General features: G+C 36.7%; 4 protein-coding genes, 1 non-coding gene and 1 pseudogene across 5 annotated transcripts in view; 1 reads left to right on the top strand and 5 right to left on the bottom strand.

Annotated features, from left to right (window-relative positions):
• Nucleotides 1-10,847, bottom strand: part of LOC144442112 (sucrase-isomaltase, intestinal-like) — an 11,765-nt gene extending 918 nt beyond the window's left edge. The window contains exons 1-9 of the mRNA XM_078131382.1: nucleotides 10,368-10,847; nucleotides 7,380-7,525; nucleotides 3,616-3,808; nucleotides 3,233-3,332; nucleotides 2,781-2,893; nucleotides 2,299-2,424; nucleotides 1,550-1,681; nucleotides 523-639; nucleotides 5-118 (exon numbers count right to left, since the gene is read on the bottom strand). Coding sequence (XP_077987508.1) covers nucleotides 5-118; nucleotides 523-639; nucleotides 1,550-1,681; nucleotides 2,299-2,424; nucleotides 2,781-2,893; nucleotides 3,233-3,332; nucleotides 3,616-3,808; nucleotides 7,380-7,525; nucleotides 10,368-10,847 — 1,521 coding nt within the window. The remainder of the gene's footprint in view (nucleotides 1-4; nucleotides 119-522; nucleotides 640-1,549; nucleotides 1,682-2,298; nucleotides 2,425-2,780; nucleotides 2,894-3,232; nucleotides 3,333-3,615; nucleotides 3,809-7,379; nucleotides 7,526-10,367) is intronic.
• A 4,900-nt stretch (nucleotides 10,848-15,747) lies between these two features.
• On the bottom strand, nucleotides 15,748-60,871 carry LOC144442113 (sucrase-isomaltase, intestinal-like). The gene is made up of 44 exons (XM_078131383.1): nucleotides 60,443-60,871; nucleotides 57,268-57,413; nucleotides 56,186-56,354; nucleotides 55,166-55,262; nucleotides 52,773-52,888; nucleotides 52,306-52,431; nucleotides 48,287-48,418; nucleotides 47,599-47,709; nucleotides 47,272-47,385; nucleotides 46,559-46,643; nucleotides 46,107-46,221; nucleotides 45,237-45,373; nucleotides 42,330-42,364; nucleotides 41,443-41,559; nucleotides 40,506-40,654; nucleotides 39,171-39,255; nucleotides 38,733-38,789; nucleotides 37,990-38,120; nucleotides 37,710-37,804; nucleotides 36,518-36,567; nucleotides 36,228-36,383; nucleotides 32,231-32,282; nucleotides 29,837-30,159; nucleotides 29,243-29,388; nucleotides 28,534-28,702; nucleotides 27,662-27,758; nucleotides 27,264-27,383; nucleotides 26,490-26,608; nucleotides 25,676-25,807; nucleotides 24,903-25,013; nucleotides 24,620-24,733; nucleotides 23,833-23,917; nucleotides 23,118-23,235; nucleotides 22,559-22,695; nucleotides 21,719-21,753; nucleotides 20,698-20,814; nucleotides 19,950-20,098; nucleotides 19,449-19,533; nucleotides 19,174-19,230; nucleotides 18,149-18,279; nucleotides 17,229-17,323; nucleotides 16,755-16,804; nucleotides 16,504-16,659; nucleotides 15,748-15,813 (listed from the first exon to the last, which is right to left on the bottom strand). Exons 1-44 carry the CDS (start codon nucleotides 60,869-60,871, stop codon nucleotides 15,748-15,750), a joined length of 5,316 nt encoding a protein of 1,771 aa, XP_077987509.1.
• On the bottom strand, nucleotides 43,765-43,883 carry LOC144442867 (5S ribosomal RNA). The gene has a single exon (XR_013481662.1). It is a non-coding gene; the product is annotated as a 5S ribosomal RNA (ribosomal RNA).
• A 3,944-nt stretch (nucleotides 60,872-64,815) lies between the features above and the next one.
• LOC144442114 (uncharacterized) lies at nucleotides 64,816-80,965 on the bottom strand (annotated as a pseudogene).
• A 10,083-nt stretch (nucleotides 80,966-91,048) lies between these two features.
• LOC144442117 (uncharacterized) lies at nucleotides 91,049-93,256 on the bottom strand. Its single transcript, XM_078131384.1, has one exon. It carries the CDS (start codon nucleotides 93,254-93,256, stop codon nucleotides 91,049-91,051), a length of 2,208 nt encoding a protein of 735 aa, XP_077987510.1.
• Nucleotides 93,257-140,589: 47,333 nt separating this feature from the next.
• The window catches only part of LOC144442118 (uncharacterized), a 7,071-nt gene continuing 3,481 nt past the window's right edge, over nucleotides 140,590-144,179 (top strand). The window contains exon 1 of the mRNA XM_078131385.1: nucleotides 140,590-140,677. Within this exon, the coding sequence (XP_077987511.1) occupies nucleotides 140,590-140,677 (88 nt within the window). The remainder of the gene's footprint in view (nucleotides 140,678-144,179) is intronic.

The following is a 144,179-nucleotide window of genomic DNA, read 5'->3' on the forward strand; positions in this document are numbered from 1 at the left end:
TTACCAGCCACATTCCATCAAAAGGTACTTGCATGTAGAATTTCTTGACCTCATCTTTATACCACTCTTGTGCCACAGGGTCGTCAAAATCTGGATAAGCCACCCAGCCAGGCCAAGACTGAAATTTGACAAATCACTATGTTCATTATGGATAGAAATACATAATTTATATTGCTGTTGTCTATTCCCTCTCTGTCTCTCTCTCTTTTGTACTCTCTGTCTCTGTCTTTCTCTACATGTATCTATCTTTTGCACTCTATCTTTTTTGGCTTGTCTGTGTCTGTGTCTGTCTGTCTGTCTGTCTGTCTGTCTGTCTGCCTGTCTGTCTGTCTCTGTATGTATGTATGTATGTATGTATGTATGTATGTATGTATGTATGTATGTATGTATGTATGTATGTATGTATGTATGTATGCCTGCCTGCCTGTCTGTCTGTCTGTCTGTCTGTCTGTCTCCTTCTCATGCTTTTTTATTATTTTATAATTATATTTATATGTCATTCCTGTGTTTGGTTTTACTTACCTCACCGTACAGTACAGTTGCATTATCTGATTTAGTAATATATACTTTTTTCGCCAGACCAGTTTGAAAGGTGTCATATTGAAGTGTCCCAAGGGTTTCACTTGCAATACCCGCATGCTGCATGGAGAAAAAAGATACATTTAAACATGCTAATACGTGTAAGACAGATGCATGTCATGCAAGCTTCTTCTCAAACACTATACGGAATAATGTACACTATGGACATTACCCAGCCAGGTCAACTTTAATGTCAGAAACATGGCTATATATTTGGACAGTATGTTTCCCCCATTTATTTTGTACAAGTAATAACTTTTAGATCACAATTGGTATTCAAATACATCAATAAGTATGATTTCCGAGACTGTATCTCAAAACATGTGAAAACAATTTTAAGCAAGTAGCGCCAATGGCGTTGTTTCACAACTGTACAGTTATATTTTAATGTTCATCCACATGCTGATTCATGCTAGGTGTAGGTGTTCATTTGTTGCATGTTTATCTGCTTGCCTATCCATCCCTGTTCTTACTGTTACCATATACACCATCGTTTGATTGTTGCTATGGGTGTGGTCTTGTTGCTTGGCATATTTGCATTCACGTTTGGATGTTTATCCACTTGCCTAACCATCCCTGTTATTATCTTTGCAATATACATCATCATATGGCTGTTGCTATGGGTGTGGTCTTGTTGCTAGTCATATTTGCATACATGTCAGCCCAATCCGCCCAGTAGGTTTTGAATTAAAGATCTTTTGACCCAAAATGCCCATCTCTGATGCAATCATTTTCATTTGAGCATTTTCCATCTACACATCAAAAGTAATGTCCCCACCAAATACCAAGGCAATTGGTCAGGCGGTTTACATCCACACACACAGACATTTTACCATGCCTATATCGTGACTACAGAACCTCTCTTCAGTTGTGCTAAAAAACCAACAATTTTTGTCAACTGCAAAATGGCGGGAAAAACGTGTCGTCCTGTGTAGGTTGATGGCCAATTAATCTTAGAGTATATACTTACGAAAGCAAGCACACATCTGTATCCAAAACGATGGAGAACGTTGTCTATGTAATCTTGCAGATTGGCGAATTGGGAACCAAGAGTAAACTCCCTCTTGTGGTCAAGATAGTCTACGTCAGCGAATTGACCATCCTGGAAAAAAAATGGCATGTTTAATACTTCTGACATAGAACCTCCTTAACTATGGTCAGCATGTGAGACATAGTAAGTACACTAATCTTATTCACGCGATGTATTCACAGTCACGTGTGAGCTAATATTCTATTCAAGGATGGTCATACATACAGGAGAATTGAAGTTGTCTTGGTGTTTCACGCAAGAAACATGGCGTTGACAGTTCAATTCTAGACTAACAGTAACAGAGACACAATAAACACAGCAGGATCCTTTACCCAATCACATTGAAAAGAGATAAACATTGCTATTCTTTAACAGTGTAGTAGAAACAGGCTTCTACTGAAAACATTACACGTGGACTTGATGATTTTAATGGCTTCAACTGTTTACTTTTTCAACTAATAACCAGCATGGTAACTTGTTTATTACTACATCCCCACTGTGTGAAGTACCTCTATAATTGCTTCGATTGCATTTGAAGTTGTCTGTGTGTAAAACAACATCATGCTGTCTCATGAAAGAAACACCATGGCATCTGCAACATGTAGTCATTGAACATACATTAGGAGAATACATAGCACATGGTATGAAAGTGAACTACGCAAGTAAATCCACAGTGTTGATAAACTTACAAAAGGCATTCCTCCCAGTCTGTTTCTATCGGCAATGTACTTCATTCTGTCGGTACTGTCGTATCCCCATCGCGATAAGTGGAAACCTAGTGACCAATATGGCGGCATCACAGGTCGACCAACCGTCTATACATGGAGAGAACAAATACAATGAATGATAGAAAATAAATATATGCATAAAATGTTTTTTATTCCCCAGATAAGCAACGATAACAAAAGATAAACGCATCCGCTCCTTCGTCTCTCTGCTTCTGTATGTGTATGTCGCTGTGAGACTGTCTGTCTCCCCCCCCTCTCTCTCTCTCTCTCTCTCTCTCTCTCTCTCTCTCTCTCTCTCTCTCTCTCTCTCTCTCTCTCTCTCTCTCTCTCTCTCTCTCTCTCTCTCTCTCTCTCTCTCTCTCTCTCTCTCTCTCTCTCTGCGAGAATCGTTGTAGAACTCGAGGTTCCTAGTGACAGGAACACGGCAGTGATTATTTTCTCACCTCACAATATTGCTCCGTGACCTTCTCAGGAGTCGGTCCAAAGAAGAACCAAAAGTCTAACACGCCGCCCGTCGTCCGATACGTTATCGACGGTAACGGCGTTAACGAAGCCTCTAAAAAAATAATAATAATTAATAAAGAATTGTCATAAATAATAAATAATTGTCCGGGGTCAATTGTCCTGATACAGTAATGATATAAAGTAGTCAAGCGTTCCTTCCCAAGTTCCGCTATGCATGTACATAATTTGAACGGCGTGCAAAGTGCACATACTTAGTTCGAAACCAAATCCTGTTTATTTGTGCCGCCTTCGCGATAAACGATTATTTAGGGGGTGGATTGGGGAGGGGGATGACACTAAATTTATATATGTAAATAAGTACGTCAAAATTTAAGATGAAGGTGACACTGTATATAAGTCAAATACTGGTATTAAGTGATATAACACTTACCCATAGCATTACTGTTCAGTAATAACACACCGTGAGCGTTGCCGTCATTTTCAATCGATACATAGTATGGGAACTGACCGTACAAGTTTTGGGAGTAGTCCTGTAAAACAAAGGCATGTAAATATATCACGTGATGAATTCAAAGATCGATTAAGGGAATGGAAAAGTTTTGATCTGTTCAATTTGTGTGCTTTCTTTTTTAAATTTTTTAACATAACGCTGTAAGAAGTAGTAATTTATAAGTTTGGACATTGTCATGTTCTTTTGAGCTATAGCATTAATCTTTAATATTGAACTGAACTGTCTACCACCTTGTCTGTATGTCTGTCTGTCTGTCTGTCTGTCTGTCTGTGACTGTCTTTATCAATACAACTATGACTTACATCCGGGTACTGATTTCTGGAATGCATGGCCCAGATATGCCAAGTTTTGAGATTCTTCTGTGTCTTGTCCAGCATATGCTGTAAACGTCCATGTCTGTTTTCACCCAAACCATAGAAATTCTCAGACGGCAGACGACTAGATATCGTTAGATACTGAGCCGAAAAATACAAGCCACCAAGTGAAGTGTTGAATCTGTGAATAAATAAATAAATTAGACTCTAATTTAATAAATTTGTATAATTTGCATAATGTATTGACTAATTACCGAAATACACACTCCTTATATAGTGAAAGAACTTGAAGGTCACAACAAAATCGAACGAAAACGTTTAAAAAAAAAAAAAAAAAGTTTCGCTCCTTCTACATACATCTTACTAGCCTGACCAATAAACAGGTAGTTAACAAAATAACTATATTTCAGTTCACAAGGGCGTTATTTCTCGACCTTTGTCAGTTAACTGGTCAGAACACAAATAGTAAGACTATTCCTGACAATTGACCTTTCACCCCTACCATGTACATATAATGTATGACAAAGTGTTCCTGTAAAACACCACTTCATCATACAGTACACGTGTAGTGGTTGCTGCCCCGGGCATAAATTTCATCAGTGAAAAATAATTATTTTACTTGTGTATTTTCTTTAAACAATACGGTTATCATATAAATCAATTAATTGACTACTTTTATTTATCAATAGAAGACCAACGGGAGTAAGTCCCATTTACTGGCTCCTAAAAATTAAAAACAACTCGAGAAAAAGACACAAACATGTCAAACAAACAAAATTAAAAAAATGGGCACATTACAAGGCAAATATATAAAATCATTCTTGCCACGTGGACTTGAGATGAAAATCTTGCAAAATTGTTCAGAAATACATTTAATAATCGAAATACTACAACAGAGATAATTATAAGTTGTCACACATCTCTGAAAGGCACAGTGTTTAAAAAACATTACTAGTAATTCTACTGATCATGACATCAGGTCTAAAAAAAGTAAAGTTCCCCTCTATCTGCGAAACATTAAAACGTAACTTTGAGAGAGAGAGAGAGAGAGAGAGAGAGATAGAGAGAGAGAGAGAGAGAGAGAGAGAGAGAGAGAGAGAGAGAGAGAGAGAGAGAGAGAGAGAGAGAGACAGAGACAGAGAGAGAGACAGAGAGACAGAGACAGAGAGAGAGACAGAGAGAGACAGAGACAGAGACAGACAGAGACAGAGAGAGGCAGAGAGAGAGAGAGAGGGAGAGAGAGAGAGAGAGAGAGAGAGAGGGAGAGAGAGAGAGAGAGAGAGAGAGAGAGAGAGAGAGAGAGAGAGAGAGAGAGAGAGAGAGAGAGAGAGAGAGAGAGAGAATATATGGACTATCAGAAACATTGTTTACACACCATTGACAACTTAACATCAGGTTCAAATGACGCTTATTTTCAAGTTGTCCATTTCTATCAACAACAACGTGAAGTAGTTGTTAAACATATCGGATTTGTCGTTTTAGCTGACAACTAACAACACTGAAGTAGTCTTTCACTGACATTTGTGAAAATAGTCTTTCGTTGTCGATATTGATGTCGTCTAGAGTTTAGGTCATACAATATACAGTATGCAAGTTGAAACATTATTTTCATTGATATACTTGGTGGAGCACGTTTTATTTTATCTCTTATCTTTGCTACCGTACCGGACAAGTTGACTATCAATCATTCTATACCACAGTCAAATGTGAGCTAAGAGTCATTGCATGGATGTCCCAAGTCACGATGATAAAACAATAATTGTATAATTAGCTAGTTTCATGATTATAGAACATTAATATTTTGATGAAACATATGGTCCCAGTTAACGTCCCCTACACTATTACAGGTGTCCGTATTCTCATTTGATTCCAAGCACATCAGAACAAATTTTGAATACTCTAAGGGGTTCATTAACTTTTTTTATTACCAGGCCGATAGAAAATACCAGAAGGCTAGTGCGTTGCAACACGTTCGATAGGCTTGGCTTACAACAGAGGAGAGTTAGTGAGGAGGTTTGTATGAAGAAATCAATGATGTTTCCTAGGATTATAGCCATACGATATTGTACAGTTACCAAAATTTATTAAAATGCCCGTTTGAAAATTCGGATTCCACTAAAAAATCGAGAAACACAGAAAAGACAATGTTCTATTAATAGTTTATATTAAAATAACATCAGCTTCACGTGGAAATGGGTAAATAAAATATTAAACATATCAAACGTTGTACTTTTATAAAGCCTAGAAACGCGTCACTGTGGACTGTGACCTTGACCTTGCCCATCACTTAACGTAATACTTAAAATAAACATTAGTTGATGTTACCAAAGAACGACTCTTGTATTAGACGCAACACAGATCAAACAAAATTAACTTAGTTTATGATAAGAAATGAAATATTTGCATTTTTGTTGAAAATTGTATATTCTTATTAAGATTGAGAGTTATCACAAATTTCTTACAAGAGGTGTTAGTGAGATTTGCTAAAAATAATTCTCTCAGTACCCTAGTGCAGGCTCACTATTGTACAGAATACCAGCAAGATACCACTTATAGCTAAAATAATGTTGGCTTGGTGTTTCACTCATGGGTCATTACGGTTTTGACACAAAGATAAACATATTTTGACTCTATAGTCTAATAATAACAGAAACACAATAAACACAGCAGAATCCTTTACCAATCACATTGAACACTGATAAGCATTGATATTCCACACTGCAGTAAAAACAGGCTTCCACCTTACACATGGACTTGATGATTTATAATGGCTGCAATGGTTTATTTTCTAACTAGTTATCAACAGATCAACTTGACTACTTCTACATCCCCACTGTGCACGGCACCTATGTAAATGTTTCTTTTGCATTAGAAGTTGTCTGTGGGTGTGCAACGAATGTCCAGTTACATGAGTGAAACACCAAGGCAACATCGTTTTAGCTGTACAACATACGTTAATGATATAACAGGAGTACTGGTCACTTCCATTTATATATATTGATATTGTGTAAACCAGCCATTACTGTTATATCTGATATCATGCATGTCATATATATAGGAGTATACATTAAGTGAATATTTATAGTTCTAACAAAATGAAATACAAGCAAACAACATGTTTACATATTGAATTCTTTATGTAGTTGAAGCACTAATGAATTTCGTCGTTGTTGTGTAAGAACTCCCTTCACCCATGTGCTGAGTACAATATTAGAAGCTCATTATTATCAACCCCAACCCTCCCCATTGTTCAATTATACTACCAAACATTGTTTAAAAAGCGGTTGGCAAGTTTGTATAGAGATGTATTTTTCGACATCAAAATATTCCTAAACCGTAAAGACAACGGTAGCATGTACCAACGCTGTGATTGCAACACTGTGGAATGCCAACTGATAATACTGAATCACGTGGTGACAGAAGAATGTCCGCCATTTTGATTTTATGAACTTTGTGATAAGCCATATAGCAAAGCATGTCTTTGTTCTAATCACCGATGATAATTCTTCGTGAAAAATGTTCAACGAGGGGAAAAGATGCAACGTTCCAAAATTGAAGTCTTAGCTTCCTATAAAACTAGCTAAAACCGTTTTAGAGTGTATTAACGTTCATTTTATTTGTGAGATGCCATCATTACGGGTTGTGTGTTTTGGTGGTATAATACAGACGTCTGTGACAACATGATTAGGGTGGACGATGGGGAAATTTAATGCCGCCATTTTGAAAGTCGGTAAAACTAAACGTATACTTACACGACCGTGTCTGTCAGTCGTCTTCTGATTTGGAGTGTGAATGGTTCCTTTGTAAAATCAATTCTGTAGAGTGGAAACTGTGCAACCGTTGTAGTTTGGGGGGTATCAATGGGAGGTTCATAACGCTTCCAACCTGGATCGTAGAACTGTAACAAAAATATTAAAGCTGCTTTAGTAGTCTGAATGATCAAGTTAAAACGTTACAGCAATACTACTCTACAAATTTCGACTTAAAATGCCAAAAAAGTAATATATTTTCACTGTAATTTACCAAAATTTTTGATTTTAAGGTTCTAATGACCCGCCCTGAAGATTTGCAAAAATCTAACACATTAACTGTAACTTTATTGCACAACTATATCTTAAGTGGGTGTTATAAAGTAAAGATACCAAAAATAAAACACTCCCACCAACAAATATACAGTTACAAATAATACAACAAAGTCTTTATAAATGAATATTAAAGAAATTATAAACACATAAAGTAAAGCAAACTATAAAAGTTAAACCCCAAAAATTCTGGATAACGTTTGAATTGAAATCCACTTCACAAATAAATACAAAAAAGTGTACAACTAAACTGACAGGCTTTTCAAATTGATAGCGGGAATTCCTATAAACGTGTTCTCGGTGTTTACGTGTGCTTTCACAGAAAGTTTACTGTCTCCATCTAATTTCGTAATGTCTGACAAGTGGTCGGCGCGAGTGATGCGACGTTGGTGTTGTCTGTGACACGACTTGAGATACCAGTGTTCAATTTTTCAACAAAAACGAAAAAATCTTAAAAAGTTCAAGTTTTAATCTTGTTCTCACAACCACCTGTTGATTCCGATCGTCTGATCGAAACGCGCCAAAATGTTATCTGTTCCGATCTGATGACCCTTGCACTTTTTTGTTCGCATGTAGACTTTATTTGCTTCGTACACGTTTGAAATATCAAATATATCACAGACAAGTAAAAAAAGTAAGTCATCCAGGTGATAACCCTTTCATGAAATTTTAACAAAATTTGGTGACCTACTCAACTAGGTGTAGTATAATGTCTGTCTACAGCTCTGAAGAATTTACAAAATATGAACTATTTATGACTTGTATGCCTGTTGTTATCATTACACAAAACTGTTCAACGTATAAACTCTAATTATAAATTACGATTGGTATATAATTTTCACATTTGTAATATTATGCTTGTTGTTTCCGGACGCAAAGTGCGCCATTTGATGCAACTTCGATTATGCAAATATTAAACAACTACTTTGAGCACATGTACATATGAACTGATAATATGATGACAGACGTGCCAGGCATGTTGAACTGTGGAGCTACATTGTACGGATCTCTCTCCCCACACCATCCTGCATCTTAACAGCGTGGGAGTATGTCATGACGTTATGGTATTTTCACATAGAGGCTTGAAATGTTTTCACGAAACACGAGCTGCCACTAGAGCTGACGATATTTTGATGCAAGTACATAAACCAACAAAAAGAAAGGAAATTCATGCAAAATGCGATGGTTTTCGTCCGTGTATGCACGGAACATTTTTGTTTTGTTTCGGATACAGGTTAGACTTGTTAATTACGTAAGTGAATATGGGTTGGATTCTTATATAACTGTTCCTCCTAAAATAAATAACTTAATATGTACAAAAAAAGTTACTGTCGTCCATTTTCTACATAAGCATTGTGCACTCTGAACTGTAAATGAACTATTGAAATAAATCAGTACCCCCAAAACACTAGTATATGAACACATTTCCAGGCGTTTGATACGATGATAAATCGCATAGTCAACAACACGAAACGAAAACGCACAACTATCAAAATTCGTTGAATACTTGTGACCATCTTGTAATAGAGCCAAGTCATAATTCTATTATGGTCAATATAACCTCGCCATAACCATGAAATGTCGGCCTCGACCTGGGAACTGTTATTATAAATAAACATATGAAGAGAGAAAGCTATGTGGATCGGATTGCAAATTGATAACGCATTTACAGTTAGGTAAAATATTGGTTAGCAAACATAATCCACGAAGTGGCTATTCACTTTAATCAGATATTGTTGTTTGTTTGTTTGTTTGTTTGTTTGTTTGTTTGTTCTGTCCTTGGACATGGTTAAAACAATTGCTGGCCAACGATATATTCAGTTCAATGTAAACACAAAGGGAACGGCTAGCTATATATATAAATCTAAATTGTTGTCGTGTAATTACTGCATACGTAGTGACCAGTCACTTGTTAATGTACAACTAGTCCGTGTCAGTCCGTTTCTATCGCCAGCGTTGACCTTACTTATATAGCCGCCATTTTGAATTACATACCTAGCTAAACTATTTCTTATCGCTACATCAATTTTATAACAACCTTATTTTTGTAATTTTGCAAGAAATGTTTTGTTGAAATTGCTTCCAGATTACTATTTTGACAATTTTTATGCATATTTTAAAACTCAAAAGCAGGTAGTGTGTGAATAACGGTGAGGTTTTACCATGGTTGCCGCGGAATTCGGTTCTTGTGTAAATATTGATCACAGTGTACCTTCACACAACCAGTTACACGCATTTATCAAAGTTATAAAAATGTCCCCCAAAATGGCGTCGTTTTCATAATTCTCTTGAATTTTATCGTTAAATAGTAATAGTCGTTTATCGTTCCTTGGAAATAAACTATTCCGAAAACCTCCACGAATTTGTAGTGTATAAAAACGCGGCGAAGTTGAGGGATTAAAAATGTGTACATAACTGTGTTGACAGCGACATTTCACAAATATGTGGTAAATATTCTCGAATGCTAAAATTTTGTCAGTTTTTACAGAAGAAAGAACCTATAAATTCTTGATATGTTTCCCCATTTTTTGTCACCAAAACACACAAGTCCTAAAGTGCAAAGTTGACAAATTGGCGCGGGAGATTTCTGAATGATCTACGTTCATGGGGGAAAAAGGAGAGAATATTACCGATTTTTTTAAAAGAAATAATTCTTACCTTGACTCTCAATCTTTCATTAGTTTGCATTTCGATATCCAACCTCAAACGCCATATTTCACCGCTGTAAACTCTTGGCGTCTGTCGTCGAAGTAAATCAAACTGGTAGCCCGAGACAGTCTTCCGTTCTTCCTTTGCTAAATTGTATCCAATGTTCATGGCCATATAACAGGACGGCGCTCTTGTCGTTGACTGGTACCAACAGCATCCTCTTTTCAGGCATCTGTACCAATTCGGCGTGTCGTCTTCAGGGTAACAGTCCATCTTCTCTTCTTCCATCATAGCGGGGCAATGCGGATCCTCCCAACGCCATGCATAATACGGTGCTGAGTATTCTAACACAAACGGAATAAGAATACCAGCGAACATACAGAACAACAAAACCCCAATCAGAATCCATACCCAAGTTCTATTCTTATCCTCATCCTCGTCGCCGTACTTCGACGATCGCTTCGGTTGATATTCCCCCGAGTCCGCCATGTTTTTGTGTGAAATTTCAAACACAAAGGCGGATGGAACTGAAATGAAACAAAATGGCTATTTGCGTGTGCAATCTATCCGTTACCCGCCCAGGTTCTGTAGTTATTTTTCCATTAAACATTAACCCAGCAGCGTCCTATTGGGTGCAAGGTATTATTGTCCATCGTAATCAACCCTACCTATCGCTGCACATTTGTTAATCATTCCCTAATGACGTAGTTTTAAACGTTATGGAACTTTGGACTTGTAAATGTTAATAGTTTGACTGACGAAGACCACTCCAAAATTTTACGTCCTCTTTTCGATCACTTTTCATGTTTCAGTAGTGCTCGTCAAATTTCTAACCCCTAATATTAAAACGTTATGCATTGAATCGATTTATTTAGAACCGACTATTGGTGATAGCTTATATTTGATAGATTTGGTGTACACAGTGTTGAATCACCCACGTCCCATATATCATTAGCGACAAGTCCTTATACAGACATATGCTTTACAGTATGAGACAGTAGGCGATTGTACTTGAGGTCATAAGCTCTAGCATGGAGGTAGGAAGGGCATTAGGGATATGGGGGCTGGCTTGTCAGTCGATTCATACCGTGAACATTCGAAATCGTACCCACACATATACATAAGAATCGTTTCTCACCCATAAGTACGTACGATATTTTTTCAACGACAAAATTAAAAAAAAATACGATATTTTGGAACATGACGTCAATGTAAACTTTGTTTAAATGCCTTTTCATTCAAAATGTCACTTTCTGATACTTTCGTCCAAAATTGACGAAATGTTTATGAAAAATTTACCAAATAACACCTTTTAGTCGAAAAGTGTTCGTGACGTCAGAAAACTGGTTTCATATCGTATTATGAAGTCATCCATGCAAATTTTAAATAATCAATGACGTCACACTTCAATTTCTAGTTACATGTGGAGCCTGGATATGCATTTATTTATTACTATTGTGTTGTTTTCTGGAGTTGTACTGATATTGATTCATTACCAAGATATCGAGTGATGTAATGTAATCTAATATGAGTATAGTTTATTAGTATAGTGGATCAATGAATTATGGTGACGACATTTTAACAATTTGAAAAAATAGTATGTTTCCGATGCAAATTGAAAAAAAAAATCAGTTTAGATTTAAAAAAAAATTAAAATTAAAATACAATTAAAAATAATTTCTCTTATTCGATAAAGTATTTGGTAGATAACCGATAATGGTTTGTTCCGTTGTTGTTTACTTGTGCATTGAGTGTTTTTTTGAATAACACGTAGGTGTATATTTTCATATTCGCAATTGTTGATTTATTTCTTACATATTCGTATGATAACATTTAAATCCGTTGAGTTGATGTTGAATCTGTCGTATCATTTCATAATTCATTGAGAGAAATTGAAACGGTGGCATCTTTACAATAAATTACAATAAAAATATATCATGATAGTTTATTGGTAGTGTTCAACTTATATTTACATTAGTTAGGCACTGTAATTGCTTAATATTTTGTTTTCATTAAAATCATTCATGGTATATTTGCATTCCATTTATCATGATATGGCTAGTCTCATATCACTAGTAACTGAACGAGCACTTGATGTGTTGAAAATCACAGCTGCTAGATAGAATTGGATGATATTTGGATACTTCTCGTAGATAAATATATTGTACATATTGGAAAATACAAAATTAGTTAAAGAATAATCGTGAAACTATCGTTTGTGACCGACTGTATACTGCATTCTACTGTGGCTCAGGCGTATAGTAGTCCAGGTTTTGTACACATCATCACATGCCATGCATGACGTACAGAGCAGTGTGTGCAGTGTGTGTGTGTGTGTGGGTTGTTGTAGATTATACATTCTTTATCGATGATGTCATTCACTCATATCTATATCTCTATAGAAACTGACCGACGGATTGTGGGATCGGCACCAGTCGGTGGAAATGCAGTCATATCGGAAATGACGTCACTGTAGATCTATCTGAATATTGATTTTGACGACGATATCGTCACTCCTGGCTTGCCTTATCCGGAGAACCGTACCCATTTTGTTTTGTTGTCGTTGACATGTGTATTTGTGTGTGTGTGTGTGTGTGTGTGTGTGTGTGTATGTGTGTGTGTGTGCGTGCGCGTGCGTGCGTGCGCGCGCTTGAGTGTATATATATTGCCCTGTCTGTCTGTCTGTCTGTCTGTCTCTGTGCAGGGAGGGTTATCTTTTATATTGAAGGACAATGTCTTTTATTTTCATCTCTAGGCTCTACTACCTGCTCATTTTCTTGTTTACATTGACACAACACGTACGCGTAGTCTGTCTGTCCATGTCTATATGTGTGTGTGTGTGTGTGTGTATGTGTGTATGTGTGTGTGTGTACGTGTGTGTGTGCGCGCGCAGGGAGGGTTATCTTTATTTTGAAGGCCATTGTCATTTATTTTCACCTCTACCTGTTCATGTTGTTGACTACATTGACACTAGATGTACTGTGTGATGTTTGGCGGAATTTGTTTTGATCACCTGTAAGATTAACCAATTGCGCATAACATTTCTGGTATGCCATGTCAAAGGTGACGTCATCATGTATTGAACTCAAAGGTGATTTATGCCATTAAATATTAACAATCAAGTTATAAATAATGATAAGGATTCTTCGTCAACTATTAAAATGTTCAGCATGGTATATACCTAGTCTTGCTGCTAGACGTTCGGGCTTTCTTTCGATGCTAAAACTATAAGCGAACGAAGTTCGCATGTGAGGGCCTGCCCGAACAGTCTAGCGAATGTCATTTTCCGACCGGACATTCCATTGAGATTCCATTGAGCGGTGGGTTGGGCCATCTATGCATGTTCCATCCTCGATAGCGTTGTTCGGCTGTGTGTCGTATTTTATCGGAAGAACATCCGAGGGCTAGCTGATAGACTAGGTATATACCTTACAATGAGACAGAACAGAACACAGATTCAAAGCACAGATACAGCAATCTGATTCAAATGCTTTGAATTACAGGAGAATATGTCGATTTTTGAAGAATTTCAGTGACTCGATTCATGCCACTAACAACTTTATATGACCACAGACAAGTCTACTTACATGTACTTGTCTGTGATATGACGAGTTTTTTGCATCATTGTCACACTCGTGCCTCATACACGCGATGCAATGCAATGGGGGATTGGTTGGATTGTACCCGCATAACTCATCAGCAACAGGTGGGTTGTGATATTTTCATTTTTTTTTTAATTTTGGGAATAGTGTATGTATACGGGAATGTGTGTGTGTGTGTGTGTGGGGCGGGGGGGGGGTAGTGGGGCTGATTTGTATCACTCGATATCACAGTACTACACAACATGATGGATTGAAGATATCAACTAGAATCTGCAAGTCTTCAAGTTTCACAGCATGATTTTCAAATGAAACACTTCACTACGAGAAGTCAGGAAATTATAGGAAAGGACTCCCGCAAAATTAGTCAGTAAGATGGCGTGGTGTCGTTCAACATCTTGCGTGCTGGCTGATATGCAGTTGCATGACACATCGTATATTGATACCATCTCAATGTATCATGCGCCACTAAATATATGTTTGCCACATACATTTCAAGTTCCCCACACTACAAAACATTACACAGTACAGAGTACGAAATAAAGAGTAAACTTTTTTTTTCTTTATTTGAATCTTAGCAATGTCATGCGGTAATTATTTTTAACGGTCTTGTATCTGTAATAGTAACGTCCAGTATTAAATGCAATTTACAGATCATAAACATTCCAATTTTGTCCTTGTGTCTTTAATACAACAAAAATCACAAAACCTGATACAAAACGTTGTCTGACTGGACAAAAAATCAAACTAACATTGCTACTGTAACATTTTATACCAACGTTCCTTCTTTAATCGTCTGGAGCGGCATACATCTTAACCAACATCGCTACACTTTCTTTGCGCAGACGGTAAGCTACCATTATCTCAGACCACCAAATGTCTGAGGTTAAATGCAAGCCTCATATGTGAAGGTAAACCTCAGACCACCATGTTGGTCTGAGGGTTGGTGTGTTTATTCTTTTCCCAAAAGTCAATTGACTAAAATAATTGTACTAATTGAAATCAGTTCTTGCTATGTCAGACGATAACATTTTGGGATTTTTTGTCGAGCCACATAATAAGATTTAGCAACGTCTCCAATAAATCTGTCAGGCCAGACGATAAAATGTAGCAATATTGGATATTTGTGGAGGCAGACGACAAAATATAGCAATACATAACCTTTGTAAGATTTTTGTTTAGCTCGATGATAACATGTAGCACTGTTGGTAAGATTTTTGACGAGGCAGAAGATAAAATGTAGCAGTGTTGGTAAGATTTTTGACGAGGCAGAAGATAAAATGTAGCAGTGTTAGTAACTTTAAGATTTTTGTTGAGTCAGAAGATAAAATGTAGCAATGTTGGTAAGATTTTTGTTGAGCCAGACGGTAAAATGTAGCAATGTTGGTAAGATTTTTGTTTGGGCAGAGTGACGTTGTATTGTTTCAGGTTTCGTTTTCAGTTGTAATTACAAATCAACGCTATTTGTCGCTTAAAGGCAGTGAATCTTCATAAGACTACATCCGGGAGACTACACAACAATATCAACAAATACAACGTTGAAGGAAACATCGAGAAAAAAAATAGCGTCAAAAGTCAACAGAATAGTATACGGACGGGAACCGTGTGTCTATTTTTGATATTTTTTTGCTTAATACAAGTACATGTCTCTCATGGATTAGCAGTTCATTAATGATTCTTTAATTTTGTAATAATTTTGTTAATGTCAACGTAAGGTAGCTAAATGCCCGCAAGATTTTGGATATCTGCCGATCAGTTAGTTATCAGAGAAGTCATATTCATCATCTTTACTAAGACCAGGTAATTGAATGGTCTTTAGTTATATCCACTAATCCCATATCCATCAAAGTCAACACCTACAAATAAAACACATTATGACGTCACTGTTAGAGAAGAGTGCTTGAATAGGAAGAAATCTTATGATATGAAACGATTGAAAATTGTAAGATGGTGACGGTTATGATGCCGTCTATGGCATATGGAGACTGATGATGATGATGATGATGATGATGATGATGATGATGATGATGATGATGGAGATTGAAGTATTGATGATGATGATGATGACGATGATGATGATGATGATGATGATGATGATGATGATGATGATGATGATGACGACGATGATGATGATAAAAATACAGTTATGTGATAATCATAGAAATAGGACGATTCAGACAAGGTTACGGCTTTAAAACAAGAGAGAATGAGAGGGGGGAAGAAAGAGAACGAGAGACAAAGAAATATATATATATATATATATATATATATATATATATATATATATATATATAGAGAGAGAGAGAGAGAGAGAGAGAGAGAGAGAGAGAGAGAGCGAGAGAGAGAGAGAGAGAGAGGAGAGACACAGAGACAGACAGACAGACAGAGACAGACAGACAGACAGACAGACAGACAGACAGACAGACAGACAGACAGAGACAGACAGACTGACAGACAGACAGACAGAGACAGACAGACAGACAGACAGACAGAGAGAGACAGAGCGACAGAAAGAAAAAATTCAAAGTGACATTTAGTTTGCAAACCTTTAAAATATGATCGTATGCAAAAGGTACAGGCTGACCATTAGCGAAGACTTGAGTTGGCTCATCTTGTAGACCATAAACAGACAAATCATCCCAACGGAGATCAATCAACGGTCCTTCATATCCCTTATGGGTAACGACAATGTTAACATAACTCTACGGAAACAAAACAGACAAATATTGCCATATTGTCGTACTATATAAACAAATCAAAGACATAATTTTACATAGACTATATTTATTTTATTTACCTTTGTAGCTGAGAACGAAACCAATGTGTAAAGCCCCTTTTCAACGGTTTCTGTAATAATATAAACACAGAGACGTGCATTAGCTAGAGATATCGAACAAACTTGTATGGACGAATGACACGTCCTCCTTCCTGGTAGTGATTATCTGAAGAAATGAGAATCAGCTCCAAATATTGATTGTCATTCCTTTAATAGTCTACTTATAGTCTTGAATGACTAAGTTAAAATTAAATTTAAAAATGGCAGTTAGGATAGCTGAAGTAAAAACAGTTTTGTAGTGTTAGCCCTTCAAGACTACATCATGTAATAACTATCAGTGGACATGGGCATTAACTCAATCTACACAGCCTCGTTCCTGTAACAGAGGAGTGCCGAACTAAGCATCCTCGTTCCCTTAAAAAAATAGAGGGATAAAACTGTTGGTACTAAAATATAAATATCAAAACAAATAGATATTACTTTAAGATACATCACCTCTTGAGTCACCGTCATCCCAGAACATCAAACCTTCTGCACTGTCTTCTGCTCCACTACCAAGTGCCACTATTAATCCAAACGGATTCTGACGACTAGAAAATATCACCATGACAACGTTTAATTAATGAACATTTTCCAACATCAAACACTTTTTGGAATTCCCCACTTATCATTTGAAAGAAAGATTTAGATACATCACATTTTCACTTCTAAATGTTATGCAGAAATTAGTCAAGTCAATAACAATAAAAAAAGAACAGTCACTATCAAACCAAATGTATATATATATATATATATTTCAAAAGTGCAGTAGTGAAAGGTAAAGTGGATAGCTAGAAAAATATACTGTACCATCACGGTAATGTATGTACACAAGGCTCTTGTATTAGAGGGGCACAAGCTGAGTTTATAAGTTTTTTACTCAAATGAAAATACTTGAATAAAAACACACCCTAGTGTATTGTTAATGTAGATGAATGTCTTCGTTTCTATAACATTACGGTTGTCTTCTGGGTTGTTGATTGCATAGTAGGAAATTTATGAACGTCTTTTTGGTACGTATCGAAAATTACGTCATCGGATCGTTAAAGAGTAATATCTTAATACCAGGTTTGAGTTCAGCCAACTGCAAGTAGTGATTAAGTGTGCTTCTCAATAGGTATAATAATGTGAGTACAGTGAAAATTATGCCTAAATACGTAAACACTCAGCGTGTGTCGCTTTAAAGTACATACTATATTTTCATTTGATTGATGCTATTGTATATCAAGGTAGCCATGGTTTACATATAGTTTACACAGAAAATCGCAGAAAATTGCGCCAAGTCTAAAACATACTCGAGTTTCTTAACAAAGTCAGCATTATAAAAAGTGAAAATACACTATAGACATAATATAATATTATATACATATATATACCTGGTGGTCGTTGTAGTGTTTGGTTGTTGTGTAGGAATGATATAGCCCCCTCTAACGTACAATGGTATAAAATCAATCGGTGCATTTACATTAACAGTTGTTCCTCTTGTAGCTTCGTCTATCTCTTCACCCTGTGTGCGATATTATAGATGTATTTATATAATGTGAATTACTTGCAAATTACATGTAAATGACAATCTTTCAAACTCACTAAGTAATCGTTGTGAACGAGGCTAGACATTTGTGCCTATAGCTTACAACAACACTGGTGAATACTGGTAATCCAGTATACGTACAAGCAGGTAATTAATCTGAAACAGAATGTTGACTAGTTCGACAAAAGTCTTACCACACTTTGCTTCATTGTATTCTCTGCGCAACAAAACAAAATATAGACAACTGATACACTTTAGTGTGGGTCACCTCGAGGAATATACTCACAGACAACCAAGGACGGGGAAAAGAAGAAGAGGAAGATAAAAAAGGAGATAGAGAGATGAAATAACCACATACATGAATATGGCACCATGGAGTAGAATGGCAAGAGACAGACGAGAATGGAAATTGCTGAAAGGTTTCACCCAACATTGGATGAATCTAGCCTCATATATCTATCTATCTATCTATCTATCTATCTATCTATCTATCTATCTATCTATCTATCTATCTATCTATCTATCTATATATCTATCCATCCATCCATCCATCCATCCATCCATCCATCCATCCATCCAACCAACCAACCAACCAACCAACCAACCAACCAACCAACCAACCAACCAACCAACCAACCATCCATCCAACCAACCAACCAACCAACCAACCAACCAACCAACCAACCAACCAACCAACCAAGATTCTGGCCACAACTGTAAGACGATATTTTGTTTCAGGTTAACCGGCTTCCAGTGTATTTATATTTCGTGCAACTTAATATGTTGTGTGACAAAATGACATGCATGTTATTTTGCAATTTTTCGTCTCCGATGACGTCACATTTACATAGTATAGCATTAACAACCTACCGTATAATAGTCGTACCAACGATCATTTGGGAAATATACATCTACGCTGGTCTTGCCCTGGTGACGTAGGAAATATTAAAATCATACAGTTAGTTCTATTCAAACATCCATGTTAATATGTTGTATTTTGATATTAGTTACATACGAAATCATATCCTGAATTTTACCCATTGCATCTCGGGATCTCCTACAGAAAGAATATGTCTGTATGTATCACTCATACACCCATGACAAGTTACTTGACATGCGCAATGTGATGACGTAATATCACTGACCTCTTCCATCACAGGTGAAATCATAAGAGACGGTCCCCATAGAAACTGTCTATCAACTGATCGGCTGACAACATCAGCTGGAAACCTTAAAATGAAATGTTCCATAAAAGCGTAAGATTAAAACGTTGTTGACTTTCTGAACTTAATGCAACTAAGTAGAGAATAGAATTAATAGAACTATTATAACTGTGTATAGCATAGTATAGATACTCAGAGCGCCACCAACGACTATATTCTATTTCCAGTATTAAACTTGTCAGACTGCACTTGCAATAGTTGTTGTCAACGCTTCAGGGTAATCTTCATATTGAGATTATATGGAGCTATATTTGTATGGACAAAAGAAAATATTGTATGTCGCAAACGATTCATTTCTAGAAAGCCTGCCCTCCCCTCCCCTGCCCCTCCCCCACAACTAGTACACGTAGAGAGGAACAGACACTTGAAGGACGTTCTTTATTACAAATACTGTAAAACTCACATAGTAAGCTGTACACTTACTCGTGTAGAAATGATCTGACGACTGTCGATCCTTTGGTGTAGGCTTCATAGAACAATGTGTAAAGGAATGGTAGCAGACGATAACGGTGGTTCAAGATGTCCCGGATGTTATCAATAACTGGCTCACTCCATACTGTTGGATGTTGGGGCTGTTAGGAAATGAACATAGATGGATAAGGCAATGTCCCAGGAGAGAGGGGACCTTAAACTCACAGTTAGAAAAGTGTTCGGATATATTATCAAATTACATTCATGTTTTCCCGCATGTTACATCATCAATTATAAAAGTAACACAATAAAAAAGAGGTTCTTGAGAAATAACGATGTGCATCTGTGTTGTTCGAAGAGGACATCCTTCTATTCTAGAGGCAGTACAAGTACAAACAATTTCATTTGTTACAGATTACTAATGATTCACAAAATGAAAGTCTTATGGTTTCGATCATGTAGTATTTTTAACTTAATTCTTGACAACCCCCCCACCCCCCACCCCCCACCCCCCATTGGAGTGGTACTCCTAAGAGGCTTGTGACAATTACAATCACTTATTGAGATCCAGATTCAACTCTTCGAGAATAGAACGTTGTTTCACTATGGCACTAAAGTCTACAATTCTACAAACTGTTGTACTGTATGCGAGGACCATGTTTATCGGCCTCAATATATCAAAACTCGAACGTTTAAATGTCTGTAACTCTGTATATGTGTATCAAAAAACGGTGCCACTTTACTTTTTGTTAAAACTTACAATCATGCCGTCTCCATTATGATTACGTGCGTACGGGTAAAAAGCTCCAAGTTGATGCCATCGTTGACACATTTCTTCAGTTGTATTAAACCAGAATCCACAGATATCAGCACCGATCTGCACAAGTGGAATCAGAGACCAAAGATGTAACGATAATTTTGTGTATCTGTACAGGTAAATGTAGACTCTCTCACAGTCCTGGAGCTTCGCATAAATGGCTAAAACTTGGGTTGTTATGTAATGTACTGGTATCTACTGCATAATTGTACTCGTGTACTCGTATACTAGTATCATTGTACTGTGCGACCTCATCGACGTTAGCCCTATGTAATCGATGAGGGCGTACAGTACAGGGATACTGGGATACTAGTATACGAGTACAATTATGCAGTAGATACATACAAAACAACCCAAGTTTTAGCTATTTATGCAAAGCTTCGAGGACTGTGAGAGAGTCTAAGGTAAATGTGACTGTAGCGATATTATACAACATTCAACTTCAATTCACATCGAAGGAAAGAGAGAGTATTCACTTCTCAGGATCGAAGTAAATATTTGATTTTATTGACCCTATGATATTGTGTGCACACGTATAGGAAATCGAGTGAAATTCAGAACACAGTGCGCGGGCCGGGTACATACTACATTTGGAATGTTCAACTTTTAAGGTATAATAATCACTGTTAAAATAGTAAAGTCTTGGGGTACAGGAAATTTCGTCTTAGCTTGCAAAGGATAATTAAATGTATCAAGATCATTGAAACTGATAATAATAAAGATAATAAAGATAACATAGAGACATCCCTTTACACAGTGTCTGCTCTGTATTTTGTTAATGACAACAACTTAATACAAATGTAACAAAATACAGAGCAGACACTATGTAAGTGATGTTTATGTGTTATCTTTATTGTGTCTATCTCAACATGGAACCTGGTGATCAGACTCACTGATCTTGATACATTGTTTAATACTTGCAAGCTACGATGAAAACTCCTTATGCATTTCAAAGACGACTTACATAAGGAAATCCAAACAGTCCGTATTCCAGCATACCTGTAGAAGTGTAAAAAATGATAGTGTAATAAGGTTAAAGCGAAATTCACCTTGGAAATAAACTGTTTCAACTTTTCTATTACTTTGTTCAAGAAAAGTACAAACCATTCAGAAATTTTGGAATAGAGGTCAACATGATATCAAAATTTTGTCATTTTAGAAACCAATATGGTCACCACATACTGTGTTAACTCTATGGGGAAAATAAAAAGAATGTTGAGTTCCTTGAAAGCAAGATGGTACGTAGACCCTAAAGTTTCTTTCATTATTTCAGAAGGACCAGAAGGAATCTTCCACGTGGCAAAATTTGGAGAGGTTTCAACAACTTTAATTTTCGTCCCCCAGGCACACCAAACCTTAAATGAAGTAGTAGCACAAACTAGAAACCATGTGTAATAAAGCTGGCGAATGTTTAGTATCTAGTTTATAGCCATGCATTGTTAGGGGCAACTCGTTCAAAATCAAATTCGTAATAGTGACAATTGCATCTGATACATTCAAGATTTCGAGTGTGTCGAAAATTAAAAATAAAACCTTGAATGTATTCATATTTTCTAGTCTGTGTTGTATTTGTGTCGAAAACGTCACGAAATGATAAAGTAATTACTGCTATGGTCTGGTGTAAATGCAAGTACTCGTTCACGTTACAAAAATAAAATGTTTTTTTTTTTTGGCTCAGATTTGGCAATTGAGTGCTTCAAAAGCCACGTATTTGGATGTTCCTGTCATGCCACCAACCTTTCTCCACATTATACAAACTACGTGTATTGTTGTGTTTGAGGTTTTTATTGAACACTATACATACCAACAATTGACCAAGGGATCTGTTCCCAGAAACTCTGGTTATCTCCCAACCAGTGTCCTGCATAATGACCAGTTCCTATAAACTGTGAACGAGTCAACACCATACTTCGCTTGTCTGGGAAAATGGTTTTCATCGATCTTGAAGGGAATATTAAGAAAGAGATGTAAGAAATAGAAAAAAAAACAATTATCCGAGAATGGACACGAAGAACGAAGAAAGGTCATTTCCAGAGCATTTTAGCAAGATTTGCTGAGATCAACTCTTTCATACCGCTCTTCACCATGCGATGGCGTCCTTCTACATGTTTCAGATGGAATATAATACAAGAGTCTTTCAACTTCGAATGTCAACGACTGTTCAGGCTGTTCTTGACACAGAAAACTCCTTAAAAGCACACTTGCTTGAAGCACTGACACTAACCTAATCAAATAGCGTAAAACGAGAACGTACAAAAGCTCTCGCGTATTTTTCTTCTGCGTATGCATGAACTACATGTACTTGTACGCACAGCCACAGACTAGACTTTCCATTTATTACCGTCGCCCTTTTTGACACTTACTGATAACTCGCTATCGACATACTATGGCCATATAAACTATGTACGTCGTATTGTAAACCCCAGTTAGACACAGCATCCATACAAATCGTCTTGTCATACATAAATCCACCAAGAATATCTTAAAAATAAAAAAGAACATAACATTTTTTACATAAGGCGAAAACAAATAATGGTATGTTTGCGATAGCATGGGCTATGGAAATAGGGTAGGTAGGTTTGTAACTTCGACCCAACAATAAAGTGTTGGTCAGAATATACCCCTTTCGTGATAATTTGATGAAATGTGCAGACATCACTTGGGAAAGAAAACAGACGTGCATGAAGGTCAAGAAGACAAAGGAATTCTTATCTGTTTGTCTTTAAATGTTTTAAATAATGTTTAGGGTCGGAGTTATCAGAAACACATTTTTTATTTGGCCTATTCATCGTATACCATTGCCATGTATATGTTATAAATTTAATAGTGTGACTGTATTGTTGGCCGTAAAATTCGTCCTTCTCGCCACCGATACAACACTTAGCGTTAAACTTGAACTAAAGCCCCCCCCCCCGAAATTAGACACCATAGACTTACAAAACAGAAATTGTTTGCTCTAAGCGACTTCAAGTTCACGACGAAATTAAAGAATATTTCTTCAACGAGTTCAGTTAAGTTGTAAATGCAAATTGAAATCAACATTCCCATATGAAAATAAAGAACGGTGGATATTCTTACTTGGCAAGTAGGGTGGATAATTAAGTGAGTTGTCTCTACAGCCTGTCGTAGACCCAGGTATAAAACTAGATGGTTCATTCATATCCTGTAAAGTGAACACACAGCAAGGGTTACCATTTTACTGTTTAATTACATCAATCATACATCATATTCATTCCTTACTTGGAATTATTAAATATATGTCTTCAATTTCATTTATCATTCACATCATATCATGATCACTTTCTAATTCTTTCAGTACTTTTCACAAACAATCATCGTATGTATGTATGTATGTATGTATGTATGTATGTATGTATGTATGTATGTATGTATGTATGTATGTATGTATGTATGTATGTATGTATGTATGTATGTATGTATGTATGTATGTATGTATGTATGTATGTATGTGCGTATGTACGTACGTATGTATGTATGTATGTATGTATGCATGTATGTATGTATGTATGTATGTCTGTCTGTCTGTCTGTCTGTCTCTGTGTGTGTGTGCGTGTGTGTGTCCATGTGTGCTTATAAGTTCAAATATACAAGTTCTAACATTTTTGCTTAAAGTAAATTTATCGTCTTTTTGACCATATATATATATATATATATATATATATATATATATATATATATATATATATATATATATATATATATATATATATATATATATATATATATATATATATATATATATATATATATATATATATATTACGACTCATCATCTCGAACTTAGTAACTGGAAATTCGAGATTTGGAAGAATAAAAGTAAAAAATTTCTTTTCCATTAACTTACAATCCAAAGAGCATCAAACGACACATTGTTATGAAAGTCAAGGCAGTGCTGTGACCACCAAGTTTCTGTTAGAGGGTTGGTGAAATCTGGATAGTGGACTTTCCCAGGCCATACCTAAAGTAAAAAAACAAACAAATATTTATCTATGTGGAGGACAAATAAACTTTAATTTCCACGTAAGATAGTTTTTCTCAACTATATGCCAAATCAAATACAAACATATCACAACAGAGAACAGAAATGCTGTGCACTGCAAATTAACAGTACAAAATTATATTGTTACCTCGCCCTCTAGCGGTGTAATTCCATCTGTATCATTGATCCAAATATTCATTACATTACCAGTTTCATAAGGTGCATACTGAACATTTTCCATGTTACTTATTCCTGGGTCCTGTAGACAGAAATATAGTACTATTATGAGGAGAAATAGTATCACTTTTAATTCTGTCTTTGTTTCGCATTTTTCATCACTATAATTGCTACAGTTCGTAGCAGTCAGTAGACGGCTAGGAACATGACAACCTGGGGAGAATGAAGTAAAACTATGATCGTAAAACAACTAACTTCTTTGCGAATAAAATCACGACAAAAACAGATACTATGACTGGGTAACTGTCATGGCAGTGAAATTCAGAAAACAATCGCCTACCTATGCTAATTATTATCACAGAAAAGGAAAAAATACCCCGTCTGTCTTATTATCAATGAAACTGCCACTGCCAGTATCATGATGATGACAAATACAAAATATTCGAAACTTGGACTTTAAAAGTGAACATACCAAAATTTGAATGAATTATATTTACAACAATGGAAACAAATGCGACAATTGAATTTAAGAATCAAATACTACTATGGAAAACATTATATCAGCAAACTAAGATAAACACAGACAAACTACTGTTGCTTTGTACACGTATAAATGGGTGATAATGGTGCCTTGGTTATGTGGATATAATCATACCCTGTAATGAAGATAGAGAAAACACTGGATGATGCCTTTGAGTCTGTGTTAGCTTGCCGATAGTTCATCTTCCATTGTCGTAAACTTACTTTAATAACGACTCCATATTGACCATACGAATGTAACTCTTCAAAGAAATCTCCCAAATCAGCCCAGTTTTCTTGATCTATCGTAAAATCTCGATAGTTATCCATGTAGTCAATATCTGCATATTGAATGTCCTGTCAGCAATACATAGAAATATATTAAGTAGTCAAGAACAAATCCGACAATTATTTTTACTCTAGTTTCTGGAAAAACTACCGACTTGTATTGTATAATTATAATTTTTTGTTTTTCTATAGTATTTTTATTTTTTTGTGGTTGTATGGGACTTTTTTAATGGCCTGAAATAAAGAATATAATAAAAAAATCCAACCAGGGGTATTTCTGCCTTTAGTACACTTGTATTGATTACTGCTATCATATTTACAAATGATTTTGGTGATGAAGAGCATCTCTGTAGCTTACTAAACTTTGAAATCTTGTAAAGAAGCCCTACTGCACTTGACATGTGTTCAGCCATTATTGGGATTTTTGCCAGGGTTTATCATGTGAAAAACTGGTGATGACGTCACGAATACCCAAATCTCTTTGACTTGACAAGAAAAAATAAATCAAATAGGTTTATTCAAACTGTCAGTTCTGACGTATGTCAATAATGAAATGCCATACTCAAATAAACAAGCAATACACGAACGAACATACAAACAAAGAAACACACAAACAAATAAACAAACAAACAAACAAACAAACAAACAAAAATTATACAAACAAAATTAACTAACTTACTTTAAGTTACTAGTTAGCTAGCTATCTAACTAACTAAATTTACACAGAATGTACTCCATTCAATATCCTTACCTGTGGAATATTATGTTCTCTCATCTCTTCTACAATTCCTCTCACTTCGTCTAGACTCTTGTATCCCCATCGACTAACTTGGAATCCTAAAGCCCAGTACGGTGGCATCATGGGAGTACCTGTAAACTGATGACGTAATAGAATATTACAATCTGATATACCTTCTATATAAACATCTTGTCAAAGTAAACAATCTTCGACACAGGCAAGTACTTGAAATGGAGTGCAGTTGCTTTAACTTTCATGTCATATATGTGTTATGTGCCTTTAAACAGATAACAGGTTAACACAAGCGAACACCACTCCAGGAAAGGGAGCTATTTTCATAAACTTTAGGCTCTGAAGAGGCATTCCATGAACTTCACATCACATAAATTTTGCGAGATTACAAAGAAACACAAAACTAAAACTTGTTTCACATTCATTGTCCTAGCTCGGGTCCAACTTTGCCTCATGGGAGTTAGCTGACGTGTATATTAAACGACCAATGAATATTCATGACTATAGTGAAGGCAATAAGCACTTAGAAGTCATGAATATTTAGTATGCATCTAATATATATACATGTCTGCTGTCTCCCGTGAAGTGACATTGGATCATCCCTGATATGACAACCAGTCATTTCCTGGAGTGGTGTTTTCCTTTAATATCACTCTTCTCAAAACGTTACTCAAAAACCATGCGACTTTCCCTACAACGTGCAAACGTGTGGCATAGACAACGATATGGACGTTTAGTCTATGGTTATATGTACTGACATGTCTACCGTATTACTTACCTCCACGGTGAACTGTCTGACAATGTCTTCAGGTGTTGGGCCAAGAAGGATATAGAAGTCCAAGACACCACCAATAGTACGATAAGTTAAACCTGGTGCAGGCTGAAGTACGATGTCTGCAAGTACGAAGATAACAAATGAACATTAACAACAGTAAGTTTATACCGACATATCTGATCCGAGTATTCATTGCGATGCTTGATGTTCTTTCGGGAAGGGGGGGGGGGGTCAAAGTTTACCAAAATGCTTTTATTTCGTGGAGTAGCATTCTCTAGTCTTATGCCCTCATTTGTCCCCATATAATGTGTTCAAAAGCTATCCCCTGTGGCGAAATGTGGGTATTTTGTGCTATGAGTAGATTAGAGATATCGAAAATTAGCTTGATTCTTCTTACCCATAGCATTTGAATTCATAAGTAGTACAGCGTGAGCATTTGCATCGTCTTCAACACACATATGTAGAGGTTGTGCACCATATAGATTCCATTCATCCTAAAAAAACAACGATGATATAAAGTATTCTTGAGATGGTTCAAATATAAATATAAAAGTAGGGATTTTCTTTGGTTTGCTATTACATTAGTTTCTGTATTTCATATTACTTTTAATTTAATTTAATTTAATATAATATAAATTAGTTTAATATGATATAATATATTTTAATTTAATGTGATGTGATTTGATTTGATTTAATTTAATTTAATTTAATTTATTTTTTATTTTTCCTTGATCTTATTGTATTGTATTGTATTGTATTGTATTGTATTGTATTGTATTGTATTGTATTGTATTGTATTGTATTGTATTATATTGTATTACATTGCATTGTATTGTATTGTCTTGAATTGTATTGTATTGTATTGTATTGTATTGTATTGTATTGTATTGTATTGCATTGCATAGCATTGTATAGTATTGTATTGCATTGTATTGTATTGCATTGCATAGCATTGTATTGCATTGCATTGTATTGTATTGTATTGTACTGTACTGTACTGTATTGTATTGTATTGTATTGTATTGTATTGTATTGTATTGCATTGTATTGCATTGTATTGTATGCCTTGTTTGGTTTCGAAAAAATCGAACAAATTTAACCATCCTAAAATGCTTCTTTTCTCTACTTGCTTATATGATAATATTTATTAATTGTTACAGTATTTCTAGTAAACATCAGACAAAATTAAACATGCACACAATGGACACCTGTTGACTTTCAGTCGATATGACAACATTCTGTGCACAGCGCCCTCATATCAAAACTTACCACGGGAGCTACGTCTCTTGTAAATATAGCCCAAGTCTTCCAGTCTAGATTATGGCGGTACTGACGATGATTATGTTCTCCAAATCCATAGACATCGTTAGACGGTAACTTTGTAGAGATTTGAAGGAATTGGTTGGAATACGTGAGACCTCCAACTGAAGAGTCAAAACTAAATAAAGATAAAAAGTGAAAAGGGTAAAATTTCTGTAGAAACTATCATTTTTTGCTGTAAACTATTCTCTAGAGATTATGTTGTTACGTACGTCATTTTTTGTGGGAAGATTGTATGCTTTACTACATGAATACTTAAAAACGAAGAATAGCTCACAATATCTACTGTAATACTAAATAAGTGGAAAGAATAAAAGTTTGGAGGTAGAAGAAGAAATGAGCGCAGAATGAACCCTTGTTGGTGTGACACTCATTCATGATTTTACTACGTGTTTCTCTAAACTCTCAATGACATGGTCAATGGTGGGGTCGATAAAATATTATTTCTGGATGCAAAATTTATTGTCATTTTATCTAAAGAACATTTGTGCCTGAAGACATGAACTTTGGTTTCTAAATGTAATTCCTGCATTTTCTGTTGAAGTTACATGTTTATCATTCTATCTGCCGAAAGTTTCCTATTTTCATTGTACGCATGCGTAAAGTAGCTTAGTACAAAACAATACAAGAAACTTCTAAACACGTAACGGTTCCTTACATGACAGTGCCTGTGTCTTTACGGGTAACTTGAAAACTAAACGGCGAGTCTGTGTAAGTGACGTCATACAGTGGATTTTCGGCTTTTGTCGTCACTTCCGGTAAAATCATCGGCACTTCAAACCGTTCTTCATTGAGAGCACTGATCTGAAAAGTTGAAAAGATAAAATTGATGGTCATACCATCATCATGTCTGTCTGCCTTCGCTGCCTGCCTGCCTGCCTGCCTGTCTGTCTGTCTGTCTGTCTGTCTGTCTGTCTGTCTGTCCGTCCGTCAACTATGGTTGATAATAAAACTGCACGCAATATTGATATCCGCTGTAGAAAAAAAAGGTGATTCTGAACAAAAGAATGGTCGCATGTAATTCAGACTCCACTGATAAGATAACACTAATATAAGAACCAGGTTCTTACCTCTGATAAGAACCTGGGATTGAAACCCCGGCCTTTCAGGTCGTGCCAAGTTGTCAGTCGTTAATTATCTCGTGGTTCCCGTAGAACTGATAAGAAGGCCATTCGTCAGATGGTAAGATATTATGTAACTATCAGTGTCACTCCTAAAGACGTTTTTGATAATAAGAGATCGTAAATTTTACCTTGACGCGTAACCTGGTATCAGTTTGCATCTCAAATTCAACAAACAACTTGTCGATTGGTCTGTCAACGTCGATATCGTATCTGAATGGAATACCGTCTATCCACTGTAGGTTGACAGAGTAACCAAGTGCACTCTTTTTAGCTTCTCGTATGACTTCATATCCGTAGATTTCAGGGTAATAACACCAGGGCGCCTTGTCATCGTTTTCGACAGGTCTCCAACAACATCCCCGAGCTTCGCATTTCTCCTGATCTGCACCTGGTTCAGGGTAACAATCGTACCTGTCTGCGTCTTCGATAGGAGTGCTGCATGTCGACACACCTGAATCGTCGGGTGCAGTAAAATACACAATTAGACCCACACACACTCCGATAAGTACCAGTGCTCCAAACGAAGCAACGATGATCAAGCAGCCTTTCCGATTCATGGCGAAATAAATCAAAACCTGTTATTTCACGAAGATCGTGCAACGGAACCCTCGTCACCTAAAACCTCTCCTTGGTAAGGTACTGGTCAGTTACTTCGGCCCGGGGGGGGTGATTATAAGAACGTAGGGAGACCACTTTGTTTTTGAAATGGGAACTTGCGGGTTTATCCTGTTTTGAAATTTTAAAATGGAGATTATTGTATTTTGGATTGTGAAGGAATAATTCATCTTTGTGTCCGATTTGTGATGATTCTTTCTGCTCTCTTTTCTTAGCAACATATACTAATATTACTTTACTTAGAGTGAGGTCAAGACAAGAGTGGTGTCAAGACATGTGTACCTGTTGCTTAGCAAACATATATACATGTATTACTTACCATACCTTTTTAACTCTAATATGGGTTACTATTTTCTACTGGTATAGTACATATTAAGTTAAACATTACTATTAACACTTACGTATACATTGTATTATGATTGCTGTACAAATCTGCACAAAGCTGTACAAAGAGTGTGGATAACCTAAGATTGCCGTAAAAGAGTAGCAAAAACCCTCTTTCCAGAGTTACCGTTACAGCCCCTACAAAGAAAATCAATCATCAGATGCATTGGCCAGTTAACGCAATGACAGAAATCAGTAAGTGTCGAACTTTTCCTGTTTGGTTGTTACAGGGAGAGAGGGACGGGGAGGGGGAGGGGGAAAGTCATTTTGTTGTAATTGCTGTAGTAAAGTGTAGCAGGCCTGCCTAATAACTGCAAACGTTAATTATTCCAGACCATACTAATCCATGCTTACAGGGAGAACCAGGTGTTGCAGGGTTGTCAGGAATACATTCGCCTCCCCCGACTAAAGACACTGACCAGTCCCTTATTGCACGTGAAAATTTTGAATGTCTTATCACTATTTATCTGACATCGTTCCAGCTGTGACAGCTACATGGTATATATTTATATAAGGTTTTATATTAACATTGAGGTTGTTCGAAGTAAATAGTGGAGTAGCATGTGGACCACGCCATTCAATGCAATGAGGTTAGGTGCTGTTGGTGTAACCTTGGAGGAAGTCCTCCAAGGGGTAACAGATCACGGGTGTAGTTAGTCCTGCTTGCACTGAGTAAGTCTGGACTGACGCCATTCTGACAATGTCCCCTCCTTCGTGTTTTTGTGTGTACAATTTCAGAATCTAGTCCCGTACGCCGTCTGCTAGTACAGGAAAATATGATGTGGCCAAAGTTAATTACCAATTTTTGTGTTACAGATACAGCATTAAAGTGCTTCAGTCCATATATTGCTTATTCACGGTGAAAACAAAACCAGCTTTGCTGTTTGTACTTTTCCACACAGATCTCAGATAGTCAGGAAAAACCACAGGCATTTGTTTCCGAGTTGTGTCTCAGAATATTTATATCAGAATACAATGAAATGTCGATAATATCGTTAATATTGACGTAGTTAGCCAACTATATATAAAAGGGGTAAAATTACACTTGTTTCTGTGATCGCGCAGGTTCACTCACTTCTTTCGCGGTGAGTGAACCTGCGCGATCACAGAAACAAGTGTAATTTTACCCCTTTTGTATATAGTTGGTTATGCACGTCAATATTAACGATATTATCGACATTTTATTGTATTCTGCTAGAAATATTCTGAGACATAACTCGGGAAACTGTGATGGTCGTTTTTCATATCAAACCATGACATGTCATGTTGTGTACTAGTATAGCTGTCATTCGCGCATGAATTCACAACAAAGTAACAAACGTCGTAAAAATCAATGTCCTTTTTACGGCCACATTAATGAAGTTACTTCACGTACGTTTCGTAGTGTCAGTAGTAGAAAAACATACCCCACTCCCCCAAATGGTAACACAGTGGCGCAAAAGTACAGCAGAATATACACCATATTATGCAAACTTGGGAACTGACGCGACAATGTGATAAAAGTGGAACTGATATATACGTACCTGTAATAACGAGTAACAATGATATTAAACAAAGCACACCCTTCATGGCAGACTATAATTGGAAAGAATACGAAATAAAATTAAATTGAAAACAAAACTGTAAACCTTGAGTATTTTTTCCAATACATTGGACAATGTTGTCAGACAGAGAAAGAACACATGTCAGTTACTAGCGACACTTCCTTTTCTTATATATATTATTGAATAAGAATCAGTTTCTTTTTAGATTATTTGGTATTACCAGGTGATATATTCTTTATATGTAGCCCTTCTACGTTATCAATGGACAATTCGCATGTTACTAAGTTCTCGTGATAATTTAAAAGTATTTTACTGTAAACAGTTTTTCCCCATAATGTGTGTACGTGAAATCTGTATATTTGCAGCAACTAAATTTCCAAAAAAATGATTGTGAAGAACAGTTTTATCATTCTACCCGAACACCTAATTGTGGATTGTGAATTGAAAAGTATTCAATGCAACATTCCTTTACAACTGAAGTTTGTTATCCTGAAACAGAACTTTGTCTGGCTTGAAATTTGGCTACATTTAATTGTCAGGCTCAACAACTTAAATACATTTTAATCGTACGTTACCTACAGTTAGTCAATGTAGCACTATTGGGAAGATTTTTGGCGAGCACAATAATTAAAATGTGGCAACGTTAAGTAAGATTGTTGTGAGGCCAGACAAATTGTAGCAAAATTCATAAGATTATTGTTCCAGCGGACAAAATGTAGCAATGTGGGTAAGATTGTTGCCGACTCGGAACAAGACGATAAAATGTAGCAATATTGGTCAGATGATAAAATGCAGTAATGTCAATACGATATTTGTTGAGCCAGACGATGTTTTGACTAGCTTCCGTGATTATACAACAAAACATATGCAAGTTACGTGGAGACTTGTACTATTATGAATATTAAAGCTTACAAGATAAAAAAAAATGAATAAAAAACCACTCACATATTTTGGATGCTCCCTATGATACTTTGATGTAAGCTTGATGCGGGAACACTTGTTACATTCAGCTTAAATCATACTATGACGTAGTGTCACGTGATGACGAGATAGACGACAGCATAATAAAAATAGATTTTGGGAACAACACAGGTGGCTAGGCTGTGATAACTGCACACGGTTTTTTGAATACTTGACCCACATGACTTCTGAGAATGTCATTTTATGTAATTCATCATTACATGCGTACGTGTTATTTTTCACACACAGCATGCAAGATATCTGTCAAAACTTCTCTACTAATAGTACTACCAACATACAAGATTGAAAATAATATTCCAATCAAATGAGACATCGCCATCTGTTTAATTATTTTGATTTTTTGAGTCTTAAATTTAGAGAGAAGATGAACTGTGAGGTAAACAACCATTTAGTTTGGATATAGTGGTTGGTATGGCAACCATTTAGTCTGGATATAGTGGTTGGTATGGCAACAGTTCTTTAGAATATATATGATGTTGTGGACAAGGGTTGCCACTTTGACAGGGAGTTGAGTTTTTCAAAGTTTCATCATAGATTGATATAATATAAATCAAAGGTGTCCTATTTTGATAGAAATATTACATATGTTACGACCCAAAAGTCACATATAAGCCCTAGAACGTAACGTATATATATATATATATATATATATATATATATATATATATATATATATATATATATATATATATATATATATATAACTTAACACTGAGTTTCTATATATAAATAATATCATGAACCATACAGTTGGGTTAGAACTGCATGGTTCATGATATTATATATATATATATATATATATATATATATATATATATATATATATATATATATATATATATATATATATATATATATATATATATATATATATATATATATTTATATATATATTATATATAAATGGCTGTGCTCCAACGTAGAATAACTGCCATGATCAACTTCAACTCAAAGTTCTTTTGGGTAGATATATTAATATAGATCAGAGTGGAGTTATTAACTTAGGCACTATCCCAAGTTGTAAATAGTGGCTCATAAAAATAAATAGCACAATCGCGGCCAGGTTCGCCATTGACTTGAACAAACACGTGTACATGGACACCCCTCCACCACCACCATACACGCATATGCAAGCATCGAAGAAGTGTACGTATCAGTCCCCGAGGTATCAGTGACTTGATCTCAGAATTACACACAATGCACGTAGCTAGGTCTACAGGGGCAACTGTCAAATCAAGATAGATGTTAGAAATTTGATGTCTGTAGATAATCACGTTTACACAGCGTGCTGTAAATGCATTTGTGTTACCAGCCTGTGTTAACAAAGTCCAACAAGTGACATGATAACCAAACGTCAGCTACAGAAGAAGGTGTAACAAATTCTATACTCTCATTTAGCAGAGATGAGTAGAATAATTATGTATGTCCCCGTTAGAGTCGATGAAACTCTATAACACAGGCCAATAATCACAAGTTTTGAGTATGGAGTCAGGATGGGCGAATGGCTAGAGTGGCCGATGATATATATACAAAATGTATCTGAGAGAGATAGAGAAACAGAGAGAGGCATGGAGAAACAGAGATGTAGAGACAGAGGCAGAGACAGACAGAGAGACATATGTAGACAGGCAGACACAAACAGACAGAGACAGACAGATAAGAATAACCAGACACACAGAGATAACAATCAGCGTTTTGAGCACCCAGACTGGATGCGAAAGCGCTATATAAAAACCAACATTATTATGTTTTATTGCAAGTTTTCTAAGACTTCTATTTGTTTATATTTCTATTTGTTTTGTCTTTCTGTCTAGTTTTATTACGTTCCTTTATTCTTGATATCCATTTTGATAATAATCAAACGTTCATAAAGAAATGAAAAATATAAAAAAATCGGTATCCATACACAGTGACAAAAACAAAAAGGGCACTTGACCCAGGAAGGTCGTGTAAACTTATCTGACTTTACTGACATTCCCAACACGTTCAGTGGTATTTGTTACACATTTATATAGCTTCCACACTTCTCAAGTATTCTATCGTCCATGATGTACACCATACAGCCCGATTTTGACATTTTAACTCCGAAGTCAATTGTTACACTCTCAACTAAACGTTAATATATTTGATACACGTTCTAGTTATTTTAATTCATAAAAAACTCTTGTAATAACATTTTATTTCAATAATACTATGCAACAGTACTTTGTACAAAATACAAACTTGAAGGAAGTGTGGTAAAAGATAAGTAACCTGGGTCAGAAGATGTGACATGGTTCTTTGTTATCCACTGGTAGTCCACAATATCTAATCAATGGTCCCTTTCACCGAGATAGCACCATAACTATCTATTCAGTAAATGATATCTTCCAAGATCCATGAAGACTTTTTATTCTCCCAAGCACCATTATTTTGGCCATTATCGATACTTGAGTTAGCAGAGAAGTTAATTCCATCATCATCATCATCATCATCATCATCATCATCATCATCATCATCATCATCATCATCATCATCATAATCATCATCATCATGAAGACCATTATAACCAGGTAATTGAATGGTCTTTAGTTATATCCACTAATCCCATATCCATCAAAGTCAACACCTACAAATAAAACACATTGTGACGTCACTGTCAGAGAAGAGTGATTGAAGAGGGAGTAAATGTGATCAAATGATTGAAAATTGTAAGAATGATGACGATTATGATGCCGTCTACGGAGATTACATTCATAAGGGTAGCGATGTAGAGCTTTCAGGAGAGGCAGGTGATAACTATATCAGAGAGAGAGAGAGAGAGAGAGAGAGAGAGAGAGAGAGAGAGAGAGAGAGAGAGAGAGAGAGAGAGAGAGAGAGAGAGAGAGAGAGAGAGAGAGAGAGAGAGAGAGAGCGAGAGAGAGAGAGAGAGAGAGAGAGAGAGAGAGAGAGAGAGAGAGGAGAGAGAGAGAGAGAGAGAGAGAGAGAGAGAGAGAGATAACCAGAGTTAACAAACCTTTACGATCTGATTGTATTGAAAAGGTACAGGCTGACCATCAGCAAAGACTTGAGACGGCTCATCTTGCAGACCATAAACAGACAAATCATCCCAACGGAGATCAATCAACGGTCCTTCATATCCCTTATGAGTAACGACAATGTCAACATAACTCTGTAGATAAGAAGCAAGTATACATAATTTTATATTACCATAATTTTGTCAGGTGTGTAAATAAAGGTATATTAAAAAAACAAACATGAACATAAAATTGTAAGTTTGCATGAGTATTCTATCCACCAACCTACCTTTGAAGCCGAGAAGGATAGCAATGTGTACACACCGTTGTCAACTGTATCTGTTGAAATATAAAAATAAGGTTGTATAGACATTTACAAAATAATCAGCTGGAACTATGTACCTTCCATCTCAAACGGGATGGAGGACGAGTTAGTCAGTCAGTCAGTCAGTCAGTCAGTCAGTCAGTCAGTCAGTCAGTCAGTCAGTCAGTCAGTCAGTCAGTCAGTCAGTCAGTCAGTCAGTCAGTCAGTCAGTCAGTCAGTCAGTCAGTTAGTTAGTTAGTTAGTTAGTTAGTTAGTTAGTTAGTTAGTTAGTTAGTTAGTTAGTTAGTTAGTTAGTTAGTCAGTCAGTTTAGTTAGTTAGTTAGTTAGTTAGTTAGTCAGTCAGTTTAGTTAGTTAGTTAGTTAGTTAGTTAGTTAGTCAGGTAGTCGGTCGGTCGGTCGGTCGGTCGGTCGGTCGGTCGGTCGGTCGGTCGGTCGGTCGGTCGGTCGGTCGGTCGGTCGGTCGGTCAGTCGGTCAGTCAGTCAGTCAGTCAGTCAGTCAGTCAGTCAGTCAGTCAGTCAGTCAGTCAGTCAGTCAGTCAGTCAGTCAGTCAGTCAGTCAGTCAGTCAGTCAGTCACTCACTCACTCACTCACTCACTCACTCACTCACTCACTCACTCACTCACTCACTCACTCACTCACTCACACACTCACTCACTCACTCACTCACTCACTCACTCACTCACTCACTCACTCACTCACTCACTCACTCACTCACTCACTCACTCACTCACTCAGTCACTCAGTCAGTCAGTCAGTTAGTTGGTTAGTTAGTTAGTTAACTGTGTCATCATTATAATGAATATTGCGTATTTGTGCGTACTGTTCATCAGGCGGTGTACTTTATAATGAATATATGGCTGCACCGTAATTGTTAGTCTACTGCAAGGAAATTTCTCAAAGAAAAGAAGCATGATTATGAAAATCACTACTTTCGGGTACATTCGGAAGAGAGTGGGCTTCGGGACCTCAAACTACGGTTTCGAAGTAGACTCAGTAAGATACGTCGTGTCGTTCAGCTCTAACAAGACGTGAGTACTGGCTGATTAGGGTGTCACGACACGTTGTATCGTACCGACTAGTTTCAAAGCTATCCAGTCTAACATATATTAACGATATCAGAACAAATTTTTTAGATATTACTTTAAGATACATCACCTCTTGATTCACCGTCATCCCAGAACATTAAACCTTCTGCACTGTCTTCTACACCACTACCAAGTGCCACTATTAATCCAAACGGATTCTGACGACTTGAAAATATCACCATGACAACGTAATTATTAATGAACATTTTCCAACACCGAACATTTTTTTGACAGATCAAAATTATTTTTAAAATTGACATAAAATATTATATCTGGTTCGATTGAACGGTTCTAGTAAAAAAAAAGTTAACACAATAAAAGTGAAAATATATCATTCACATATAATATACCTGGTAGTCGTTGTAGTGTTTGGTTGTTGTGTAGGAATGATATAGCCCCCTCTAACGTACAATGGTATAAAATCAATCGGTGCATTTACATTAACAGTTGTTCCTCTTGTAGCTTCGTCTATTTCTTCACCCTGTGACAGAATTAACCAAATTCATATTCACAAGTAATAAAACTATTTAGTCATGGTCATGTTTCAAATACACGGGATGGGATGGGGTGTGTGTGGGGGAGGGGGGTGACCGACGCATGAACAGGCTTAATGATTCCTAAGTTATGTAGTTAAGTTATTGTGTCTACCCAGTGTGTTAAGTACAGTAACAATTTTTCCGTATTTATAAAAAAAAGAAGTCATTTTGCAATTTTTGAGTTACAAACCTGGACTTAGTCAAATCTTTTCCATATTATATATTGATTTTTTTTTCAAGTAGAAAAAACACATTAAAGTTGGATTACCCATGAACAAATTATACCAATTTCTCATCTATATGGCTATGCAAATGTCATATACCAGCAACGTGGTGACAAAAAGATTCACATTTTTCTTATCTGATGAGTAAGGTTTATACTAGTCTTGCTGCTAGACGTTCGGGCTTTCTTTCGATGCTATAACTATAAGCGAACAAAGTTCGCATGTGAGGGCTTGCCCATCCTCGATAGCGTTGTTCGGCTGTGTGTCGTATTTTATCGGAAGAACATCCGAGGGCTAGCTGATAGACTAGGTTTATACATGACGTCCACTTACCGTATAATAGTCGTACCAACGATCATTTGGGAAATAGACATCTACAGTGGTCTTGCCCTGGTGACGTATTGATAAATTAGTTGTGACGTAATTCATAAAAAAGTGGTGATGTAATTAATAAAATAGTAGTGACGTAATAGATAGAACAATGTGACGTAATATATAACACATTTGTGACGTAATTGACACATTTGCCAGTTATCTCAGTGTCGAGATCGTCTGGTAATAGTGAAAGGATAAATAATCTTATTTCATAAAACAAAGAGAGATTTTAATTTCTGAGATATGTTATGTTTATTTTTTATTTATTATTATTTTTTTGTTGAAAGGCAAATGTTGACTTCCTACATGTACATACTATACAAGAAACCACTTCTGTGAAATTTTGAAGCAGGTCCTAAGTTGACATGCGCAATGTGATGACGTAATATCACTGACCTCTTCCATCACAGGTGAAATCATAAGAGACGGTCCCCATAGAAACTGTCTATCAACTGATCGACTGACAACATCAGCTGGAAACCTGAAAATGAAAAGTTAATATTATTTTTTGATACATTTGTTGAACACTGTGGCATGTGCCCTGCCTATTCCATTGCATTACTATTCGCTAATGAGGGCTCTCTCCCATGGCCGACAATGCCCTTGTTGACTCCAATGAGTCAACAATATCACTTGGATGGGATCAAACTTGAGAGGAAGTTTGAACCCAGGAGTGGGGACGGGGTTGTCGCTGGTGCTGAAACAAAAGACGTTCGAACTGAACTAGACCTTTTGTCTCTACAGTATGAGTTAGAAAAAGAGAAACGATTAGCTGACAAAGAGAGAAGGGAGCATGAGCTTATGATTGAAAGAGAGAGACACCTAATAAACAGCTTAGCTGAGAAAGAAGCTGAAATGAAACTAGTAGTGGAACAGAAGCGATATGAGCTTGAAATTAAGAAATTGGAATTGGAAGCAAGATCAATTCCGATTTAACCTAAAGCTGAAGTTGAAGTGGTAGAACGGAATGCAAAACTTCCTCAGTTTAAGGAGGGTGACAATATTGACACCTTCCTTCGCACTTTTGAAGGGTTGGCAACCGCTTATGGTTGGCCAAAGGAGAAGTGGGGTATTAAACTGGGACCTATGCTTTCAGGGAAAGCACAGGACGCATTTTCAACTTTCAACTTTAAAATTATTGGGCCTAGAATATCGTATCTTAATTCTTTTTTGTTTGAAGGCCATATGAAAATACGATAAGTTTCAGATACGCCCAGTGCCAAAGTTTAGAACTCAAACAGTGAAGCAGAGATACTCAGGGCGCCACCAACGACGACACGTGCCCATGTACTTGTCAGAATGTCAACGCTTCAGGGTAATCTCCACACTTTCTGAAAGGCTGGCGTTTTTCACATTGATGTGCTTATACTTAGCTATGCTTGCATGGACATCAAAGAAAATATTATATTTTGCAAACAATTCATTTCTAGAAATCTCGGCCCCCACTAATAGAACACGCAGAGGGGAACAGACCACTGTCGCTTGTAAACTGTTATTCCTTTCCTAAATGGTTTTATTCTTGTCTATGACGGTCCTAATAGAGAACAATGACGTTATTATAGGGATATTCTTATAAAATCGGTAACGAGGGGGGTATGACATCGCTACCGATTTTATAAGAATATCGCCAATCCCAATAATAACGTCATTGTTCTGTATTAGGAACAGACACTTGAAGGACGTTCTTTATGGCAAATATAGTAAAACTCATACAGTAAGCTGTACACTTACTCGTGTAGAAATGATCTGACAACTGTCGATCCTTTGGTGTAGGCTTCATAGAACAATGTGTAAAGGAATGGTAGCAGACGATAACGGTGGTTCAATATGTCCCGGATGTTATCAATAACTGGCTCACTCCACACTGTTGGATGTTGGGGCTGTTATACCGAAATAAAGGTATCATGATCAGAAGTGAATGTGTCACGAACGTATTACTAAAGGGAATCGTAGCTACCTAAGATAAAAAAGTACCGAAATATGTTAACAATATGACTAATTCTTGAGCTCACAACATCAACAAAATTATCAATTGGTGAGAATTCGAGATTCAGAATCATATCAAACTAAAGCATACGATACTAGAATAGGCTCAATCTATTTTGATCATGAAATACTGGAAATTCAGTTATTTTACCCTCCATATTCAACGCTACAGACTTGCTTAAGTCTAACGGCTTTTTCTTCTTCACCTTTTTACTTTAAAATTTTTTAAAAACCCAAGTGTGTTCTTTTGTGTGAAACAGTGACCTGGATGTCTGAGTGATTGCAAAAAATCTGGTGAACACTAAACCCGCCAAAAACCACATCAAACAGTTGAGGATATTTTCCTTTACAAAACTAAAAATAAATGAGAAATCCAAAATATTTGAAGAATATGAAACTTAAAAAAATAATCTCCTGAGGGATTGGTGCCTGTCTAGCTAGGCCTCAGTATGGCACGTGAAATTTACACGACGCCTGGGCAATATGTATGCAAAAGATCCTAGAGTAGTAACTTGCTTCGTTAAAATTGCGATTTTGGTAATCTATCTGGGGAAATCGCAATTAAAAACAAACAAACAAACAAACAAACAAACAAACAAACAAAACAAAATAAAACCAAAGCAAACAACAAACAATGCAGGTCTGAAATTGAAGTCACAACATTTTCTGTCATCAAACTTACATTCATTCCTTTGCCATTGTGATTACGTGCAAACGGATAAAACGCTCCAAGTTGATGCCATCGCTGACACATTTCTTCAGTTGTATTGTACCAGAATCCACAGATATCAGCACCGATCTGATGAATAGAGACCAGAACATAATCATACATGCACAGGTAGATTTGCGACTAAAATACATCGCTTTAACTCGCATCATCGTTAACCCCAGCCTCTTTTACGACACAGTCCAAGACCGTCCCGTTACCGTCAAGACGGATTTTTCTCTCTCATGTGATGACTTGAAAATTTGAAACCATCGTCGTAAACAAACTAGCCTCTTTTACGGCAACGCTAGTTCACATGTTAATGTAACAATTGAAGTGTAAACATTTGATAAGATAAACAACTAGGACATTATGATCACAATTTGAACTTTACAAAGGGCGGCCCACTTGAACTGTTCATAGGGTAATAATGCGTATAATGAACTGCAAGTGAACTATATCGCATTGTAGCTGGACTGTATACAGGGTAATATTTCATTTGTACAAAGCTAGGGTAAAATGTATCATGTTTGAAATTTACAAAGGATAATATTACATTTTGAAATGTGATTGGGGTAATATTACATTTTGAAATGTGACCGGGGTAATATTACATTTTGAAATGTGACTGGGGTAATATTACAATTTGAAATGTGACTGGGGTAATATTACATTTTGAAATGTGACTGGGGTAATATTACATTTTGAAATGTGACTGGGGTAATATTACAATTTGAAATGTGACTGGGGTAATATTACAATTTGAAATGTGACTGGGGTAATATTACATTTTGAAATGTGACCGGGTAATATTACATTTTGAAATGTGGCTGGGGTAATGTTATATTTTCATTACTACTCACATAAGGAAATCCAAATAATCCATACTCTAGCATACCTGTAGGTGTATAAAAGAGTGAGAGGCTTAGATTGTAGAGAGTTTGGGCAATGAAAAGACCGATTTACGTTTTTGAAAAGCTTGTACATTTTACGTATATTGTCCCTTGTAGAAGATGTGCCGTATTAGTGCTGCAGCAGGGCCGACATTTCTGACGTCAACGGCAACCGGAAAATAACCAACATATATATAATATATATATCAAACTCTTCGTTAGAGTCTCAGGAATTTTCGTAGCTCCCCAGGCTACACAGACTTTAATGTGTAATTATACAGTACCCCCCCCACCTTCCTGCACTCCGGTGTGTTCAATTGTATGAATATGTACAAATGTATGGTGGTACACCACATTAAAATAACAGTGGAAATCAACTTCAGCGTCCATACAGAACAATAAGACATTTCTTTACAGATCGATGTGGTCTTTGCAAATTTAAAAGGTCTAGCATTGCTTTGTAACCTGCACTTGGACATACTTTAATTCTTAAGGTTTCTCTTTCAATCTTGATATCGGTCAGAAACAGAATCCCCCCCCCACACATTATATCTAGTGGGGAGGGTGTGGGAGGGGTGTTCCCTCCCACAGTAAGCACTTTTTTGAAAATAAGGACATGTAGGAGGCTATTTAGGGGCATAAAATTTCAAACCATACACATTATCGAATGCCATAGAGTACTTGAAAATTGTCTTCAATACCCCAATTTTACTCACAATACATTTACCGGTACACAACTGTATGACTATATTGTCTATATTTTAACCTTTTAAGAGATATTACGGTAGACATACACATTCGCTTGGCTATCGACTGCCTCATAATTAAATACACGGTAGGTAAATGAAGTGAAGGTACAAGTAAACGGCTGCTCCCGAGGTTTTATTTGAATTTCGATTTAAAGAGAGAAAGGGAAGGCAGAGAGAGTGAGAGAGGGGAAAGAAAGATTTAATATTGGAAAAAAATTAAAGGAGTTATCAGAAAAACTATAATAGAAGTAATAAGCATTATAATGATATACGATGTAGCATGCCGGAAGAAGCTTTCACTGATCAGAATTACAAATGCCATTACTCATGTTTCGGATAATGATCTGTGGTTTTTAGGTAAAAACCGAATTGTATTCAGAAAAGAAACAATAACGGCATTTTTATTGCAAGTGCAATGGCACATACGATCGTTATGACTAATTGCATTCGAAAGATGTGACAATGTCGTGAAATGCTCGGGTTGTGACGAGCGCCATCTATGTCAAAAAGTCACCGACGAATTTCTAGACATTTCAATCAGCATTTCATTCACTTTTGTTGTTGCTGTTTTTTGAAAACGCTATGAATAAAAAATAATTATAGAATTATATTCCGAGTAATAGTAAAGTGAAAAGTTATTCAAGAAATAAAGATAAAGCCTACGGCACGTGGTATTCCCAGGCGGTCTCCCATCCAAGTACTAACCACGCCCGACGCAGCTTAACTTCGGTGATCAGACGAGAACCGGTGTATTCTACGTAGTATGGCTGTAGGCAGGTGTTACAGGTAAATATTTAGGATTATATACCCACGCCTTGTTTAATACCCACTTGGAAACACAAGAAGACATTTTTTATAGTTGAGTAGGTAAGAAAATTGTGTTTGTGGTAATCCGACCAACCCTAATTTGTGGGTGCCGAGTCCAAACATGATTTTGCACTCTGGTTTGTTAAATGGTTAGAAGTTATCCGTACTGATATGAATACTGTGCTTTTTGATAGAAGACTGGGAGTGAAAATCTATCGCTGTATCACATACTGTATTCATGGTATATTGTTGCTAAGACTGTTCATCGGAACAAGTCGATGACGAATTCATACTACCAATTAAATATGCCGATCTAAAGTTATGATTGTGATGAACTTCCTTTGGATAGAGTTTGAAAAGTGAGTTCTCAGACTTGTATATGGTCGGCGAAATATCTTATGGAATTTCTTGCTGCGGCCTAGCATTAATAATGCAAATATACTTTTTTCTCTGACTTGAAATACGTTCCGCGAAGCTTTTCTTTTCTTTTCTTTTTTATAATTTTTTAAACTATTTTTTTTTCATCTTATCTCTCTTTCACTTGGACCTGTGCTTTGCTCGATATTTTGTTTTATTAACAGCATGATGTAAATTTCAACATATTTTACACATTCCAAAAGGTAAAATGGTGATAATTTACTTCTATATATTTTCGTGTACATTTTCTTAGTAGGTTTTGTCAACTCTTCTTATAAATCACAATTCCATGACAGTATAGTCTACATTCCGGTCTACCTAGCCTATTTTCTGATGTCACGTTATCGGAAGCAAAACTTTTTTTTACCATTTTTTCTTTAAGGCATACACAAACATATATATTCGCATGACAGTCACCCACCTCATCACTGAATCTAACATTCAGAACATATTGTGGCAAAGCCTCAAGTAATATACTTGCTAAACGACCGCTCCTGAGGTTTAATGTAGTTCATTTCATTAGAAAAACATTTCGTGCCCCCTTTTAGATCACAAGAATTTTCATGGCCTCCTTCGTATCCCTATTTTTTTCATGCCCCCCATTTTCTCCCCACCCCCTCCATAACTTATTCTGACCGCAGCCTTCGATGTTACAGACTACAACAGATAACACGTCGTATCTTACAGACCAGAGTGTCATCTGAAAAGTTCAAAGTAGAGTTTGGACCCGTCCTGTACTCTGTTGACCCCTGGTGTTGTGCATCGTTTTGTAGGCACCTGGAAAGAATACTTTATATGCAATATTCGGAACAAGACATTCAGTTGAGTATGAATAACTGTAATGTTTCTGCGTTATTATCGATTGTTTCCTCACTGCACGTTTTGAGTTTTGATAAGTACATACCAACAATTGACCAAGGGATCTGTTCCCAGAAACTCTGGTTATCTCCCAACCAGTGTCCTGCATAATGACCAGTTCCTATAAACTGTGAACGAGTCAACACCATACTTCGCTTGTCTGGGAAAATGGTTTTCATCGCCCTGCACGGTAACGTTGATGAAAACGACAAGAACATTTAGAAAAAAATAATACACTATTTTGAACATATACTTTGTTGTAGGCGAACTCATGAGAGAAAAACAATGAAGAATTAACATAACAATTTCACATATAATTCAACCAACAAATGAGATTTCGTTTTAGTTGAGACGGTTTTGTTTGTTAGTATATCTGCCGTGAGATGGCGCACTTTTGGGGTCTGTATCTAAACGTTTTCGTTTCGAATGCACTACGACATGGAATATTTATGAATAATCCAGAAAGCTGCCACGGTTCTGCCACTACTTGGCCAACACTCTGCCAGACCGATCGTAAATGACAGAGCTACTAGTAGTAAAAAATAAATAAATTATATTGTTAATACTTTATAGATCGGACATCACCATGTTTAAAAACAAATTATTGAAATGTTTAGTAAATTCTTTTGTCAATAAATTGATGCTGTAGTTGGCCCCAATCTGATTAAAATCTGATAGAGAACTTGACGCGATTTCTGTATTTACCTCCTAATTTTATTGTTGTTTGTTTGTTTGTTTGTTTGTTTGTTTGTTTGTTTGTTTGTTCGTTGTTTGTTTTGTTCTCTGAGAGTCGTGTACCTACCTGGTAGATACAAGGCGCTCACAGAACAAAAAAAAACACACAAAAAAGTAGGAGGTAAATAAAGAAACTGCGCCAAGTTGCCTACATCAGATTGTAGTTGATACCGATACTTACTGATAACTTGCTACCGACATACTGTGTCCATACAAACTATGTACGTCATATTCTACACCTAAATGTGACACCGCATCCATACAAATCGTCTCCTCGTACAGTCTGAAAAGAATATCTGTAAAGATAAAAAGTATCGTAAATTGGTCAATTATTGGAGAATTTGACGTGCTCGTGTTAACTGTTTACGATAGACAAAGCCCAAATTGAAGGGCGAAGCAATAGTGACAAAATGAATTAGGTGTTACAGCTGCTATGATACTGAAATCATGCCAACTTGTGTGTGTGTGTGTGTGTGTGTGTGTGTGTGTGTGTGTGTGCGTGCGTGCGTGCGTGTGTGCGTGTGTGTGTGTGTGTGTGTGTGTGTGTGTGTGTGCTAACATTCCAATGTAATGTTTAGTTACCAATGATTCAGAATTTCATGACATAACTTCATAAGATTATATGGTGCTTACTTGGTTTATACGGTGGATAATTGAGGGAGTTGTCCTTGCAACCCGTCGTGGATCCGTGAACAAAATTCGAAGGCTCATTCATATCCTGCAAAATATACACATTGTTATGGTTACGATTTTATCAATCACGTTCGAATTTTAATTGCACGATTGCTCTGTCTGTCCATGGATGTGTTCACCAAATCCATATACATTATTAGATGGTAACATATAGGATATTTGTAGAAACTGATCAGCAAGGACCAACGCACCAACTGATGAATGTAAACTAATGAACATAGTAAGAAACATGGGACTTTTATTATAACTCTAATAATTATTGTGCATTCAAACCTTGGTGGTTCACAATACTTTTTCATTCTTCATTCCAACCCGTCTCTTGATGCTAATCCCGTAAGTGACAAGTTGTGTTTTTATCCATACATTCGTCTGTCTGTCTGTCAGTCAGTCAGTCTGTCTGTCTGTCTGTCTGTCTGTCTGTCTGTCTGTCTGTCTGTCTGTCTGTCTGTCTGTACGTATGCACACATTGTATATGCCATGTGTGTCTGTGCGTTTTCCTACTTTACGGAGAGATATACAAGAAAAGTTCATAAATAACATTGATCAAAAGAAGCCGCCGCTACTTTTCAGTGAAATTAATTATGTGCATCGAGATATGTACTAAGAATTGATATCCACATACATTTGTGTTACAACTTCTTGTAAATACTTACAACCCATAGACCATCGAAGGAAACATTATTATGAAAGTCAAGGCAGTGCTGTGTCCACCAAGTTTCTGTTAGTGGGTTGGTGAAATCCGGATAGTGACTCTTACCAGGCCATACCTATAAAGGATACTAAATATTAATTGAGGTAAGGAACACAAAATGTAACTCGAAAGATAATTCCAAACATATTCACAAATAAACTAGCAGGTGGATGAACAAACAAACATACACATACGCAGACAGACAGACAGACAGACAGACAGACAGACAGACAGACAGACAGACATCTGTGCAATTATAGAATTCAAAACACAGAAAGGTATCCGTTACCTCGCCCTCCAGCGGTGTAATACCGTCACTACTGTTGACCCAAATATTCATTATTTTACCAGTTTCATATGGTGCATACTGTGTATTTTCCGCATTACTTATTGCTGGGTCCTGCATATTAAGAACAAAGATCACACTATTATGACGAGAAAGTGTCACTGTTGTGGTTACAGATATGCATTTTTGTGAATACATTGTCAGTACTGAGGAACTTTGCAAGTGATCACGTGTTCATAACAGTCAACGAAATGAAAGGAACAAGACAGGGCATGATCATGACAGACTAGATACATTGCATGATTTTCACAAAATGACTACACCTGTGTCAATACTAAGGTAGAATGTGCTTTGCAGACCATTTTCTTTTAAGATCAAAGTTGATAAAAATTAAGATTGATAAAATAAATTTGAAGGTTCACCATGATCTAGCTTTCAATGAAATCACCTATTTGTTATTAACACACATGCGATAATCAGCGGCCACACTGGATTCTAAATACCAAGTTTCTATATTGACCTTGGTTTTTTTCTGGCCAACCTTGACAATTCAAAATGATGAAAGAATTGTATAGATAAATAAAAAGATAAAAATAAATAGATAGATAGATAAATAAATAAATAAATAAATAAATAAATAAATAAATAAATAAATAAATAAATAAATAAATAAATAAATAAATAAGCTTACTTTAATAACGACTCCATATTGCCCATACGAATGTAACTCGTCAAAGAAATCTCCCAGTCCAGCCCAATTCTCTTGATCTATCGTGAAATCGCGATAATTATCCATGTAGTCAATATCGACGTATTGGACGTCCTGTGAACGAGACATGTTGAAATTTACAGAACACGTGTACAATACTGGTGAATGGTTAAACAGAGGAGTTCAAATTCATCATATGCATATATCTTATGTACAATGGAATATTGTCAGCTCAATATTCGGGTGTCTGATACAAGATCACCGGACGTGAACTCTGAGTAACTTATTAAAAACTATAGGTAACGACTGCTTATTATTATTAGACTTTATTTAATCTCGATAGACTGTTGAGCCAGTGGCTCTTCTCACACAGTGTCGAGAAAAACATTAAAATATATACAATATATACATTAAATACTGCACACATCAAATGAGGACAAAACAAGCAAAAATATAATGGGTACAATAACAAAATAGACGAACATCAACAATACACTACTGAAATTATGAATCACTTGAAATTGAAAAATGATATTTACATTTGCTTTTAAAAGCCTGCAGTGAGGGACATGATTTTAAGTCAAGTGGTAAACTGTTCCATATTTTTACACCACTGTAGGTAAAACTTTTCTTAAAAAACTCGGTTCTATGTTTTGGAATGTATAAATCTTCCCTGGCAGCAGATCTAGTATTCCGACTATGAACATTGTGTATCCTTTTAAAAACATTCAAATAATCCGGTGCTAAATTGTTTTGTACTTTATACATTAAAATTGACTCATTATATAAAACCCGTTTTCTGAATGGTGTCCAATGCAATGTACGGAATAAAACATCACTAGAAGTGTTATAATCACAATCTAAAAGAACTCTTGCGACAGCTTTCTGGAGTCGCTCAATGCGCACTAAAAGTTTGATGGAACAGTGACCCCATATGTTGGAACAGTAATCAAAATGGGGTAGAATAAAACAATTATAAAAAGTCATCATGGCCCTTTTAGTTAGAAAGGGGCGAATACGTCTGAGTTGAATTAACTTAAAAGCGATACTTTTACATACAGAGCTGACTTGTTTTTCCCAGCTTAAGGTATCATCAATGATTATACCCAACAACTTGTCATGTGTAACACACTCCAGTAGATCTCCATTACATAAGACATTAATTGATACATCAATTCTGGCTTTTCTTTGAGAAGTTCCAAGGATCATTGCTTTTGTTTTCTGTGAATTGATACACATGTTATTAAGGTTACACCAGTGCGAGATGTGATGCATGTCTTGATTAAGCTTATTCTCAATTTCTTTCAAATTAGTACTGGCGACCTGTGCAGCTGTGTCATCTGCATACATGTAAAGATCAGATGTATTTGTAAATAAAGGAAGATCATTGATGAAAAGTAGAAAGAATAAGGGGCCTAAGATAGATCCCTGTGGTACACCCACAGAGACTTGACAAGAATTACTAAATGCCCCATTGAATGAAACCATCTGGTTTCTTTCCTCCAAATATGATGTGAAAAACAACATAGTATTTTCTGAGCATCCATAAATTCTAAGTTTTTGTAGTAAGATATTGTGATCAACAAGATCAAAAGCCTTTCTGAAATCAACAAGTAGGACGCCTATGAGATTTCCCTTATCGATTTCTTGGTACCATGAGTTAGTGATATTTGTTAATGCTGATTGACATGAGTGAAACTTGCGAAAGCCTGATTGTTTGTTTGACAATAACTTGAAAGTGCACAAAAAGTTATAGAAGTGAGTGTGAACATGTCTTTCTAAAATTTTGGATAAGACAGGCAATACGGAAATAGGTCTGTAATTTGATACAATATCTCTTGCACCTTTTTTATACAATGGTGTCACTTTTGCAGATTTCCACTGAACAGGAAATGTCCCAGAGGAAATTGCATGATTGAAAATTGCAGTGAGACTATATGTTATTTGAGTTGCACCAATCTTCAAAAAGCGAGGACTAATGCCATCTAGACCTGTTGACTTTTTGCAATCAATACTCCTGAGAAATTTTGTAACTTCGGCTTCTTGGAGCAAAGGGATTGCAAATTTGTTATCGTTTGGGAGATTACATGAAACAAAGTGCTTCAATTTATTAATAATGTCATCATTGTTGTTATCTGTTTGTTTGATATACTCAGAAGCTACATTTGTGAAAAAATTGTTGAACACATTGGCCATTTCTTGTACTTCTGAAATTTCATTACCTTGACTTGTTAAAAAAGTGGGGTTTTTACAATTGGAAGTTGGAATCAATTGCTTAAAAAATTTCCAAAAATCCGTGGTACCTTTATTTAACACATTATTGTAAAATTCACGTTTTGCTGTTCTTATTAAGTTTGTGACTTTGTTTCTCCATGTTTTGTATAATTCGAATGACTTGTTTACTTTATATTTATTTCTAATTTTGATTGCTAATTCAATATCATCACTCCACCATTCAGGAATTGTTTGGTGTTTCACACGTTTGGTTTTAAGTGGTGCATGTTTGTTAAGAGCACTGAGGAATAATTGATTCCATGTACTTATCATATCTGTGATGTTATCAGAACTGGAAACATTTGACCACTGGACTTCACCAAGATCTTTACAGAATAAATCCGGGTCAAAATGTTTTGTACATCTATACCTGATAGTATGGTGTTGTTTAGACAGAACTTTGTTCGAGGTTTGTCTGATGATAAAAACTGGATAGTGATCACTAAGACCAATATTAGAAAACCCAGTGTAAATTACCTTGTCAGGTTCAGTTGTCCAAATGTGGTCAATACAGGTGGCAGTATTGTCAGTTATCCTAGTAGGTGAATCAATCATATTAGCAAGTCCTAGAGATTCACAAAGTGAAACCCATTTTTTGCAGTTACTGTTATCAGTTAGAGTGTTAATATTAAAATCACCCATAATAATTATTTCCTTATTTTCACACACTATGCGGTCCATCGTGGATTCGAAGGAGCTAAGCCATGCGGTGGTAGCATCAGGAGGCCGGTACACAGTACCTAAAAGAATTGACCTAGAATTTGTAAAACTGACTTCAACCCACAGATCTTCGATATCATTAGTTTTAAGGTCATTTCTCTCTCTGTATTTCATTGAAGATGACAAGTAAATAGCGACTCCACCTCCAGATCTATTGTTACGATCTCTCCTAACCATAGTATAATCTGGGATATCATAGATTGCATCACTGTGACTGTCATTTAGCCAAGTTTCAGTGATACCATAAATATGCAAATTCGATTCGGCCAAAATACATTTCAATTCATCAAAATGTTTGTTGAGGCTTCTTACATTCCATGTACAGATGGACAATCCTTTAGGCGAATCGCGAGGAATGATGACAGGGCAAGGTGACACATTAGAACCTTGCACAAGTGGTTCTGTCCTGTAAAGGCATGCATCACAGAACCACTTCAGAAGTGTTACATTGTTCTCCTCCACCAGCTGCTCATGAATACAATCTCTGTGCCATGATCTGAGGCAACAGACACAGTAGACTTGTATATCAGCAAAATAAATCGAAGAGTTACAAGATGAACAAACTTCAAAATGAAGTTGTTCCATTTGGTTTTCAAGGCCGTTCTGTAAAACTGGGTTTGAAACATTTCTTACTGGGCCAGGGTTGGTGTCGATATCATTGGAGAGTAGCAGGCAAAGCAATGCCAAGTAGGTAGAAGTTTTGGCTTTGCAAGTTGACCTTCTGCTATACGTCATCCCCACTGTTCCAAGGCCAAAACATCTGACGATGATTTCCTTACCAAACCAGTTTGTATCAAACTTGACAGTTGGCCACACATTCCCTTGGGGCTTTACGGATCTCTCCTCCACATTTTGTCCGATTTGAAAGCAACAGAATAGATTCAGACCTCTCACTCACTCACTCACTCACTCACTCACTCACTCACTCACTCACTCACTCACTCAACCACTCACTCACTCAACCACCCACCCACCCACCCACCCATCCAAACTGCCATCAATCTTACCTGTGGAATATTATGCTCTCTCATCTCTTCTATAATTCCTCTCACTTCGTCCAGACTTTTGTATCCCCAGCGACTAACTTGGAATCCTAAAGCCCAGTACGGTGGCATCATGGGAGTACCTGTAAACTAATGACGTAAACGATTATTAGAATGTGATTTTATTTCTAGTTATTGCGTCCGGGCCCCTTACCACCACCACCAGCAGCAACACCACCAGCACCACCACCAGCACCACCACCACCACCACCAGCACCACCAGCACCAGCACCAGCACCAAAACCACCAGCACCACCAGCACCAGCACCACCACCACAACAACAACAACAACAACAACAACAACAACAACGCAACGCAAAGCAACAACCATGTATTAAAGATCAGCAACACCATAGTCGGACAAAGTATAAACTACAGTGGTAACTATGACTGCCGTTGTAAACTTAAGTCAAGGATACTATCTACCTTACCTCCACAGTATACTGTCTGACAACGTCTTCAGGTGTGGGGCCAAGAAAGATATAGAAATCTAAGACTCCTCCAATGGTACGATACGTTAAACCTGGTGCAGGCTGAAGTACAACGTCTACAAGTACGAGAATAACAAATTAGTATCAATAGGGAATACTATCAAACGTACGTACACATCACGGTTTAGTGATTGACTATGGGAAGCCGTTCAGGCCAAAAGAATTTTTTTTTATTTTTGCTATAGTATTTTATATTTTTCGTACTTACAAACTAATTTTAACAGTTTATGTACTTTTATTCCATGTTCACATTATTTTAATTGAAATAAGTTTGCATTTATTTGAGAATATTGTTTTATTTTTCGTTAAACCAGAATTATTTTAAGGATTATATATAATTGAAAGTCAAAATATATTTTTTGTTAAAGTTTGTTTTTTATTTTTTAAATTAAAAAAAAATTCAACTATTTTTTTTTCTTCTCAACTTTTTTTGGGCCGAGTCTGCTGACCAGCGCCTTTCACGAGTACGTCGTGCTCGTGACAGGCATGTCCTTCGACATCCATTACGACGTGTTTCGGCGTCAAATACACCTTCTCATTACCTTCGAAATTGGTCGCTGAAACATTATATCAGATCTCAAAACTGTTAATTTACGTGTGATAGTATCTGTTTTTTCCAACAACCACGACTTCAGCCGCGTACACACATGTGTACACCGTCACGTTAAGGTTATCGACCGCATGTATGATTGATGTACTACATGATGTAGTACGTAGGACACGATCCATGTGCAAAGGGTAAAGGTAGTTAATCTAAAACAACTAAAGTTTGTTGCATCAATAACAATTACATTCATTATTGTGAAACTGACCAGAATTGAAATAAGATGGTACACTATACTGTGAGCGTGAGCAAAACAGCTTTAGGAACAAAAACGTGAGGAAAAGTGAACGCATATTTCCAATGGTTCAGTCAGGTACTACTTCTAGTACGAGCGCACATGTTGACGTCGACCTGCTGTATTACATATCAACCTAAACCAGCTTTTATCGCCTTGTTATCATCATCGTCGTCGTCGTCGTCGTCGTCGTCGTCGTCGTCGTCGTTGTTGTTGTTGTTGTTGTTGTTGTTGTTGTTGTTGTAAAGATTCAGTTTACTTCATCGTACATTGTAGTATACATTCTCTTGGTGTTCTGAGTACACGTGCATGTATCTTGAAAAGTTGAGAACAACACGTCTACGTATGTAATACAGCAGGTCGACGTCAACATGTGCGCTCGTACTAGAAGTACCTGACTGAACCATTGGAAATACCTTTACCCCGTTGCACATGGATCGTACGCGGCTGAAGTCGCGGTTGTTGGAAAAAACAGATACTATCACACGTAAATTAACAGTTTTGAGATCTGATATAATGTTTGAGCGATCAATTTCGAAGGTAAAAGAACGTGTATTTGACGCCAAAACATGACTGTGAAGCTATCATCATATTCATCTTCACTTTCAAAAGTTGACCTCTACGCTCAATGTGAATATATGACGATAGCTTCACACGTTCATCATCTGTAAGATTCGAAGTCTTCCGAATGGGTACGAACACGCGTTCGGCAAATCACATATCCTTAATTGACATGTTGAAATCATGTGATTGTAATTACTTTCCCTTGATTTGCGTGGATTTTCATGCTCTATTTTTATTTTTGCCAGAGTCAAGTGTTAAGTAGGGTTTCAAAGATAGTGGCACTGCGGGAAATCAAAACTTTAACAAAAAATATATTTTGACTTTCAATTATATATAATCCTTAAAAAATTCTGGTTTGACGAAAAGTAAAACAATATTCTCAAATATATGAAAACTTATTTCAATAAAATAATGTGAAAATGGAATAAAAGTACATAAACTGTTAAAATAAGTTTGTAAGTACGAAAAATATAAAATACTACAGCTAAAATAAAAAAAAATACTTTTGGCCTGAACGGCTTCCCATAATTGACGATTGATGTTCTATCACTGCTTTATAGTCACTATCTCCATCTAAATCTTAAAGCTTACTTAAACATGTTTACGTTCATGTCCCAAACTTTCAGAAAAGGTATACAATGGTAGAATTTTCCCTTCCAAATGATTGCACCGATAGTCCATTTTTATCGAAAAAGGTGGGTACATTCTATCAGTTGAATAACAAGATCCATGCTAGTCAGAGAATCATTTTTTTTTCACAGGGGAGGCTGCAAAATAAATGGAATCCTTCTAACTACATGTGTATTACCAGTGCCACAAAGAGGGTGGGCTGTTTTACGACGATGAATAACGACATCTAATACCAAAGAAAATCTATTTGATAGAAAATGCACACTAATACGTGAAAGATATTGACTTGATCCTTCTTACCCATGGCATTTGAATTCATAAGTAGTACAGCGTGAGCATTGGCATCGTCTTCAACACACATATGTACAGGATGTGCACCATATAGATTCCATTCATCCTAAAACACAATTTCACAACAATTTCGTTGCCATGGTTATAGACATGTATTTTTTAAAATCATATCTGACATATAAAGTAATCAATATGTTCATCTTAATATAAACTATCGTCTTTGATTTAGGAGTTGTTAATTGAATATGGCCAGTCTTAGTCCATACACTCGGACCATTCTGGTGACTCTAAAAGCGACCATAGCTCGCATAACATCATCTTCGGCTTTTGTTCGGCGACCTCCCGAGGGAAAATCCGAGGTCTTACCAGAATATGACCTGGTATGACCTTGTCCCTCTGTTTCTGTATTCTATCTTGTTCGACCATTGACTCTCTTTAACTATGCGTCTAAAAATTAATACTTATTTCTCTTCTTAGCTTTCTACTGCAATGTGATTTCTATGACGTCATCGACGATCTTAGAATTTTGGATTTGACGTCATTAGCAGAGTCTGGATTTTGTACTCCGTCAGACCAACATAAATTAAAATTTCATCTTACAGGTGGGTTTGTGAAAAACACAGCGAAATTTATAGAAAAGGCCTTCCTTAGGAGGAAAACCAAGTTATAAATACCTAGCTAGTTAACCTTTGAATTGTTATTTGGCATTTATTTTATTTTATTCATTTATTTGTATTTTTTTTTAAATTCACGTTTAAAGTGGCATATAAGTCCATTGGGCTGGGAGGTTTCATATTCACTTTCTTGCCAGATTGTACTATAGAGATATCATTTAATCCCTCATGTTACTATAAACAATAAACAAAATGATAACATGTAGTAACTATAGCTGCATTTTGAATTAATATCATGCCGGGTAAATCTTAAAGAATGGACACCTGTTAACCCGTTACGCTAGATTTTGTACAAAATTGACAAATCACAAATTTCCAATGGAACAGCGCCCCCACACATTCTATGTACACTTACCACCGGTACTAAATCCCTTGCAAAAATAGCCCAAGTCTTCCAGTCTAGATTATGGCGGTACTGACGGTGATTATGTTCTCCAAATCCATACACGTTGTTAGACGGTAATTTTGTAGAGATTTGAAGGAATTGGTTGGAATATGTGAAACCTCCAACTGAAGTGTCAAAACTATGTCAAATAAAGATATAAATGAAAAAAAAAACCTTGAAAGCAAAAGCTGTCATTTTGCGGTAAACATGTATATATCTAGATTGTGTTCTGTTACGTACACCATAGCAATTGATGAGTCTCCCCAACGTCTATGGCCAAACTAAAGGAAGTCTGCTGAGGTGGAATAAATACAATTGTGTGTTTCCGATAACATATGGCCTTAGAAAATAGGGTAGGTATTGTTTGTGTTTGGCTTAAACTTTAATGTCGCATAAAAATGAGAAGAAAAAAAATAAATGGAAATCAGAGATCAATGAACAAAAGTCCATGCTAGCCATCGTTGGAAAAATGACGAATAATGGTCACTGTACGAGAAAACAGCTTGCTTTGTGTGACAGGGGCGAGAGATCAGTAGTGCAATGTAAGATAAAAAAACGAAATTCTTATTTAGTTTGGGATGGGTTGTAGAGTTTGAACCATTTACTTCATGTCCGACAAAACGACTTTAGATGTAATGGAATCTGTTTACTAAATGCAAATATTTCTTTTAAAAAACTATCAAATCGAGAAATAGGAGAATTTTCGCTACAATAGTAAGTGCATGGCACTAAAATACTGTGACATTAAAGTGTCGATAAAAGAACATTCACTTTATATTCAAACTACTACATACTATTGTAGAATTGATTTTCTTGTTTGACACAATTATCAATTTTGACAAATTTAGAAGGTGGGGGGGGGGGGGGGTGTCTGTGTCTAAAGAGTTCAGTTTTTATCTTATTTGTTTTGTCCCTAAATTCGTTGAACAATTTTGTCTGGATAAGACCTGCGCTCTGGTAGGCCTTCTTCAAGTTAACTGCAAACTGATTTCATAAAACAACCCGCTAGTATTCTATACTAAAATACAACTATTATGAGAGATGTTTCTTACATAACAGTGCCTGTATCTTTACGGGTAACTTGAAAGCTGAATGGTGAGTCTGTATATGTCACATCATACAGTGGATTTTCGGCCCTTTTCGTCACTTCCGGTAAATTTATCGGTACTTCATATCTTTGTTCATTGAGACCACTAATCTGAAAATAAGATAAACTTCATCACAATTTTACAGTATGTGTCCTCCATAGAATCAAATTTTCATTATTTACATATACATGTAATTTAACACCAAACAATGTTTCATTACAGCACATTGTCTTCATTTTAAGGGAAACCAGATTTAAACTGAATGCCTCCCGTAAGGGAATCACTAATTATGCATTAAAGCTCATTAAACTAAAAAAACTATGGTATCAGGCTTTGTTTTTTTACAAGCGTGCTTTCTTAGGTTAACGTATATGCCAAATTATACGGAAATTGAAGATTGCATGATACTGCTTGATTACTGAATATCGTTCATTATTCAAATTACTCATTAAAGGTAAAAGTTGTAGCAACAGACTTCATAGGACAGGTGCATATTATCTATTATTATGGTTGATATATGTACCATATTATACGAAATTTGAAGCTTGCATTTTTAAGATACAACCTAGTTACCTACAATCATTAATTATGCAAATTTTTCATTAAAACTGACTGTAAGCTATATCAAATATTTTATGGGAAATATCCGCTTTGTTATGGTTAACATTACATTGAAATTCAAGTATGCTGTCTTAAGATATAGCCAATTACCGAAAATTATTAATTAAGCAAATTATTCATTAACACCGTAGGGTACATCAACTAACCCTATAGGACATACACATACAATTTGTTATGGTTAATGTATGTACTGAATTGTATTGAAATTGAAGTATGCAGTCGTAAGATATAGCCTAATTACCAAGAATCATTAATTATGAAAGTTATTCATTAACACTGAAAGGTACATCAACAAACTTGATAGGACATATGTGCTTTCGTATGGTTAACGTATGTACTAAATTATGATGAATATGAAGTATGCATTCTTAAGATATAGAATAATTACCAAAAATAATTAATTATGCAAATTATTCGTTAACGCTGTAAGGTAAATCAACAAATTTTATAGGACAAATGTATGTTATTATGTTTAACGAATGTACTAAATCATATTGAAATTGAAGTATGCAGTCTTAAGATATTGCTTAATTAGTAGATTTCATTAATATGCACATTTCTCTAATTAAACATTAACAGATCTGGCTCCAAACCTAATCAGGTCTAGCCATCACCCTCAAGACTGTATATTCCAAATTTCATTACAATTGAGCCAGTGGTGGATTTTTAGAAAATGATGACACAGACACAGACACGGACAGACAGACAGACATACAGACAGACAGACAGACGGACAGACACACAGACAGACATTCCCGTTTAAATCTCCCCCCCCCCGTACCCTTACGAGAGGTAAAAATGAAGTCCAATATACAGATTTGGGAGTTTGATCAGCACGGATGACAAACTAAATTAATTAAAAGAAAAATGTTTCCGTCTACATATAGTAACATACCAAGGACTTGAGAAGCGTAACCAAATTAAACCAATCATGTTCTAAAAAGATCCCAGCTAATGTTGACAGCAATCAAAACAACGACAATAACAACAACCGTGAAAATACCACCACCACCACCACCACCACCACCACCACCACCACCACCAGCAACGACGACGACGACGACGACGACGACAACAACAACAACAACAACAACAACAACAACAACAACAAAATGAAAACTGGAATCCCATTTGATGATTCTTACGAATTGAAAGCAAAATGTATATTATACCATGCGAATGCCAATTCAAGTTGTACACATTCAAACAGAAAATACGTGATTCATCTCCTGGTCGTTCTACCTTCATGGTCACGTGTGTCTACGTAATTAGTTCCGTTATCCTAGAAGTATCATATAACGTTAAGTATTTTCCAACTTAATCTCAAATTGAGCGTACGAAAGTACGACATAACGGTGTAGTCCCCACAAGTCTTTGATTGGAATTGGCAAGGCCATCAGATCATGCAACTCGGTTGATTGAGGAAAAATACTGCTGGGTAATGACATCCACATGTTGCAATTAGAAGAAATCCAACAGACTAACTAATGGTGATGATGAAACAAGACAGGCAGATAGATACCAATATTGAGTATTAGTCCTGGCAATAACCTGGTATAACGATATCTGTACACGGTAAATAATAACATCGCTAATGTAACAACCGTAGTACCATTGGGCTATATCTTAAGACTGCATACTTCAATTTCAATGTAATTTACTTCATACATTAAATATAAAGTTTATACGCCCTATAAAGTTTGTTGATGCACCTTTACAGTGTTAATAATAATTTACATGATTAATGATTTTCGGTAATTAGGATATATCATAACAATGCATACTCGAATTTCAATATGACTTAGTACATACGTTAACCATAACAAAGCGGACATGTCCTATACAATTTGTTGATATAGCCTACAGCTTTAATGAAAACTTTTAGATATAAAGTACTCAGTCAGACTCCAAATGAGTTATAGCAACTTACAACCAGATTTAAAATGAATGCCTCCCACAAGGGAAATGTTGTCTAAAGTGGTGCGGCGATGCGATAATTTTTTTTTACATTCTCAACAAATGTTAATCAATCTACTTATCATTGCAGTTAGTGTTCTTTTTATTTAGTACTTTACAGCAAGTGTGTATGTGGGGCATATGTCATAGGCTAGTTCATGATAAGTTTGCAGTTGTCTTCACTTGTGGCAATTAATGTAGGGAGAGTTACTTTTGTGTTTTGCCTTTCATCTGCAGACTGAATCGGCTTACGGAAGAAAAAAATAACGCGGGAAGGGGGGGGGGTACTTAAGTGATGGGCGCTGACCAGAAAAAAAAAGTTTTTGGCCATTAAAACTCTTTTTACAGTGAGTGCTATGCTATAACGTTCTATAAAGCGTCACATTACATGTTGTCGTTGGCCAGGAGATCACTAACAGCAATGTCGGGGCAGATAGCAATCAATGAGAAAAAATAACTTATTGCATATGTTATGTTGTATTCCAACAATTGTCTGTAGGAATGACAATCTCAAAACTTTGCCCTTACGGAAGGCATTCAGTTTAAATCTCGTTAATGTTACCTTGATCCGTAACCTGGTATCAGTTTGCATCTCAAATTCAACAAACAACTTGTCGATTGGTCTGTCAACGTTGACATCGTATCTGAATGGAATACCGTCTATCCACTGTAGGTTGACAGAGTAACCAAGTGCACTCTTTTTAGCTTCTCGTATGACTTCATATCCGTAGATTTCAGGGTAATAACACCAGGGCGCCTTGTCATCGTTTTCGACAGGTCTCCAACAACATCCCCGAGCTTCGCATTTCTCCTGATCTCCACCCGGTTCAGGGTAACAATCGTACCTGTCTGCGTCTTCGATTGGAGTGCTGCATGTCGACACACCTGAATCACTAGGAGTACTGAAATACAAAACTAGACCTATACCTCCTCCTATAACGACTAACGCTCCAATTGAAACAACAATGACCACCCAATCTTTCCTCTCCATGGCGAAATTAAATAAAAGTTACTTCTATCTCATATCACGACGGTACAGTGAAACCTCAATCAATCACAGTCCGCCTTATCGCTAGTTATCTCACGTTGCTCAACCTGTGGTACATCATACAATTTGTATTACATAAGAGTTTGTGGTAACCTTGTGCTTATGGTAGACATAACGATTGGATAGTATATCTCAATATTGTATGAAGATACTATAATGATAAAGACTAGATTATATAGCCCGAGGGGGGGGGGGGGCGGCGGCTACTCCCTCCCTATTTGACTATATCCATATATGTGCAGCTCTTTTGGGTGTGTTTTCTAGCACTTTGGTCTAAAATGGGGTCTGACGGGTTTCAAATCAAAACACATTTGTACGATCGCAAAATGTAGTTTTCACTCTTGTAATTTTCCCTCAAGAGGAATTGGGTCTACTTTTAACATCATTTTCGATTTTGCTTGGTCTAAAATGTCGCTCATTGTTCTTTACCAAATCATAGGTGTACCATGAATTGTCCCCGATGCTTCTTGAGGGAAAATTACAAGAGTGAAACGTACATTTTGCGATTGTACAAATGTATTTTGGTTTAAAAACTTATCTTCTAAAAATGTGCAATACTCTAAAATGGGGATTATCAGTCAAAATGGGTCAACTATTGAGACATTGGGTTTGCACTATTGACTACATATCTCTACCATAGCTGGCCACTGGCGGGGGGGGGGGGGGCACCACTAGCCAGGTCGGGTAGGGTGTGTGGCCAATGCTGTCAATCCCATACTCCAGTTTAGACCAATTTTGACCAAAACCAATACCCCATTTTAGATCGTTCATTTTTTTTAGAAGAACCTGGAGCCATAAATGATAATAATAATAATAATAATAATAATAACTTTATTTCCTACGAAAAACAAACAAAACAAAATAACAACAGCAACGACAGTGACAATTTCGTCCACTTCAATTGGACGTGTGACGACAATTGTAGGAAATGTAGCTAGAAATAGTCATGCATAGACTAATCGAATCTAGCTACTCGAAATATACTTAATCTGAGGATTACTATTTACACATATTTGCTGTTCTCATAACTTCGGAGGAAAAACAACTACAACAACAAGGAATGGTGCAAAGGAAAACTTGTATAAATTACAATACACAGGACTCGTCAAGAAGAAATTGTTTAAACTTCTTTTTAAAAAGACTTTTGGATCACACACACTCAATCAATTGGTGAACGCAATCGACTGTAAAAATTAATGGTCCATGACAACAATAATTCATGACGCAAATTGGATACTCTGGTAAAACTAAAAAGGGAGCATGCAAATCCACGCAAATCAAGTGAAAGGTAACTACCATCACGTGATTTCAACCTGCCAATGAAAGATTTATGTGATTTGCCGAACGCGCGTTCGTACCCATTTGGAAGACTTCGAATCTGATGATGAACGTGTGAAGCTATTATCATAGTCACATTGAGCGTAGAGGTCGACCTCTGTGTTATAACGTCTTATAGTGACCAAAATTTGCATACAGAGGGCACTGTAGTATTTGTTTTCTATTTTCCTAGGGTACCTATACATATTTGTTTACCCAAATGTATTCTCCTGGGTCCCTCAACCCTCTAGGAAATTATATCCATTCCTTAATATGATCACACCAACAACTAGGTAAATAAAATATTGTGTGTGTGTGTGTGTGTGGTGCTAATACGAAAGAGCAAATCGAGTCATAACACAACTGTACTATATAGTCAATAGTGATTTTATGTTCAGTCTTCTTTTTGATGTTTTCATGAGGACTGTTGTGGTCGGTTGGAGGAATTGCTTCCAAAATCAACAAAAGTTGAGTGACTGCTAATGGCGCACTACAAACATTATACAAATTGAGGTTGAGTGTTCCATTGAAACACAACATGCACACACACTCACACACGTGTATACATATGCATACATACATACATATGCATATATATATATATATATATATATATATATATATATATATATATATATATATATATATATATATATATATATATATATATATATATATATATATACATCTGATGTGTCTGATGATCGCAATATGCGTGAAACTCCGAGTTACACCCAAGAAAGAGTTCCAGTACTACCAAAACTATTACGCTCTGCCACTGCGGTATAGAGCACTGTCTTATAGCAGATTGATACTCACCGAGTTATATATATATACATACATATAATATATGTTATGTTATTGTTGTTACATTGTATCTGTATATCAATTATGTTCTTGTATGACATAATTTCTTGTCAAATAAAATATACTCTACTCAACATACACACACATACATACACACATACATCATACATACATAACATACATTCAAACATACATACATACATACATTCATACATACATGCATAACATACATACATTCATACATAATCAAAGTAAGTTGGTTGGAACTTGAGGTGCTAAGTTGTAACTCCGAGTTTCACGCTCAATGCGATCATCAGACAACTGTCAGCTACTCGTTGTGTTACTGTATTTATATGTGTAGGGTGTGAAAGAATTTATTGGCAGTTAATTGTGTATTGTTTCTATGCATACAAGGGGTCTTCAGATTTGTCAGGTGATGTTACTTTTGAAGTTCGCTATATAGAACTTGTTTTCGTGTCGGCACTTTGAGATGAGTTCAGATTTTTTGTTGAGAAGTGTTTGTTTGTCGGCGTTGAGGATGCAGACAATACACAATTAACTGCCAATAAATTCTTTCACACCCTACACATATAAATACAGTAACACAACGAGTAGCTGACAGTTGTCTGATGAACGCATTGAGCGTGAAACTCGGAGTTACAACTTAGCACCTCAAGTTCCAACCAACTTACTTTGATTATTCCCGCCCTGCTTACCCAAGCATCGAGCACTCTATCCTACGAGTTTGATACTATTTACTACATTCATACATACATACATACATTCATTCATTCATACATACATACATACATACATACATACATACATACATACATACATACATACACACACATACATAACATACATACATTCATACATACATACATACATACATACACACACATACATAACATACATACATTCATACATACATACATACATACATACATACATTCATACATACATGCATACATACATACACACATACATACAATATCAAACTTTTTCTTTTAACTTTGAATTTCCTTATAACATTATGGATGTAGCAAATTTGAACAGGAAGGGGTAAAAATGAATGCAGCTTATTCCCAAAGTAGTACTATAGGTAAATTTTGAAATTAGGTGGTATTATTAGTTGAATCAAAGTTTGAGGGAGCCAAGTGGGGGTGGGTACGAGAGGGGGGTTCTCCAGGAGATTTTTGAATTTCAAGGACCAAAAGAATGCTTTCTGGTGCCACTTTAAAATGTCAAATTTTGAGTAGCATCCCTTTCAATCCCAAATTTTTGGCCCCCCCCCCCCAACCAGTCATCAATAACGACAGCTCCCTAAGCACCAACAATTAATCATAGAACTCGTCTTTTAATTTTTAATTTGGGAGATCAAAAACTGAAGTGACAGTAAGGTAGAAATGATAGATACAGACACTAAAGCTCTTGGTAAATACATGTAACTACTACCGAGTCTAATATTTGTGTACCCAGAATGCCATGTCCAAGTGTTCATGGGTTATTTTAATATTTTATTTCTCTCAGTTTTAGAGAAGTTTTGCAATATAGAGGTGGTGAAAGTGAGTTTCCATGACGAACTAACTGGTCAGCAGCTTGGACAACCTCAGCCTCACACCTTTGTTCTCCTTTAAGATAATTGTCATTTTCTGTTATCTAATAAAACTCTTCTAACTCATTAAACAAATGCAAAATCATTTAAGTTTATCTTGATACACTCCTCCATCAGATTGTCACTTTGTGTGGCTCAGAAGATGTTAAAGCAGAGTTCCAGCTAACTTAAATCCTTTACCACACTCTTTACAAACAAATGGGATTTCACTTGTGTGAATCATCATGTGATTCTCTAGATGGCTACTTAGATAAAACTGTGTACCACACTCTTTACACACATATGGTCTTTCATTGTGTGTATCCTCATGTGTATCTTCAGATGTGAAGTCATAGTAAACCCTTTACCACATTCTTTACACACATATAGTCTTTCATTTGTGTGGATCCTCATGTGTGTCTGCAGAGTACTATTTCGATTAAACCCTTTACCACATTCTTTACACACATAAGGGCTTTCATTTGTGTCGATCCTCATGTGCGCCTTCAGATTTGAAGTCACAGTAAACCCCTTTCCACATTCTTTACACACATATGGTCTTTCATTTGTGTGGATCCTCATGTGTGCCTTCAGATGTGAAGTCGTAGTAAACCCTTTACCTCATTCTTTACACGCATATGGTCTTTCATTTGTGTGGCTTCTCATGTGTCTCTTCAGATTTGAAGTCAATGTAAATCTTTTATCACACTCTTTACATACATATGGTCTTTCATTTGTGTGGATCCTCATGTGTATCTGCAGAGTACTATTTCGATTAAACCCTTTACCACATTCTTTACAAACATATGGTCTTTCATTTGTATGAATCCTCATGTGTGCCTTCAGATGTGAAGTCATAGTAAACCCTTTACCACATTCTTGACACACATATGGTCTTTCATTTGTGTGGATTGCCATGTGTGTCTTCAGATTACTTCTCTGATTAAACCCTTTACCACATTCTTTACACACATATGGTCTTTCATTTGTGTGAATCCTAATGTGCCTCTTCAGATATGAAGTCACAGTAAACCCTTTACCACATTCTTTACACACATGTGGTTTTACATGTGTGTGGATTGCCATGTGTGTCTTCAGAATACTTCTCTGATTAAACTCTTCACCACATTCTTTACACACATATGGTCTATCATTTGTGTGAATCCTCATGTGTCTCTTCAGTTCTGAAGTCCTAGTAAATCCTTTACCACATTCTTTACACACATATGGTCTTTCATTTGTGTGAATCCTCATGTGTCTCTTCAGATCTGAAGTCCTAGTAAATCCTTCACCACATTCTTTACACACATATGGTCTATCATTTGTGTGGATCCTCATGTGTGCCTTCAGATCTGAAGTCCTAGTAAATCCTTTACCACATTCTTTACACACATATGGTCTTTCATTTGTGTGAATCCTCATGTGTCTCTTCAGATGTGAAGTCGTAGTAAACCCTTTACCACATTCTTCACACACATACGGTCTTTCATTTGTGTGGATCCTCATGTGTGCCTTCAGATGTGAAGTCACAGTAAACCCTTTACCACATTCTTTACACACATAGGGTCTTTCATTTGTGTGAATCCTCATGTGTCTCTTCAGATGTGAAGCCGTAGTAAACCCTTTACCACATTCTTTACATACATATGGTCTTTCATTTGTGTGGATCCTAATGTGTGCCTTCAGATGTGCAGCCGTAGTAAACCCTTTACCACATTCTTTACACACATATGGTCTTTCATTTGTGTGAATCCTCATGTGTGCCTTCAGATTTGAAGTCGTAGTAAACCCTTTCCCACATTCTTTACACTCATATGGTCTTTCATTTGTGCAGATTATCTGGGGCATTACTACTATAACTCTATTCTTGTCTTTAAACACTTTGCTTTCATCTGTGATTCCAGAGTCATAATTCTGTTTTTGGTTCACTTTCTCATGGTCAATTCCTAGTAGCTGAGCACTTACAATATCCACTTGGTCAATCGCAATAGGAAATGGATGATGCACTTGAGTGGATAAGTTACTGTCTGACTCCAATCCTTTGTTTGAGTGTTTAACTTCACTGACATTGACATTGACACAAGAGGAAGGACACCCAAGTCCATCAGTTCTTGAGCCTTCACTAGTTCCTTTCCAGTAATTCTGCACAGTATTAATATCATGTTCATCTGGTATTAGTACAGTATCATCTTTATCTATTTGTATCTCATCTTTTACTGTGATATTGGAAAAGATATTTTCTGCTACTAACTCTGGTTTGACTTCAGTATTGACTGGCATGAGTTCGTTAGAATATCGCATCCCTGTTAAATCAAGCCTTGTGTCATTAGTTATGCCCTCATCAACAAGAATGTAGTTGCTGACAATATCTTCCTGTTTGATCACCACCCCTTCTTTTTCTAGTATTTGTTGTTCATCTTTGATTGAGATGGGTTTAGTAGGATAGTCATGAGTCTTTTCGACCTTGTACACAATACTCTCATTTTGTTGATTGTGAAGAGAGTGCAGGTTCTCAAATTGATCTTCATATTTGATTGGATTCGGTTCATTAGCACAGTAATGGGCATCTGTCACATTACACATGATACTGTTTTCTTGCTGACTGTGAAGAGAGTGGTTGTTCTCATATTGTTCTTCATATTTGACTGAGGTGTGTTCACTTGGACAGTAAGAGGGATTTACCACATTACACATGATACCATTTTCTTGATGACTGTGAAGTGGATCATTGTTTGTAGAATCTTCTTCCTTGACTATAATTTTCTCCATCTCTTGGGACTTCAAGGAGTCAGTTATCTAATGAAAAAGAATGGAAAAATAATCTATAGTATAAGTACACATATTAAAAATCTACGTAAAAATGACAATTGGGAGAAATGGCAAAACAACAAGGTAAAATTAGAAAGTTTGACGTTAATATTATACTTCCTAAATTTCTAATCGAAAATCTATGAGATGTAAATTGAATGCCTCCTGTAAGAGAATCACCAATTATGCAAATTACCCATTAAAATGATATTCAAAACAAATATGGTAATGAATGTTTTTCGACAAAGTACTGACAATAATTAATTATGCAAAGTGTTCCCTAAATCTTTAGGTGAAATCGACGGCTTTTATAGTACATATACACTCTGTTACATTTAACGTATGTACTAAATTGTATGGAAATTGAAGTATGCAGTCTAAAGATATTGCCTAACTACCAAAACTCATTAATTAAGCAAATTATTTATCAACAGTGTATGGTACATAAGCAAACATTAAAAGATACATATGATTTGATATGGTTAAAGTATGTACAAATGGTACTGAAATTTAAGTATGCAGTCTTAAGACATAGCCTAATTACCGAAACTCATTAATTATGCAAATTATTCTTCAACAATGTGAGGTACATCAATACATTTTACAGGACATATGGGATTTATTAAGGTTAACATATGTACTGCATTGTTTTAAAATTGAAGATTGTATTCTTAAGTTATAGCCTAATTACCGAAACTCATTAATTATGCAAATTATTCATTAACACTGTCAGGTTCATCAACAAATTGTATGGGCCACATAAAACTTGATATGGTTAATGTATGTACTGAATGGTATTGAAATTCAAGTACGTAGTCTTAAGATATAGCCTAATAATTACCCAAACTCATTGATTATGCAAATTATTCATTTACACCATAAGGTACATCAACAAATCTTATAGGACAAATGCATCTCGTTATATTTAAAGAATATACTAAATTATATCGTAATTGAAGTATGTAGTCTTAAGATATATAGCCTAATTGCCTAAATTCATTAATTATGAAAATGATTCATTAAGACTTAAAGTTACATCAACAATCTTGATACAGTATATGTAATATACGTTTATTTGATATTTGTACCAAATTATGTGAAGTTTGAAACTTGAATTCATAAGATATAGACTTATTGCTGAAAACCGTTGATTATGCAAATGAGTCAATAAAATTTATTGGATGTTTACCAAAACCTAATCAGATCTTCCTTTTCCCAATAGGAAAATGTGTACCAAATTTCATATCAATTGACCCAGTCAATTTGGAGAAAACGATGTCACATACACACACACACACACACAGACATTTCTGCCCATAAAGTATCTCCTTATGGAAGGAAATCAAACGTGTCAGTCGTTACTTACACCAATCCATGTGTATACTCGTGGTATTTGCACCAGTGCAATACTACAAATAACACCGATAATGTTGTAGCACAACTATATATTTTTTGTGTTATTTTTTCTTATTCTTAAAGGTGATTCAAAATGCTCACATTCACTATTGGTATTTTGCTAGACGACATGTTTGTGAAATGTATTCTGGTTTTAAAACTTTAAAAAAGCATCTGCAAACACCTTAAAATGACCTTTTTTTTCAGTTAGCGGTCACTTTGTGGCAGTCTCGTGCAATTTTACATGTTAATGACACTTGATAGAACGGCCACCTCTTTAAGGCGGTCAGCGGCCACCTATTACCGGCCCAATTTGGTAATTGTACCATGTATAAAGGTCAGTATCTTTGAGTTGAAACTCTCAATTGAAATAGAAAGTCTTCAGAGGTTGTCCGATGTTTTGTTTTATCGCCGTATCGGTGTGAAAACACACACCTCCTTTGGTTTACGGAAACAAGACAATGACGTAGTTCGTTCATGTTATTCACTATGGCCACACTGTGGGCATCACTCGGTAACATCAAACAGGGTGACTGTACCGCCAATAGACCCACAGTAATGTCAACGATACCCGTTTAACACTTGCTGCAATGCCGAAAGGAGTCAGAAACTTTACAATTGTACAATTGACAGGTCATAGGTCAAAGTGCGTCATCACGTAACACGTGAACCACAGTCCCTCTGTGCGTGAACGTAACAAAACATCAATGGCAGCAACTGTGTTTATAATCGCAGTGCGAGAGCTTCGTACATGTACCATTCCATGCTTTAGCATCGTAGCTATCACGTCGTAACAAATCGTATCACAGCATTATTTACAGTTTATCACCGAAATCATGGCGAAGGCTGTTCGGAAGACTTTGACTTTGAACGAGAAGGTCGAGGTTATCAGTCTGTACAAAGCAAGTGGTTGTTCTGTGGGCTCAAACTGGCTGAGAAGTATGGTGTTGGGCGTACCCAGATACTGAACATACTAAAACGCAAGTCTGAATATTTGGCAATGCACCAGGTGATCGTAGAAGAAAGATTCGAAAGACGAAAAACTGTGTTACATAAATTTGTAATTGGACTAGACTGTATTCATGATTGATATTTTTCACAGAAACTGCAAAATTATAATGTATGCAAAGCAGAGTTGTCATTGAATTGTAAATACATGTACATGTATTTTTGATGTGAGATTAAATAATTAGTTTTTAAACCCTTAATATTATGTTGTATTTAGTTTGCGTCCCCACTTCTCTTAACTTCTAAATGTTTTGGCCACCCGATTACAAAAACAACCAACCCTCTACAGAAAGGCCACCTCTCTATAGTGGCCACATTTTGTTGGTCCCTTGGCTGACCACTATACACAGGTTTGACTGTAGTTTTAAAACTCGATGAGTGAATTGATCAATATCACACACAAAATAAGTAATATTGCACCACAAAAATTGACCATTCAATCGATCAATCATTCAACCAAATAATAAATCACTCAATCAACCGATCGATCGATCAATCAGTTACATGCTCGCTGCCCCCTGTGGTAACAGTTGAAAATAGGGGGAAAGAAGTGAAATAAACAACATTTTAAGACTTTCTTTCAAATGTAGAGAAAATAATATTTGAAATCCTGAAAATTGCGAGAACAAAATTGATTATTTGCCCTTTACCCTATACTCAGACCACTGCACTAAGGGACTGGTCAGTTTCTTCAGCCTGGGGGGGGGGTGGATTCTTAAATTGGGCCGACAAAAAGTCACTGACCCCCTATCTGTAAAATCAAAAACAGGCTGACCCCCCATCACTTAATTCTAAAACATGATGACCCCCCCCACCCACCCACCCACCCATATATATATATATATATATATATATATATATATATATATATATATATATATATATAATATTCACATGACAGGTATTTTTTTTATCGTGGCTCAGTGTGGACTGCTTGACTGTCTTGCATCTACTTTATAAGATCCTGGGATAGCACTATCATAATTGTAATTATTGACTACACAGGGTAAATATATTCCAAAAGGAATTTAATATCATCTTGACAGTGAAAGATATTGGAAAGCTTGAGCAGGGAATATGTATATCTCTTATGGGGGGGGCCCCCCCCCCTAGAAGCCGTTGAGGTTTTTTACTCTGAAAAGTCAATTTTGAGACTATTCAGACCCTTTCAGACAATAATTTCCAAGCTTTACAAGACAGCACCAACATGTAAAAGAAAAAAATATATTTGAAATATTAAGTTTGATAGCATCTTGACAGTAAGAGGTAGGGGGAAGAGCTTGAGACTGGGATGTGTACACCTCATACAGTGGGGGGGGGGGGTTCCTACGGGGTCTCCCCTTAGAAGTCCTGGAGGTTTTTTACTCTGAAAAGTCAATTTGGAGACTATTCAGACCCTTTCAGACAATAATTTCCAAGCTTTACAAGAAAGACAGCACCAACATGTAAAAAGCAACTACACAGGGTTGAAATATTTTTGAAATATACTTTGATAGCATCTTGGGAAGAGCTTGAAACTGGGATATGTCCACCTCATGTGGGTGGTCCAAGGGGGTCTCCCTCTAGAAGCCCTTGAGGATTTTTACTCTTAAAGCCAATTTTTAGGCTATTCAGACCCTTTCAAGCAAGTATCAGTAACTATTCTTTATAACTCACACAGGGTTGAAATATGTTCTTAAAAAGTTAAATGGCATCATTATTTACATGTAGTAAAGGTCAGCACATCTACTGGTAGTATCATTGGTAGGGGAGATTTAGAGTTTAAGGCAATTTTAGACTACCTTGGCAAACATTTCACATCTTTAAAAGACTATCATCTCAAATTAGAATTGGGTGAAAATATTTAAGAAAAGTTTAATACCATTATGACTGTATAAAGGTTGTTGGTGCATCTGAGTGTTGGTTGAATGCATGAGTGACCTCTGGGTGAGGGAGTCCTTGGGCGTTTTCCCCTGGCAGATCTGCAGTTTTTTGCTTCAATGTTTAGGTTATTCATAGCCTTTGAGGTAATATTTCCAAGCTTCGAATAGCTAACGTAAATATAAGTTTTAAATGAGTTTCCCATGTCACATAAAAATGGCCCTGTAACATTGGTATAATGGCATTAATATTGCATGTATAGTAAAGTCACTGATATGTTAGAGAACTTTAGGAATTGTCATACCTAGTGTATAATAGAAACTGGAATCTGATGAGATGTTGTGATTTGTAGTGTCAATAGCATGTAGTGTCCAAATAGAAAGTGTATTAATCCCTTCTGACAAGTTCAGAGTGATGAGTAGGGAACATTTTAGATTAACTTCTTTTATAAACTATCTATGAAGATTACCATTACGAAACCTTCAAGTTCACTTTTGCCCCAAAGTGCAATATAAGTGAAGCACTGATTGTGAAACAGCTAAGCATTTACATGACATGTTCTGTAACTTGTGTGGTAGCTAGGTAATACATGTATATGTACACACGTGCGTTCGTACAAATACATATGCTTGAACTAATAAGTAAGGATTCATGTAAGAAACAGGGAGAAAAACAAATATTTACATGTACCACATTTCAGACAACTTGCTATATGCTATTTTCTTCTATCACAATACAAAACACAATGACCCCCCCTCCACAATTTTGAAAACAGCATGACCCCCCCCCCCCCTTACTGCCAATTTCAAAAACAGGGTGACCCCCCTCCCAATCCACCGGTTCCCCCCCCCCCCCCCCCCCCCAGGCTGAAGAAACTGATGGGTCCCTAAGTAAAATGTGCATGTCGTGGTCTGAGATTTAGATTTCGAAACGGCCGGATGGTGTAATTACATAATGGTCACAAAACACGCACTTACATAACATACTAACCCAATGACGCGTCGTATCGCCTATTCGGATTCACCAAGATGACTCATAGTCTAAGTTATCTTCGAACAAAATCAATGCATAGTAGTTAGCTCTGGATAAATCAAGAGCTACATAGTAGTATACAATATAAACAGCTGTCTGAGTGTCTCCCCGGTACATTTGTATTCCGATCTTTGAACAAACATACAAAAGGTTCTTTTTCGTGAAATTCATTCTTTTATTTATAAAACTATATGTGTTACATAATTATGACACATTACAATGAAACAAAATTACCACCTCTGTCGAGTCAAAAGTTTTATATGCAGTAGACAACTGCCATCCATTGTCTATGGTATAATACGCACACTGCACAGTCGCTGTATACTGTGTCGGCCGAACTTTCAAGCTCAATGTGTATATGGCCGTTTCGTTGCGAGCCTGTACATAATACAGTTCGAATATCACAACGACTAGCAACGCAGTGAAATGATTCCGATGTCCGTTGTTACTATAAATGATTTTGGTTCAGGCAGAAACAGTGTCTGTCATAACAGGATTAGTAAATGTTTGATCGTTGTCATTGATATGTGGACACGGTGACGTGAGTGTTAATCCGCTCAGATAAGACGCTGTGTACTGGGTGGAGTAGTCCCTAATGCGGTGACCCGGGATTGAAATACGGGCCTTTAAGTAACAGAAGTACCACGCTTATTTATACGGCTGTCGCGTCGCTCCATATATACATTTTCAGAGGGACGTAGTCAGAATCGCGGTTCGGGCTCAGGTCGTATCTCAGACCCCCGGGCTCAGACCGTTCTACTTCCACGATGTATACTAAGTTGACGCAGGTAGACACAGGCAGCAAAAAAGGGAATGGATGCGGTCCTACTAATTTATGCCCGGACGCTGCCCGGGCCAAATGTAGGAATCTTCTTGCTGTTCTCGGTGCAGATTACTGCTTTTAAACCAAAACAAATCTTTGTCGCAGCAAAAAGCAGAGTGTGAAGAGTTGAAAACACCGTTTTTACACACAACAAAATCCACGACCAAGCGATAGTCAGACTCGGCCATTCTACGATAGGGGCGCTAGGAAAGATAACTTTGACGTGTGTAAGAACACATGCATGTTTTTTGACACAAATATTTCACCATCCTTTTGTAATTACACGGAAAGTATCTTGGCAAACATCCACGATTGTTGACAGTTTCAATATCGGGCGTTGCATGCAGTACCAAAAACTTTTCCGCCCGTGCTAAAAATCCTGCAACCCCTCCTACAGAATAGTCGAGTCTTGAGTCCAAGATGGCGTTCAGTTTACTGAGTTAGTAACGCAGGAACAGGGGTGCAATGTTTGTGTGATAAAACTGTGTTTTAAGCATTTACAAATCTATTTTTGCGTGATAGTAATTATATTATATCTGTAGTATGTATCTGTGATTAAAATGGTAAGCACACTTCTACTTTGGGCCCGGGCAGTGTCCAGGTAGTCCCGGGCATAAATTAGTAGGACCCAATGGATGCTTGGTGATCGATCACTGACACTGTCAGGGCCTAGGCAGATTCATTATATCAAAAGCTGAGTGGAAACATTTAGTCTTACACATACCTAGTACCTGGTAGCAAAACGCCGGCCTCCTAAAGTCTGCCGAAGTAACTAACTATATATTCCTTGGGCAGTTGAATTTTTCGGACATAACCTTGGCTCACCCACGGTCCGCATGCACGTACGTCGTTTGGTGTATGAAGACAAAACGTCTGCAGAAGAGCGCCCGCATTCGATGAACCTAAGTTACAGACAACGCTTGACCCCGTCCACAGGAGCATGTAGTCTTGTTTGTACGTATTGATATGATAGATACATGAAATTTCACTTCACGAACAGCTACTTTTAGCCAGTTTTGCTTGTTTGAATGGAAAATCAAATACCACTACCAATTTTTGTTGCCAATATAGAGAAGAAGAGAAAGGAAGACACCGAGCGAAATGTCCTGTAAAAACAATATGCAAATTAACATTTCACATGAAATCAATTACACAGTCCATACCACTTGATGCGATCAAGGCTAATGACTGAAGGTTGAGTTATAACGTCTTATAGTGACCAAAATTTGCATACAGAAGGCATTGTAATATTTGTTTTCTATTTGTCCTAGGGTACTGTATATGTTGCATTGGAACCCTGTCAGTGATCAAACCTGCAGATTATGGAAAGAATACATGTGCCTGGTAATGTGATGGGTTTCTGGCTTTAATTGGGCATACATATACATCAAATTGCCCCTCATATACTGGTTTTCAGCTTCAGGAAAGAGTTACTATATAAAAGCCCTTGAGATAGTAGCCCAAGGGTTGGGGGTGAGGGTATATACCACGGTTTTGACCCCCTTTTTCGACTCATGTAGACTTTTGAGTCTTGATTTTTAAAGCATTATGTAAAGGTTTGACGGACCTCTTTGAATGCACTTATGACCCCATATTTTGAACAAAGTTGTTATCACGGGTTGTTTTTAGTCATATTTGTCGGAAGTAAGTGCCCTTCTCCCGGGCCCCTGAGGCAGCCAATGAACTAGCGATGACTAAAGCATGTACGTGTATCATGAAAGTGTATCAAAAGTGTTCAAAACTCATGACATTCGACCTCTTTTTCTGGCTAAAATGTAGACTTTTGACCATTATTTTTTAAATTTTTGTAGAGTTTGAGGAATAGCTTTGAAAATCCACAAACGTTGAGTGACTCTCCCCTACCCAGCTTGAATTTTTTTTGTTACCTACCCCCCCCCCCCCCCCCCCCGACACAAACATTTTTCATAACCCCCTTCCATTTTACAATCATAACTCATTAACTGCTAATGGTGCACTACAAACATTATACAAATTGAGGTTGAGTGTTCCATTGAAACATGGCATGCTCACACACTCATACACATGTACACATATGCATATATATGTAGGCATGTACATACATACATACATACATACATACATACATACATACATTCATACATATATACATACATACATACATACATATATAAATATATAAGTATACTTAAAGAAAAAAAATGAAAGAAGATCGAGTCTTATATTACATTATGGATTTACACGATGGACCTTTTATAAAATATACATCCATCCATCCATCCATACATACATTTCCTTATGTTATGGATGTAGCATATTTCAACAGGAAGGGGTAACAATGAATGCAGCTTATTCCCAAAGTAGTACTATAGGTAAATTTAGAAATTAGGTGGTATTATTAGTTGAATCAAAGTTTGAGGGAGCCACGGGAGGGGGTTTCTCCAAGAGATTTTTGAATTTCAAGGACTAAAAGAATGCTTTCTGGTGCCATTTTAAAATGTCAAATTTTGAGTAGCCTCCCTTTCAAATCCCCAATTTTTGGGTAATCCCCCCTTTCACTCCCCGGCACCAAAAATTAATCATAGAACTCGTCTTTTAATTTTTAATTTGGGAGATCAAAAACTGAAGTGACAGTAAGGTAGAAATGATAGATACAGACACTAAAGCTATTGGTACATACATACATGTAACTACTACCGAGTCTAATATTTGTGTACCCAGAATGCCATGTCCAAGTGTTCATGGGTTATTTTAATTCTCTCAGTTTCTCAGGTGGTGAAAGTGAGTTTCCATGACTAACTAACTGGTCAGCAGCTTGGACAACCTAAGCCTTACACCTTTGTTCTCCTTTAAGATCATTGTCATTTTCTGTTATCTAATAAAACTCTTCTAACTCATTAAACAAATGCCCTTTCATTTAAGTTTATCTTGATACACTCCTCCATCAGATTGTCACTTTGTGTGGCTCAGAAGATGTTCAGAGTTCCAGCTAACTTAAACCCTTTACCACACTCTTTACAAACAAATGGGATTTCATTTGTGTGAATTTGTGTAACAATGAATGCAGCTTATTCCCCAAAGTAGTACTACAGGTAAATTTTGAAATTAAGTTTGAAGGAGCCAAGTGGGGCACTGTACAACATTTTACCCACAACTCTCTCTGATTTGTAGTGTTGGACATCATCTCCTTGAAGTCAGACAAATCTCACCAGTGTATAGGGTTTTGTAAAAAAAAAATTTCCATTTGGCAAGCGTAGAATTGCCACTGATGAAATTCTGAATACCCATTTTCATCGGTTCTGGTATCAGTGATTTATTGTAGGAGTAGCAATTTTAGGAATTTGTCAGCAGATTTTCTTGAAAGACATGAAGAATATTTGCGACGAAACTAAGGAAATATATGCACCTGTTATGACTTTGCCAAAGATATAGATTTATTTGAATAGGTATGACAAAAGAAATTTACATACTAAAACTCATCATACACACTGACTACCCAAGTTATTGACACTTTGACCGTGAAAAGTGTTTTATTCACAGCACATGCTTAATTTAGTTGTTAGTTCATTTTTGTACAAAATTTAGAACTTTATTTTTGATTCGTAAGCGTACTTTTGCTACATATTAATTAAACTTAATTACTATGCTTAAAATGTTGAAAAGTATGGATTATTGAAAAAGTGATAAAATAAGGAACCTCCAAGCATACCAATCAGAGAGAGTTGTGGGTAAGATAGTGTACAGTGTGGGGGTGGGTACGCGAGGGTGTTTCCGCTCCAAGAGATTTTTGAATTTCAAGGACTAAAAGAATGCTTTCTGATGCCATTTTAAAATGTCAAATTTTGAGTAACCCCCCTAGGCCCTTTCAATCCCCAATTTTTGGGGTAATCCCCCGTTTCACTCCCCAGTGTTCTTGAGTGACCCCCCTGTCATAAATAACGACAGCTCCCTAAGCACCAACAATTAATCATAGAACATATATATTTTAATTTTTTATTTGGGAGATCAAAAACCATTAGCAACAGTTTACACTTACACATACACTGAAGGGACAGTAAGGTAGAAATGATAGATGATAGATACAGGCACTAAAGCTCTTGGTAAATACACATGTAACTACTACCGAGTCTAATATTTGTGTACCCAGAATGCCATGTCCAAGTGTTCATGGGTTATTTTAATATTTTATTTTTCTCAGTTTTAGAGAAGTTTTGCAATATAGAGGTGGTGAAACTAACTGGTCAGCAGCTTGGACAACCTCAGCCTCACACCTTCTGTTATCTAATAAAACTCTTCTAACTCATTAAACAAATGCCCTTTCATTTAAGTTTATCTTGATACACTCCTCCATCAGATTGTCACTTTGTGTGGCTCAGAAGATGTTAAAGCAGAGTTCCAGGTAACTTAAACGCTTTACCACACTCTTTACAAACAAATGGGATTTCACTTGCGTGAATCATCATGTGATTCTCTAGATGGCTACTTAGATAAAACTGTGTACCACACTCTTTACACACATATGGTCTTTCATTGTGTGTATCCTTGTGTGTATCTTCAGATGTGAAGTCATAGTAAACCCTTTACCACATTCTTTACACACACATATAGTCTTTCATTTGTGTGGATCCTCATGTGTGTCTGCAGAGTACTATTTCGAATAAACCCTTTACCACATTCTTAACACACATATGGGCTTTCATTTGTGTGAATTCTCATGTGTCTCTTCAGATTTGAAGTCAATGTAAATCTTTTACCACACTCTTTACATACATATAGTCTTTCATTTGTGTCGATCCTCATGTGTGTCTGCAGAGTACTATTTCGATTAAACCCTTTACCACATTCTTTACACACATATGGGCTTTCATTTGTGTCGATCCTCATGTGTGCCTTCAGATGTGAAGTCGTAGTAAACCCTTTACCTCATTCTTTACACACATATGGTCTAAACATTTGTGTGGCTTCTCATGTGTCTCTTCAGATTTGAAGTCATAGTAAACCCTTTACCACATTCTTGACACACATATGGTCTTTCATTTGTGTGGATCCTCATGTGCACCTTCAGATGTGAAGTCCTAGTAAATCCTTTACCACATTCTTTACACACATATGGTCTTTCATTTGTGTGAATCCTCATGTGTATCTTCAGATGTGAAGCCAAAATAAATCCTTTACCACATTCTTTACACACATATGGTCTTTCATTTGTGTGGATTGCCATGTGTGTCTTTAGAATACTTCTCTGATTAAACCCTTTACCACATTCTTTACACACATATGGTCTTTCATTTGTGTGAATCCTCATGTGTCTCTTCAGATCTGAAGTCCCTGTAAATCCTTCACCACATTCTTTACACACATATGGTCTATCATTTGTGTGGATCCTCATGTGTGCCTTCAGATCTGAAGTCCTAGTAAATCCTTTACCACATTCTTTACACACATATGGTCTTTCATTTGTGTGAATCCTCATGTGTCTATTCAGCGATGAAGTCGTAGTAAATCCTTTACCACATTCTTTACACACATATGGTCTTTCATTTGTGTGGATTCTCATGTGTGCCTTCAGATGTGAAGTCTTAGTAAATCCTTTACCACATTCTTTACACATATATGGTCTTTCATTTGTGTGGATTGCCATGGGTGTCTTTAGAATACTTCTCTGATTAAACCCTTTACCATATTCTTTACACACATATGGTCTTTCATTTGTGTGGATCCTCATGTGTCTCTTCAGATCTGAAGTCCTAGTAAATCCTTTACCACATTCTTTACACACATATGGTCTTTCATTTGTGTGGATCCTCACGTGTGCCTTCAGATGTGAAGTCACAGTAAACCCTTTACCACATTCTTTACACACGTATGGTCTTTCATTTGTGTGGATCCTCATGTGTACCTTCAGATGTGCAGCCATACTAAACCCTTTACCACATTCTTTACACACATATGGTCTTTCATTTGTGTGGATCCTCATGTGTCTATTCAGCTGTGAAGTCGTAGTAAATCCTTTACCACATTCTTTACACATATATGGTCTTTCATTTGTATGGATCCTCATGTGTATCTTCAGATATGAAGTCTTAGTAAACCCTTTACCACATTCTTTACACACGTGTGGGCTTTCATTTGTGTGAATCCTCATGTGTCTCTTCAGAGTTCTACTATGATTAAACCCTTTCCCACATTCTTTACACTCATATGGTCTTTCATTTGTGCAGATTATCTGGGGCATTACTACTATAACTCTACTCTTGTCTTTAAACACTTTGCTTTCATCTGTGATTCCAGAGTCATAATTCTGTTTTTGGTTCACTTTCTCATGGTCAATTCCTAGTAGCTGAGCACTTACAAAATCTACTTGGTAAATCGCAATAGGAAATGGATGATGCACTTGAGTGGATAAGTTACTGTCTGACTCCAATCTTTTGTTTGATTGTTTAACTTCACTGACATTGACATTGACACAAGAGGAAGGACACCCAAGTCCATCAGTTCTTGAGCCTTCACTAGTTCCTTTCCAGTAATTCTGCACAGTATTAATATCATGTTCATCTGGTATCACAGTATCTTCTTTATCTATTTGTACCTCTTCTTTTACTGTGATATTGGAAAATATATTTTCTCCTACTAACTCTGTTTTGACTTCAGTATTGACTGGCATGAGTTCGTTAGAATATGGCATCTCTGTTAAATCAAGCCTTGTGTCATTAGTTATGCCTTCATCAACAAGAATGTAGTTGCTGACAATATCTTCCTGTTTGATCACCACCCCTTCTTTTTCTAGTATTTGTTGTTCATCTTTGATTGAGATGGGTTTAGTAGGATAGTCATGAGTCTTTTCCACTTTGTACACAATACTCTCATTTTGTTGATTGTGAAGAGAGTGCAGGTTCTCAAATTGATCTTCATATTTTATTGGATTCGGTTCATTAGCACAGTAATGGGCATCTGTCACATTACACATGATACTGTTTTCTTGCTGACTGTGAAGAGAGTGGTTGTTCTCAGATTGTTCTTTATATTTGACTGAGATAGGTTCACTAGGACAGTGAGAGGAATCCATCACATTACACATGGTGTCGTTATTTTGCTGACTGTGAAGAGAGTGGTTGTTCTCACGTTGTTCTTCATATTTGACTGAGATAGGTTTACTAGGACAATAACAGGAATCCATCACATTACACATGGTGTCGATATTTTGCTGACTGTGAAGAGAATGGTTGTTCTCAGGTTGTTCTTCATATTTGACTGAGATAGATTCACTAGGACAGTAAGAGGAATCCATCACATTACACATGGTGTCGATATTTTGCTGACTGTGAAGAGAGTGGTTGTTCTCAGGTTGTTCTTCATATTTGACTGAGATAGATTCACTAGGAAAGTGAGAGGAATCCATCACATTACACATGATATCTTTTTCTTGATGACTGTGAAGTGGATCATTGTTTGTAGAATATTCTTCCTTGACTATAATTTTCTCCATCTCTTGGGAGATCAAGGAGTCAGGTATCTAATGAAATAGAATGAAAAAATAATCTATAGTATAAATACACATATTAGAAATCTATGTAAAAATGACAGTTTTGTTTCACCTATTATACATTTACGTAATACAATGATCACAATACTTCAAACTAAACATGTTATTTCTGGTTATGATTTTCTGTTAGCTTAAATCTAGTCCAAAGTCATTGACTCACCTAGTCTCATTGTCAGAGTTTGTGATTTACAGCAAAATAATGGTAAAGTGCACAATTGTAGGCTGTGAGAGGTGAGTGAGTCACCTGTTATATTCTCTTGTATGAATTAACAATATTCTGAATATTACAAATTCAAACTATGTGGTTGTCTTGCATTCAATGTCATTTACATTGTGTGAGAAAGGTCTGTAATACACATCAAAACAATTGTAACCAGATTTAAACTGAATGCCCTTCCATAAGGGTATTGTCTTGCTATCATAAATATAATTCAAACTCCTTGTTCAAACCACACATTGCGCCCTCACTGTGCACTGAAGATATATAGGTCAATGTAAAGGTCACCAGTGTTACTACACTTTTGCGAAGTAATACACGTAGGCTAGATCATGAACAAGTGTTGAAGACCAACAAATTATTTCTGTAGGCTTATAGATTTCATAATATTGTTATAAATCATACTTTATTACATCTGATGAATGTGTTCTATGAAAGTGTATATTTCCCGAGATACTGCGTTAATCACACGATCACATGGCTCACACCAAACAGCAGTAGCTTGAAATTGGGAGAAATTGCAAAACAACAAGGTAAAATTAGAAAGTTTGACGTTAATATCATACTTACTAAATTTCTAAATGTTTCGCTGCCCCCTGTGGTAACAGTTGAAAATAGGGGGAAAGAAGTGAAATAAACAAGATTTTAAGACTTTCTTTGAAATGTAGAGAAAATAATATTTGAAATCCTGAAAATTGCGAGAACAAAATTGATTATTTGCCCTTTACCCTATACTCAGACCACTGCACTAAGTAAAATGTACATGTCGTGGTATGAGATTTAGGTTTCGAAACGACCGGATGATGTAATTACATACGGAGTGTCTGGTGACCGGCGCTTGTCAGCAGCATTTTGTTCTCGTGACAAGCGCCGGGCACCATAGAACGAGCTGCAACAACCAATTCACGCAACTTTCTGTTCGGAAACCACCGTCATTCTCTTTCGACATTCTTCTGTTCAAGTGTCAGAACTACCGACTTTACCTACTTCACGCTCTTTACCACATTGCATTGTAACATATGTGTTAGCTGTACATGTCACGATTCGACGTTTAACTTGCGCGGCCGGTGTACATGGTGAGCGGATTACTTTGAGGCCATCACTGCACATGGGATAAAACAAGTAAAAAGACCATGCAACACCACAAAAACTATACACATTTTACGTGTCCTTCACAATAATGAATGTTATTGATGCAACAAACTTTAGTTGTTTTAGATTAATTACCTTTAATTACCTTTGCACGTAGTACTACATCACATACACGGCCATGGCCATGGCGCATACATGTATATTGGCGGTGCAGTGTACATGTGTGTACGCGGCGGACTTCGCGGTTGTTGGAAAAAAACAGGAGCTAGCACACGTAAATTAACAGTTTTGAGAACCGATGGTGTTTGATAAAGTGCAATCAATTTCAAAGGTAATAAGAACGTTTACTTGACGCCGAAACACATCATAATGGGTGTCAAAGGTCAAGTTATCAGCAGCATATTGTTCTCGTGACAAGCGCCGGGCACCAGCACGTCTAGTCTATCAGCTAGCCCTCGGATGTTCTTCCGATAAAATACGACACACAGCCGAACAACGCTATCGAGGATGGAACATCCGAGGTCTAGCGAATGTCATCAGGATATAAATAACTGCCAATCAGAGAACCGGATTAGCGACAAGCACAAACAGAGGACAATAGCTAAATTTTCATGCATATTCATCTTAAGGAGGGGCTTGTATAAATAACCACCAATGCGTTAACTGAAATGTGTGAATGACAACGTCTACACACTCATCAAACTCACAATTACCATAAACCGATAAGCCATAGTAATGACGTAAATGTGTTTGTCAACACAATTGCATGCAGAGATTCCCCGAGGTCATAGGTTATTGAATATATTAAAGTATATATATGCATAGATGGCCCAACCCACCACTCAATGTAATCTCAATGGAATGTCCGGTCTGAAAATGACATTCGCTAGACTGTTCGGGCAGGCCCTCACATGCGAACTTCGTTCGCTTATAGTTATAGCATCGAAAAGAAAGCCCGAACGTCTAGCAGCAAGACTACAGCACGTCATGCTGGTGACCAGCGCTTGTCAGCAGACTCGGCCAATTACATAATGGTCACAAAACATGCAGTTACATAACCCACTAACCCAGTGACGCGTCGTCTCGCCATATTCGGATTCACTAAGTCACAGGGGCGTGTAATATTTCATAGATTGTTGTTTTCTTATTGCTTAGAATGTCGTTTTCTTAGGAAAATATCGTACGAATATTGCTGCTACAAATGTATCAATCTCTATACTACGAAGAAATCTCTTCCCCTTACATGTAGGAATATATATTAATCAAAATGTTGTTATATTTAGTCTGTAGACCTGGAAAACAACAATCTATGAAATATTACACGCCCCTGTGGTCTAAGTTATCTTCGAACAAAATCAATGCATAGTTAGCTTTGGATAAATCAAGAGCTACATAGTAGTATAAAATATAAACAGTAGTAACAGAAGTACCACGCTTATACGGCCGTCGCGTCGCTCCATATTGGAATATACATTTTCAGAGGGACGTAGTCAGAATCGAGGTTCGGGCTCGGGTCATATCTCAGACCCCCCGGGCTCAGACCATGGATGAAAAGGTGCAAGGTGATCACTGACACTGTCAGGGCAGATTCATTCTATCAAAAGCTGAGTGGAAACTTTTAGTTTTACACATACCTAGTAGTACCTGGTAGCAAAACGCCGGCCTCCTAAAGTCTGCCGAAGTAACTAACTATATAGTATATATTCCTTAGGCAGTTTAATTTTTTCGGACATAACCTTGGCTCACCCACGGCGCGCCCGCATGCACATTTGGTGTATGAAGAATAAGAGAAAGCGTCTGCAGAAGAGCGCCCGCACTCGATGAACCTAAGTTACAGACAACACTTGACCCTGTCCACAGGAGCATGTAGTCTTGTTTGTACGTATTGATAGATACATGAAATTTCACTTCACGAACAGCTACTTTTAGCCCGTTTTGCTTGTTTGAATGGAAAATCAAATACCACTACCAATTTTTGTTGCCAATATAGAGAAGAAGAGAAAGGAAGACACCGAGGGAAATGTCCTGTAGCAACAGCTCAATATGCAAATTAACATTTCACATGAAATCAATCACACAGTCCATACCACGTGATGCGATCTAGGCTAATGACTGAAGGCTAGGCTGTGTTATAACGTCTTATAGTGACCAAAATTTGCATACAGAAGGCATTGTAATATTTGTTTTCTATTTTTCCTAGGGTACTGTACATGTTGCATTGGAACCCTGTCAGTGATCAAACCTGCAGATTATGGAAAGTATACATGTGCCTGGTAATGTGATGGGTTTCTGGCTTTGATTGGGCACACATATACATCAAATTGCCCCTCATTTACTGGTTTTCAGCTTCAGGAAAGAGTTACTATATAAAAGCCCTTGAGGTAGTAGCCCAAGGGTTGGGGGTGAGGGTATACACCACGGTTTTGACCCCCTTTTTCGACTCAAGTAGACTTTTGAGTCTTGATTTTTAAAGCATTATGTAAAGGTTTGACGGACCTCTTTGAATGCACTTATGACTTCTGACCCCATATTTTGAACAAAGTTGTTATCACGGGTTGTTTTTAGTCGGAAGTAGGTGCCCTTCTCCCGGGCCCCTGAGGCAGCCAATGAACTAGCGATGACTAAAGCATGTACGTGTAACATGAAAGTGTATCAAAAGTGTTCAAAACTCATGACATTCGACCTCTTTTTCTGGCTACAATGTAGACCTTTGACCCTTGTTTCTGGCTAAAATGCAATCTGATTAAAATCCGATGTGGTGAAAGCAGTTAGATGTCCTTATTTACCTCTATTCATCGTGTTGTGACCTTTCTTTTGTTCGGAGTAGAACAAAACAAAGGTCACAAGATGAATAGAGGTAAATAAGGACATCTAGCCGCTTTCACCACATCGGATTTTAATCAGATTGGCTAAAATGTAGACTTTTAACCCTTATTTTTTGAATTTTTGTAGAGTTTGAGGAATTGCTTCGAAAATCCACAAACATTGAGTGACTCTCCCCTACCCGGCTTGAATTTTTTGTTATCTCACCCCCCCCCCCCCCGACACGAACATTTTTCAATCATAACTCATTAACTGCTAATGGTGCACTACAAACATTATACAAATTGAGGTCGAGTGTTCCATTAAAACATGGCATGCACACACACTCATACACATGTACACATATGCATATATATGTAGGCATGTACATACATACATACATACATACATACATATATAAATATATAAAAAATTGAAAGAAGATCGAGTCTAATATTACATTATGGATTTACACTATGGACCTTTTATAAAATATACATCCATCCATCCATCCATCCATCCATCTATACATACATTTCTTTATGTTATGGATGTAGCATATTTCAACAGGAAGGGGTAACAATGAATGCAGCCAAAGTAGTACCATAGGTAAATTTTGAAAATAAGTTTGAAGGAGCAAAGTGGGGGTGGGTACGCGAGGGTGTTTCCCCTCCAAGAGATTTTTGAATTTCAAGGACTAAAAGAATGCTTTCTGGTGCCATTTTAAAATGTCAAATTTTGAGTAACCCCCCCTAGGCCCTTTCAATCCCCAATTTTTTGGGTAATCCCCCCTTTCACTCCCCAGTGTTCTTGAGTGACCCCCCTGTCATAAATAACGACAGCTCCCTAAGCACCAACAATTAATCATAGAAAATATATATTTTAATTTTTTATTTGGGAGATCAAAAACCATTAGCAACAGTTTACACTTACACATACACTGAAGTGACAGTAAGGTAGAAATGATAGATGATAGATACAGGCACTAAAGCTCTTGGTAAATACACATGTAACTACGACCGAGTCTAATATTTGTGTACCCAGAATGCCATGTCCAAGTGTTCATGGGTTATTTTAATATTTTATTTCTCTCAGTTTTAGAGAAGTTTTGCAATATAGAGGTGGTGAAAGTGAGTTTCCATGACTAACTAACTGGTCAGCAGCTTGGACAACCTCAGCCTCACACCTTTGTTCTCCTTTAAGGTGATTCAAAATGCTCACATTCACAATTGCTATTTCGCTAGACGACATGCTTGTAAAACGCATTATGGTTTTAAGACTTTAAAAAATCCATCTGCAAACACCTTAAAATGACCATTTTTAATTCAGTTCCCTTCTGTTTTTCAGGTATTTCCGGTCTCACCTCGACCACAGGATTTTGTGACATCATAAGGAGAAGTCGTTAGCACTAATTCTATGATGAGCGTAGTCAACAGGTGAACAAGTGACCTATCGGTCAGAATAGCTCCGCTGTTCTTTTTAGTCCCCGCCGGACGAAGTTCGGGACGGGGACTTATAGATTGGGTTCCGTCTGTCCGTGCGTCCGCAGCCGTTTCTTGGAGATGCCTGGACCGATTTTTTTCAAACTTGGTACAGGGGCAACATACAATGGCATACATATGCATGTCAATTTGTTTCATGATTCGATCCAATATGGCCGCCTAGCAGCCATTTTGTTTGCAAATTTTCCCTGTCTAAAGCCATAACTCAGACATGCTTGAACAGATCTCATTCAAAGTTGGTATTAGGACAGTGTTATATGATATACATGTGCATATCCATTTTCATCATGATACAATCCAATATGGCTGCCTGGCAGCCATTTTGTTTGCGAATTTTCCATGTCCAAAGTCATAACTCAGACATGCTTGAACAGATCTCATTCAAAGTTGGTATTAGGACAGCGTTCTATGACATACATGTGCATATTCATTGTTGTCATGATACGATCCAATATGGCTGCCTAGCAGCCATTTTGTTTGCGAATTTTCCATGTCCAAAGCCATAACTCAGACATGCTTGAACAGATCTCATTCAAAGTTGGTATTAGGACAGTGTTCTATGACATACATGTGCATATCCATTTTGGTCGTGATACGATCCCCCATACATACCAGACTCATCTTTTATTGTACTAGGCATGTTCCATGTCCAACAAGCAGACACAACATATCTAAGTCTGTTTGATTTAGGTTCACAGGTGTTGTTGCATGATCAGAGTAGTGATAATTCCTTAAAACCCAATCATAGCGGGGACTATGTCATTCTCAATGACTTGTTATTTTTGTAACATGTAGAAGTGGTTCAGATGTTCAGCTCTTTGCAGTTTTGATTTAGCGATGTTATAAAGTGGTTAGTGGTTTCATATGATGTCTCACTATAAAATACATTTTACACAGAAAGTTGGTAAAATATTGTACCTTTATACCATAGTCACCATTTTACAAAATATCTCAGAAAAATAATGACTGGGAAATGCACCCCCCCCCCCCCCCCCAAATGAGTTTTGAGGTTGGCTATAAATAATTCCAGTGTCTTATGGCTTTAATCCCGGAAAATTTTAATAATGAATGAAATAAACTAGGGATATAAAATAATTTTGAGGCAATTCGAATTTCATTTTTCTAACAAATTTACCAAAAACACCATAATTGTCAACAACATTCAACTTGTAGTAGACATAACACTGTCTGATATTTTAATCTAATAGTCTATGGACCTCCTTGCAGGTGCAATCGGTTTAGCGTGTTTTTTTTTACTTTAAGTTGTTTACACACACACACAGACACGGGGCGATCCCTACAGTTTGTTATCATTCCAGCTGATTGTCATATGAAGTGGCCTTTCCGACAACAAGTCCATGAATTAAGAGAATCGAAAATGTCATGTTATTAACATTACTGTGGTATACGATAGAAATGCCGTAGGAAAAAATATAAAAAAAGTACTAAAAATAGCAGAATTTCAATTTCCAGAAAAAGCTAGTTGTGAACGAGGATGTTGTGCATTACCACATCGCAACATCAGCAATTTTGATGTGGCAATTTTGCCACCAATATAGCCATATTACATTGCTTGTTTGACGTGAATGGTGTATTTTGATAAGTGGCAGTTTACTTAAAGTCTCGTGGACTGATTTCCAATATGGCGTCAGTCACAATGCTCATTAATTTTTATTTTAGATAACAAAAAAAAAAAAAATAAAAAATAGAAAAGATGTGCAGACTTGAAATTAACAAATCTGAGTAAGCTACCCTCTGCACATCAACACACCAGATATCAAAGAAATCTGACAAGTAGTATTTGAGGAGATGATGAAAATATCATTTTTGAAAAAAAAATCATAAAAAATTGAAAATTGCACAGATCAACTTGGCATGAACAAATCTGAATAGCCTCCCCCAGGGAACGTGGACACCAAATATCCAAGTATTTGGGAGATGATGATGAAAATAAAAAAAGTTGACGGACACCTATGATTCACTTATACTAGTACCTCTATACCTCTATACCCACCTATACCTAAAGCTACGCTTTCTGCTTTCACTGACGGCGGAGCTAATAAAACTCCATAGCATTGTGAAAAAATACATTGCTGGTGGTTGTAATAGACATCAGTAATCAAAAACTACAGTGTACATGTCTTATTAACCAACATTTACTGATATTTACAGTTTCTGACTAATTGTCAGTGTATGTGGGTATAAATGCTAAAATATTATGTCCCATAAACAAACGGCTAGACTAGATATACATAAACACTTGTAATGTCACGTTTCACATTCAATGAGTTTTATTTATCTGATTTTTATCATTTGCTGACAAGAAGCATTACAATACCAACATGGGGCGTTGAAGGCATCCCAAGGATGGCATATTTTAGCCCACTCATATGTTATCTAACAAGCGACCTATCGGTCAGAATAGCTCCGCTGTTTTTTTTTTTAATTATTATTTTTTTTTTATTTTGGTGACATGTAGAAGTGGTTCAGTTCTTCACTATGCAGTTTTGTTTTAGCGATGTAATAAAGTGGTTACTGGTTTCATATGTCTCACTATAAAACACATTTTACACAGAAGTTGGTAACGTATTGTACTTTTATGCCATAGTCACCATTTTATAATAAAAATCTACTGTTATGAAAAATTGCACAAAATCTCTGAAAAAAATGAATGGGAAATGCACACAAGAAAAAAGAATAAAAAAGAGGATTTTGAGGTTGGCTATAAATAATTCCAGTGTCTTACAGCTTTAACCCTGGAAAATGTTAATGATGAATGAAATAAACTAGGGATCTAAAATAATTTTGAGGCAATTTGAATTTCAATTTTCTAACAAATTTACCAAGTCAACAACATTAAACTTGTACTAGTTGTAGTAGATATATATAGGGAAGAAATGTATTAATCGCCATCTTAGTTTCCGTACGGCGACATTCCCAAGTACCCGGAAGAGAGTCATTCTCAGCCATACGTTATAGTGGTAACACTCGTTCATGTTCGATTACCTTTCATAAAGAAAACACAATGAAATGGTTGAAGTGATCTTTTTTTTAAATTTCTTTTCATCACAAAAACAAAATCTGTGTGATCAAAAGTGTTGTAAACTAAACCAGAAAGAATTATCGGACTGGCTAAATTTCCCGCTGAACTGGAGTAAGGTCCAAGCCTCGATAGTACGTGAGGAAATCGTCTCAAACTAGCGATACAACTTTCAAAATATAACTTGACATGTCTTCATTTGTTAGAGTTATACAATTCAAGACGGGTTTTCACTCGAAAAAAACAATTCTGTGAATAATGACACTCTGAACGCAGCGATTTCTCGGACGATGTTACCACTGTAATGTATGGCTGGCAACGACTTGCTTCCGGGTTAGTCCCTCGTTCATCCGGGTACTTGGGATTGTCGCCGTACGGAAACTCACTTGTCGTGCATTACCACATCGGTAATTTTGATGCTGTAATTTTGCCACCAATATTGATCGTACAAAAACAAAACTCCATAAATGAACCACAAAAATCGTCCCATATACTTCAGTTCAGGCATGCACGACTTCTCACTTGATCGTGAGGTGCGTATACTGGAATGAACCATTCTGTAGGAGGGGTGGAGAATTTGATTTGAAGTTTACAACCCTGTTTCGAACAAATATTTGTCATTTGGGCACACAATGCGTAGAATTAAGACTACAGCACATATTACATTGCTTGTTTGACGTCAATAGTGTCTTTTGAAAAGTTGCAGTTTACCTAAAGTCTCGCGGACTGATTTCCAATATGGCGTCGGTCATAATGCTCATTAACATATTCATTTTTTTTAAATTACAAAAAAAAATCATAAAAAATAAAAAGACTTGAAATTAACAATCTAAGTAAGCTACCCCCTGCGCATCAACACACCAGATATCAAAGCAATCTTACAAGAAGTACGTGAGGAGATGATGAAAATGTCATTTTATGAAAGAAAATCATAAAAAATTGAAAATGGCACAGATCAACTTGGCATGAACAAATCTGAATAGCCTCCCCCCCAGGGAACATGCACACCCAATATCGAAGAACTCTGACTCACTTTAGGCGAAGATAATGAAAATATAAAAGTTTGACGGACACCTATGACTCACTCTACTCTCTATACTCTATACAACCTATACCTAAAGCTACGCTTTCAGCTTTCGCTGACAGCGGAGCTAATAAAACTCTTCTAACTCATTAAACAAATGCCCTTTCATTTAAGTTTATCATGATATGCTCCTTCATCAGATTGTCACTTCGTGTGAAGATGTTCAATCAGAGTTCCAGCTAACTGAAACACACTCTTTACAAACAAATGGGATTTAATTTGTGTGAATCATGATGTGATTCTCTAGATGGCTACTTTGACAAAACTGTGTACCACACTCTTTACACACATATGGTCTTTGATTTGTGTGAATCCTCATATGTCTCTTCAGATTTGAAGTCGTAGTAAACCCATTACCACATTCTTTACACACACATGGTCTTTCATTTGTGTGTATCCTCATGTGTGTTTTGAGATGTGAAGTCATAGTAAACCCCTTTCCACATTCTTTACACACATATGGTCTTTCATTTGTGTGGATCCGCATGTGTGCCTTCAGAGGTGAAGTCTGTGTAAATCCTTTACCACATTCTTTACACACACATGGTCTTTCATTTGTGTGGATCCTCATGTGTACCTTCAAATTTGAAGCCATAGTAAACCCCTTTCCACATTCTTTACACACATATGGTCTTTCATTTGTGTGGATCCTCATGTGTACCTTCAGATCTGAAGTCATAGTAAACCCTTTACCACACTCTTTACATACATATGGTCTTTCATTTGTGTGAATCCTCATGTGTCTCTTCAGATTTGAAGTCGTAGTAAACCCTTCACCACATTCTTTACACACACATGGTCTTTCATTTGTGTGGATCCTCATGTGTATCTTCAGATGTGACACCCTAGTACACCCCTTTCCACATTCTTTACACACATATGGTCTTTCATTTGTGTGTATCCTCATGTGTGTTTTGAGATGTGAAGCCATAGTAAACCCCTTTCCACATTCTTTACACACATATTGTCTTTCATTTGTGTGGATCCTCATGTGTGCCTTCAGATGTGAAGTCTGTGTAAATCCTTTACCACATTCTTTACACACACGTGGTCTTTCATGTGTGTGTATCCTCATGTGTATCTTCAGATGTGAAACCCTAGTAAACCCCTTTCCACATTCTTTACACACACATGGTCTTTCATTTGTGTGTATCCTCATGTGTGCCTTCAGATGTGAAGTCCTAGTAAACCCTTTACCACATTCTTTACACACATATGGTCTTTCATTTGTGTGGATCCTCATGTGTCTCTTCAGATGTGAAGCCAAAGTAAACCCTTTACCACACTCTTTACACACACATGGTCTTTCATTTGTGTGTATCCTCATGTGTATATTCAGATGTGAAGTCCTAGTAAACCCTTTACCACATTCTTTACACACACATGGTCTTTCATTTGTGTGGATCCTAATGTGTGTCTTTAGAATACTTCTCTGATTAAACCCTTTACCACATTCTTTACACACATATGGTCTTCCATTTGTGTGGATCCTAATGTGTGCCTTCAGATGTGAAGTCTTAGTAAACCTTTTACCACATTCGATACACTCATATGGTCTTTCATTTGTGCAGATTATCTGGGGCATTACTACTATAACTCTACTCTTGTCTTTAAACACTTTGCTTTCATCTGTGATTCCAGAGTCATAATTCTGTTTTTGGTTCACTTTCTCATGGTCAATTCCTAGTAGCTGAGCACTTACAAAATCTACTTGGTCAATCGCAATAGGAAATGGATGATGCACTTGAGTGGATAAGTTACTGTCTGACTCCAATCCTTTGTTTGAGTGTTTAACTTCACTGACATTGACACAAGAGGAAGGACACCCAAGTCCATCTGTTCTTGAACCTTCACTAGTTCCTTTCCAGTAATTCTGCACAGTATTAATATCATGTTCATCTGGTATTACAGTATCTTCTTTATCTATTTGTATCTCATCTTTTACTGTGATATTGGAAAAGATATTTTCTGCTACTAACTCTGGTTTGACTTCAGTATTGACTGGCATGAGTTCGTTAGAATATGGCATCCCTGTTAAATCAAGCCTTGTGTCATTAGTTATGCCTTCATCAACAAGAATGTAGTTGCTGACAATATCTTCCTGTTTGATCACCACCCCTTCTTTTTCTAGTATTTGTTGTTCATCTTTGATTGCGATGGGTTTAGTAGGATAGTCATGAGTCTTTTCCACCTTGTACACAATACTCTCATTTTGTTGATTGTGAAGAGAGTGTAGGTTCTCAAATTGATCTTCATATTTGATTGGATCCGGTTCATTAGCACAGTAATGGGCATCTGTCACATTACACATGATACTGTTTTCTTGCTGACAGTGACAAGAATAGTTGTTCTCAGATTGTTCTTTATATCTGACTGAGATAGGTTCACTAGGACAATAAGAGGAATCCATCACATTACACATGATACCATTTTCTTGCTGACTGTGAAGTGGATCATTGTTTGTAGAATCTTCTTCCTTGACTATAATTTTCTCCATCTCTTGGGACATCAAGGAGTCAGTTATCTAATGAAAAAGAATGGAAAAATAAACTATAGTATAAGAACACATGTTAAAAATCTACGTAAAAATGACAATTAGGAGAAATGGCAAAACAACAAGGTAAAATTAGAAAGTTTGACGTTAATATTATACTTCCTAAATTTCTAATCGAAAATCTATGAGATGTAAATTGAATGCCTCCTGTAAGGGAATCACCAATTATGCAAATTACCCATTAAAATGATATTCAAAACAAATATGGTAATGAACGTTTTTCGACAAAGTACTGACAATAATTAATTATGCAAAGTGTTCCCTAAATCTTTGGGTGAAATCGACGGCTTTTATAGTACATATACACTCTGTTACATTTAACGTACGTATTAAATTGTATGGAAATTGAAGTACGCAGTCTTAAGATATAGCCTAATTACCCAAACTCATTGATTATGCAAATTATTCATTAACACCATAAGGTACATCAACAAATCTTATAGGACAAATGCATTTCGTTATATTTAAAGAATATACTAAATTATATCGTAATTGAAGTATGTAGTCTTAAGATATATAGCCTAATTGCCTAAATTCATTAATTATGCAAATGATTCATTAAGACTTAAAGTTACATCAACAAGCTTGATACAGTATATGTAATATACGTTTATTTGATATTTGTACCAAATTATATGAAGTTTGAAACTTGAATTCATAAGATATAGACTTATTGCTGAAAACCGTTGATTATGCAAATGAGTCAATAAAATTTATTGGATATTTACCAAAACCTAATCAGATCTTCCTTTTCCCAATAGGAAAATGTGTACCAAATTTCATATCAATTGACCAAGTCATTTTGGAGAAAACGATGTCACATACACACACAGACATTTCTGCCCGTTTCTGCCCCTAAAGTATCTCCTTATGGAAGGAAATCAAACGTGTCAGTCATTACTTACACCAATTCATGTGTATACTCATGGTATTTGCACAAGTGTGATACTACAAATAACACCAATAATATTGTAGCACAACTATAAATTTTTTGTGTTACTTTTTCTTATTCTTAAAGGTGGTTCAAAATGCTCACATTCACTATTGGTATTTTGCTAGACATGTTTGTGAAATGTATTCTGGTTTTAAAATTTTAAAAAAGTGTCTGCAAACACCTTGAAATGACCTTTTTTTTCAGTCGGTTCCCTTCGGATTTACTTCGAGAGTTTTCAACAGGTAAATAAAACTGTATCATCTTACTAGTTTATGCATGATCGAATGTTTGTCCAGTGTGATAATCTCCCAGCAGATGAGAGATAAAGCAAACTGTTAACGTAAGTGATCTCTCGCCAATTATAAGATTAGGAATGTTTTAATGTAGATAAGAGGAGAATGGACAAGGCGTCTTTATTTAGTCAATAAAGAAAAGAGAGAATTCCATACAGCCTCAGACTGCTAGTGGTCTGAGATATAGCTGAGAGCAAAGTAACCAGGGAAAGAAAAAGAGATAGTCAAAACTGTCTAAGCATTCACCCTGACAGAGCGGCCACCTTCTCTTAGCGGTCACTTTGTGGCAGTCTCGTGCAATTTTACATGTTAATGACACTTGATAAAACGGCCACCTCTTTAAGGCGGTCAGCGGCCACCTATTACCGGCCCAATTTGGTAATTATACCATGTATAAAGGTCAGTATCTTTGAGTTGAAACTCTCAATTGAAATAGAAAGTCTTCAGAGGTAGTCCGATGTTTTGTTTTATCGCCGTATCGGTGTGAAAACACACACCTCCTTTGGTTTACGGAAACAAGACAATGACGTAGTTCATTCATGTTATTCACTATGGCCACACTGTGGGCATCACCCGGTAACATCAAACAGGGTGACTGTACCGCCAATAGACCCACAGTAATGTCAACGATACCCGTTTAACACTTGCTGCAATGCCGAAAGGAGTCAGAAACTTTACAATTGTACAATTGACAGGTCATAGGTCAAAGTGCGTCATCACGTAACACGTGAACCACAGTCCCTCTGTGCGTGAACGTAACAAAACATCAATGGCAGCAACTGTGTTTATAATCGCAGTGCGAGAGCTTCGTACATGTACCATTCCATGCTTTAGCATCGTAGCTGTCACGTCGTAACAAATCGTATCACAGCATTATTTACAGTTTATCACCGAAATCATGGCGAAGGCTGTTCGGAAGACTTTGACTTTGAACGAGAAGGTCGAGGTTATCAGTCTGTACAAAGCAAGTGGTTGTTCTGTGGGCTCAAACTGGCTGAGAAGTATGGTGTTGGGCGTGCCCAGATACTGAACATACTAAAACGCAAGTCTGAATATTTGGCAATGCACCAGGTGATCGTAGAAGAAAGATTCGAAAGACGAAAAACTGTGTTACATAAATTTGTAATTGGACTAGACTGTATTCATGATTGATATTTTTCACAGAAACTGCAAAATTATAATGTATCATGCAAAGCAGAGTTGTCATTGAATTGTAAATACATGTACATGTATTTTTGATGTGAGATTAAATAATTAGTTTTGAAACCCTTAATATTGTGTTGTATTTAGTTTGCGTCCCCACTTCTCTTAACCGATTACAAAAACAACCAACCCTCTACAGAAAGGCCACCTCTCTATAGTGGCAACATATTGTTGGTCCCTTGGCTGACCACTATACACAGGTTTGACTGTAGTTTTAAAACTCAATGAGTGAATTGATCAATATCACACACAAAATAAGTAATATTGCACCACAAAAATTGACCATTCAATCGATCAATCATTCAACCAAATAATGAATCAATCAATCAACCGATCGATCAATCAATCAGTTACATGCTCGCTGCCCCCCCCCCCCCCCCCCCCCCCCCGTGGTAACAGTTGAAAATAGGGGGAAAAAGTGAAATAAACAACATTTTAAGACTTTCTTTGAAATGTAGAGAAAATAATATTTGAAATCCTGAAAATTGCGATTATTTGCCCTTTACCCTATACTCAGACCACTGCACTAAGGGACTTGTCAGTTTCTTCAGCCTGGGGGGGGGGGTGGATTCTTAAATTGGGCCGACAAAAAGTCACTGACCCCCTATCTGTAAAATCAAAAACAGGCTGACCCCCCCCATCACTTAATTCTAAAACATGATGACCCCCCCCCACACCCATATATATATATATATATATATATATATATATATATATATATATATATATATATATATATATATATATATATATATATATATATATATATATATATATATATATATATATATATATATATATATATAATATTCACATGACAGGTATTTTTTTATCGTGGTTCAGTGTGGACTGCTTGACTGTCTTGCATCTACTTTATAAGATCCTGGGATAGCACTATCATAATTGTAATTATTGACTGCACAGGGTAGATATATTCCAAAAGGAGTTTAATAGCATCTTGACAGTGAAAGATATTGGAAAGCTTGAGCAGGGAATATGTATATCTCTTATGGGGGGGGGGGGGGTCCCCCCCTAGAAGCCGTTGAGGTTTTTTACTCTGAAAAGTCAATTTTGAGACTATTCAGACCCTTTCAGACAATAATTTCCAAGCTTTACAAAACAGCACCAACATGTAAAAGAAAAAAATATATTTGAAATATTAAGTTTGATAGCATCTTGACAGTAAGAGGTAGGGGGAAGAGCTTGAGACTGGGATGTGTACACCTCATACAGTGGGGGGGGGGGGGGGTTCCTAGGGGGTCTCCCCTTAGAAGTCCAGGAGGTTTTTTACTCTGAAAAGTCAATTTTGAGACTATTCAGACCCTTTCAGCCAATAATTTCCAAGCTTTACAAGAAAGACAGCACCAACATGTAAAAAGCAACTACACAGGGTTGAAATATTTTTGAAATATACTTTGATAGCATCTTGGGAAGAGCTTGAAACTGGGATATGTCCACCTCATGTGGGTGGTGCAAGGGGGTCTCCCTCTAGAAGCCCTTGAGGATTTTTACTCTTAAAGCCAATTTTTAGGCTATTCAGACCCTTTCAAGCAAGTATCAGAAACTATTCTTTATAACTCACACAGGGTTGAAATATGTTCTTCTCAAGTTAAATGGCATTATTTACATGTAGTAAAGGTCAGCACATCTACTGGTAGTATCATTGGTAGGGGAGATTAAGAGTTTAAGGCAATTTTAGACTACCTTGGCAAACATTTCACATCTTTAAAAGACTATCATCTCAAATTAGAATTGGGTGAAAATATTTAAGAAAAGTTTAATACCATTATGACTGTAAAAAGGTTGTTGGTTCATCTGAGTGTTGGTTGAATGCATGAGTGACCTTTGGGTGAGGGAGTCCTTGGACGTTTTCCCCTGGCAGATCTGCAGTTTTTTGCTGCTATTAAGGCAATGTTTAGGTTATTCATAGCCTTTGAGGTAATATTTCCAAGCTTCGAATAGCTAACGTAAATGTAAGTTTTAAATGAGTTTCCCATGTCACATAAAAATGGCCCCGTAACATTGGTATAGTGGCATTAATATTGCATATATAGTAAATAAAGTCAAAGGTACAATGTTAGAAAACTTTAAGTGGTCATACCTAGTGTATACATGTAATAGAAACTGGAATCTGATGAGATGTTGTGATTTGTAGTGTCAATAACATGTAGTGTCCAACATAGAAAATGTATTAATCCCTTCTGACAAGTTCATAGTGATGAGTAGGGAACATTTTAGATTAACTTCTTTTATAAACTATCTACGAAGATTACCATTATGAAACCTTCAAGTTCACTTTTGCCCCAAAGTGCAATATAAGTGAAGCACTGATTGTGAAACAGCTAAGCATTTACATGACATGTTCTGTAACTAGTGTGGTAGCTAGGTAATACATGTATATGTATATTTATAGTTATGCTTGAACTAATAAGTAAGAATTAATGTAAGAAACAGGGAGAAAAACAAATATTTACATGTACCACATTTCAGGCAACTTGCTATATGCCATTGTAGAAAAAAGATTTTTTTTCTTTTATCACAATCCAAAACACAATGACCCCCCCCCCATCCACAATTTTGAAAACAGCATGACCCCCCCCCCCACTGCCAATTTCAAAAACAGGGTGACCCCCTCCCAATCCACACCCCCCCCCCCCCCTCCCCAGGCTAAAGAAACTGACCGGTCCCTAAGTAAAATGTACATGTCGTGGCATACAAGTCTAACAGCATACCCCCATGCGCAGGACACTCCTCCAAGCAGGCACCTCCAAGCTCAGGACGCCCCCTAGGAACATGTTCGTGAAATGCTTTTGTTTATCCTTGTGTTCTTTGTGTAACGATACCATTCGAGGTGGTACTGGGTGTGTACGTTTATAGTTGTTCGATACTCTTAATTTTTTTTTACCCTTTGTAGGAATTGAAATCATTAGGTTGTCCTTGTAAACTGTATTTTTTGCTTTTTATCTCTTAATTTCCTTATCACATGACTTTGTATGTTTTCAATAATATAGCATTTCGTACACTCTTTCTTGTATTATTTTGTTGACAGCTAGCTATATATAAATTCCTAAAGGATCACTGATCACTGACACTAGCGCATTATCATTTCCCGAGACCGTCCCCAAGCTGGAGCTACTTCCAATGTTCGGAGATGCAAGTTTCGAGTGGCAGTGTCGATATCGCTGCCAAACAATGTGTTCAATACCTTGGAGCTGACTTGGACCAATCATTGTCAGGTGAAACTATGGCAGCCAAGGTTGTTAAAAAATCACACTCTCATCTGAAGTTTTTATATCGCAATAAGTAATTAGTAGATACTAATATCAGAAAACTACTCGCTAATTGTCTAGTTCAATGTCATTTTGATTATACCAGTTCATATTGGTATAGTGCCTTGACTATATGGAAAGCAAACACAAACTTCAAACTTCTCAAAATAAGGTTATACGATTTGTCCTGGATGTGCCACCGCGGACTTTATATTGAACCAACTCATTTCAAAGAATTGGGATGGCTCCCCGTCGGTCACAGGGTTTCATATATCAAGCTCACCATACATATGTATACATTGTACATAGAGTTAGAACAGGATTGGCACCCAAATATCTACCCGATCCATTTGTTTTTAGTCATGTATATAGAACTAGATCTGGTCCCTATTCTATTTTTATTCCAAGTGGGGCTCGGTTTTATCAGAATAGTTTTGTTTATACAGCCAGTGTGCAATGGAACAAAGTACAAAGTAATGTACAGAGCGTAACTTCTAGTACTCTTTTTAAGAAATGGTTGAAAGGATACTTTTATGATTTAATGGATCGATGTACGGTGTAAAAGATGACTTCCTTTTTTACTGATTGTTGTTTATTCTCTTGTGAGTTTAATCTGTATGTTGGTAAAGTTGAGTTTGTCTGTTGTATGTGGGACCACAGTGGAAATAAGTTTTTAACTTTTCTGTGTTATCCCAGCACAATAACGTTTATTTTCTTTGTTGTAACTGTTTTCTGTATAACTGTATACTGAATGTTTATTTTATTGTGCTGAAATAAATCAAATCAAATCAATACCATATTAGACAAGTACATTAACATTTCCCGAAACCGTCCCCAAGCTGGAGCTACTAACAATACCATATTAGACTAGTACATGTACATTAACATTTATTGAGACCGTCCCAAGCTGGAGCTACTTGCAATACGATATTAGACTAGTATTTATTTATTTATTTATTTATTCATTTGAGATGTCTACAGGATTACCCCATTTACAGACACTCTGAATTTGGAAAGACTAAAATGCATACATATAAAAATAGAAATAAAATAAATTAAAAAAAGATAAAATTACTGAAATTGCGTTAAATTCACAAATCAACTATTTCATTTAGGACATCTTTTCTAAAAGTACTGAGACTTGAAAATATGTCAGTGTTTTGCAAGGTATTGATAAAATTGAACGTCCTAGGTAAAAACAAGTTTTTCCTTTGAGTACAATTAAAATGTGCCATTTTGAATGTGCAGTGGGAACGGAGATTCCTGGAGGGCACATGAAACAGGACATTGGCAACAATATACATTGAGTTAAAAGAGCATTTATATAAAAAGACTGCATCCAGCAATTTCCTACGAGATTGAAGACTTTGAATATTAAAATACTGACAAAGACTACTGTAATCGAGGTTTACTCCTTTACCATGGAACGATTTGTGTAACTCCCAGCTTAAATTAGTTGAGAGGACAACGCCAAGATCTTTCTTGGTTTACACGGTCGATTTTGATGCCGTTACGCTTACATTGAACTGCACATGCGTAAACAATATTTGTATGCGGCCTGCGCTTGGAGGTGCCTGGAGGAGTGTCCTTCGCTGAGAAGTATGCTGTTAGACCCTACTCTGTTGTGGTCTGAGATTTAGATTTCGAAACGTCCGGATGGTGTAATTACATAATGGTCCCAAAACACGCACTTACATAACACACTAACCCAATGACGCGTCGTCTCGCCTATTCGGATTCACCAAGGTGACTCATAGTCTAGGTTATCTTCGAACAAAATCAATATTTGTAGTTAGCTCCACAGGGGCGTGTAATATTGCATAGATTGTTGTTTTCCAGGTCTATAGACTAAATATAACAACCTTTTGAATATATATTCCTACCTGTACAGGGAAAGATATTTATAGTATACGTAGTACTATAGATTGATACATTTGTGGCAGCAAGATTCGTATGATATTTTCCTAAGAAAACGGAAATCTAAGCAATAATACACGCCCCTGTGGTTAGCTCTGGATAAATCAAGAGCTACAAAGTAGTATACAATATAAACACTTAAGTAACAGAAGTGCCACGCTTATACGGCCGTCGCGTCGCTCCATATATACATTTTCAGAGGGACGTAGTCAGAATCGCGGTTCGGGCTCAGGTCGTATCTCAGACCCCCGGGCTCAGACCGTTCTACTTCCATGATGTATACTAAGTTGACGCAGGCAGACACAGGCAGCAAAAAGGGAATGGATGCTAGGTGATCAATGAGGGTCCTACTAATTTATGCCCGGGACTGCCCGGGCCCAAAGTAGAAGTGTGCTTACGATTTTAATCACAGATTTCCACACTACAGATATAATATAATTGCTATCACGCAAAAATATATTTGTACATGCTTAAAACACCGTTTTATCACACAAACATTGCACCCCTGTTCCTGCTCTAGTAAACTGAACGCCATCTTGGACTCAAGACTCGACTATTCTGTACGGGGGGGTTGCAGGATTTTTAGCATGGGCGGAAAAGTTTTTAGTACTGCATGCAACGCCCGATATAGAAACTGTCAACAGTCGTGGATGTTTGCCAAGAGACTTTCTGTGTAATTATAAAAGGATGGTGAATTATTTGTGTCACAAACATGCATGTGTTGTTACACACGTCAAAGTTACCTTTCCTGGCACCCCTATCGTAGACTGGTCGAGTCTGACTATCAAAATACCGTCCTAAAATAAAATCGCTTGGTCGTGGATTTTGTTGTGTGTAAAAACGGTGTTTTCAACTCTTCACACTCTGCTCTTTGCTGCGACAAAGATTTGTTTTGGTTTAAAAGCAGTAATCTGCACCGAGAACAGCAAGAAGATTCCTACATTTGCCCCGGGCAGCGTCCGGGCAGTCCCGGGCATAAATTAGTAGGACCGGATCACTTCAGTGACACTGTCAGGGCAGATTCATTATATCAAAAGCTGAGCAACATTTAGTCTTACACATACCTAGTACCTGGTAGCAAAACGCCGGCCTCCTAAAGTCTGCCGAAGTAACTAACTATATATTCCTTAGGCAGTTGAATTTTTTCGGACATAACCTTGGCTCACCCACGGTCCGCATGCACGTTTGGTGTATGAAGAGAAAACGTCTGCAGATGAGCGCCCGCATTCGATGAACCTAACTAAGTTACAGACAACGCTTGACCCCGTCCACAGGAGCATGTAGTCTTGTTTGTACGTATTGATAGATACATGAAATTTCACTTCACGAACAGCTACTTTTAGGCCGTTTTGCTTGTTTGAATGGAAAATCAAATGCCATTACCAATTTTGCTGACAATATAGAGAAGAAGAGAAAGGGAGACACCAAGCGAAAGTCCTGTAACAACAGCTCCATATGCAAATAAGCATTTCACATGGCAATCACACAGTCCATACCAAGTGAGGTGATATCTAGACCAATAACTGAAGGATGTGTTATAACGTCTTATAGTGACCAAAATTTGCATACAGAGGGCATTACAATATTTGTTTTCTATTTTTCCTAGGGTACTGTACATGTTGCATGGGACCCCTACTAGTGATTAAACCTGCTGACTACGGAACGAATACACATGCCTGGTAATGTTATGGGTTATAAAAGACATGTTTTCTGAATTTAATTGGGCATTCATGGACGTCAAATTGCCCTTCATTTACTGGTTTTCAGCCTCAGGAAAGAGTTACTATATAAAAGCCCTTGAGGTAGTAGCCTTGGGGTTGGGGTGAGGGTATAAATATGTTGATGATTTGACTATGATTGAGAATACATCTGTTTATGATTGTAATAATATGCAAATTGAACTGCAGCGATTTGAAAAGTGGTCACAAGATAATAATATGTCACTCAACCCTTCAAAATGCCATTCAATGGATGTATCATTTGTCAAGAAACCTCCGCCATCAACGTCTTTGCAACTTGCTGGACAAGAACTTGTATCGACAGATGTGCTCAATATACTAGGAGTCAAAATTGCTAAAACCATGAAATGGGATATACATATCAGTGACATTACAAGGCGTGCGAGTGGCCGTTTGTTTTTGCTAAGTTCACTTAAGAGATTTGGCCTTAGTAGAAGTGATCTGATCACAATTTATATCGGGTACATTCGACCTTTATTGGAATATGCTGTACCTGTATGGCATCCTGGGTTAACCGTTAAGCAACATGATTCATTAGAACGTATTCAGAAAGGCCTATGTATCATATCAACAGGCACTTGAGACAGGTAAAATTGTAGATATGAAACAGAGACGCGATAATATATGTTTAAACTTTGCGAAATCACTCAAAAAGTCTAGATTACACAGTGACTGGCTTACTAAGGAACGTACGTAGCGATGAAATCGGCCTTGAATTACGTAATTCTCGTCAACTATCTCTACCTAGGATACGTACACAGACATATGCTAAAAGTGCAATTCCTTACATGATTAAATTATGGAATGATGACAAACACACTTGTTAGAAGCATTTTAAATGGTTCAGTGGTTAGTGTCTTCGTGTGTGTCCGTTGCCGTGCCCTTTTGTTAGTTGTAATTGTGTAAAGTTATTTTGATTCTGTCTTAACATGAAATGTAAAGGTTTTAATGTTTGCTATATTTTAAATTTATCAGTTATGTGAAGTTGTCGCAATTCAGTCTCTGACTGCTACGAACAATTTTAATAAACCATTAATTATTAATTATTATTATTATTATTATTATTATTATATACCACGGTTTTGACCCCCTTTTTCGATTCATGTAGACTTTTGAGTCTTGATTTTTAAAGCATTATGTAGAGGTTTGACGAACCTCTTTGAATACATTTATGACTTCTGACCCCATATTATGAACAAAGTTGTTACCATGGGTTGTTTTCAGTCATCTTTATCGGAAGTAGGCGCCCTTCTCCTCGGCCCCTGAGGCAGCCAATGAAATATCGATGACTTTAGCATATACGTGTAACATGAAAGTGTATCAAAAATGTTCAAAACTCGTGACATTCGACCTCTTTTTCTGGCTACAATGTAGACCTTTGACCCAAGTTTCTGGCTAAAATGTAGACTTTTGACCGATATTTTGAATTTTTAGAGTTTGAGGAATTGCTTCGAAAATCCACAAACGTTGAGTGACTCTCCCCTACCCGGCTTGAATTTTTTTCGTAACCCCCCCCCCCACCCTTGACACAAACATTTTTCATAACCCCCTTCCATTTTACAATCATAACTCATTAAATGCTAATGGTACAGTACAAAAATTATACAAATTGAGGTTGAGTGTTCCATTGAAACACTACATGCACACATACACATGTATACATATGCATATATACGTAGGTATGTACATACATACTTGTACTCCGGCTGGGCGTTAAATTTCGACTGACAGTTACAAATGAGGCTATTGACCAATCAGGGAAAAGCGTGAAGACCAGTGTATCAGCAGAGTAGCAAATTTATCAAATGTCGGTGGCGGAAGTGTATTTGCTGTGTATGAGATCCAATTAATGGCATCCAGGGAAGAGTGATTAGACGGAGACAATCATAACAAAAACGTGACCCCTGACTGTGACTGAACAGGTAAGACTTCCGTTCACAAGTTGAACACTATTTTCGTAATAATAAACATTACCTCAGAGTGTATTTAGAAGGTGAATAAAATACACATAATTTCAACTTGTACTTGCAAGGTAGACTGTATAATGGCAGGGAGAAAGCGACGGTTTGCTGTTATGACATTTGAGGACATAGATCAGAAAGTGAAGACAAGTGTACTGAAAAATACACAGAAAAAAATACTAGCTCATCATGCAAGTTTGGAATAGTTGGGCCGAGGAGAGGGATGAAGACGGAATGGACAAAAAAGTCACAATAATTGTGGACGGTATTGCACTGTAGTTTGAATGGTGTATTTTACTACAACTTGCGAGAGGTAGACGGTACTACTATTGCTTCGTAATACACAACATTTCAAAAGTTTGAATGGTGTATTTCATTTGCATGTAATTAATATGCTGTTTCTTTACGCTAGACATATAGATAAACAATTTCGCTAAAAGTTGTATTTTTGATGTCAGTTGCCATGTTTTGTTTCATCAGTGGCAATTAAATTTCATATCACTAGTTGCATACACATGATGGATGTGATTGTATTGAGTAGTTTGTAATATGAATGTCCTACATAATAATATCAAGCAAATACATAGTGGTATGAAATACACTGTACATTGGGATGTAATTGCTATTTTTGTCGTGCAACATAGCGATATAGTAACGTGTGTGACATTGAATGTTGACACAGGCATGTATTCAGTTTGTTGACATGTGTCAGCTTCGATAGGAAGTCACGTTGGCGTCAGGGTGTCTTGTCGAAAATCAAAACATAAACATTGAGTGTATGAAGTATTTCCTGGTAAGAATATGACACCATTGAATTATTTGCCGGGTACAAGATAAATGCCATCCGGGCATTTATTACATACATACATACATACATACATACATACATACCGGTACATACATACATACATACATACATACATACACATACATACATACATACATACATACATGTACATACATACATTTCCTTATGTTATGGATGTAGCATATTTCAAGAGAAAGGGGTAACAATGAATGCAGCTTATTCCCAAAGCAGTACTATAGGTAAATTTTGAAATTAGGTGGTATTATTAGTTGAATCGAAGTTTGAAGGAGCCAAGTGGGGGTGGGTATGTGAGGGTGTTTCCCCTCCAGGAGATTTTTGAATTTCAAGGACTAAAAGAATGCTTTCTGGTGCTATTTTAAAATGTCAAATTTTGAGTACCCCCCCTAGGCCCTTTCAATCCCCAATTTTTGGGTAATCCCCCGTTTCACTCCCCAGTGTTCTTGAGTGACCCCCTGTCATAAATATCGACAGCTCCCTAAGCATCAACAATAAATCATAGAACATATATATTTCAATTTTTTATTTGGGCAATTAAAAACCATTAGCAACAGTTTACACTTACACATACACTGAAGTGATAGAAATGATAGATACAGGCACTAAAGCACTAGAGCGCTTCGAGCTCTTCGGAGATGAGGCGCATTACAAATTATCTTATTATTATTATTATTATTATTATTATTAACTACTACTGAGTCTATTATTTGTGTACCCAGAATGCCATGTCCAAGTGTTCATGGGTTATTTTAATATTTTATTTCTCTCAGTTTTAGAGAGGTTTGCAATATAGAGGTGGTGAAAGTGAGTTTCCATGATTAACTGGTCAACAGCTTGGACAACCTAAGCCTCACCTTTGTTCTCCTTTAAGGTGATTCAAAATGCTCACATTCACGATTGCTATTTCGCTAGACGACATGTTTGTAAAATGCATTATGGTTTTAAGACTTTAAAAAAGCCATCTGCAAACACCTTAAAATGACCTTTTTTCAGTCTGTTCCCTTCTGATTTACTTCAAGAGTTTTCAGGTATTTCCGGTCCCACCTCGACCACAGGATTTTGTGACATCATAAGGAGAAGTCGTTAGCACTAAGGCTATGATGAGCGTAGTCAACAGGTGAACAAGTGACCTATCGGTCAGAATAGCTCCGCTGTTCTTTTTATTTTTGTAACATGTAGAAGTGGTTCAGATGTTCAGCTCTTCACTATGCAGTTTTGTTTTAGCGATGTTATAAAGTGGTTAGTGGTTTCATATGATGTCTCACTATAAAATACATTTTACACAGAAAGTTGGTAAAATATTGTACTTTTATACCATAGTCACCATTTTACAAAATATCTCAGAAAAATAATGACTGGGAAATGCACAAAAAAAAACACAAAAAAAGTTTTGAGGTTGGCTATAAATAATTCCAGTGTCTTATGGCTTTAATCCCGGAAAATTTTAATAATGAATGAAATAAACTAGGGATCTAAAATAATTTTGAGGCAATTCGAATTTCATTTTTCTAACAAATTTACCAAAAACACCATAATTGTCAACAACATTCAACTTGTAGTAGACATAACACTGTCTGATATTTTAATCTAATAGTCTATGGACCTCCTTGCAGGTGCAATCGGTTTAGTGTGTTTTTAAAAAAAATTTAAGTTGTTTACACACACACACACACACACACATACACAGACACGGGGCGATCCCTATAGTTTGTTATCATTCCAGCTGATTGTCACATGAAGTGGCCTTTCCGACAACAAGTCCATGAATTAAGAGAATCGAAAATGTCATTTTATTAACATTACTGTGGTATACGATAGAAATGCCGTAGGAAAAAATATAAAAAAAGGACTAAAAATAGCAGAATTTCAATTTCCAGAAAAAGCTAGTTGTGAACGAGGATGTTGTGTATTACCACATCGCAACATCAGCAATTTTGATGTGGCGATTTTGCCACCAATATAGCCATATTACATTGCTTGCTTGACGTGAATGGTGTATTTTGATAAGTGGCAGTTTACTTAAAGTCTCGTGGACTGATTTCCAATATGGCGTCAGTCACAATGCTCATTAATTTTTATTTTAGATAACAAAAAAAAAAAAAAATCATAAAAAATAGATGTGCAGACTTGAAATTAACAAACCTGAGTAAGCTACCCTCTGCACATCAACACACCAGATATCAAAGCAATCTGACAAGTAGTATTTGAGGAGATGATGAAAATATCATTTTTGAAAAAAAAAATCATAAAAAATTGAAAATTGCACAGATCAACTTGGCATGAACAAATCTGAATAGCCTCCCCCAGGGAACATGCACACCAAATATCCAAGTATTTGGGAGATGATGATGAAAATAAAAAAAGTTGACGGACACCTATGATTCACTTATACTAGTACCTCTATACCTCTATACCTAAAGCTACGCTTTCTGCTTTCACTGACGGCGGAGCTAATAAAACTCCATAGCATTGTGAAAAAATACATTGCTGGTGGTTGTAATAGACATCAGTAATCAAAAACTACAGTGTACATGTCTTATTAACCAACATTTACTGATATTTACTCACACTTTCTGACTAATTGTCAGTGTATGTGGGTATAAATGCTAAAATATTATGTCCCATAAACAAACGGCTAGACTAGATATACATAAACACTTGTAATGTCACGTTTCACATTCAATGAGTTTTATTTATCTGATTTTTATCATTTGCTGACAAGAAGCATTACAATACCAACATGGGGCGTTGAAGGCATCCCAAGGATGGCATATTTTAGCCCACTCATATGTTATCTAACAAGCGACCTATCGGTCAGAATAGCTCTGCTGTTTTCTTTTTTAATTATTATTATTTTTTTATTTTGGTGACATGTAGAAGTGGTTCAGTTCTTCACTATGCAGTTTTGTTTTAGCGATGTAATAAAGTGGTTACTGGCTTCATATGTGTCACTATAAAACACATTTTACACAGAAGTTGGTAATGTATTGTACTTTTATATCATAGTCACCATTTTATATTAAAAATCTACTGTTATGAAAAATTGCACAAAATCTCTGAAAAAAATGAATGGGAAATGCACACAAGAAAAAAAAATAAAAAAGAGGATTTTGAGGTTGGCTATAAATAATTCCAGTGTCTTACAGCTTTAACCCTGGAAAATGTTAATGATGAATGAAATAAACTAGGGATCTAAAATAATTTTGAGGCAATTTGAATTTCAATTTTCTAACAAATTTACCAAGTCAACAACATTAAACTTGTACTAGTTGTAGTAGATATATATAGGGAAGAAATGTATTAATCGCCATCTTAGTTTCCGTACGGCGACATTCCCAAGTACCCGGAAGAGAGTCATTCTCAGCCATACGTTATAGTGGTAACACTCGTTCATGTTCGATTACCTTTCATAAAGAAAACACAATGAAATGGTTGAAGTGATCTTTTTTTTAAATTTCTTTTCATCACAAAAACAAAATCTGTGTGATCAAAAGTGTTGTAAACTAAACCAGAAAGAATTATCGGACTGGCTAAATTTCCCGCTGAACTGGAGTAAGGTCCAAGCCTCGATAGTACGTGAGGAAATCGTCTCAAACTAGCGATACAACTTTCAAAATATAACTTGACATGTCTTCATTTGTTAGAGTTATACAATTCAAGACAGGTTTTCACTCGAAAAAAACAATTCTGTGAATAATGACACTCTGAACGCAGCGATTTCTCGGACGATGTTACCACTGTAATGTATGGCTGGCAACGACTTGCTTCCGGGTTAGTCCCTCGTTCATCCGGGTACTTGGGATTGTCGCCGTACGGAAACTCACTTGTCGTGCATTACCACATCGGTAATTTTGATGCTGTAATTTTGCCACCAATATTGATCGTACAAAAACAAAACTCCATAAATGAACCACAAAGTACTTTCCCTTTCAAAATGTGATAATTTTAGAAAGAGTATTATCGTTTTTATTGACGACTGACTCTGTCAAAAATCGTCCCATATACTTCAGTTCAGGCATGCACGACTTCTCACTTGATCGTGAGGTGCGTATACTGGAATGAACCATTCTGTAGGAGGGGTGGAGAATTTGATTTGAAGTTTACAACCCTGTTTCGAACAAATATTTGTCATTTGGGCACACAATGCGTAGAATTAAGACTACAGCACATATTAAATTGCTTGTTTGACGTCAATAGTGTCTTTTGAAAAGTTGCAGTTTACCTAAAGTCTCGCGGACTGATTTCCAATATGGCGTCGGTCATAATGCTCATTAACATATTCATTTTTTTTAAATTACAAAAAAAAATCATAAAAAATAAAAAGACTTGAAATTAACAATCTAAGTAAGCTACCCCCTGCGCATCAACACACCAGATATCAAAGCAATCTTACAAGAAGTACGTGAGGAGATGATGAAAATGTCATTTTATGAAAAAAAATCATAAAAAATTGAAAATGGCACAGATCAACTTGGCATGAACAAATCTGAATAGCCTCCCCCCAGGGAACATGCACACCAAATATCTAAGAACTCTGACTCACATTCGGAGAAGATAATGAAAATATAAAAGTTTGACGGACACCTATGACTCACTCTACTATCTATACTCTATACAACCTATACCTAAAGCTACGCTTTCAGCTTTCGCTGACAGCGGAGCTAATAAAACTCTTCTAACTCATTAAACAAATGCCCTTTCATTTAAGTTTATCATGATATGCTCCTTCATCAGATTGTCACTTCGTGTGAAGATGTTCAATCAGAGTTCCAGCTAACTGAAACACACTCTTTACAAACAAATGGGATTTAATTTGTGTGAATCATGATGTGATTCTCTAGATGGCTACTTTGACAAAACTGTGTACCACACTCTTTACACACATATGGTCTTTGATTTGTGTGAATCCTCATATGTCTCTTCAGATTTGAAGTCGTAGTAAACCCATTACCACATTCTTTACACACACATGGTCTTTCATTTGTGTGTATCCTCATGTGTGTTTTGAGATGCCAAGTCATAGTAAACCCCTTTCCACATTCTTTACACACATATTGTCTTTCATTTGTGTGGATCCTCATGTGTCTCTTCAGATGTGAAACCATAGTAAACCCCTTTCCACATTCTTTACACACATATGGTCTTTCATTTGTGTGGATCCTCATGTGTGCCTTCAGATGTGAAGTCTGTGTAAATCCTTTAGCACATTCTTTACACACACATGGTCTTTCATGTGTGTGTATCCTCATGTGTATCTTCAGATGTGAACCCCTAGTAAACCCCTTTCCACATTCTTTACACACATATGGTCTTTCATTTGTGTGGATCCTCATGTGTACCTTCAGATCTGAAGTCATAGTAAACCCTTTACCACACTCTTTACATACATATGGTCTTTCATTTGTGTGAATCCTCATGTGTCTCTTCAGATTTGAAGTCGTAGTAAACCCTTCACCACATTCTTTACACACACATGGTCTTTCATTTGTGTGTATCCTCATGTGTATCTTCAGATGTGAAACCCTAGTAAACCCCTTTCCACATTCTTTACACACATATTGTCTTTCATTTGTGTGGATCCTCATGTGTGCCTTCAGATGTGAAGTCTGTGTAAATCCTTTACCACATTCTTTACACACACATGGTCTTTCATGTGTGTGTATCCTCATGTGTATCTTCAGATGTGAACCCCTAGTAAACCCCTTTCCACATTCTTTACACACATATGGTCTTTCATTTGTGTGGATCCTCATGTGTACCTTCAGATCTGAAGTCATAGTAAACCCTTTACCACACTCTTTACATACATATGGTCTTTCATTTGTGTGAATCCTCATGTGTCTCTTCAGATTTGAAGTCGTAGTAAACCCTTCACCACATTCTTTACACACACATGGTCTTTCATTTGTGTGTATCCTCATGTGTATCTTCAGATGTGAAACCCTAGTAAACCCCTTTTCACATTCTTTACACACATATTGTCTTTCATTTGTGTGGATCCTCATGTGTGCCTTCAGATGTGAAGTCTGTGTAAATCCTTTACCACATTCTTTACACACACATGGTCTTTCATGTGTGTGTATCCTCATGTGTCTCTTCAGATGTGAAACCCTAGTAAACCCCTTTCCACATTCTTTACACACATATGGTCTTTCATTTGTGTGGATCCTCATGTGTCTCTTCAGATGTGAAGCCAAAGTAAACCCTTTACCACACTCTTTACACACACATGGTCTTTCATTTGTGTGTATCCTCATGTGTATCTTCAGATGTGAAGTCCTAGTAAACCCTTTACCACATTCTTTACACACACATGGTCTTTCATTTGTGTGGATCCTAATGTGTGTCTTTAGAATACTTCTCTGATTAAACCCTTTACCACATTCTTTACACACATATGGTCTTTCATTTGTGTGGATCCTAATGTGTGCCTTCAGATGTGAAGTCTTAGTAAACCTTTTACCACATTCTATACACTCATATGGTCTTTCATTTGTGCAGATTATCTGGGGCATTACTACTATAACTCTACTCTTGTCTTTAAACACTTTGCTTTCATCTGTGATTCCAGAGTCATAATTCTGTTTTTGGTTCACTTTCTCATGGTCAATTCCTAGTAGCTGAGCACTTACAAAATCTACTTGGTCAATCGCAATAGGAAATGGATGATGCACTTGAGTGGATAAGTTACTGTCTGACTCCAATCCTTTGTTTAAGTGTTTAACTTCACTGACATTGACATTGACACAAGAGGAAGGACACCCAAGTCCATCTGTTCTTGAACCTTCACTAGTTCCTTTCCAGTAATTCTGCACAGTATTAATATCATGTTCATCTGGTATCACAGTATCATCTTTATTTATTTGTATCTCATCTTTTACTGTGATATTGGAAAAGATATTTTCTGCTACTAAGTTTGGTTTGACTTCAGTATTGACTGGTATGAGTTCGTTAGAATATGGCATCTGTGTTAAATCAAGCCTTGTGTCATCAGTTATGCCTTCATCAACAAGAATGTAGTTGCTGACAATATCTTCCTGTTTGATCACCACCCCTTCTTTTTCTAGTATTTGTTGTTCATCTTTGATTGAGATGGGTTTAGTAGGATAGTCATGAGTCTTTTCCACCTTGTACACAATACTCTCATTTTGTTGACTGTGAAGAGAGTGTAGGTTCTCAAATTGATCTTCATATTTGATTGGATTCGGTTCATTAGCACAGTAATGGGCATCTGTCACATTACACATGATACTGTTTTCTTGCTGACAGTGACAAGAATAGTTGTTCTCAGATTGTTCTTCAGCTTTGACTGAGATAGGTTCACTAGGACAATAACAGGAATCTATCACATTACACATGGTGTCGTTATTTTGCTGACTGTGAAGAGAGTGGTTGTTCTCACGTTGTTCTTCATATCTGACTGAGATGTGTTCACTAGGACAGTAAGAGGAATCCATCACATTACACACGATGTCGTTATTTTGCTGACTGTGAAGAGAGTGGTTGTTCTCACGTTGTTCTTCATATCTGACTGAGATGTGTTCACTAGGACAGTAAGAGGAATCCATCACATTACACATGGTGTCATTATTTTGCTGACTGTGAAGAGAGTGGTTGTTCTCACGTTGTTCTTTATATCTGACTGAGATGTGTTCACTAGGACAGTAAGAGGAATCCATCACATTACACTCGATGTCATTATTTTGCTGACTGTGAAGTGGATCATTATTTGTAGAATCTTCTTCCTTGACAATAATTTTCTCCATCTCTTGGGACATCAAGGAGTCAGGTATCTAATGAAATAGAATAAAAAAGTCATGTATAGTATAAATACACATATTAGAAATCTATGTAAAAATGACAGTTTTGTCTCACCTATTATACATTTATGTAATACTTGATCACAACACTTAGTCACAATACTTCAAACTAAATATGATATTCCTGGTTATGATTTTCTTTTAGCTTAAATCTAGTCCAAAGTCAGTGACTCACCTAGTCTCATTGTCAGGGTTTGTGATGTACAGCAAACTAATGGTAAAGTGCACAATTGTAGGCTGTGAGAGGTGAGGGAGTCACATGTTATATTTCTCTTGTATGAATTAACAATATTCTGATTATTACAATATTCAAACTATGTGGTTGTCTTGCATTCAGTGTCATTTACCTTGTGTGAGAAAGGTATGTAATACACATCAAAAGAATTGTAATAAAATGTGTTGGTGGTTACTTGAACCAATCCATGTGCATACTACTATTTGCACCAGTGTGATACTAAAAATAACACCAATAATGTTGTAGCATAACTGTATAGTTTTTTGTGTGGTATATTTTCTTATTCTTAAAATACACCAAAATGTTAGTTACTGTTGGTATTGGCAGTATCTTCATTGCTGGATCAATTGTGTGAAGTTTTTGACTGTTTATTCACTTACTCAAAACTATCCATGCTGTTATTTTTGTGATACATATCTGTCACTATGGGTGTGGTATTGTTGCTAGGCATTTGTGCATTACACCTGTTGTTAGCTTTGCAATATACACCATCATTTGGCTGTTGCTGTGGGCATTTCAGCCCCATTCACATTGCAGTTTTGAGATACAAGTTTTTGACCAAACTGGAGATTTTAGACCTCTAATTTACATATCACTGATGGGAGCATCAAATAGTGAATACACCCTTCACCTTCTCAAATGCATCATAACTAAATTTCAGTCAAATCTGGTCAGCAGTTTTGGAGTTAAAGTCTTTAATCCAAAAATACACATTTTTAGACATAATTTTGCATATCACTGATGGGATAAAAAATTCTAGATGGATACCTGTAAGAATGCTCCCACAGACCAATCTGCCCAGTAGTTTTTGACTAATTTTTTTTTAAAACCAAAAATTATATTTTTTTTTACCCAAATCACACACCTGTGTTACAATCAACGAATTATTTTGGTTTGAAAAGTTTTCCAACAACACACCAAAAGTAATGGCCACATCAAATACCAAAGCAATTGGTCTAGCGTTTTTTAGCTCCTGTATGGGAGCTATTGTTGTGGCGCTGTGTGTCTGTCTGTGCAGAAATTTTGTTCCACTGATATCTCAAAAATATCACCAATGGCGTTGTTGCACAACTGTACAGTTTTAAAAAATGTTTATCCATATGCTAGTCCATGCTAACAATAGGTGTTCATTTGCTGAATGACTATCCAGTTCCCGATCCAACCATGTTGCTATCTTTGCGATATATGGGATCATTTGGCTGTTGCTATGGACATGATGGTCTTGTTGCTAGGAACATTTGTAAAATTTTTTGAATGTTTATTGATTTGCCTTTCAATTCCTGTTATCTTTGCAATATACACAATTATTTGGCTGTTGCTATGGGCATGGTCTTGTTGCTAGGCAAATTTTCATATATTTTTTGAATGTTTATTCAATTGTCTATTAATCCGTTATCTTTGTGAAATACTCAACTGTTTGCTGTTGTTATGGGCGTGGTCATGGTTGCTAAGGATATTTGAATACATTTTTGAATGTTTACTCACTTGCCTACCAGATGATGTTGTTATTTGACCAAAATATGCTGCCATTTGATTGTTGCTAGGAGGGCAAGGTCATGGCTGCTAGGGCCAATTGTGTCAAAATATTTTTTATAGAAAATCTGCAGAATAAACACTTCTAGAAACATCTCACCAAGTTTCAGTCTCACTGACAAAGTACTTTTTGAGATCTACATTTTTGACCAAAATTCACATTTTTACACCTAATTTGCATATCGCTCATGACATCATTATATGCTTAATATTTCTTTATCTACATACCCCAGATGCAAATGAGTATATAAAATACACAGGGTTCTGCCAAGCTTGAGAGTTGTCCTGGATGCTAATTAATATTCATGCTAATTTGTATATTTAACATTCACGAATAAATTAATGGTACACTCAAAGTACATGGTATATGGTCAAAGTTGCAAATGAAAAAGTTAAAACCAAGTTTTCTTTCTCTACAGATTTACAACTCTAATCTCAATCTTTGCACATCAATTTTTTTTTCAAATTGCAAATGATAATAAAACATACTAAAAACAACTTTAGATCATTAAATGCAACCTACGTCTTGTCTAGTCTATAATGCCGGTTTGGCTGTAGAAGCATGTCGGAACTGCCAGATTTTGACAACTATAAAATCAAACAATGCCTTGCCATTTTGCTATAAAGTATAAAAGTTCGACAAACTCATGAAGTTGGCATTCAGTGTCTACTTAATTTTCTATGAGTGACTGAGTAACACTGAGTATGTCTCAACCCAACAGCATGTGCATTCTTCAATGTTGTGAAAAGAGTTGAACAGCCAAATGTAACTTTCGATAATGTGACGATGTTATCTCCAATTATCAGTTTCATGTTCAATTTTACTCTGAAAACACGTTTAGTTTGTAGTTTGACATTGTACACTGATACATCGTACAACTACGCGATGAAAGCATGGATTTTCCAATATGGCGGTCATGACATCACAAACTATTGCGAGTTTTTGAAGTCCTCCATAGGGAACTTTTAATTGCTAACCAAAATCCATTGCTTCACAAGTTTAAAGCTCTTTAGATAGGAACCCTATGACAAGTATGATTGTCTGTTCACGGACATACGAAATATTCATGGTTTAGTAACCAAAAGTTCGAGGATATCTCTTAGATTGAGTGAACTATTAATATTATAAATGGAGATAACAAACTTGTAAACTCATGTCAATAACTGTCACACATAATGATGTACTTGCATCACATAATGAATTGTTTGCATCATATAAAGATATGTTCACATTATATAGTCAATATATTGTTTTCAATTTTCGACTGGTTTTGACAACTGCGGCTTTCCATACATGTACACGTTTGCACTCAGTGTGTGAACTTAAGGGAAAATGACTACTGGTCATAAGGACCGACATGTAGCAAATACTGCTGGTCCTTAAGGAAAACTGCTGGTCCATACTCAATGCAGTTCACGTTCACGACCTATATTTATATACCCTCCATTTACAGATTAAATGATTTTGAACTTTAATATGATACAGCATATCTTTAGATATAATAAAGTAAAAGAGAGTACAACTAATTGTTCACTATCCACTATTATTTCATAAAACTTCCACTCACAGAGTCAAAAAATAACTTGGAAGTAAATTTTGATTCACTACCAAGTAATATTTGACTCTATGAGTAGAGATTTTCATTTGTAACTATGAACCCAGAGACTATGAATATTCATTCTCGCATAATCTGTTCCTATAGACTATAGTGGTCTGAGACTGAATGTATTCATTACACCATAGAAATACATATCCATAGATTGTAGATAATATGGGTGAATAAATCATTAAATATACATTATCTGCAATCTCTAAGAGATCACAGTCCTCTCCTTCCTCTCTGTACGATTCACTAAATTCTGAATCACACAATCCAAAGTCAGATTCATCGTCTGTGGCAACAGCTGATGTAGCTTTCCAACTCTTAGCGAACGTAGACCCACAAATTCATCATAGCAGAAAGTTTTGTCGCATAACTATCCCTCTTGAAAACTGTGTATTCACTTTATTTCAATTTCCATCCACACAGTGACACGGAGCTGTGTCGTCCTCCTTCAAATATGTACTGAAGCCCCCCCCCCCCCCCCCATAAAGCCCTACCCGTATACCATACCGTGGTGTATTGAGTATCGTCTCGGACCCCGACTGTTTGTGTAAGAAATCTGACCATGATGAAGAGAACTGTGGCTAAACATGTCTTTAATACAATGCAAGTTTTTTTTGACGTGGGAGCGTGATATGGTAACTGTACTGTAATGTGTCATCCACTATATGTACCCGTGTTTGGCATGATGCAGATACAACAATGGCAACAAAAATGCAACATTTCTAAGTTTATACGTTGATTACAACATGACAGGACATACATTATCATATGCATCAAATTGAAAGCAATCAGACTACGAATTTTTTTTTACTGTTTTACAAAAAAAAACTATCGTACTGAAGATATTTTACGAAGTGTACCTGCCTTCTTTATTAGTTAAAACGCCATTTTCAGAGTAGTTTATGTTTTCCGTCAGTTTGTTTTGATCATGGCCACAGACATGGGGAACTCCGGTGAATTGATCGGAAAACCCGCTAACATTTACCGGCTTTAATACCAGCCTTTAAAAAACAGTGTCTGTTTCATTTCGTCTTCTTCTTCGGAAGCTCGTTGCTGCCTTCTAAATATCGCCACATACTTTATAAATACAAGGTGGAACTGTCTCAAACACGTTAAAAGTTTCATACACTTAGAACAGTAAACTTTACAACAATTACTATATCATGGTGGGAAAAGACGCATGCGCTGAATGCGTAAAATGGGTCTGAATGTCTAAGACGTTCTGATTAGTCAAGACACAAATAATTGGAGAAATTCGGCCAATCATGTGTTTGCTAACATAATTTCATAAAGTAAATGCTGTATGCTACGTCTTATGTAGACATGATATCAACATTGACAACAACACTTAGCGAGCTAGCTCTGTGTCGCTTGACTTGAACGAGATGATGTCGAGAGTAAAATAGGTAACACAAGATCAGATTCATGTAGGTGAAATTGGATATATCTTTGAATAAATGTTATTATTTACTCCAAATTTCAGTCGGTCATAAGGACCGATACGTTGTTGTAATTCTGAAAAACTGTCGGTCCGAACGGAAATCTGTTGGTCTCGGGCCGAAGGACCGGCATTAATTTCGCACGCTGTTTGCACTCCTCAAGGCACTTGCTTGTTCTGTTCATAATTGTTCAGTTTAATCATGGCACTGACTCAAAACTGCATCCCCCATCATTGACCACACTGCTAATTTTAACCAAAATATTTTTGAAAGGTTTTGAATAATGAAATGTGATAAATGTCATTGCTTTCAAAATGGAAAATAAAAAATGTCATAAAAATGTTTTCTGTACTACAGCAGTTTCTAAACTAAATTACTAATTTAATTCACTTACTACTGACTATGTTGTTATTCCTCAGAACCCCTTCCCCACCCCCTTCTAACTAAATTGGTAAAATTGTTGCACACAGCACAATCAATTTCAAATCAATATGTAGTACATGTATTATGTATAGTCTTGCTGCTAGACGTTCGGGCTTTCTTTCGATGCTATAACTATAAGCGAACGAAGTTCGCATGTGAGGGCCTGCCCGAACAGTCTAGCGAATGTCATTTTCCGACCGGACATTCCATTGAGATTACATTGAGCGGTGGGTTGGGCCATCTATGCATATATATACTTTAATATATTCAATAACCTATGACCTCAGGGAATCTCTGCATGCTAGTGTTGACAAACACATTTACGTCATTACTATGGCTTATCGGTTTATGGTAATTGTGAGTTTGATGAGTGTGTAGACGTTGTCATTCACACACATTTCAGTTAACGCATTGGTGGTTATTTATACAAGCCCCTCCTTAAGATGAATATGCATGAAAATTTAGCTATTGTCCTCTGTTTGTGCTTGTCGCTAATACGGTTCTCTGATTGGCAGTTATTTATATCCTGATGACATTCGCTAGACCTCGGATGTTCAATCCTCGATAGCGTTGTTCGGCTGTGTGTCGTATTTTATCGGAAGAACATCCGAGGGCTAGCTGATAGACTATATTATCTAGTGCTATGAATACAAAGCCAGTATGTAGTGAGGAAAAAATAGCTCTTTTATTGGCACAATAAATGTATTTTAGTGCCATGCATAACACATTTTTTTCCCATTTTTCAATTTGATATTTTAAGAAATGTTTGTATTAGTACAAAACAGATTCATTATGAAAGACCTCCTCTCACCCCCACCCCACACTAAAAGAATTTAGTTTTTACCCTACATTGAACTATTGATCTCAAACATAAATCAATTTTGGACTTCTAATGGAGATGATCGTAGTCATTATACATTATATGTACAAAAATGTATAGGAACTAGACTAACTATATCCATGGACATTGAATATCCAATATCTAGACACAGGCTGGGTCAGGCACTTTCAGTCAAGTGTTTGCCACATATTATTTCAAAGTGTCCTAAATTGGTTATGTTTGTGCACAATTCCACATGTTCAAGGAACATATTTCAGAGCCAGTAAATCTTAAGGTATTTCATTTCTTATGTGTTACATATACAGCTACACATGCAAGTTTTTCTACCACAAGATGACACAATGCAACTCATGGTGTGCAATAGCGAGAAGTCATTTCTAACAAATAACATGCTTAAAGGTGCAGTGTTGTGATGTCATCATACCATATGTATTGGATGTATCAAGAGACAGAGTTATGTTATATTTGAAAGTATATTTATAGCTATTTGTTTATGGTTTACTTTATGCACAATCATTTTTTTGTTTAATAGCTCGCACAGTGCCCGCAAGTGGCTCAATGACTAGTACACATGCGCATCCTATACATGTATACATTTTGTACTTGTGGATGACTCACAATAGAAAAGGGGGTTAGGAAAACAGCAGTAATAGAAATGACGATACAAGCAAGTAGTAGGATACACTGGGAACTCTGTTCTTTATATGCACATGCGTTCCAACTTGTAACTGAAACTTACATCACAAAAGAATGCACATGCACTCCAATTTGTAACTGAAACTTACATCACACAAGAAATTTTGATTTGATCGTCTGCCTTATTGTCGGCGGGCTGCGTGCTGATTGGTTAATTATGTATGATGTATGACTATATAATGAGTTCATCAGAAAGGGCAACAATGTTAACAACAACAATGTATAACACAAAATATGAATCAATAAATATAATTCACAACAATACTGTGATTTTTTTGGGTGGTTTAACCCAAGGATGTATTACGGTACAATGACTACGCATGCGTGTTTTATGTATGATGTGCAATCTCCATGCCGAAGGCGCTATCTATGATATCATCATGAGGCAGCCAGTCACAAATGAATCTAGCCAGCTGTACAAGCTTAGGGGCTTTGGCCTAGTTATGATAAATATATGTATGGATATTTGTAAGTATAGGAGCATGGCTCATGATTTTGTTTAGTTGAAAACATGGTGACCCCCTTTATTTACTTGGTAAAAATGATGACCCCCCCCCCCCCCCCTTCTTTGAGTCCCAAATTGAGGTGCCCCCGGCCTTAAAAACTGATCCCTCCCTAATTACTCCAAGGCCTGAGGAAGCGTCCTCGACAGGACGTGAAACTGTTGTCATTCAAAACAACAGAAAGTCCAGTAGGATAGATTATAATTACTTTGTTATTAACTTCATACCTGGATGATTGTGAACATTCATAGACAAATATTAATATTAGTCCTTGCAGACGGTGTACGAGTCTAGATTACTGACATGACCCTCAACAAGAACTAGAAGGAAGGGGCGACTTTATACTCCGTATGCAAGCAGGACTATAGTATACGCGAGATTCAGTCTATCAAAAGGTGAGTTGAAACTCGTACACATACCTTGTACCGGATACCTCCTAACGTCTGACTGTAGTAACTAAGTAGGAAGTTTAACTTTTTCTCAACAAATACTGACGCAATCTTAGCTAATGCACTGCACGCTTGCTGAAGAGAAGACGTCTGCAGAAGAGCGCCCGCACGCGATGAACCTTACGGACAACGCTTGACCAGATCCACAGGAGCACGAAGTCTTTTTTATATTGATACATATGAAATATTGCTTCACGAACAGCAATTTTGCTACTTTTACTCCGTTTTGTTTGTTTTGGTGGCTAAGTCAAATACCATTAAAAATTTTGCTACCAGTATTGAGAAGAAGCGTGACACCAAGGGGTCTGGTAACTACTGCTACGTATGCAAATTAATATTTCGATCACAAAGTCCATACCACATGACATGATCTAAACCAATCACTGAAGGCTATATGGAAACAATGTGTTATACTAGAGTGACCATAATTTGCATAAAAGGCATTACTGTATTTGTTTTCTTATTTTCCAAGGGCACCGTTTATATAGCATGTACAGAAGTCCCACCAGTGATAAACTTATACAATGGAAAGACTAAATGTGGATGGGCATTCAAAGACGTTAAATTGCCCCTCATTTACTGGTTTTAATTTCAACCTCAGGAAAAACTTACTACATAACAGCCCTTGGGGTAATAGTTGGCTACTACAGAGGTGGTATAGACATGGTATTTGTTTCATATTGCATTCTGATGTTACATAAAACTTTTTTTACCCAAATATTTTCTCCTGCCCCCCCCCCCCCAACCTGCAAGAAATAATACTGCATACAAAAACAAATGCTTATTATGCAAATGCTTCAAAAAACATGTACTAAATATTAATAAATCTTTAATTTTTTATTTGGAAATTCAAAACTGTGAGCAATAGTAAACATTTACACATACATACATACATCTAAAGGGTGTTCTTACATGATCAAATTACAAGTACATGAATTGAAAAATTGAATCAAGGTCAGCACTTGACCTTTCAATGGCCAACTATCTGAGAGTGGATTTGAATGCTTTTATGTTTATATATAGTTATAGCTTCATGTATTGTACATTGTTGACAATGAGTATGACATTCTTAGCTTTTAAGATCATCTTTAGTTACCACACTCACATTTTACGAGTACTCTAGTGTATATCATCATGTATTTCTCCAGTTTGCAACTTTGCAACTTTATCTTTGCATATAATTGTTTCATTTTTGTGGATCCTAAGATGTTTCTTTAGAGCACTACTTCGATTAAACCACTTACCACACTCTTCACATACAAATGGTCCTTCATTTAAATGTATTACTAAGTTTTTATCCTGAACACCATTTTGATGAAAATCTTTACCATACAGTCTACATGTGCTTGTTTCACTTGTGTGGGTCCTGAGATGTTTCTTCAAAGTGCCATTTTGATTAAACCCTTTGCCACACACATTACATACAAATGGTCTTTTATTTCTGTGTATCATCATGTGTGTGTTCAGATGACAATTGCGAGTGAAGCCTTCACCACACTCTCTACATATAAATGGTCTTTCGTTTGTGTGCAGTATCATGTGGGTCTTCAGATCATTACTTTGATTGAAAGCTTTACCGCACTCTTTACATACAAATGGTCTTTCTTTTGTATGGATCCTCAAGTGTGTTTTCAGCTGGTAACTCTGAGTAAACCCCTTACCACACTCTTTACATACAAAAGGTCTTTCACTTGAATGGGTAACCATATGGCTTTTCAGAGTTCCACTCTGATTAAACCCTTTACCACACTCTTTACATACATATGGTCTTTCATTTGTATGTATCCTCATGTGGTTCTTCAGAGTACGACTTTGATTAAACCCTTTACCACACTCCTTACACTCAAAGGGTCTCTCATTTGTATGTATCATATAGTGCATTTTCAGATGACAACTCCGAGTAAACCCTTTACCACACTCTTCACATACAAATGGTCTTTCATTTGTATGACTCCTCATGTGTGTGTTTAGACCACTTATTTGATGAAACGATTTATCACATTCTTTACATTCAAATGACCTTCTAGTTTGGCTTACAATAGACCTATTCTCATGACTGTTATCACTCTGGCTTGTAGTAGACAAATCAATTTTACTTTTCAGTGGATTTTTATCAGAGCCAATCTTTGTGTGTGTTTGCATTAAATAATTCTCAAAAACAGTTTCCTTACATTCAGTTTGATTACTTTCATTTGTGATTTCTGGATTAAATCTCGGGTTCACTTTCTCATGGTCATTTTCTGGTAGTTGCGCACTACCAAAATCTACTTGTTCTATCTTAGCAGGGAAGGGATTCTCAGGTCCATTCATACATCTTTCTATTACTACTGTGGAAACGTTTTTGGCCATATCCTCTCTATCTAGTTGTTTAGCTGCCTTGATATTCACACATCGGGAAGGACACACAAGTCCATCCATTTTTGAGCCTTCACTTGTTCCTTTCCAGTAATTCTGCAAAGTATTAATATCATGTTCATCTGGTATCACAGTATCTTCTTTATCTATTTGTATCTCATCTTTTACTGTGATATTGGAAAATATATTTTCTGCAAGTAACTTTGGTTTGGTTTCAATATTGACTGGCATGAGTTCATGAGAATGATTCTGTATGTCTGACAAATCACACCATGCATCATTGCGTGCGTCCTCATCGACAAGACTCGCGCTGTTCTCAGTGTCTTTATGTTTCACCGCCACTTCCTCTTGAATGTGTCTCTGTTCTTCTTTGATTGTCGTACATGTAAGTTCTTCAGGACATTTTCTTACTGAATGTGAAGTGAGTGTAGATTCTCTTTCCTTGACTATAGTTTGCTCCATGTCTTGGAACCGTAGTACCATCAAAGAGTCAGATATCTGTTGAATTAGAATTGTAACACAATATTCATATGTCAGACATATCTAGTTACAACAGTTCTGGCTTAGGCCCCCAAACGAATTGTTTATGGTCAGCATGCACATCACGTTAATCTTTGTTTTCCTGTTTGTCCAACCCAAGCAGTTTGCGGATCCAGGGGGAAACACAATACCATGGAGAAATAGGGCAATAAAATGTTAACACTCAACATTCATAAAATTTGAGTCAAAATTCTACAAAAATTATTGGATTATATTTGGATTACATTTATATATATAATCCCATGAAATCAATGTTCCTTTTACGTATGTAATGCTCATTGTATGATTCTGCCTGTGACTCACATTTGTATTTATATAATCAGTTCACCTGAAATTGACTGTGGAATTAAATAAATAATATATGTATATTTCTCCTATCACTATACTTCAGATTCAACATGTCATTCCTATCTACTGTATGTTCTCCTCTGATGAAATTTTTTAAATAAAGAATATTACACTCTTAGTCTTACAAAAGTTATAGGGTTTAAAATTGGTTAGGTAATTGCATCCTGTAATCAGCCACATTGCATAATCAATGTCTTTACAAAATGTACAGAATGCAAAAAAAAAAATGCAATCATGACGTCAAATAGAAATGTACAGTTGAAAGGTATATTTCACAATCTAATTGATTCTTGGAACCTAGATTTTAAGATACCACGTATCACTCAAACTTTACCGGCTTGCTCTATGTGAAAGTTATTGTCCAATGTGTGAGGGCGCCCCACCGTGGTGTACCTTACAGCTGGGCCTTACAGACTATCACAGACAAGTAAGAAGAGTTGTCTGTGAGACTACTTGGAACTGTGATCACTATATTTTCTATATATACACGTACATCATCTCGTCTGATATTTCTGTTAAGTTTAGTTTAAGGTTAATGGTGATTGTCAATGATTCGTGTATGGCTATCCACAAACAGACAATTGCATGTGGCATTTTTAAATGGCCTTTCGTAGCAAGCTATGGGACGGTATTAGGCAGACCAGAATAATGTATACATACACAGCATCAAAGGAAGGGTGATTGGAGTTCAGATTTCCTGATTTTTTCCGGTTAGGGATTTAGCGAGAGGTATGAAAACCCCATTCGCTCGCTAATATTTATATCTGATAGCTGCAGCCGGGCCTCAATGTACGTACCATTGTATTTACCATTGTAACGTTGTCCAGCTGCATGACGAAATATTTGAACTTGTTTTGTACACATGAAATTTTATCGAAAGCTTACTCGAAACTTTTACATACATACCTGGTTGTAAAATGCATACGGTGGTCTGCCAGAATGTAAATTTCCTCCGGAAGAGTCACTGTGCGCCGGGGTGTTTTCGTTTTCAGCCTATAGAAGAGCGCCCTCAGACGACGACCCTAAATATAATAATCAACAAGGGCACAACACAATGGTTTCAATCGGAGGGTCGATCTCGACGATCAACTGGTACACAAATAATTACTTACTGACTAAAATGTGTTTACTGTTTTTGAACATGCTCGTACTCTGCGCCGAGAATCCAGACAAAACGAATTAAAATTGAACGGGGTTGAAGGAAGATTAACGTAGGTTGTATATTCATGATGAATGTATGGATGAATATAACCCAATTGTAGTAGTAAGCTTATACTATGCTCCCAAGAACTACTTTTACATTGAACATTAAGAACACAGGAGAAGCTACTAAAGTGCTGTCCAGGGCGATTATTTCGCAGAATGCCATATATTCGTTTACCATGCATTGTAAGTAAAGTTGGTTTGTTTTCACATCAGTCATGTTTGCAAGTATTTGTTTTATAATATATGGCAGCCGTCATTATTTACGGCCGGGGATGGATTTGGAGGTGAGTTTTATTTTTGAAAAAACAAGAGAAACGGGGGGGGGGGGGCTACTAAAAACATTGCCACTCATAATTTATCCACTATGGTATATAATACTCTGAACAAAGTGTTTAATTTCTTCCTTTAAAAAAAATTCAAAATGTTGTATTTAATCTTGTGTGTTGCTTCTGATGATATTTATTCATATTTTAAAAATATTTGGAGACTGGAAAATACTCAGAACACTTGCAAAAGTGTCATTAAATGCTGTCATGTTTAGTAATTATAACATGTCAAAAAGCTGGAGGGGGACACCTGCAGTCACATTAGCGGCCGCACTATGCTGGTCGGGTAAAAATTTACTCTCAAAGCCCTCTGTGATAAAATCGTAGGGAGATCACTGTAGTCAACACATGTCAACATACATGTATAGGACAATTGAACAGAAACTTTGGGGAAAATAGACAACTGCAAAATAATTACATGTTTTTTTATATTGTTGAATACGAAGTCAAAGAGCATATTGTCATTCCCTTCTAAAAACACGTCACTTAATATATGTATATGCAGTGTGAGTGTGTGTGTGTGTGTGTGTGTGTGTGTGTGTGCGCGCGCGCGTGTGAGGGGGTCGGGTCACTCAAATTTACAATGTCAGGGGGGTATTTTTGTTAGCAAAATGGGGGGGGGGGGCGCTACCCACATTTTCAAATTCTTCATTACCATTTCCCCGACCCTCAGGCCGTGATTGCAGCTCCCTAAAAGTATACATCCTATGGAATTAACATTTTTCTAATTTTTTTTTCAAGTTGATCTGACTACTATCTGAATATTCATTCATTCATTCATTCATTCATTCATTCATTCATTCATTCATTCATTCATTCATTCATTCATTCATTCATTCCCTCCCTCCCTCCCTCACTCACACACACACACACACACACACACACACACACACACACACACACACACACATATCACATCTTTAAGATCAGCCAGTATTGGAGTAAAGATAAACTGCATATGAGACGATGCACGTTGTATAATTGGAACATGGACTTTATTTATCAAAGCCCCGAGTTCGTCCTCACGGCCTCTGTATCTGTATCTGTATCTGTATCTGTATCTGTATCTGTATCTGTATCTGTATCTGTATCTGTATCGTAGATGGACAAGCACTAAGGGGAGAACCATTTGATTTCTGGGGGGAGGGGGATATGGAGGAAGTAGGTATGGGAGCAATTTTTTTTCCAGTCAGAGTGACAGCAATTTTTTTTCTACTGTCAGTCCTGCATCAATTTTTTTTTCAAATGGAGTAGCAGTGCACATTTTTTTAAATTAGTCATTAAGTTTGTAATGCGTTGTTCATACCTATACCACGTCACAATGGTTCACAACTGTACCTCTAAATAACTTGTTCTGCGCAAGTAGAAGAATTAGCAGTTAGTATGAAAGACGTCTGTCTACCAACCATACTTCTGCTACTTAAATTTGTATGTACAAAAGATGACTGGTAAAATATCCCTGAGGAGCTGACTGGTCTGGGGAGTGCTGTACTCCTGACCCCTGTGAATTGCTTTCCTTTAAGCCATCATAGTAGTACCAGGAACCAGGAGAAAATATCTTTATAAGAGATTTATATTGAAAGAAAAATATATTGATTTTCACACTAGTTTATTGACTCCTGTCTTGTTTTTTAAATTGTCTTAATTTACAGAAGCCAAATAGTCCCCTTCAGATATTGACTGTGTCATTGAGGTATTGCAACAAAAATCCTGAAATATGTTTTCTTGGGTCAAAAAAGAAAGGAAAACTTTGTGTGCACTTGGGTTTAAAACAGAGCTATATAGTGCATGCTTTAATGATAAGCGCTGGAAAAAAAACAGGAATTTATTCTTGTATTAAAAACATTTGAGCGCTGCCAAAGAATACATGAGAATAAGGTTTCCAAATTTGCTCATTTCTGGTGCATTGTGACAATTTTTTTTTCTTTTTTCTCAAGCCATTACAGGATCAACTTTTTTCTGGTTCACCTGGAAACAAATTTTATTTCTCAAAATCCTCTATATCCCCCCAGAAATCAAATGGTTCTCCCCTAATAGTACTTGTTGTCGCGTACGTAGTCAAGGGTCGCGTGTGGGGCAATACCATCAAAGTACTAAGGGCCCCTAGTATTGATAGCATTCAGTGCATTTTTGAAGGCTTATGTTGGGTGCACAGTGAACTTCTTGAGGTATCGTATTCCATAGTGGTAGTGTTTTGGGATATAATGAATGCATGGAATGTCGATAGCAGTCTTTATTTCAGTGTGGTTATCACTTTGTACTTAGGGATGCCTGATTGCCTGGTCTGTACTGAAGGTGAATTATTTCATGATTGAAGTTATTCGTTAATGTTATTTGGTGTGAATCCATGAGTCTCTTTATATATTGTGATTAAGCGTGAATTAGTGCGTCGATATCCTGAAGTGATTCCCATTTCATGATCCTCATTCCAAAACCAGAGCCTGGAGAGGCCGATACTCACAGCTCCGGTGAAAATCCAAGTCCTGAATCTGCGACGTTATGGAGTTACATTAATTAAAGATAACAATAGGTCATGCATAATTATGAGCGTCGTGGAAATGAAACAAAGGGCACTGAACTTTAACTTGAAAGACAACGCCAGACATACGATATACCTATTGTCTTGACACCCGTGTGAACCATTGCAATAAAAGATATTAATTTCTCTAAATAAGTGGGTGTTTGGCGACATAAACAGCGCCATGTCTGTACCTAAACACAGTGATTACAAATTGATGACACACACATGTACACAATATGTTGGTGAAAAATACATCTCCGTATCTGCAGGGCTCTCGAACAATCAGAATGCGAGATTGGTGACACATGACGTAATGACAGAATTGCCACGCCCCTTTTTATTCGTGCTCCCCCCTCCATAAATGCTGGTCCGAGCCTAACTCACAGCTGTTATCGCTCTCGTTCTCACTCTCATATCTTCTACATCTGTTCCTGATCGACGCATCCACGTGCACACTTGAGTCAAGCTTGGGAGGTCGAGCTTTTGGTCTCAGGAAATACAAGTTTTTACACCCATTTCGTGGTCGTAAACCACACAGCCTCCAATATTGATATTTTGCAGTGTTACGAAAAAAATATCAGCTCTCGTTTGCGGGATAGACACATTCGTGTCATACTTCGAGAGAACGACCATTTCGTGTTATACTTTGAGAGAACGACCAATTCGTGTTATACTTTGAGAGAACGACCCATTCGTGTTCATACTTTGAGAGAACGACCCATTCGTGTTCATACTTTGAGAGAACGACCCATTCGTGTTCATACTTTGAGAGGGCACAACATAACTTGCAAAAGGTTTGTATTGATAATTATCTCTTGGAGAAATTCGATGCTAGAATGGAATGATCGGTATCATGTCTGAACTGAGATGTTCTGTTTTCTTCCACTACTCCCCATCGTGGAGGGTCTATGTCCCCATGTATATCCTTCAAGACACATGCCCACTGCATTGCAGTGGCAACCACAAATATAACGTTACTACTGTACATGTATGTTTGTATTGTCTTGAGCAGTATTGTTCACCGGATTGGTATTAATCTCAATCTGTGAAAAGCTGCGACATTGTTATACAAAAATTAACTAGTATAACGTTGTCTGGATGTTTTAAGCACCCACTGCGTCTACTAAAATTAAGAGTTTAGAATTGTAAACGAGAAGTTTTTTTCTCTCCCATCGAACTGTCTTCCCATAAAATGATAGATTTTGACCATCAGATACCATGGCTCTTTACTGTCACTAACCTCTGAACATTATTTTTTTATGAATGCTAAATGACCAGTCTGGATGATCGGCCTTGACTACGAGGTGTGAATTGAAACTGAGATTGAACTCAGACAAATTATTTTTAAGTGATTTTTAAGTGGTCTGAGGATTGAACAAGTAACTCACAATCTCGCTATACCATCAGTCATGTGAAATAAAAAGAAAACAAAAGAAATGGTAATTGACTTTAGTAGATCTAGAAGGGAAGTTAAAGCACTTGAAATTAACTCTGAGGTTGTAGAACGTGTTTCAATATACCGCTACCTAGGAACACTCATTGATGACAAACTTACATTCCAACAGAACACCGATGCTGTATATAAGAAATGCCAACAGCGAATGTACTTATTGCGTAAACTAAGATCACTGAATATTAGACCAGATATATTGAAAGCATTCTACTCTAGCCACATTGAGAGTGTAGTTACCTTTTCGTTTCTAAGCTGGTTTGGAGGGTTGACTGTTTCAAATGTTAACAAATTACAGACAGTTGTCAATACCTGTACTAAAATATGTGGAACTGAATGTAAAAGCCTGAAATCATTATATGGAAAACGAGCACTTGTTAAAGCCACAAAAATTACCAATGACCCTTCCCATGCCTTAGTTCAGTATTTTGATATGCTTCCCTCGGGTCGCAGGTATCGAATTTTATCCTTGAGAACACGTCGTGCTCGGCTCAGTTACGTACCTTCTGCCATCAGAATACTTAACCAGAGAATGTAAGAAGTAAAGGAATGTGAATGTTTTTATGTAGTCTTTTACACAGTTTTTATTGTCTTCGTACTTTTGTTGTTCTTAGTACTACTTTAATGTGTAAGATTATATGTATGCTTTTCTGTGTTGTTGCAAGACAAATTTCCCCGTGAGGGATAATAAAGTAATAATAATAATAATAATAATAATAAAAACCCATTTAGGAATACCGATATTTATATATTTAGTGGATCTGACCACAATCTGTCGACTTTACCAATCTAAACCACACATGTAGCCACATGACGTCACGTATTCTCATACAATGAGATCACAGACACAAGTTGTTTGTCACAATATTGTAAAAATGTCACATGCCTCAGACCATCTTTTTTAGTGGTCTGAGGTAAAACTGTTCACATCTGTTTTGCTGTCATGTAATATCAATAGTATAACAGATTAGCTTTGGAGTGTCTGTCAAACTCTCTCACAAGTACATAAAACAAGAATGATTACATGGGGTATGTATCTTTCAACTTAGGGGTAAACCATTTGATTTCTGAGGAGGGGAGGGGAGCTGGGGGATTTTGAACTCCACAACAACTTTTTCTTTCAATCACCATGACAACAATTTTTTTTAGCACAACTGTACTTCTTAGGTTCAGTAGTGCTATAGGTATGGCAAAGTGTCTGTCTGTCTGTCTGTCTGTCTGTCTGTCTGGTGTCTGGCTGTGTGTGTGTTTGTGTAACAGCAGTCAAAATCACTAGACCGGTTGCCATGATGTTTAGTGGGTAAATTACCCTGGATGTCTAGTTGGGAAATTGTTCAAATCAAAATGATCTTACCACAATGTGTGATTTGGGGAAAAATGGTTTTGGTAAAAAAACTTAAACTCAAAAACTACTGGCCAGACCGGTCTGGAACTTGGTTTGAACATTCTTAGGGGTGTTTAGATTAAGAATTATTCATGAGATGGAAATCTCAGTGCGATATGCAAATTAGGTACAAAAAGTGTCTTTTTTGGTCAAAAATCTTTAATTGCAAAACTATTGAGTAGATTGGGCTGAAACTTGGTGGGAACATTTTGGGGTGTTTAGATTAAAAATTGTTAATATCTTGATGATCCCATCAGTTGTATGCAAATTAGGTCTAAAATTGTGTCCGTTTGGTCAAAAATCTTTAATTCCAAAATTAATGAGCAGATGTGGCTGAAATTAATGGGGATGCATCTGGGGGATGTGTAGATGAAGGTGAATTCACAACATGATGACCCCATCGGCAATATGCAAATTGGGATCTAAAAGCTCAATTTTGGTCAAAACATATTTTGAAAACTACATGGGGAATGGGGCTGAATCTTGGTGGGGATGCTTCTGGAATTGTTATTCTGCAGTTATTGTTCAAAATATATTGACCCTAGCATTGTAGCAAAACATACTGGCCCTAGCAAAGCAACCATGACATGCCCTTAGCAACAGTGAAATGATGATGCATATTATAAAGATAACCACAGGGATGCATAGCAGGTAAATGAATACAGTTTTTTAAAATGTATGTAAATATCCCTAGTAACAAGACCACGCCCATGGAAACAGCCAAGTTACGGTTCATATTGCAAAGATGAAAATTAGGAAGGGTAGCAAAGTGACCAAAGATTCCAAAAATATGTGCAAATATGCCTAACAACAAGAGCACACCCATAGCAACAGCCTAAAGAATAAAGATGAAGTACATTTTTTTAAAGATAGTAACAGACATTAATAGGCAAGTGAATAAACATTTTTTGAAATATATGCTTTAAATTAGATTTCTTCATGACATGATGATTCCATCAGTAATATGCAAATTATGCCTAAAAGTTTGTCATTTTGGTCAAAAATCTTCATTCCAAAACTACTCAAAAGATTGAGCTGAAATTTGATGGGGATGCATTTAGGGGTGTGTAGATGAAGAAAAGGCATATAATGATATCATAAGCGATATGCAAATTAGGTAAAAAAATGTGAATTTTGGTCAAAAACATATTTCAAAAAGTACTTCGTCAAATGGTGAGATATTTCAAGAAGTGTTGTTCTGCAGATATTCTTCAAAACATTTTTACACAATTGGCCCTAGCAACCATGACCATGCCCTTAGCAACAACCAAATGCCAGTATGTTTAGCTGAAATAACTTTTGGTAGGCAAGTTAGTAACATTCAGTGAAATGTATGCAAACATCTCTAGAAACCATGACCACACCCATAGCAACAGCGAAATGATTGCATATATTGCAAAGATAGGGATTCATAGACAAGTGAACGAACATTCACAAATGTATGCAAATATATCTAGCAACAGGATCACACCCATAGCAACAACCAAATGATTGCATATATTGCAAATATAACAACAGGACTGGATAGGCAACTGGATAAATATTCAGCAAATGAACACCTATACCTAGCATGGATAAGCATATGGATAAATATTTTTAAAAACTACACAGTTGCGCTACAGTGCCATTGGCGCTATTTTAAAAAACTACAGTTGTGCTACAACACCATTGCCATTATTTGTAAAATCTGAAACCTACAGACAAGATTGGAGTGATGCGAACAGAAAATAATGACTTACAAATCTTGCCTGGAAATATCAAACATGGTTTGTGAGAGTATGTAAATGTATTCCACTGATGCTGTGTACTGTCCGATACAACCGTGACTCTGAGTAGTAGCAAGTTACTACAACAGCCATAAGTTGGGTACAACAAGTCGAGATTGGCCGATTCATGCCAGTTCACCTGAGATAAATGTAATTTTATTCTCAATCTGTAGTTATTGAAGTAATGTTTGTAATAATTTTCTTGATTTTATTAGGAATTCTATGCGGGCTGAAAACTAGCAATAAGTACAACCTTTTAGCACAGTGTTCTCTGGGTGCAGGACTCCGGAACTTCGGGACTGTGTTCATGGCACCCCATGTTACTCCTTGGGTTGCCCGTATATCCAATCAATCTTTCCTTCATGTTTTATTGTTCAAATGTTGGTTATCCTAGTGGTTTTAACTTTTACACTGGTCTTTTGAATCAACTGACTGCTCAATGTATGGATCATCATTACTCATGAATATGTATTACTAAGCTGAAATAACACTTTCATAGCCCTAAGTAACCAGAGCTTTATTTCACAGTGTCACAGAAGAAATAACAGTTCTCATTTGTGAGAGTGATCTGTGTTTTCCTCTTTCCATGTATATAAACATTACCAATTTATCCTGATTTTGTCATATCTTACAGTGATACTACAATTGCACTCTGGTTGGAAGCAAATTACACCATGCTGTGTCATTTGTAAAGTAGACAACAGTGAAGAGTTTGGATATCAGAGCCAGTCAAGTCTGAGATAGGGATAGAAATCAGGACCAATCACACTTCAGTATCACTGGTCAGCAAACATACCTGAAGAGAACAGTAAAGATGAGTGACCACAACCCTATGTATGAAAAAACATTTGCTGTTAAATCGGATGAAACACTGCATGAAAGTGATGTCTGTGGAATGAAATTCAGCCTTCAAGTAGGTGTGCCAAACTTAAACAGAACCAAATCTTGTGATCGGCCACATAAATGTGATGTCTGTGGAAAGAATTTTAAAGATAACAAAAACCTAACTGTCCACATGAGGATGCATACAGGAGAAAAGCCACACAAATGTGATGTTTGTGGAAAAGCCTACACCCACAAGGGAAAGCTTAACTATCATAAGAAATCCCATGGTGAACGACAGTACAAATGCGACATTTGTGGAATGGCTTTCGCATTGAAAGGAAGTATGGTTCACCATAAACACGGCCATACTGGTGAAAAGAACTATAAATGTGATGTTTGTGGAAAATTATTCATTCGGAAAGATACCCTTGACACCCACAAACGAATTCATACAGGAGAACGGCCATACAAATGTGATGTGTGTGGAAAATCATTCACTCAGAGAGGACACCTGGCTGTTCATGAACCAATCCACAGTAGCGAACGCCCATACAAATGTGATATTTGTGGAACAGCTTTTAAACTGAAAATACATATGGACAATCATACACAAATTCATAGTGATGAAAGGAAATATCATTGTGGTGTCTGTGGAAAAAATTTCCGCCAGAAAGAATCGCTTAGTGCCCATAGAAGAATACATACTGGTAAACGACCATACAAATGTGATATTTGTGGGTATTCATTTTCTCGGTCAAGCCACTTAGCCAGTCACAAAAGAATCCACAGTGGTGAAAAACCATACGCATGTGATGTTTGTGGAAAGTGTTTCAATTGGAGAAAAGAATGTGACATCCATAGGAGAATCCATACTGGTGAACGGCCATTCAAATGTGATGTGTGTGGAAAATCATTCATTCGCAAAGGAGACCTGAAAAAACATGGAACAATGCATGCAGATGGAAAGCCACATACATGCAGTGTTTGTGGAAAAGCTTTCAGACAGAAAGGAGGTTTGACTAAACATAAAATAATCCATACTGGTGAAAAACCATACAAATGTGATGTATGTGAGAAATCGTTCCCTCGGAAAGGAGAGTTACTTGAGCATGGCAAACTCCACACTGGTGATAAACCATACACTTGTGATGTTTGTGGAAAAGCATTCCATGTAGAAAGATCCCTGAAGCGCCATAGAATACTCCATGAAAACCCACACAAATGTGATACATGTGGAAAATTGTTCACTGCTAGTGCAGAGCTTAACACCCATGAAAGAATTCATTCTGGTGAAAAGCCATATAAATGTGATGTTTGTGGAAAAACCTTCAGTCAGAAATCAAGTTTGAATGAACATACAAGAATTCATACTGGAGAAAAACCACACAAATGTAATATATGTGGAAAATCATTCACTCGAAAAAGTGACCTTACAAGCCATGAAACAATCCACACCATTGTCAAGCCATATACATGTGATATTTGTGGTAAAGCATTTCATGGAAAAGACAATCTTGCCAAACATACAAAAACGCACTCAGGTGAACGGTCATACAAATGTGATGTGTGTGGAAAATCATTCACTTCAAAAAGATCAATTCAAATCCATGGAACACTTCACACTGATGAAAAACCATATGCATGTGATGTTTGTGAAAAGGCTTTTAGTCATAAACACTATTTGCGCCAACATAGCAAAATCCATACTGGTGAACGACCTTACAAATGTGATGTGTGTGGAAAATCTTTCACCCAAAGAGGAGGCCTAAAGGTTCATAGCAAACTCCATACTGGTGAAAAGCCCTATATATGTGACATTTGCGGAAAAGCATTCAATCGAAGAGGAAACATGGCTACCCATAGAAAAAGACATAGTAATTGACAATTTGGGAAATGTGAGTGATGCATTTGGAAGACAGGCCTAGAGAAACAATCCAACTTGAAACTATTATTTGCCAAGACAGCATTGTTATTGCATGATCCTTTTAGCTACCCTGAATTTGAAAATACCCTTAAAATGAAGAGGAGAAGGGCTGAGTTAGAAGTAAATATGAAGTGTATATTAAACATGGGTTGAACAGAAGTCAACTGTTTTGAACAATGAGTAAATATATGAACAGAATTGCCAATGACAATGGAGCTCAGGACATTCCACATGTAAGGTTACATTTGTAAGTGGGCAACCTAGATTGTGTAAAGTGAAGGCTAACTTTGGCACAGCCATTGATGATTGCAATACATGAAGCAGTGAACACATTGTGTGTAAAAGAAATCTTTGTTGCTGTAAAAGAACATTGCAGCAGTGAGTAGACCTGCTTTGATTAACGGATAGTGACTAATGAAACAGAAAAGTTTCAAAAACATGGAAAATGAGTGGTAACTTTGTGTCTACTGTCTTTATGTTGAGATACTACACTATTCTGACCCTCACTTTTGGGTGCCAAAACAGTTTGTGAAAAGTACCCCTAGTATCCAAACCATTTTAGCACAATTGAACTAGGTTCAGTAGGGCTATAGGCATCGAGAAATGTGTGTGTGTGTGTGTGTGTAAATGACTTAAAGGGAAAGAAAAGCCAGGCCAATTGGCTTGCTATTTGGTGGGGACATTACTTAGGGTGTCTAGATGGGAAATTGTTCAAATGAAAGCGATCACATCAGAGGTGTGCTTTGGGTTTCCAAAAACATGATTTGTTGTGTTAAAAGATGGTTTGACTCAGCCCAGAAATGAAATGAAAGGTTTTTGTTTTATTGATGCAATGAAACCATTACATCTTTTATGGGTTACTTCACATGCCAATGTCAATGGCATAAAGATTAACATGTGTTTGGGGTAGCTTGGAAAACAGTTTTTAGCACAGTTGAATTAAATCATAGACAGTGTCTATGATTAAAATGTGTCCATTTAAATGCATTATCCTTAAAAAAGTTTGTACGAAGAATAAGAAGTCACACATTTTACGGTGAAAGAAAAATAGAGTCAAATTAAGACTATCGTAATAATACTATGTTTGGCATGTTAAATTTTCTGCACAGACTGATTGCCATTATATTTGGTGGGTGTATTACCTTAGATGTCTAGTTAGGAAATTGTTTAAATCAAAATGATCTTACCACCAGTGTGTGATTTGGGTCGAAAAATGTGATTTTTGGTCAAAAAATTTGGTCTGATATTGGTGGTAACATTCTTTTGGGTGTTTAGATTAAGAAATGTTCATGACATGATGATTCCATCAGTGATATGCAAATTAGGGCTAACATGTGTCTGATTGGTCAAAAATCTTTCAATCTACTGAGTAGATTGTGCTGAAATTTAATAGGGGTTGTATCTGGGATGTATGGATGGAGAAAAGTTAAGGATATGATCTCTTTAGTGAGTTGCAAGTTAGGTGTAAAAATGTGAATTTTGGTAAAAACTTATATCTCAAAGAGTACTTGGTCAATGAGACTGAAACTTGGTAACCAGACTTTGTAATCACACAAGTACAGTCAAGGCAGCTTGATACACAGTGATGATCACTGTACTGCAGCCTAACAAATCGAACATTTTACTACAGGTGAACTATTACCACTGGTTCCATCTGCCACGGGGTCCTTCAATCAGTAACATTAATATGTCATTACTCTGAAATGCAACATTCCATTTCATTTAAACTTGGCACACAGCCGAATGTCATCTGGGACATATGCACATCATTGTTTTGTAATATGCAAGTTTTAAGAAATGGCAACTGTATTTGTGATTGAAAATCAATAGTTACGCCAGAACTCGTCAGTTATTGAAATCAACCTTTATTCTTGTATATTGCAGATTTTTTGTGGCATTGAAATATATACAGAACAAGGGAAATACACATGTGACATACATTATTTTGAGTGCTCGTATCACTTCTTAATGGCATGTATGCATGCACATACGTACGTATATACATGTATGCATGTGTATGTATGTATGTATGTATGTATGTATGTATGTATGTATGTATGTATGTATGTATGTATGTATGTATGTTTGATAGAATAGCTGTTACAAAATTAAGGATTTTAAACCATATATTGCCAATTGAAACTGGCCGTCACAACAACATTGAAAGGAAACAGTGATTATGCACTTTGTGTAGTTCGAGTATTGGAGATGAATTTCACTGTGCATTACTGTGTAAAAATGAAATAATGAAGAAGTTAAGAGATGAACACTTGGACATTTTATTTAGTTTACAGTCGCAGTTACTTAAATTTGATAATCACTCTATTTAAGGACATTTTTTCATTTGTAGATGATATTCTAGCAAGTGTCACAGCTAGATATCTCGGTGATATACTTAATATTTTCAAGCCTATGTAAACATCAGTGTTTCTTTTGGTATATTTCCTTGCCAATGTCACTTCCTGTGTACACGGCTTAATAAATAAATAAATAAATAAATAAATACAATATGTATGTATGTATGTATGTATGTATGTATGTATGTATGTATGTATGTATGTATGTATGTATGTGTGTGTGTGTGTGTTCCCACAGGGAGCCCAGGCTCAGCTAGTCGAACTAAATGAACTAAATAGAAGTAGAACTGAGTTTGTACTCATCGGAACCAGACATCAACTTGCCAAGTTTAGTTTTGACCATATGTCACAGCTGGACATGATAGAATCAAAATAGTCGATAATGTTCGAAGCCTTGGTGGTTGGTTAGATTGGTTTGCCCCTCCCGTACCCACCCCACTTGGCTCCCTCAAACTTTGATTCAGCAAATACCCACTTTTACATATGGTAATACTTTGGGAATAAGCTGCATTCATTGTTACGCCTTCCTCTTGAAATATGCTACGTCCATAATGTTATAAGGAAATTTAAATTCAAAATAAAAAGTTTGATATTGTTTGTATGTATGTAAGTATGTATGTATGTATGTATGTATGTATGTATGTATGTATGTATGTATGTATGTATGTATGTATGTATGTATGTATGTATGTATATGTGTGTGTGTGTGTATGCATGCATGCATGCATGCATGCATGCATGAATGTAATGTAATGTAATGTAATGTAATGTAATGTAATGTAATGTATGTATGTATGTATGTATGTATGTATGTATGTATGTATGTATGTATGTATGTATGGGTGTATGTATGTATGTATGTATGTATGTATGTATGTATGTATGTATGTATGTATGTATGTATGTATGTGTGTATGTATGTATGTATGTATGTATGTATGTATGTATGTATGTATGTATGTATGTATGTATGTGTGTATGTATGTGTGTGTGTGTATGTATGTATGTATGTATGTATGTATGTATGTGTGTATGTATGTGTGTGTGTGTGTATGTGTGTGTATGCATGCATGCATGCATGCATGCATACGTATGTATGTATGTATGTATGTATGTATGTATGTATGTATGTATGTAGCAAGGGTTGGTTATGAAAACAATTGTGTCAAGGAGGGGGATGTACATAACGCTTATAGATGAACTGGGTGAAAGATGAAATCAGAGGACCATATTTTGTACCGATGAACTAGAATGGGAAGACTATACACAGACGACCAAATATACCGAAACGATACAGCTGTGACTTTGAACTACTGACACAATAGTGAACAATAAGGGTATAAATGGTACATTTACCACTGGAACGTTCATCCACATATAATCACCTTTGCCTCCTGTGTAAAGATAGGAACAATCAGATAATTGTGTGTGGTGACAAACTTAGGCAAGACATAGAACTTTACCCTCATCTCCCCTAACGGTAGAAGTTGACCGTTTTCCACACAGACAAATGTGTGTCTTTAGCACCCTTTCTAGATGGGGGCATACACGTATACACATGTACATAACGCCAACAGATGAACTGGGTGCAAGATGAAGTCAGATGGCCATGTTTTGTACCAATGAACTAGAATGGGAAGATTACGTACAGACAAGCAAATAAACCCGAAACGATACAGCTGTGACATTGAACTACTGACACATTAGTGAACAATAGGGGTAAAATTGAAACATTTACCACTGGAACGTTCATCCACATATAATCACCTTTGCCTCCTGTGTAAAGATAGGAACAACATAAGAATACCACTCCTATAGATTTACGAGCAGCTATGATCAGTGAAGTACCACCGGGACAAATATGTTCAAATTACCAGCAAGGCTAACATTTATTGGACTTTGACACCCTGGTAAAAGTTTTGACAAATATTCCACTATGTCCAAAGTTCAAACAACAACGTTTACCCTGATTTCCTGTGGGTGAAAGGTTGGGTAAAGGTGTCACTATGGTAACTATACCCGGGGTGTCAAATACTTCAAACACTTGCAAGTATTTCGCTGGGTTAAGGAGGACAAAACATGTTAAACACTATGGTTTTCCCCCCTGTCACCCCCCCTGGTGAAGATGGGTGACAGTATGGTCTTTCCCAGTAGACAAATATACCCCCCAAAATACTACCCACCTTTATCCACCCTGACAGACATGCACAAATGAGACTTTTCGTATAGTGTTACGAAACAACTTCAAGCCAGATAGGGGGTGGGGTCACTCAAATTTTGTGGATTTTCGAAGCAATTCCTCCGACTACCCCCCCCCCCGTCGTAAATAATGACGGATCCCTTATTTGACAAATTGCAATATCTACCAAATAGAGCAGTGTGCGTTGTTAAAGGTTTGAAGAAATTTGATAGCGTGTCACAATCACTAATTGAGTTGCATCTGCTTCCAGTTAAGACGTGGGTAGAATTCAGTGTCAATTTTCTTGTTTTTAAACTCGGTTTTTAAACGGCATGACTCCGGTGTACATTACTGGTATGATTGAGGGAGTTCACAACTTCAATAATAATCTAAGAACAAATAGTGGTCACAGTCTCGTTGGTAAACGATCTTGATGTAAGTTGAATGACAGGTTTTTTTTGCTGTATGTACTCCGAGACTATGGAAGTCCATTCCAGAAGAGTTGGAAGTTTTGATGAAGTGGAGTAATTGAAAAGAGGGTTGAAGACGCACCCTTTTAAACTTTCTTACAACTTGTAACAGTTGATTTTCCCCTTGTATGTTTTCTAAACTTTTTTTTTAATTTTTTTTTTTAGAAATTTATCTTAATTTACGAATTTAGCCTCGCATGTATTGGTTGTATTATATGATATGTTTTAATGTCTCTTAATTTATTGTGCAGCGCTTTGGAATATTTCTAAAATAGAGGAAGTGCTCTAGAATGAAATAAATGTTCAATAACGAAATAGTGTAAGTAGTAGTCCCAGAAGTCTACAGGTAGGCCATAGAGGTATAGGAATGCCCCCTTATAATTCAATGGGTAGGCTGAGCAGTGAGATGTCTGGGAGAGGTATATTAAGACTAACACACGCATCCATTTGACTGTGATCACTGGTCTCATACGTGGAGTAATTGGATCCAAAGTGTCAAATCACAAATCAAGAGCAAAGTAGTTTCAATAACCCCTCTCAGACAATCAGAATCTTCAACTACCCGTCGCATATCATTTTGTATGCGTGCCCTCCCCCTTCATAAAGTCTGATCCAAGCCTAACTCACAGCCTGTCTCGATTTCATTCTATACACATGTTCAAGAAGGACGCATCACGTTGTGTAGCTTCTTTTCTGGGTCAAGCTTTGGAGATAAAGCCTTCGTTCACTGACAGGTAATGTACGTTTTAAAAAAAAAACCACTTAGTTCTCTTAAACCACAGCCTCCAAGACGCACCGCTTGACATATCAAAGTGTCGCGATAGAAATATCAACTCTGCTTGTCAAGAATGACCCATTCGGCGTCATAGTTGTTAATTATAAATTGTTGACATTTGTTGAACATTTTGTGAGTGATGCTCCGGGGAGTGATGCACAATCTCTTAGGCTAATATTGTATTCAAGCATGGTCGTCATACAAAATAAGGACATTATTATGTATTTACAAATACACTTCTCGTTTTTAAGTTCAAACACCGGTGACGGTATTTCTGAGTATCGAAAATATTCAATAATGCCTTTATTTGGTATTACAACCATCCCTGAATAGAACATTAGCTCACAAGTGACAATGGAATGATGGATGATCAGTCTATCGTTTGGTTTGACTACGGGCGTAATCGAATAACTCTAGATGTAATGTGAGTATACCATCAGTGGTGATCAATCAACCAACATAGAACTGTATGTCAAAACCCATTTACGAGTATAGTCAGATAGTGGCATGGTGACTTTGCCGACGTAATCAATCTAAACCACACATGTAGTTACATCACGAGCTCGGAGTTAGGGAGTTTACACTACTCAATTATTAGGCCTAAACAAATAATCGTTTGGATTGTATGGTTCCGGTACCAGACCCTACCTACATATTCACTACCGACCCTACACATTTTCTTACGTATTTGAGAAAAAATAATTAAATCGCGAAAATTGTTAAGTGTCGCGAGAAATAGTGGATTCGAAAACTGACAACTAAATATAATACAATATAAAACTGTTCTTCCAATCTGTAATGGCTGTACATCTGATAAGAGGAAATAAATAACACAGAGACCATTTGGAAAATAATGAAGAACCTGAACTAGACACGCACACATGAAACATATCTTCCAACCCCACCTATTCTAAAGTGTAGCCGGAACACACATTTTTTTATTAGGCCGTATCATTAGAAGTCATCTCCTATGTACAACGTTGTAGTATGAAGGTCGTTGTATTGGCGGAAGTTGTTTGTCTCAACATGTTTTAGAGTATTGAATTCTTCAATGCCGAGAACATCTGTTATTTTATGTCAATCGGGAATGCCAACAGCATAGCTTTTTGGAAACATTATCTCATATTAAGACACGTGTTCTAAAACAAGATAAATGATCTGTCAATGAAAATTTAAAGTTAGCCGTTGCTGAGAATCTTGTATCAGCAGAAACGAGTGTCAGTACATTAAACATGTAGTAGTTACATTAATACATTTTCATTAAATTGCTAAAATACCAAATTTATGAATTGTTTTAGCACAACTATTAAAGTTCAGTATTGCTATTCATTTATTTGTGTAGATGAAAGAGAGGAATAATCAGAGACTAACAACTTAGATGAGTTAGCTTAGCAGTCAGTCTGTCAGTCTAGTACAGTGCAAGCATGTCAGTCAGTCAGTCAGTCAGTCAGTCTGTCAGTCTAGTACAGCACAAATATGTCAATCAGTCAGCCAGTCAGTCAGTCTGTCTGTCTGTCAGTTTAGTACAGCACAAGCATGTTAGTCAGTCAGCCCAAAGCGAAAGCTGTTACTCGGTCAACAGTATATATCGAATGGTCTATCCGTTAGTGACTCTGTGGAATGTAAGACAGCACAATCAGTGATTCATCCTGTAGTACAATTCATAAGTTAGTGAGTCACCCTGTAGTACAATTCAGCAATGACTAAGACTCTTGTTAAAGATAATGTCGATATTGCACAATAAAACGAATTGAAATTGGGTTGAATTTCAAACACATTTCATTCTTAGGGACAGAGGTCACCCCTCTCTGCAACTAACCCCCCCTCCCGTGACAAGTGAGCCGATTGCTGCCGGCAAGGAAGCTGGCCACCTATCATTACCATTTGCCCTTTTTAAAAACATTTTTTGAACACAACAAGACCACGTACATTACAACAACTTATATAACAGAGATAGCAACAGTGATATATCAGCAAATGGATACTCATTCTAAGTCCACACCGACATCAGCAATAGTGAAATGATGATGTAATTTGAAAGTGATGAATTGGCATGTAGCTAAACATTGCCAAAATAATGCAAACTCTACAGTTCTTCTACAATGATATTTGTGCTGTTCCTCAGATATTCAGAGATAGATACACATGTATACTCATACATATAGACAGACAGACAGACAAAAGTATATAATAACCGTCGTAGAAGATACCAGATGTAAACTGAATACCTTAGCACCTGTAAGGGCAAACATTTATATTGTTGTTCCTTCATGCCTTGTAGAAAAGAAAAATTCTGCACAACCAGACATGATATTGTATATCCAAAGTTATTACTACAGCAAAAATAAAATGTAGCTTTGGAACTCCGGCTGACACATTGTATATATCCACTTCTGCAAAAGTTGAGTTTGACATATTTTTAACTCACCGTATCTTTCACAAGATTGAGTCCACCATTTTAGATGTTGTAAATTGTAAACCTTAATTGACATCTGCTCTTTCTTGCCAGTAAAATCAATGTATGGGTTATTTGTAGGAATACTGATTTTACGGCCATGTGATGATGCATACTTGATCCCCGAAATTTCGGCCCGGTTCTTCACTCATAGTGTCCTTAATATGAACTAGAAACTTTACAAATTTCATAAAACAAATTGGCAAAGTCTATGTGTAACGG

This window comes from Glandiceps talaboti, chromosome 11 (genome assembly GCF_964340395.1).
Source record: "Glandiceps talaboti chromosome 11, keGlaTala1.1, whole genome shotgun sequence".
Classification (NCBI taxonomy): domain Eukaryota; kingdom Metazoa; phylum Hemichordata; class Enteropneusta; family Spengelidae; genus Glandiceps; species Glandiceps talaboti.

What these genes read in the sequence shown, in the direction of transcription:
- LOC144442113 (XM_078131383.1), bottom strand. Translation starts at nt 60,871, where the DNA reads ATGGAGAGGAAAGATTGGGTGGTCATTGTTGTTTCAATTGGAGCGTTA. An exon ending in ATGTCGATAGCGAGTTATCA is followed by an intron (nt 22,696 to 23,117) that starts GTAAGTGTCAAA and finishes ATTCCCTTCAAG; the next exon opens with ATCGATGAAAACCATTTTCC. An exon ending in AACACTACAACGACCACCAG is followed by an intron (nt 17,324 to 18,148) that starts GTATATATATGT and finishes GATATTTTCTAG; the next exon opens with TCGTCAGAATCCGTTTGGAT.
- LOC144442117 (XM_078131384.1), bottom strand. Translation starts at nt 93,256, where the DNA reads ATGTGTAATGTGATGGATTCCTCTTATTGTCCTAGTGAACCTATCTCA.